Source organism: Eubalaena glacialis, chromosome 11 (genome assembly GCF_028564815.1).
Source record: "Eubalaena glacialis isolate mEubGla1 chromosome 11, mEubGla1.1.hap2.+ XY, whole genome shotgun sequence".
In the NCBI taxonomy this organism is placed as follows: domain Eukaryota; kingdom Metazoa; phylum Chordata; class Mammalia; order Artiodactyla; family Balaenidae; genus Eubalaena; species Eubalaena glacialis.
Genome location: NC_083726.1, coordinates 43,822,391 through 43,966,569, shown reverse-complemented (window position 1 = coordinate 43,966,569; position 144,179 = coordinate 43,822,391). Strand labels below are relative to the sequence as shown.

The following is a 144,179-nucleotide window of genomic DNA, read 5'->3' as shown; positions in this document are numbered from 1 at the left end:
GCTCTTACTGGTCAAATCTGGGACAATTTGAGCACCAAAATAATGATAATAGTAGTCAGTTATAACTCACTGGCTTAAAACAAGAAACTATGATTCATACTGATATAAATTAATAAATGAATAAATTAAAAGTTTGATGAGTAACAGTTTATTTGCATAGTTCGGAAGTAACTCCCCATAGAAATACTTAATTACTAAGGGAAAAGAATAACTTCACAGTGGAACAGCCTGGCGGACATGACCTTAATAAAATGATCAACGTGAACATCACCAGCAACAGGAAGTATCAAAACCAAAACCCTGCACCACCTGAGAGAATACAGTGAAGAGAGCACATCATCACTTCTGTGGTATTCCTACGAAAGATACAAAACCTAATCCAACCACAAGGAAGCGTAAGTCAAAATTGCAGATTTGTTTAAAAAACTGAGGATTTCTCCACAAAATAAGTGCCTTGTTATCTTCACAAGTGTCAAGATCTGAATGTCAAATTGAATGAAGAACTGTCCCAGACTGATGAAAATAGAGAAATAGAAAACTAAAGTTATTGAGGTATGAATAATATGAAGAAAGGAAACTACGGGAAATATGCAATTGGCTCAGTTTCTATCATTAGTAGCTTTAAATACGTATTTAACATCTGAGCAGATAAGACTAGTAAACTTCAGGTGCAGATCAGGGCTGTATTTCAGAATCATTAACATATGGATAAGACTGAAAATGTGAAGAAGGAAGAACATACTCAGGTACAACTCACCCAAATAAAAATAGACAGAAGAATGGTATACCAAGAATAGAATCCTAGGAAAAAAAGAGGGACAAGGAGAAGAGGGTGTCCTAGTGTACCCTTTCTTCTTTTTTTTAATAAATTTATTTATTTGTTTGTTTATTTGTTTATTTTTGGTTGTGTTGGGTCTTCGTTGCTGCCCGCGGGCTTTCTCTAGTTGCGGCGAGCGGGGGCTACTCTTTGTTGCGGTTTGCGGGCTTTTCATTGCGGTGGCTTCTCTTGTTGCGGAGCACGGGATCTAGAGTGTGCGCAAGCTCAGTAGTTGTGGCGTGTGGGCTCAGTAGTTGAGGCACGCGGGCTCTAGGGCACACAGGCTTCAGTAGTTGTGGCTCGCGGGCTCTAGAGTGCAGGCTCAGTAGTTGTGGCACACGGGCTTAGTTGCTCCGTGGCATGTGGGATCTTCCCGGACCAGGGCTCGAACCCGTGTCCCCTGCATTGGCAGGCAGATTCTTAACCACTGCGCCACCAGGGAAGCCCCCTAGTGTACCCTTTCATTAAAGTGTGCTCATTGAATTGGCAATATGAAGATCATTAGGGACCTGAAAGTAGTTTCAGAGGAATAGTAGGGTAGCAACCAGATTTCTATGGATTGAAAGTGAATGGAAAGTGAGAAAATAGAAATATCTAGGACAATATCACTCTGTCAAAAATCTTGGCTGAAGAATTCCCAGTTTAAAATAGCATCTTACTAGTAGGTTCCACCAAAACTTCTCCTAATTCTCCATTAAAATGCTAGTAAAAACTCTTTCATTTAGCTAATCAACAAATATTTAGTCAGTGATAACTATGTGCCAGACACTGCACCATGCAGGGGGTGTAGAACGATAAGGAGAGAGACATACTTTCTGCCCTCTTTGAACTTACAGTCTAGCTAGGAAGATAGGCATTTAAAATAAGACATAATATTGTAAAGTATAAAACTATCATTTAAAATTTTTATTTATTTATTTAAACTTCTATGAATTTTAATATATGTATAGATTCAAATTATCACCACTCCAATCAGATAGAGAACAGTTTCATCATGCCAAAAAAATACTCCTTTGTGTTGTCCCTTTATAGTCACACCTTCCTTCCACTCCTAATTCTGGCAGCCTCCAAGCTGTTCTTCACCATTTTAGTTTTGTCTTTTTGAAAATGTCATATAAATGGAATCATATAGTTTGTAACTTTGAAGACTGTCTTCTTTTGTTCTCATGATCCTTGGAGATTCATCCACGTTATTGTATACATTAATACTTCATTCTTTCTTTGTTGAGTAGTATTCCATTACATGGATGTACCACAGTTTGTTGTTCTTCATTCACTGAAGGACATCTGGGTTGTTTTCAGTTCTTGGCAATTGTGAACAGAGCTCCTATAAACATTTGTGTACAGATTTTTGTGTGGATATATTTTTATTTCTCTAGGGTAAATACCCGGAAGTGAGATTACTGGATCATAATGGTAAATATGTGTTGAACATTATAGGCAAATACCAAATTTGTTTCCTGAGTTGTATACCATTTCTCATCCCCATCCCCACCAGCAACGTATGGGAATTCCAGTTGCTTTGTTTTTTCATGAGCACTTGGTATTGTCAGTATGTTTTATTTTAGTCATTCTAATTGGTGTGTAGTGGTATCTCATCTTGGTTTTAATTTGTATACCGCAAATGGCTACTAATGTGGAACATCTTTTTATGTGGTATTTTCCCTCATTATGTCCTCTTTGGTGAAGTGTCTGTTCAAATCCTTTGCCCATTTTTTAGTTGGATTGTTTATCTTGAGTTTTGAGAGTTCTTTATATATTATAGGTGTAAATCCTTTGATTGATATATAATTTGAAAACATTTTCTCCCATTCCGTATCTTGTCTTTTCATTCTCTTGACTTTCAAGTCTTTTTTTTGAAAGACTTCATGTCTTTCATGAAGCAAATGTTTTAATTATAAAGTCCAACTTATCAATTTTTTTTCTTTTACAGATTGTTCTTTTGTTTTCATGCCTAAGAACACTTCACCTAACCTCAAATATTTTCTCTTATATTTTCTTCTAATAGTTTTACAGTTTTACATTTAGATCTATGATCTATTTTAAGTTAATTTTTGAGCAAGATGTGAGGTTTATGCTGAAGTTCTTTAATTGAATGATTGATTGCACTTGGAAGACCAAGTATTCCATCACCAGTTGTGGAGAACACTATCCTTTCACCATTGAATCGCTTTTGCACTTTTGTCAAAAAGCAGTTGAGCTTATTTGTGTGTTCTCTATTCTGTTCCATTGATTTATGAGTCTATCCCTCCACGAACCCACACTGTTTTGATTAATGTAGCTATATAATAGGCCCTTAATATCAGGTAAAGTGATTCCTCCTACTTTAATTTTAAAATATGGTTTTAAAGTGCCTGGCCTTTCCATATAAGTTTTAGAATAAGCTTGTCTTTGTCTATAAAAAGTCTTTCTGGGATTTTGATAGAAAATGCATTAAATCTATAGATCAATCTGGAGAGAATGGACATTGACTATACCAAGTCTGCCAATGCATAAACACAATTTGTTTCTGCATTTTGGGGGAGAAACATTTTGAGTTCTTTTATCAATGTTTTGTGATTTTCAGAATATATATTCTGTACATATTTTGTTAGAGTTATCTCAAAGTGTTTCATTTTTTCTGAGCTGTTGTAAATGGTATTTTTAAACTTTTTGGTTATCTTTCTGTTACTGATTTCTAGTTTGATTCCATTTTAGTCAGAGAACATACTGGATATGGATATCAGTTCTTTAAAATTTTTGAGGTTTGTTTTTTTGGCCTAAGATACATTCTACCTTGGTATATATTCTATGAGTGCTTTAAAAAGAATGTATTTCTGCTATTTATGTGTTCCAAAAAATGTTAATTTGATTCTGTTGGTTGATGGTGTTGAACGTCTATATCCCTAATGATTTTCTACCTAGTTATCCTATCAATTTTTAAGAGAAGGATGTTGAAGTTTCTGGCTATAATTGTAGATTTTGCTATTTTTCCTTTTATTTCTGTCAGGTTTTTTTTTTGTTTGTTTTTGTTTTTTCATGTGTGTTGAAACTCTGCTGTTAGGTGCACATACAATTAGAATTATTATACTTTCTCTTGGTGAATTGACCATTTTGTCAATAAGTGATGTCCCTCTTGGGGCATTGGATGAAGGTAGTCAAAATGTACAAACTTTCAGTTATAAGATAAATAAGTACTGGGTTGTAATATACAAGATGATAAATATAATTAACACTGCTATATATATATATATATATATATATATATATCTCTGAAAGTTATTAACAGAGTAAATCCTAAGAGTTCTCATCACAAGGAAAAAAATTTTTCTTTTTTTTTTACTTTGTATCTATATGAGATGATAGATATTCACTAAACTTACTGTGGTAATCATTTCATGCTATATATGAGTCAAATCATTATGCTGTATACCTTGAACTTATACAGCATTGTATATCAATTATATCTTAATAAAACTGCACAGAAAAAAATAAGTAATGCCCCTCTTTAATCCCAGCAATTTCCTTTACACTGAAGTCTATTTTATCTATGTAAATATAGGCACTTCAGCTTTCTGTTCATTTATGCTTATTTTTAAACTGCCTATATTTCTTATAGACAGCATGTAGTTGGGTCATGTTTTTTAATCCATTCTGACAATCTCTGTTGTAATTGGTGTATTTAGACCACTTACATTTAATAAAATTATTACAATGTTTGGATTTAGGTCTGCCATTTTATTTGTTCTCTGTTTTTTCCCTCTATTTTTTTACTGCTGTTTCCATTTTTATGCCTTCTTTTGCATTATTTAAACATTTTTCAGTGTTTCATTTAATTTGTCTATTTTGGTTTCAACCTATCTCTTTGTATAATTTTTTCAGTTGTTGTCCTAGGGATAACAACATGCATACTTAACTTTTCACAGTCTATTTAGAATCAATATTTTACCACTTCATTTAGAATGTGGAAACCTTACCACCATATAAAACCCTTTACCTTACCCCATAGTTATTTTACATATTAAATCTACATACATTGAAAATGCCATCAATGCTATACTTTTTGTTTTCAACTCTCAAATATATTTTAAATAATTCAAGAGGAACAGAATAGTCTATTATATTTACCCAGATAGTCTATTATTTTTATCATTTTGTGGCTCTCCCTTCAATTCCTGATAGTGCAGGTTTTCTTCTGGTATCATTTACCCTTGATATGAGGAATGTACTTTAGTAATCCTTTTAGAGAAAGTTTGCTGGCCACAAATTCCCTTAGGATTCCTTCATTTTAAAATGTCTATATTTCTTCATTTCTGAAGGTTATTTTTGCTGGATATAGAATTGTTTTCTTGACAGTTCTTTCCTTCCAGCACTTCAAAAATATTGTAGTATCCACTCCCTTCTGGCCACTCTGGTTTCTGATGAGAAATCCAGTCATTTAACTCTTTCTTGCTTTATAGGTAATGTTATTTTTCTCTGACTTCTTTCAAGATTTTATTTTATTTTTTTGTCTTTAACTTTCAGCAGTTTTAATGTGTCTGAGCATGGATTTCATTGGGCTTATTCTGTTTGATGTATGCTCAACTTCTTGAATCTGTAGGTTTATATCTTTTTTCCAAACTTCAGAAGTTTTCAGCCATTATTTTCTTATTTTTTTTTTTCACCATCACACTCTTTCTCTTCTCCTTCTGGAACTCTGATGACATGAATATTAGACTTTTTGTTGTCCCACAGTTTCCCTGGGACTCTCTTCATTTTTTAATCTTCATTCTCTCTTTCAGATTGGATCATTTCTGTTGATCTATTGTCTTTAAGTTCACAGACTCTTTCCTTTGTCATCTCTATTTTGCTATTGAGTGCTTCCAGTGAGTTGTTTTGGTTTTGCTTTTTTGGTGAGACCCGAAAGCAGAAAACCCAGCCAAGTCATGCTGGGACTCCTGACCACACAAACTGTGAGGTAATAAATGTGTGTCATCCTAAGTTTGTGGTATTTTGTTACACAGCATAGAAAACAAATGATACTGAAAGAAAAAAAAAAACTGATACATGATCTATACAAAAAAGACTCAAAGAAAAATAGAAAAATGAACAAACAAATGGCAAAATAATACTGCCATCAATCACCAGAACATACTGCCATGGAACAGACAGGAAATGAGAACAGATATACCATCTTTGAAATAATCTTAATAAAGAACCTTAAAACAAGAGATCAAAGCAAAGACACAAAGATCAAGGAAGATATGGCAAGATAACAGAAGATAAAACCACTGGCATACCATAGGAAAAACATGGGGAAAAAAAGGTAAAATAATTACAGAAGTAAATATCACATTGAAAACAGCACAAGGAACCAAAAATGCTGGAAAACACAGTAAATGCAAGCAAGGAATTTAAAAGATTAAAGAGAAAAGTATAAATATGCACTGATAATCAGATTTAACACATGAATAATTAGAGGCCCTGAAGAACAGAACCAAAATAATAGAACAGAAAATAAAGCTATAGCTAAATATATAGATATTTAAAGAAATAATTAAAACCTTCAGAAATAGAAATTCTCGAATGTGCATACTATGGAATGTAAACAGGGGTGGCCACTATGGAAAATAGTATGGAGGTTCCTCCAAAATTAAAAATACAACTACCATATGATCCAGCAATTCCACTTCTGGGTATTTATCCAAAGAAAATGAAAACACTAACTAAAAAAGATTAATATACTCCCATGTTTATTGCAGCATTATTTAGAATAGCCAAGATATGGAAACAACCTAAGTGTCCATTAGTGGATAAATGGATAAAGAAAATATGACACACATATATATATATACAATGCAATATTATTTGTCCATGAAAAAGAAGGAAATCTTGTCATTTGTGACAACATGGATGGACTTTGAGGGCATTATTCTAAGTGAAACAAGTCAAACAGAGAAAGACACATACCGTATGGACTCACTTGTATATGGAATTAAAAACAAATAAACAAACAGACAAGCCAAGCTCATAGATACAGAGAATGGATTTGTGGTTGCCACAGGTGGGTGGATGAAATGGGTGAAGGAGGTCAAAAGTACAAACTTCCACTTCCAGATATAAAATAAGTAAGTCATAGGGATGTAATGCACAGGATGGTGACTAGTTAGTATTGTATTACATATTTGAAAGTTGCTAAGAGAGTAGCTCCTAAAAGTTCTCATCACAAGAAAAAAAGATTTTGTAACTATGTATAGTGACAGATATAAAATGGACTTATTGTGGTGGTCATGTCACAAAATATACAAATATTGAATCATTATGTTGTGCACCTGAAACTAATATAATGTTTTATGTCAATTATACTTCAATTTTAAATAAAATAAAATAAAAAACCTTGTAAAGAAAAAAAAGTGTATACTATGTGCCAGGAAAATGTGACACAAAGTAGTCACCATCTAGACATCCCCGAGTAAGTTAGAAGAAAAAAAAAAGAATCCTTTAAGCATCTAAGCAAAAATGTAAAATCATTTATTAGAGAGTTTAACAGTCAGTTGAATCAGAAAAACAGCCACTGTAAGTATTCTGACAATACAGTATTTAGAGTAGGAAATATAACTTATATGAATGCTCTAGGGTAGTGAAGATCAGAGAAGTTGCCATGAAAAAAGCAGAGGAAGCATCGTCAAAAGGTCAGGGAAGCAGACGTTGAAGACCTCTTAGCCTGGAGCACCAAATAGGTGGTTCTCAAAAGCTTACCAGGAAATTGCTGCAATTCTCAGGAATCTTTGAGAAAGCTCCCACAAACTGCCTCAGTGTTCAGCAGCAAAGCAAATAGTCTCCCATTCTACCAAAGAAGTAACTGTGAATCTCACATCCATTGAAGTCTCTGGCCAACAACCACCTCTGAAGAATAATGGTCTTCTTTTAAATAATCCAAATTTCACTAGCAGTCCTGTCTTTGGCAAACTCTAACCTGAAGCTATACAGAGAAAGGAATTCACAGAAAGATAGTTAGGTCCATTTTCAGCTCTACAATACAAAATCGACTTTACACTGGTATGATAGTAATGCCACATTGGCAATTGACAGTTCTGCATAGAAGAGAAAAATTCAGGCTGGCCTCAAACTTCTCTACAATAACAATCAATGCTAAGAGTCAGCAGAGTGATGCCTATATTGTCCTTGATACAAGAAATGTCAACCAAGGATTTATAAACAGCCCAAACTTATTATTCACATATAAGCAAATAGACCAACATTGTGGGAACATTCAGTAACTTGTGGTATATAGTTCTCATGAGCACTTCAATAAACTACTAGAAGATGACTTTCACCAAAAAGATAAATGGAAAAGCAAAAAGCTGCGCTGAAAGAATTGTCCTTAAGCATTGAATCTTAACTGATAGACAAAGACTAAAACAAACCTGAAGGTTATAATTATAAAACAAACTGTACAGGTAATAAATTCTGGTGATATATATATATATATAGAGAGAGAGAGAGAGAGAGAGTATACACATAATATATAATATACATAAAATTCATAAAACTTGGGAGGAGAAGAGAGAGGAAGAAAAAATGTGCTTAATTTCATCATCTTTTATAGCCAGGGGCCAAAAGATATTATTTAAAGCTGATAAATCAAACAATAGAGATGTAAGTAAATTTAAATGTATTTAAATATGTAATCAAGTACAAAAGTAAAGGAAGAATGTAATGAATGAAATTTAGTGATGAGAACTGAAGATGAAAAGAAGAAACGTACTAATTACATCATTGCTCATACTAAGCAATAAATGGGTGTAGATACACAGAATGAAGTAGAGAAAATACAGACTGTATGGTAAAAGATTTTTTTTAAGGAGGTCTAAAATAGAAATTATTTCATAAAATATGAAGTAATAAATAGCCAAGCACAAAAGGCTAAAATAACTTCAAAGATCCACCAGAAGTTCAGTTCATCTCCAAGGTGCCTGAGGAGTGATTTCTAAATTTTCCTCTAAGGGTACCATCATTGCAAGACAAAGCCCTGGTTGACATTGGGCTCTCTATGGGTGAGACTGCATTTATTCTCCCACTCTCCTTTCTAGTGGAATCTGGGAATGATTGTTTGACCTTCTCTGCCCAGGTGAGCAGAGGAAGGGAAATTTATTTCCTGAAAAGTATGATAGCATTGGGCTAGATAGCAAAAACAAGGAATACCAGGCTCTGTATTTAACCTTGCCATCTAGGAAATGAAGAACAACTGAAAGCCTCTGAAAATAAGAATTAAATGAGTAAACTGAGTAGATTCAGAAAATTAATTTTGAATGATCTTGGGGGGAAGTGGCGAGAAGAGAGATAAAAATAAGAGATGTTCTAACAAGACATTGTGAATTAACTATACTTAATTTTTTTTAAAAAGAGAGATGTAGAATTCTAGAATGTCGAACATGGAACAATCTTTGAAAGGCAGGAGTGGAGTGGCTTATATAAGTTGACAGGATTTAGAGACAGAATTAGTACTAGAATCCACACCTCTTCCTCCTATACTTCCGTGCTCTCTCTGGCAGACCAGGAGGACTTTTACTAAAAGAAAATATGTTGTACTTTACAATTGGCTACTGGTTGAAAGGAAGACATCAAAGATGAGAGCATGGTGCCTGAAAACTAGGAGAATGATATTATTATTGTTGGGAAACATATCTAATATTCTAGGAAAGAAGAAATTTTATGTAACTTTATGAACCTTCTTTTTCTTTCTAGGTAACGCAGATCGTGACCAAGCCATATGTATGTATTGTTGTCCTTTATTTCTTGAACGATTTCACTACTTTATGTGAAATCCAGCTTTCAATTACTTCTTTATTTACAGATTACCGATTTTGGTATCCAAGATGGGAAGTACCCCGGCCAATTGTGTGTGATCCACTGTGCATAATTATTTTATTTCTGAGAATGCTGTGTTTTTCACTAAGTGCCACAATTGTTTTGATAATACAGTCTCATTTTCCAAATATATTATTGGAAGAAGAGATGGTTTTTATCCCTGAGGTAACTGGGCCAGCAAAGGAGGAGGAAGAGGTAGAGAAAGAGGAAGAGGAGGAGGAGGAAGAGGAGGAGGAGGAGGAGGGGGAGGGAGAGGAGGAGGAGGAGGGGGAGGGGGAGGGGGAGGGGGAGGAGGAGGGGGAGGAGGAGGGGGAGGGGGAGGAGGAGGGGGAGGGGGAGGGGGAGGAGGAGGAGGAGGAGGAAGGGGAGGAGGAGGAGGAGGAGGAGGGGGAGGAGGAGGAGGAAAAGGAGGTGAAGGGGTAAGATTTACCACTATCATAGGACAAAAATGTAATACAAAAAAGGCAAAAAAAATAAAATAAAAAACACTGAAAAAAAAACCCCACTGAGCTTTAACAAAAAAGAATATGCACAAACCACAATTGCAACACCTTTTATTCCCTTCTCTTTCCCATATTTATTCAACACATTTAAATTTGAAAAATGAAAAAACAAACAAAAAAAACATGTATTTTATAGTAAGTACTGTAAGACAAGTTCTTGGACACTAAGAGCAAATAAAGATGCAATGACAGAAATACTAAAAAAAGATTTGACCAGTCTAATTAATCTTAAGATTTCACTATGTTATTCTGATAAAGAATGAAATTTCCACTTTCTAAATATGTTTCTATCTCTGTGTTTTAAGTATTTTTAAATGGGTTAAAAAAATTCTTGAGTATTAAATAAGATTATACATGTAAGGTGCTTAGGACCATTCCAAGTTCAGGACAACCGTTTGATAACTTTTGATTTTGTTGTTTTTATCATTCCTATCACAGTTGTTATTAGTGGTGATGATGGTGGTGATATTTTCCATGTGTTATCAAGGCTTCTAATACCATTATTTATCTTTGTAGTATATGTGTTTTGGAATGGCTTAAGTGGTATTTGTACATGCTGTTAGGAGACAAATTTATTATTTCTACTTCATGTTCAATATTTCATTAAAGCCTTGCTGTAATTCTTTACTAGGCTATACAATTTGTTGACACCAAGGGCTAATAAATGTCAAAAGTTTAATTATTTGTGATTGAGCAATCTGGCTGCTTCCAAATTTATGTTATAAAATAAAATAAATTTTTTTAAATAGTTATTTACTTATAGTTATTCAATATCTATGTAAAAGTTCATAAATTAGTAATATAAATTAACTACTTACCACTTGTAGTACTAATAAATGAACTGAGTAAAAATGCATAACATAAGCAAAATACATCAAATGGTATAAACTTGATGTTTATTAACTGTATTATATCAAAAGCCTGCTCTTAAATGGGACAGCATGAGAATTATATAAAAAAGCAATGAACTATCCTCTTGTATTTGATAGTTTCTGGTTTTTTGTTTGTTTGTTTTCACTTGCTTTGTTTTGTTTTTCAAGAGCTCTGAGATAGATATAGATATAAATATAGATATAGATATATAAAATTTCCATGAAGTCAGCCTCTTTTCTACCCAGCCTCCTGAGATAAAGCCTGAGGTAGAGAAAAGGGCTGGTTCTCTACAGTGATTTTGTTTATTATTATTATCTTATATTTGTGTGTCATTTCATAGCTTCCAAAGTGCTTTCACATAATTATTTAATACTCAAAGCCACTCTGTGGAGTTGGTATTGCTTCCACTTTTAAACTGAGAAAACTGATTTTGCATTTGCAAAGTGGTTCAATCTAGGACTGAGAACAAATTACTTTCTGAACATTCTGATGCATTTATAAGCATAAATTCCTCACCATACCATGTTTTATTCCCACTGTGACAAACCTTGCTCTGTATCTATAATCTGACTCCTACTCCTCTACATCTACTCTTCTCCATGTTCTCTGGTGATTTCATGGAATATGATTGCTACAGGCCAGTGGTTCTTAACTGGGGGCAATTTTGCCACCTCTCCACCAATGACATTTGGCAGTGTTTGGGAACATTTTTGATTGCCACAACCAGGAAGGTGCTGCTGTTGTCTAGTGGGTAGAGGTCAGAAATGCTGCTAAACATCCTGAAGTGCACAGGACATCCCTCACAACAAAGAATGATCTGGTCCAAAATGCCAATAGTGTCATTTTGTTTTTGTGATTCTGTCTCCCTAGTTTGGGTGATGGTCCACTGACCACAGCTGAGCCCAGTCATGATGTTTGGTTTGGGGATCCAGACAGACATTTGAGGCAGGTCCTCCTTGGTGGCTAAAATTTTAATATGTGAAGCTCTGAGGCTATGTAGCATACCACATGGAAAGAAAGAATGAAGTCCAAACACAGAGAGAAGCAGTGAAAGACTGTTTGTTGTCTCTGATACCTAGTTTCATCCCAACGTTTCACATGAACTGTTTTGTTTTGTTTTTTCAGAATATATCCTAATTCCATCCAGTAAGCTTTTCTCTTTTCTTAGGTTATTTTGAATTTAATTCCTCTGATTCAACTGAAGGACATTCATACTACAAATTTATTTTAATTAAAATTTTCATTATTCCAAAACAGCATGAGCAAAAACTCAATTTATAGATGTTCTTCATATCATCATGTGGTCAAAGGAACAGTTTCTTCTTAAGTTTTATTTCCCAAATCTTTGTTTTTGGTATCATCTCTAGCTCTCCTAGAACCACACACCCTATGTGCTTAGAATACTTGTTTTTATCTTTATTGCACAAGTCACAGGTGGACTCCTTCAGCTAGATCAAGGGATTATTTGTATGAATCCCAGAGGTGTCTGGGAAAATTTTTCCATGGCACTGAGTTCAGGAATGTACTTTAACCAGGATATTCTAGCATAGATAGGCTGGGGTGATAGATGAGCATTTGCTTAATTCCTTAAAGTACTGTGTATTCTATTCTGCATTGTATAACTGAGAATATAGAAATGCTCCTGGCCCTGGTAAGGTAATCTCCAGAAAGTGTCTATACTACATTATGTGCAGGTTTGCCCCAGTATATGACTAGGCCAGAAGAAGACAGATATGCTTCTAGTCCTTCAGTCATTTACATTTTAACCTCTGCAACCATACATCTGCTGATGAGGTGTAGTACTAGGAAGTTTGCACGCTTTGGTGCTGGAGAATGTTGCTACTCTCTGCCATATATCCTGACATCCTTTTGTGTCCTTTACATGAGTAAAAACTGTTTGATGTTCTCAAGTGTTTATGCCTTGTTTATCCATCAATCCATTTACATTGTTATTGTAGCAGTTGTGCAGAATGGAAATGACACAAAGACTCCGTATCCAATATGGATAAATCTCTGTAGGGAAAACTTTCGGATAATAAAGGGGACAGAGATGATACCATGTGATACCATGTTGGTTTTCTATTTGCCTTTGATTTAGCTAAGGGCTGGGAAAAAAGAGTGTGAAAGAATCAGTATACTTTGTCAATAAATATTGACAAAATGTTAGTGATCCAATGCTATCCTGAGTCCTCCATTTAAATGGTCAAAGATCAAGTTTGTTATTCCTTAAAACCAGATAAAAGTGAAGATAGTTGGGTTTGCTATAGGTTCCTCAGTTTCCCTTGCAATGGACTACAGTGCTGTGTGGTAACAGACACTACACAAAGGGAGTCTGGGGAAGAGCAGGACGTTTACAAGGAACAACACAGAGCAATGGGGGGAGGAACTACAGTCACAGGGCTTGATGACTCTAGAGGTGGTAGGACCTGCAATTATTTATTATAACCATGAACCCTCTTCTAGATCATTCAACATAATGTTGCTGGGAAACCAGGTTAGTCAGCTGCAGGGGGCTGGGATGGAGTGAGGGGGCACTGGACAGTACCTTTCTTTGCCTTCCTTAGCAGAAATTCAACATTTTTGTCCTGAAAGAGGAAATTGCCAAAAGCACATGCCCACTTAAATTCAAAGTACCACCTGAGTGAAGGAAATATGATTATGGGCACCTAAAAATATTTAAAACCTAGGACTTCCCTGGCGGTCCAGTGGTTAAGATGCTACACTCCCAATGCAGGGGGCATGGGTTCAATCCCTGGTCAGGGAACTAAGATCCCGCATGCCGCACAACACAGCCAAAATGATAATAATAATAATAAAATAAAAATATTTAAAATCTGAGGAATACTAATGATATTCCCCTCATTAAACAGACTTTATAGACCTTATCATTAGAGAAAACTATAATCACTAACCTTCTGACTCACTCAAGTTGGGACAGTGCAGTGTGGTGACAAACCTGTGCAATAAAAACAAACAAACAAACAAAAAAACTAGCCAGCTATAACTTATAGTTTAAAGGAGCCCAAAGCTTGAAGAGCACAAAGTTACCCAGTGGGTCCTTGGGAGTGAGGGTAATAGGGCCGCTCCAGCTTCCACCCCTTGATTCCTGGTCCCATGTAGTCCTCCTATTGGGGGCATATCCTTGCAGAATATTGCCTCTAACCTGGCATGTTAGCTGCACCTTCAAAAGACCATCCCAATGCTTTCTCAGGCCAGAAGTTTTTGCATGGAGTGATATGTCAAATAATCAGTGGCTTCCATAGTCAGTGTCCCCCTCCTGAAAATCCTCCATTGTGAAGTGAGACCTCTGACGGGATGCTAGCTTGTGTGGTATTCTCTTCCTGTGGATCAGGCACTCCGGAAGTCCACACATGGTGGTACTGGCTAAGACTCTGAGAGCAGGAAAGTCAAACCCATACCCAGAAAAAATGTCAGAATGGGTGTCTGTTCCAATGAGAATGAACCACTGGCTTTTCCAGGATGGAAGGAATCCAATGTAGTCAACTTGCCACCAAGTGCCAATTGGTCTCCTCAAACAATAGTGCCATGATGGGGACACAACATTCATCTCCATTGTTGGTAGATCGTACATAGAGAGATACCTAGGTCAGCATTGATAAGTGAAAGTCTGTGCATTTGAACCAATGTGTGGCATACGTGCCTTTTATTTGTCCATCATGCTAATTCTGGGTGCACAAAAAACAAAGCCTGGCTAATGTCAATTGATTGAGCCAATTTGTCTACTTGGTTATTCAATGCCTCTGGTGGGCATTAACCTGTAAAAAGTCTCACACACCATTCCCACTCCACTCCCATATCTCCATTCACATTCCTTTGCCCCAGACCCTCTTATTTCTGATCTTTCAATCCTTTTTCTTCTAAACCCCTAACCTCTGGTCAGGCATTTTCTACTGTCCATGTATCCATATTAATTCCCATCTCAGGCCACTCATGCTTCCATACAAAGTGGTGACCAGGTAGACCACTCAAAACTCCGCCTTCAAGATTTTCCCTTACCACTGTCTTTCAAGGCCACCCCTGAGTATGGCTGTAATGTAGCCATTGTACATTTTCAGCTTGCACTCACATGCCAAGTCAACCAATTGATAAGTTAAGATTTGCCTTTTTTCCTCACCTTTATCTAGAGATACAGGACCCCCCGCTCAATATAGTCATACGTGTGAGTTGAGAGAGGGGTTTTGGTGTAACTGTGGTGAGTGAAGTGGACATCTAAGTTGCCCGCTCATGTAGCTTATTCATGTCCTCTGGTCCTGCTTGGATCAGTAACAGAGCTTTCCTGGATTTCTGGATACAGTACTTGTCTCAGTGTACAATATAACACAGATCCTAGGGCAAGGACCATACATCAATCGTGAGGAGAGAGAAAGATGCAGTGGTGAAAGAGTAAAAGGTGTTAGACTAACAAATCAGTAACAAATTCTATTATGAGGAATACCAGAGTCTATGGATGGTATGAGTGAGTAGGTAACTCTGCTGCTGCATTAGGAGAGAGTAAGGAAGTGTTCATTGAATGGAAACCTTGGAGTAGTCAAAGCTGAAAGACACAGGAAAGTTTTAACAATACAGACTTCCTTGGGGCACAATAGGAAATTGTACTTCTGGCTGAAAGCAGAGAGAGTGCTACAGGAAAGAACATTGGGCTTTGAGACCAAACCATCCTTGATCCAGCTACTCACCGTTTTCCCTTTGAAGTACAATCATAGACATTCTACAGAGCACACTCAAGACTACAGTTGACCCGTGTATAACACAGGTTTGAACTGCCCTGGTCCACGTATCTGTGGATATTTTTCAGTAATAAATAATACAGTACTACATGGTCCATGTTTGGTTGAATCTGCTGATGCAGAGCCATGGATACACATGGCTGACTATAAATTATACATGGATTAACCCCCACGTTGTCATGTAAGCTACTAATGAGGGACTCCAATAATTTTAAGATCAAAGATTCCAAGAAGAACCTGGGCATTGTCAGAAAAGCATTTAAACAAACAAAAAAAGAAACAAGCAGCTCATCAAAGAGAATTGATTAAATGGAAATGATATATTCAGAAACCTGTCTACAAATAAGAGGAAGTCACTTTCCAGGAGCCAAGACTGTCCTTGTGAGAGGATTTACTTCTGACATTGAAGGCTTGTACTACACCGTGTGAGTTTCTGTATTCAGGAAATAAATAAATAAAACGTGAGGGAACTTAGTTTATGGATGGCAATGCTTGGTTAATGGAGAGAATTTGTGTCTGAAAGAATACCAGCTAACTGAAAATTTCTAGTAAAAGGAAAAAAGATGGGGTACATCAGCAAAATGGACAGAGATATATACGTGTGGCTAGCATAAACCCCCTCTGAGATAACTAGATGAGATAGATAGATAGATAGATAGATAGATAGATAGATAGATAGATAGACAGATATATTTACGTATACATATAATGACTCAGTCAATGACCAGTGGTCTAACCACTTGTTTTGGCAAGTGGGATACAGGGAACCAGACTTTAAAATAACCTCATTTGGATGCTGGACTTAACAAGAAAAAGCCATGAGCTTTATCTAAAAATACAGATTAGTCATGTTGATGCCCATCAGTCACATTTAGAGGAGAAATCTGCTCGTGATTGAGATAAGATATATATGTTCATGTAAGCTTTGGCAGTGTTAGTTTCCTGAGATGGGTGTGCTCAGGGCTGTAAGCTATGTTTCAATGGACATATCTCCAGAAATTGCTCTTCTTCCTTGGGATTGTCCAGCTTCTAAACAGCCAAAGACATGTTTATATTTCAGTCAGTAAACAGGTCCCAAGGTTACATGGTTTATCACCCATGGGAGCAACAAGTTATAAATAGGTTTTCTCTGGTATTGACAATTTTTTTGGTTTTGACTTTGTGACTGGGGCCTTGACAAAGACAAAAAAGGCTAAAAGACAAGACTATCCACAAATACAGACCCAAACTTAGATATCATCAGATCAGGAAGTAGCATTTTATAGCACAAACAGTATAAGAAAGGAAGGACAGGGAGTTTCCTGGTGGCCTAGAGGCTAGGATTTGGCACTTTCACTGCAGAGGCCCAGGTTTGATCCCTGGTCAAGAAACTATCCCACATGCTTCATGGCATGGCCAAAAATATAAAAAGAAAAAAAAAAAAAAAGAGGAAGGAAGGACAAGGAAATACAATAGTGAAATAATCCTCTCAACAATTCATATCAAACACAAAGTGGAGGAATAAGTAAAAATTTAAATGGGCACTTTAAGCAATTACTAGCCAAAATAGGAGGAGTGATAGAGCATTAAGTAATGTTCCAGATTAAAAGAATGTGTTTCAATTCACGTTGGAGGATGATAAAGGTAGATCACCAGTTGAATTGTTTCTAAGAGATGGAGTTGACAATGAGGGGATAGAGATGAAAGATGTAACTCATATCATAATTACCCAGGTAAGTTTTTAGACAATTGTTATTCCAGTCATTATATTAAGAGCAGAGATTCAGTTATATGTCTCCAAGATAGAAACATTAGAATTCCAGTAATCTGTGACTTGTTATACAAATGTGACTACTAGGATTTCATTAATAAGAGTGATAGGCTGGATCAGCCCTGTCTCTCATAACTAAGGCAGATATCATTCTCACAGAGTCTCCCTACCCAGGGTAAGGGAAACTCCATGGAGTTTGGAATGTAGGTTGGAATGAAGAGAGGAGAGAGTTTGGTCATACCATATTTGCTGTTCACCATTTGGAGTATTTCTGAAGTATATCTCCTCCAATAGGGCAAAGGAAAGATGCAGATGGAGAATCAGGCAACACTAAATTGGCATTTTAAAGAAGTAGAGAACAAGAGAATGTGCCCTAAGCATTCTTACTCTGTATGTCCGCACCCCTTAAGGAAGGATCTTGAGAGAAGACTCCAGCACTGATTCAATAACTCTGAGTCTATTGCTATGGACTTGGACAAAAGGCAATCCCTGTATGGGCAATAATGAATGAACATTGTGAATGTGTCAATTCCTAGTGCAATAGTGTAATTTGGAAATAGAAGTGGGAATAATAGCTTATTTAATCAGTGTTGAGATTTTTCCCCTAAGAACCCAGGGGGAAAATTCCCTGACAAAATAGCCAGCCAGACCATGAACAAAAATGCAAAGCAGATACCATGTTTTAGAATACATCAAGGTATTGAAATGTATGCGAAGTTCCTAAATACAATGGAGAGGATTAGAAAGTGGCTTACACTATATAAATGACTACATTTTGTGCATAAAGCAAAATAACATTGCTTTTGTAGATGGTTTCTAAATCCTATATAAAAAGTATAGTCTTGGCATAACTTGGTGCAATGATAATTGGTTTAGAGGCCATGAATCAGAATAAAAAAGAAAACTGATTTTTTATGAATCAGAGATATAATAAAGAAAAAAACAGTAAAATGGGAGCCCATGAAGAGTTTCTGTTTCTGGATCCTGGTCAAGAGTTAGAGCTGCAGAAGCTTTGTGAACATGGACAATCTAAACTTAGAAAGTTTTCAGACAGTAGGGTTATGGACAGCTAATCCTTTTAGATAGTTGGAAGAACTATTGATAATGCCAGGAGATCAAATGTCCATAGTTGGGGACAATGGCTGGGGATTCTGGGATCACAATTTAAGGGAGAACAAATCCTGACTCACTTTGGGTCAACAGTGACATAGCAGGCCATTAGTGGACCTTGTGAAGTGAGATATACCCCAAGAGAATGGCTCTCAGGCCCATCCTATTTTCCCACTGGTGAGACTAGCCTTACTGCCTGATAATGCCCCTATTGGGAGACAAGTCTCAATGTACCATGTGTTCCTTTCTCATATTAATAAGATATATCTAAATACTATTTAATGGCTGCAAAAATGTCTACTATGTGAATGCTCTCTACATCACCTGCCTCCTTTTATTGGGTGTTTGTGTTCTTTCTAACATATTACACGAACAACAGAGGCTATTGATTTTCCTGCTCCAAAGGAGATTCCCTACTACTTGAGTTCACTTCTAACTTGATGGGGACATGGGAGAAATTTCTTCCTTTATGCCCCGTCTCCACATAAGTCCTGTAAAGAGGGGATAATAAAGTCCAGGACTGTTCAATTGTAAGTTTTCTACAAGTGACCAGTTGATAGGAAAAGAGAGCAGGGACAACGGGTCCTAAGTCCCTTCTGCTTTGCTCACTGGTCTCCTCCAGACCTTCCCCCAACTCTGTTTTGTTTTGATTTGGCACCCTGGTTGTTCCCCTCTCTAATCCAGGGCTTATATCTAGGGCTGACTTAGCCAGTAGGCACAGTAGGCAAGGGCCTAGGGCCAATTACACTTTCAGGGACCCATGAAAATGTTTTAATTTTAATTTATTTTAAAATCAGAAGAAAATTGATATGATAATAATAATAAACATATAATGACACATCCAACCTAGATTATATTCACCTTTACACCAACACAGTTATAAAATATAATTTTCAATATTTTTTATGATGGAGGGCCTACGAAGGTAAAAGAGCCTAGGGACCAGCCCTGCTTAGATCTAGCACCGAGGTTGGTAATTTCTTTGAGTCTTTGGTGTGAGTTTGGGACATAAAATTATCCCTTGAGATACATGTGAGAGAAAATAGGGAGAAACAATTAGATAAATATTTTGAGATCAAGCCCTGCCACAAACACACATATCTGAGCACTTGTCCAATTATTTCCTTGGGATAAATTAACTGGGATATCGAGAAATACAAATGCTGAAGATATTTGATTTGTTTTACCACAGTAACTGTTCACAAAATGATAACAATTTATACTCCTATAATTAGTGGCTGAGATTACCTGTTTTTCACCTCTCGTCCAATGTAGAATGCTATCATTGTTTTTACTGTCTGTAAATCTGATTGATTACAAATGCTATCTTCATATTTTAATTTATTTTTTAAATACTACTGAGGTAGTACTTTTTTTTCCCTTAGGCTTATTGACCATTTCAGTTTTTCTATTGTTTGTCTGGATTTCTTACCCATTCCTCAGCTGGAGTTTTTATCGTTTTCTTATTGATAAATAAGACTATATTTAAGAATGATAACCATGCTATATCACGTGGGTAGCAATATCTGTCCACAGTTTGTTACTTGCCTTTATGTTTGTCTGTGGTGCTGTTTTAAATCTCACTGTCAATAACCCCAGGCCTATATTCTTATATCTCACAAAGAAAGAGGGGCAATCTGCCTTACCAGCTCCAGCCCCAAACTCAAGAAGTACTGATTGGCTTAGCTTGGATCATGTTCTCATTCCTGAACTAATCACCATACCCAGAGAATGCAGAGAGAGACCAAGCAAGACTCTGATTGGCCCAATCTAGGCTCTGTGCATATTCCAGTACATGGAGATGGAGGAGCAGGGCATCATGATAGACAGCCAAACCCTGGCTACACAGAGGTAGTAGATGGGAGGGTTCTGTATACAGAAACCAGAAACACCATAGTTACTACAGTTAATTGCAGCAATGTGCCACTGCAGTTTTTCCCAAATTGATTGTTGCCTTGAAATCACTTCTTGAATAATCAGTTAATCCCCAGATATGTTAGGCACATACCAAGACCAAAACAAATTTGCACTGCAATTCTGGCCAAATACAATTTTGAATTCGAAATTTCTGCAGTTGAAAATGCTGAATTTAAAAATTTAAACAGACTTCTTTACTAGATACTACAAGAATTCTCAGAGACTTAGGCAAAATGTGAATTAGGAATCTCTAAAGTGTGTGTAGGAGTAGAAAATAACACAACATTGTAAAGCAACTATAGTCCAATAAAAATTTTTTAAAAATTACACATCATAAAAAAATAAAAATAAAAAATAAATAAAGTGTGTTTAGAATATGAAGAGCTTTTCACCCTTCTTACCATTAAGTACTTTCTCACATATCTGCTCTGTTTTCAAGAGAATACAATTTGATAAAATGCTACCATATATTAAATTCTTATAAACACTTGCATTTATTTTTGAACTTTTAATTTTATTCCACTGATCTGTCTAGTTAGGTTAATGGTAAGAAATGGATTATACTGAGATGATGGTTAATTGTATGTGTCAGCTTTACTGGGCTAAGGGATGCCCAGATAGCAGGTGAAACATTATTTCTGGGTATGTCTTTGAGGGTATGTCCAGAAGATATGAGCATTTGAATCAGTAGACTGAGTAAAAAAGATCCCGTCACCAATGTGGGTGAGCATTATCCAATTTGCTGAGGGCTCCAATAGAACAAAAAGTTAGAGGAAAGGTAAATTAGCTTTCTGCTTGAGCGGGGTCTTCCATCCTCTCCCGCCCTCAGACATCAGCACTCCAGGTGCTTAGGCCTTCAGACTCAGATTCGGACTTAAAACCATTGGCTCCCCTAGTTCTCAGGCCTTCAGGTTTGAACTAAGACTGTACTGCCAGCTTTCCTGAGTCTCCAGCTTGCAGATGGCAAATCATGAGACTTCTCAACCTCTGTAATCATGTGAGCCTATCCCTCATAATGGATCCCTTTCTACATATCTGTATACGTCCTGTTGGTTGTGTTTCTCTGGAGAAGCATAATACAACTGAGATGCTGTTAACCAAGAGACCTAGTAGTATCATGGCTATCTCACTTCCCTCCATTCCTCAACACACACTCCCTAGCTGAGTGAGAATTATGGAAGGCAATGTAACTCTTTACTGTTAGCAAAGACTTTGTCCCCAAGCTCCCACTAAAGAACCATAGTGAGCTTGATTAAGCTATGTCCAACTATGGCCTGTGCACTCTCTCTCCCCAATACCTATCCCTGGATCTCAGGATTTAGCATTGAGTAGAACTGAAAGCCATGCCAGAGGAAACAGAGCAAATGAATTTAGCACATGTATATCCCAGGCATATCTTAAGTGAGTAAAGACGGAAGTACTACAGACTCCAGAAGGAGATGTCCCCAAGCATGGAAGAAAAGTAGTGAAGAGATCACACCCATGTTTATTATGACTTTTTTTCCTTTGAATGCTCCATTCCAAATAACATGGCCCAGCCAGTGCAATGACGTATGACTAATGAAGTTTATTTTTTTCTAATTTTTATTGGAGTATATTTGCTTTACAATGTTGTATTAATTTCTACTGTACAGCAAAGTGAATCAGCTATACATATACATATATCCCCTCTTTTTTGGATTTCCTTCCCATTTAGATACACCACAGAGCATTGAGTAGAGTTCCCTGTGCTATATAATAGGTTCTCATTGGTTATCTATTTTATACATGGTATCAATAGTGTATGTATGTGAATCCCAATCTCCCAATTTATCCCACCCCCCTTTCCCCCTTGGTATTCATATGTTTGTTCTCTATGTCTGTGTCTCTATTTCTGCTTTGTAAATAAGATCATCTATACCAATTTTTTCAGATTCCACATATATGCATTAATATACAATATTTGTTTTTCTCTTTCCTACTTACTTCAGTATGACAATGTTACTCAGTATGACAATCTCTAGGTTCATCCATGTCTCTACAAATGACCCACTTTCGTTCTTTTTTATGGCCGAGTAATATTCCATTGTATATATGTACCACATCTTCTTTATCCATTCTTCTGTTGATGGACATTTAGGTTGTTTCCATGTCCTGGCTATTGTAAATAATGCTGCAATGAACATTGGGGTGCATGTGTCTTTTTGAATTATGGTTTTCTCTGGGTATATGCCCAGTAGTGGGATTGCTGGGTCACATGCTAGTTCTATTTTTAGTTTTTTAAGTAACCTCCATACTGTTCTCCATAGTGGCTGTATCAATTTACATTCCCACCAACAGTGTAAGAGGGTTCCCTTTTCTCCACATCCTCTCCAACATTTATTGTTTGTAGATTTTTTTTTTCTTTTTTTCTTTTTTTAAATTATTTATTTATTTTTGGCTGTGTTGGGTCTTCATTTCTGTGCGAGGGCTTTCTCTAGTTGCGGCGAGCGGGGGCCACTCTTCATCGCTGTGCACGGGCCTCTCACTATTGCGGCCTCTCGTTGCGGAGCACAGGCTCCAGACGCGCAGGCTCAGTAGTTGTGGCTCACGGGCCTAGTTGCTCCGTGGCACGTGGGATCCTCCCAGACCAGGGCTAGAACCCGTGTCCCATGCATTGGCAGGCAGACTCTCAACCACTGCGCCACCAGGGAAGCCCCATTTGTAGATTTTTTGATGATGGCCATTCTGACCGGTGTGAGGTGATACCTCATTGTAGTTCTGATTTGCATTTCTCTAATGATTAGTGATGTTGAGCATTCTTTCATGTGTTCGTCGGCCATCTGTATGTCTTCTTTGGAGAAATGTCTATTTAGGTCTTCTGCCCATTTTTTGATGGGGTTGTTTTTTTTTTGATATTGAGCTGCATGAGCTGTTTGTATATTTTGGAAATTAGTCCTTTGTCAGTTGCTTCATTTGCAAACAGATAGAGAGATATACCATGTTCTTCGATTGGAAGAATCAGTATTGTGAAAATGACTATACTACCCAAAGCAATCTACAGATTCAATGCAATCCCTATCAAATTACCAATGGTATTTCTCACAGAACTAGAAAAAAAATTTTTACAATTTGTATCGAAACACAAAAGACCTCGAATAGCAAAAGCAATCTTGAGAAAGAAAAAAAAAAAACGGAGCTGGAGGAATCAGGCTCCCTGACTTCAGACTATACTACAAAGCTACAGTAGTCAAGACAGTATGGTACCGGCACAAAAACAGAAATATAACCAATGGTACAGGATAGAAAGCCTAGAGATAAACCCACACACCTATGGTCACCTAATCTATGACAAAGGAGGCCAGAATATATGATAGAGCAAAGACAGCCTCTTCAATAAGTGGTGCTGGGAAAACTGGACAGCTACATGTAAAAGAATGAAATTAGAACACTCCCTAAAACCATACACAAAAATAAACTCAAAATGGATTAAAGACCTAAATGTAAGGCCAGACACTATAAAACTCTTAGAGGAAAACTTAGGCAGAACACTCTTTGACATAAATAGCAGCAAGATCTTTTTTGACCCACCTCCTAGAGTAATGAGAATAAGAACAAAAATAAACAAATGAGAGCTAATTAAACTTAAAAGCTTTTGCACAGTAAAGGAAACCATAAACAAGATGAAAAGACAACCCTCAGAATGGGAGAAAATATTTGCAAATGATTAATGAAGTTTAATAGTCCTGCTTGGGGTGGAGTAAAAGGACTAGAATGAATATGAGAAGTTTGAGGCCAATTTGTTCATTCTTACACTGGTAAGATTCTTATTCTTATTCTTATAGTAATCTAGTACATTTTCTCATCTTTCTCAGAGGAATGTCTCCTTATCCTTTCCTTTTTCAAAATTTTTTTGCTATTCCCAATCTTCTGAATTGGGGTTATTTTGTCAAGTTACAAAGAAATCATTAGTATCTTTAATTGGGATTATTATAATTGTGATTGTATTCAATTTATATTATACATTAGTGAAATTGACACTTAGTGTAGTTTTCCAATTCAAGATATTAGTTCCATATTTATCCAATGTATTTTTGTACTGTCACTCATGTCTTAGTTGCTTTTCTCTAGGGGACACTATTTTTGCTCTGTCTCTTGGCTCCTTTTCTTCCACTCTTTTTTCTATTTCTTCCCCGAGGCCTTCTTCCCCACATTCCTTGCTTTTTCCTCAACTCCTGCTGTCATGATACATTACTGTATTATAACCAGGTAGTAGAAGTGTATGTATATATTTGAGTCCAGCTTAATAGTTTTATAATTTATGCAAAATTATTAGGACTTAAATAAAAGTTAATGGTCTCAATTAATAGTTCATTTAATGTCAAAGGGACTTTTGCATAAACATTATTCTGTACCTATTTTAATGCTAAATTTATTATTTATATTCTAATAAAAAATTATGACCATTAATTTTATTAAACTTGTATTAAATATTTACCTCTCCTTATAAAATAGATAATTGCAGCTTTAGAATGAGGTGTTCTATTGAACTATTTATATAACTTAAAAGCAAGACAAAAATAGTATTTTTGTAAATATAATAACTTAAAAACTTTGTCCTATTCTAAAATCTCAGTACTCTGTGTTTATTTATTTATTTACTATTTCTACTTCTGATTCCCTTAGAGAGGTATAATAATGTTTATGTTGCTACCCTTCCAGGATGACACTCAAGAAAACTTTCCTCTAAGCAGCTTCTATCTTATTATTGTCCTCTCAAGTTCTGGAGCTCAAGAATTAACATCCGGTCTTCCCTGGTGGTGCAGTGGTTAAGAATCCGCCTGCCAATGCAGGGGACACAGGTTTGAGCCCTGGTCCGGGAAGATCCCACATGCCACGGATCAACTAAGCCCATGCGCCACAACTACTGAGCCTGCGAGCCACAACTACTGAGGCTGCGTGCCACAACTACTGAAGCCCGCACCCCTAGAGCCCATGCTCTGCAACAAGAGAAGCCACTGCAATGAGAAGCCCGCGCACCACAATGAAGAGTAACCCCCGCTCGCCGCAACTAGAGAAAAGCCTGAGCGCAGCAACGAAGACCCAATGCAGCCAAAAATAAATAAATAAATTTTTTAAAAATAAAAAAAAATAAAAAGAATTAACATCCCTCAAATCTGGGTTGAATGCCATGTTAGCTTCCTAGGGCTACGGTAACAAACTACCACAAACTGGCTGGCTTAAAACAAGAGAAATTTATTCTCTCACATTTTTGGAGGTTAGAAGTTCAAAATTAAGGTGTAGGCTGGGCTGTCCTCCCATTGAAGCCTCAAAGAGATTAAGCTTCCTTCCCTCTTCCAGCTGCTAGTAGCCCAAGGTATTCCTTACCTTGTGGCAGCATGATTCCAGTCTCTGCCTCTGTCTTCACATGGTCTTATCTCTCTTTGCCTGTGTCTTCACATGGAATTCTCTTCTCTGTATCTCTTCTCCACTTCTTATAAGGACATTAGTCATATTGGATTACAGTCCATCCTAACAACCTCATTTTAACTTGATTACATCTGTAAGGACCCCATTTCTAAATGTCATTCTGAGGTTCATGGGGTTAGGGCTTCCACATATCTTTTGAAGGGGCTCAATCCAATCCATAATAGGTGCCTTGATTGGGGATGCTGATATTTCTCTGAATAACTTCTGTTAAAGTAGCTTTTATCTTTCAGCCTCCTACACAAAGCAGAAACTAGCTATCTCCATCGTATCCCCAGTCTGATATAGGCACCATCCCTTCCTTTCTTTTTCTTCTTCATACTTAGAATGTGGATGTGAAACTGTAGATGGAGCACCTGTCTTGTGACCATGAGATAAGAAGCATGAGTGGAAAAGCCACATGCTAAAGATGATTAAGCAGAAAAATAGGAAGAGCTAGAAACATTGACATCGTGTTGCCACTGCACCAGCCCTGGACTCCCCACCTTTGGACTATTATTTTAGAAAAAGTATAGCCCATTGTAGTTAAGCCACAGTAGATGAGTTTTTGTGCAACCCTCCCCCCCTTCAAAAACAACCTCAAAACAAAACCACTGTGTTAATGGCCTGCTTCCCCTGACCTAATTGCTCATGCAAGCTTAATGAAGTGAATAATGTTTATCAGTGATTTAGTATTGGCACATCTTAGCAGCTCAACACAAGCAGCTGGCATCTTACTTTAAATAACAAATAGTATATGCTTTAGTTCTGTTTTTTGTTTTCTTTCTGTTTTAAATCATTTCCACACCTATTTGCAAAGTCGTCAGTTACAGTCTCATCGGTGACAGGTGTCCGCCTCACAAAAGGACTATCAGTACCAGCTCACTTGTTCACGTGTCTGACTTCATCTTTGCCGACTTTGATTCTAGATGTCAGACAACCTCAGACACTGCCCACTGACAAATTTCCTGTTTTGGTTTCTGATTTGACTGGCTAAATTTCTCAATCCTTTCTTTCTGCCTGGTTCAGCTTTCCTAACACTGACTTTGGCAGAAGCTTTTAACTCTCCTTACAACAGTCAGCCTCATGGCATCCTGGCTGAGCCTACCTATAATGAGAAAGGCTGACTGAGAAAAAAAAAGAGACAGAAAACAAAAATCACCAATATCAGGAATAAACAAGGGACACTACTAGAGTTCTAGAGAAATTAAAAGAATGATAAGTGAACATAATGAATACCTTTTTGTCAATAGATTCAACAATTTAGATGGAGTGAGCAAATTCTTGAATGAGTCCACTTCCAAAACCAACATAAGAATAAAGAAAAATATTTGAAATGGCCGCCTGTCAAAAATTGTGAAAGGTCTGAGACTGTATCCTGCCAGCAAGTTAACAAGTTAGTCAAGGATACTTAGAGAAAATGCAAGATTTCTGGGTCAGAGACAAAGGACAGTATTTTACTCACAACAATGATAGTAAAGCTTTTAAAAACATTTTTGTTTCTTAAATTTTATTTATATTAAAGATATACATATGCATACTTTAAGAAATCAAATAATCCTATAAGGCCTGTAATAAAAACAGAGCGTAGTTGCCCAGAACCACACCTGACAAAACATGCTTTAGAAGATGCTTTAGTAATGAAACTGAAAAAAAAAAAAACAGTCAAAGGAAACAGCTAAATTGCTGTTGAAACCACCATTTCCTTAGAGTAGAGCAAGTTCAAAATAATTTCCTTCTCAGAAGTGAGAAGTTAACTAGACTAAAATGTGTAGCTAGTTGAATAGTGTTAACATTGGATAAGTCTCAATGCTACAAGATTATATTGGCTACATTATCTCTTTGACCATTTATATCTTGTATTCCTACCTGTAAACACTCAGTTTATATTTAGAATGCCTAACAAATTTAACTCAGGAATGACTAAATCTAGCAGTGTTATTCAGTATAATGTAAGCACTTCATAAACACAAGCATTAATCTATTAATATTTATTCATTTCTGAATGTTTATTGATTTGGAAAGTGCATTTATATCGTGTTTGAATTTATAATGATTTTGAAAACGTGGCCATCATAATTATCTTATGATAACTGGCACTGTATCAGAAAAGGACTGTTTAAAGAAAACATACATTAAATGAGGATCAAAAATTCAAAATAAAATGTGGGAGAAAATTATTTAAATGGGGTTTTCTTTTAAAAAAATGAAAGTGCAAGGATTAAGTGTTAGTGATAAGGGAATAGGAATGTTTGAATTGGAAGTAATTGTATATAAGTTTATTAACAAATTTGTGTGTGCCTTATGACTGCTTTAGACCTGTGCCACCTTGTAACTGTGGTGACTTGAATATGAATACTTGGCTAATGAGGATGCTATATTTTAATTGTTATGCAAGAATATGTTAGGACAGAATCTATAGAACCTTCTGATAATGAGGTGGACTAGGCTTGTCACTAAGTTCTTTCTAATTTTAATCTCAGATTGAGAAGAAACTAGAATTTACTATATAGAATTTACTATATATTTTTATAATTTGGAGAATTATAAAAAATGAAATATTCTTATAAGTACAGTTTTATACACAAAGTTCCTAGGTGATAATTAATATTCCTTAACTCTATCAGTCCATACTTTTGTGTTAGTCAGTATATTCATACTGATCATCATGGGTTATTTACTTAAAACATCACTGTCTAAAGAAATATAATGCAAGCCACACGTGTTATTTTAAATTTTCTTGTAGCTACTTAAAAAAGTAAAAAAAAGCAGGTGAAATTAATTTTAATACTAGATCTTATTTAGTCCAACAAATTCAAAATATTATTTCAGCACGTAATCAATATTAAAAGTATTAAGGAGATGTTTTATATCCTTTGTTTCATACAAATTCTTTAAAATCCGATGTGTATTTTACATTTCAAATACCTCTCAACTTAGACTAGCCACATTTCAAGTGCTCATTAGCCCAGGTGGCTAGTGGTTACAACACTAGACAGCACAGATTTAAGGACTGAGCTCTTGAAAGTGCTTTAGCTCTAGAGCACATCTTATCCAATATCCAAGTAAGCTTCTGTTTACTTTCTATGATTTGAGGTGGGGATTCCAAATTAGAGGGTGTATGGACTGAATGTTTGCATCCCCTCCAAATTCATATGTTGAAGCCCTAACCCCCAGTGTGATGGTATTAGGAGGTGGGGCTTTTGGGAAGATGAGGTCATGAAAGTGGAGCGCCCATGATGGGATCAGTGTCTTTTCTCTCTCTCTTTCCCTCTCTCTCCCCCTTTTCCTCCCTCTCCCTCTTCACCATGTGAGGACAGAGTGAGAAGGTGACCTTCTGCAAGCCAGGAAGAGGGCCTCACCAAGAGCTGAACCAACTGGCACACAGATGGTGGGACATCTCAGTCTCCAGAAATGTGAGAAATAAAATTCTGTTGATTAAAACATTGGGAAGAGCTGATTAAAAGCAGTGATGGGTTGTTACAGTGTGGACATTCTAATGCACACCAAGGTGTGTGAGTCATTGGTGTAAAGAAGAGAGATAACCTTAAGTTTAATTCACTTCTTTCATTTACTAACTGTGTGAACGTGAGCAACTTACTTAATGCTGGCCCCCAAATGTAGCTGTATAATACATACTTTCCAGGACCATAATGAAGTAGACATTAACTGAGAACAGGCTGGGCCACGCGATGCCATGTCATGGATCTCTGTCTTGTGAATGGACCATAGTCCATTCTGGCAGAAGATACCTGCCTCTTGGAGTAAGTGGAGTAGTCCAGCATGCAATTAGCAGGCTTCCTCAGTCTTGGGCAGGGCAGAAGCTAAAGGCAGAAAGCGAAGGCACAGTGCTAAGGTAACTGCACGCCAGCTCCCTCAGCCTCTCCACGTGGCAGCTGATTTTCTTGCACACACTCTGCAGTTTGTACAGAGATCTTAGCTCAGCTGCTGAGGCCAGTAGTATAAACACTGAAGCATATGAGTCATTCTCTGAGGTCACCCCAGCAGAGAGGCCCTGAAGGAACTTGACGGAGTACACGGTAAAAACTTCTCTCTTGCCTTACGAAATCAGAACAGCATTACTCCATAGTGAAATGGAAAAGGAAGCACCAGGCAGACTTTTACACTGATATTGAGTTAACTCAAATTTGGACTCTTATGAAATTAAGAAATGCAACAAGAGGAGGTGAACCCTCAGTAAATGTTTTCCTCTGAAACATATCTATGCTAAAGAAAGTGTTTAGAAATATTTATAGAAAGACAAGTGCAGCTATGTTTAAGAGTTTAGAAATGTTATGTTAGTCAATTCTCATGTTAACATTATCTTTGAATTCATACTTTTAAAAGTGACCACTCTGTTTAAGTATGAGCAGAATTGATCCCAGTGCTTATAACTTTGTTTGGGTGCTGTTTATTTTGCCATATCGTACAACAAATCAAAGGCAAAATTTAGAAATTCCACTGTGGCCTCCTCTTTGGACAAAATATGCCTCAAAGTCAGCTAAAGTTAGGAGATGATAAACTAAAATCCAGCATAGAAAGGGAGAGAAAATGGGAAGCACTCAAATATGCATATTGACAAGACACTCTCCCTGACCAAACTCTTTAGTCAGACTTCTCTAAACCCTGTTCCTGACTAAGCCTTGACTTTGCATCCTTATCCCCATCCTTGCCAAATGTGCATAGCCCAGTTTTAGCAAGAATCCTGCCAAATCAGTTTAGAGAAAATCTCCCCCACTCTTCAGATCTGATCACTCTAAATAGCTCATCAAATATCTCCTCCCCCACCCTTGCCACCTGATTACTCTGGCCTGCTACTAGTAATTTTCCATCCACCAAATCTCTCCCTCCCCCAACTCTGTTCCTTGGCTATAAATCTTGGCTGCCTTGTATTCTGAATTGAGCTCAGTTCTAAACTGAAGTCTCTTCATGGAAGCAACCTAAATGTCCATCAACAGATGAATGGATAAAGAAGATGTGGTACATATATACAATGGAATATTACTCAGCCATTAAAAAGAATGAAATAATGCCATTTGCAGCAACATGGATGGATCTAGAGATTGTCATACTGAGTGAAGTAAGTCAGGAAGAGAAAGACAAATATTGTATGATATCGCTTATATGCGGAATCTTAAAATGATGCAAATGAACTTATTTACAAAACAGAAACAGACTCACAGACTTAGAGAATGAACTTATGGTTACCAGGGGGGAAGGCTGGGGGGAAGGGATAGTTAGGGAGTTTGGGATTGACAAGTACACACTGCTATATTTAAAATGGATAACCAACAAGGACCTACAGTATAGCACAGGGAACTCTGTTCAGTGTTATGTAACAACCTAAATGGGAAAAGATTTTGAAAAAGAAAAGATACAAGTATATGTAAAAAAAAAAAAAAATTGTTCCACCTCCAATAATAAAGGGTAAATTAAAACAAAAGGAGGGCTTCCCTGGTGGCGCAGTGGTTGAGAATCTGCCTGCCAATGCAGGGGACACGGGTTCGAGCCCTGGTCTGGGAAGACCCCACATGCCGCGGAGCAACTAGGCCCGTGAGCCACAACTACTGAGCCTGCGCGTCTGGAACCTGTGCTCCGCAAAAAGAGAGGCCGCGACGGTGAGAGGCCCGTGCACCGCGATGAAGAGTGGCCCCCGCTTGCCGCAACTAGAGAAAGCCCTCGCACAGAAACGAGGACCCAACACAGCCATAAATAAATTAATTAATTAATTAATTAAAAAAAAAATAACTGAAGTCTCTTTTCCCCTATTGCAATAGTTTCTGAATTAAATCTATCTTTCCTGCTTTAACTAGTGTCTGGCTCTGGTTCTCTTTGACAATATGCACAAACAGGTACATATATACACATAGTTCTGATGTTAAAGGTCATATATGGTCTCAATGTCCATATGATGATGATGGAAGTATAAATTAGTACAAGTTCTGAGAGGGTAATTGGACATTCTGTATCTGAAATCTTTATAACACTCATACCTTGTTACTCAGTAATTCTATTTCTAGGAATCAATCCTACTATATATGCCTTATATATAAAGATATCCACAGCAGCATTATTTATAATAAAGAAAAATTGAAAAGAATCTGAATATCCAACAATAATTTGCTATGTAAGTTATGAGGCACTCATAATGGTTTGAGGAAACATTGTGCAGCCCTCAAAATGTTTGTGAAAAGTCATAATAACAAAAAACATACTTATGAAATGGTGGTAAGTAGAGAAAAAAGCAAGATACTAAATTGCATAAAATTATGCCTTCATTTAACAAATTTCTGCACGTGTATTATATAGACATTGAAAACATACATATGTATGTGAATGTATATATATGAACGTAAAACACTGAAAGAAGTACACCAAAATGTTAAAAGGTGGGGAGGGTCTTCTGAGGTGGACTGATAGATTTTTTTTTCCTCCTCAAAAAGTCAGGATTCTTGGGACTTCCCTGGTGGTCCAGTGGTTAGGACTCTGCACTTTCACTGCCAAGGGCCCAGGTTCAATATCTGGTTGGGGAACTAAGATCCCGCAAGACACTGGGTGTGAGAAAAAAAAAAAAAAAAGAAGTCAGGATTCTTAGTTGCAAACAAAAGAAGCCACTCTGGCAAAATTAAGCAGAAAAATCATTTACTAAAACAAATAAGGTAGCTGACAGAATGATTGAGGGGGCTGGAAAAACAATCCCCAGACTCAGCTTCCTAGAGCAATGCCCAGGTCTGGTTGATAAGAAAACCATCATCACTGCTGATGCTATGTAAGAAATGCCAACAACAGGACTTTTCTACAACTGCTGGCTGTCAGCAATTCTAGAAAGCTGGCTGTCAGCAATTAAACTGCAAACCCCAGAAGCTGTATGTGTCTGATGCCACCCATCCAGCAAAAATGGAAAAAATGCGGAGGCTATTTCCTCATGTTGCTCATCTCCAAGTGATCAGAGGAGTGACATAACTGACTTACACTGTAAAAGGATAATTCTGACTGCTGGGAGGAGAACATAAGGTAGGGGACAGAGGAGGAAGCGAGAAGACTGCTTAGGAGGTCATCGTGATAATCCAGGTGAGAGGTGAAGATAGATTGGTAGAAGGGGAATGGTGAGAAGTGGTTGAATTCTGTATATATTTCAAGGGTGACTCCTAGATGTTGGCCTGAGAATTTGGAAGACTGGGCTGTAATGTACTGAGACGGGAAAGATCATAGGTGGAGATTGTAACCAAGCAACGGGCTGGTGTGCCCGCAGCGCAGAAAGCCAAACTCTGACAGCAGGTGCTTGGAGCAAAGTAAGGGTTTATTGCAGGGTGATTTTGCAAAGCTTTGTGGTCTTATTTTAGGCAGTTGTGAGCAAGAGACAGTGAGGTGTGTGTTACTAATCTAACTTGATATGGCTGGCTCTGCTTGAGAGGAAAACTCTGGTGTCTCAAGAGGAAGCAGTCTACACTGATATCAGCTACTTCTCCTCCTCATCAATGTGATCTGAAGGTCTCCAGCATTTGTACCAGAGCAGATGTCAGGTGTAGTCTTCTTTAGCTGTGAAATGTGTACCCAAGGCTCAAGCCCCTGAAGTTTGACTGCCATCTAGGTAGTGAGGAGGACCTTTCAAGGAGATTCAAGGGTAGTCTTTGTTCTTACTGATTCCAAATCAGAAGGATGGGAAAAAATTGGAAATGTTTGTTTGGAGAGTCCAGATATTTGAGGAAATTAGAATTCAGGATCCAGTCCAATTTACAGATATGTACAAATCCACAAAGATAATTAACAGGATTAGAATCTAATATAGAGAAAGGTAAAAACAAAACTTTTCTCTCTACCATCCCCCCCATTTTTATCAAAGATAACCTTGGTAAAACTAATTTGTTTGCATTAAACTTGGCCTGATAATTTATATTGACTATATAAGCTCTTTTTAAGACTGCCTTGCTGAAACAAGGTACCAGGTTGATTTTTCCAAGGGGCTTTATTGGCTCCATAAAGTCAACCTTAGTTCCTTAAAGCTGTCTGGTCATATCTGAGTCTATGCATATCTCTGTCAAATATGACAATCCAGTCAAATCCTGGTAATATAGCCCATGTTTTCAACTGTGTCCTGTTACAAGCAGAACAGATTCTTATTGAACTTATGCAAATAACTAACTGTATTGCCGTGAGAAGAATACTTAAGGGTTTCCAAATTCTGGAGGGATCAGGTAGGGAGAAAAAGTAAATATTTCATCTTTGTTTACAAAGGTATCCTTTACGAAAATGCTGCAAGACATAGATAGCTTGAGAGAAGTTTCTTTAAATTTGGAAAAGCAAAACATGAAAGAATTGGCAATATTTAAAACAGAAAGTCATAAAAATTATAATCATCCTCATCAGTTTATTCAGTCTGATGTAATTAATACTTGTTCTGCTTGAATCTAGTTGTTCCATTAGTTTTGGAAATTTTACCCAGTTCAGTTTTATGATCTTAAAGTTATCAGAAACCTGTACTTGTCAAAATCCTTTGCATGAATTTCTCTGAAGATGAAATATTTTTGCAGAAACACTTCTGCAAAAGCATCTGAGTAAAACAGTAACTCTGTAAATGACAAAAGACTTTTGAAAAATGTTCATTATTAAAGATCTGATGAGAGTGCATTATAATGGAATTTTCAAGGATATTCGGTTATTTCTGTAACACATAATGTTTTATGATAATATCTGATCAGTTCACCCAAGATGGTCGTTCTCTTGCTCTCTGTACAGCCCTTGCTCCTAGTTCTGCTTTACCTACACCCTCCTCACAGGACTGATCTTTCCTCTTAATCATAGTTTCTAATCAGTAAATGCCTAGATACTTGTCCCAGGCCCCAGCTAGTGATTGTTCTAAAGATTAGGGATAGCTTATCAAAGGGACAGACAGTTAAGGGCAAGCTCCTCTGCTGTTCTCCCTGATAACCAAAGAGCCAACCTGAGGTCAATTCCCTCTATAACTGGTAACTTCTCCCCTTTGCCCCAGTGCCCCCGCCCCTTGCCCACCACCCCATAGCAACGACTACTGCCATGTCCTGCCTGCTGTCTGTCACACACAGTGGAGTGTTGCTCCAGGACCTTGCTTCAGACACGGAAGATCCCCCCCTACCCACTAAACCATTGACATCTCTGTCACTGACTCTGTAAGAGGGAAGAAACTTTGTATTCTGTTTCAAGTTAATCACTAAAAGGATGTTACCTATAAGCTTAAATTATACATAAGGGTCCATCTGTGGGAACTCTGCCTCCCAGGTAATGAGCATTAAGCTAAAATACCTTTGTTTAGCTCACAGAAAACATCCTGACCAGGCCCACCTGTGAATGACAGCAGGAGGGAAGAAATTAACACATCCCCTCCAGAGGCTGATGGGAACCAGGAAATGCGGGACTTTACTTCCTCCCCTTTTAGTATAAAAGAAGCTTGAATTCTAACTCAGGCAAGATGGTTTTTTGAGAGAGGAGTTCATCGTCTTCTTGGTCTGCTGACTTCCCAGGTAAAGTCGGCATTCCTTGCCCTAACAATTCCTCTCTTGGTTTATTGGCCTGTCATGTGGCGAGCAGTACAAGCTTGGACTAGGATACAAGTTGTGGCACAGCCAGCCAGGATCCTTGCTACTCCTGGCTAGCCGGCCGGATTGGGGAATTTTCGGGTAAGGCCCTAGCAGCTGCGGGATCACTTGTGCTGAGGATCTTCCCTTCAAAATTCCCCAAAGCCAGAAACTAGCACAATATTGTAAAGCAATTATACTCCAGTAAAGATATTAAAAAAAAAAAATTCCCCAAAGCAGCACCAGCTGCCCCAGTGCTTGGCATTTGGAACAGGAATCAACGTTTGGGAGCAGCTGACAGGCTCCATGCAGTAGGGTAAGTCCCTCCGGTGTGTACAACTGGAAACTTTATTTCCTCTCCATCTGGGGCTTTTTCTCCAGAACAAGCAAATCTGTTTTGTATTTGAGTAGGGTACCTGTTGGAGAGAGGAAAGAGTTTTTGGACTTTTACCGGATTTGTGAACTTGTTCATTTGTTTATTTGGATACTAGCATTTGTGTGTGCAGTTTGTGTTTTGTTGGTCTTGAATTTCTGTCTTTAAAAATGGGGAATGTTTCAACTATCCCTAAAGAAAGTCCTCTGAGGCGCATTTTGGATAAGTGATCTGATTATAGCTGTGAACTCATGGGTGAGAGGAAGATGCTGTTTTATTGTAACAATGTGTGACCACAGTACCTGTTCGGATCTCCACAAGGGGTGTAGGCAGGGTTAGCTTGGGACCCTGTGCACCATGTACTGCTACTGTAGCTGTGTTAATTATGTTGTTTATGGTCTCCTGTGTCATTGGTATGTGTAAAACCCCAAGACCAAACTTGAGGGTTTATTTAGGATTTTCTGTTTGCCCTTTGGGTTTTTCATTTTGTTTAGTACTGTTTCTCCATTTACACCTGATCTTGGGTGGTCTCGGCCTGCAGCGGCTTGAAGCAGGGTTTCGGTTCCCGGCCAGTGATTGAGGTCGGGACACAGCAATGAGAGTACCTAATCCTAGCCACTAGACCAGTGGTCAGTGACAAGGCCCTGGCCCTATGGCTTTGCAGAAAAAGAATTCCCACAAAGACGGAAAGTAGTGAAACAAGTAAAGTATTTATTAGGAGAAAAAAGAAGTACAGTACATGTGGATAGACACACGGGCGGGCTCAGAAAGAGAATCGCACCCTCGTGGCAATTTGAATCACTTCTATGGGGCATTTCTTCCGGATTTCCTTTGGCCAATCATTTTGATTTGCCTGGTTCAAAGTCTGTATTGAGTATAGCTCAGGATTTTCCCATGTGTGCACGCGCATCTCTTAGCCAAGATGGATTCTACCGAAGAGGCCTAAGGGTAGGTTTGGCAACTTGGCATCACTCCCCTTTTGACCTCCAGGGAGCCCTTCTGCACATGTGTAGTCGGGAAGGTCTCCTGACTTCGAGAATGAAGAATTCGTGGTCTCTTATCTTCTATCTGGGCAGGGCCCAGCTTCCTCTCTCAATTGTCCTGTTATTCTGGTCTCGGAGTATCGAACTCTGACCATTTGCCCTGAGGGCCCATCTGTCTCCTGCCTCACACCCAAATCAGCTTTGTGATATTTAAAACTTTTACTGATGTCAAAGGGAGGAAAAGAACAGGAAAAAAGAAAAAAAAACCTGTCCTTGTTGAAGAGTGAGACATTCCCAGGAAGAAAAAGTTTCCACTTGGTTCCTAAAATCAGCAAAAGCTACAAATAGAAATAGACGTGTCTTTTCCATAAATATTAGTAAAAAGGGCTTAGCCATCTAAACAGGTGAGCTTGATTTGTCTCATCTGCTAGAAACCCAATTTGAATCCAATCTGTTTTGTAACTGAGTTTTACGTTGTTGTATCTGATTCATGGCTGAAATTTTGGAATGGGAGCTATGAGGTCTATGTTTGTAGGTGTGTTATAGATGTGTGGCATTACCGATATTAATTTGTGAAAGAGCTCTGCTTGATTGACTTAAAGGAAATTAAGTGCTTATATAAATGCTCAAAATATAAAACTGGCCAGAATAAATTTTGGGTTCATGTGATCTAGGAAATATTCAGTATTGAATTAGTATCTAGTATTAAAGTTAGCTTGAGCTTGTTGGTTTGATTAATACAGACCTATCTTTAGGGTTATCAACATTAAGTATAATACTTTTATTGCACCCAGGTTTACTAGAAATCAAATAAGACTTTATTATTCCTGTTACAAAGTTTGTCAGCAAGAAAAATAACAATACGACAAAGCTTTTAAGTAAATAAAATAGAGGTAAATGAGGTAAGAGTTTTAGGTGAACTCTATAGGAATAATTATGTTTTGGGAATGTCTATCTATAATAGTCTCTCCAGATTTTTATAACTTTAAACTAAGTTAAAAGAAGAGAATTCATTGACTATCTGGGTCATTTCAAATAGGACAAAATATTAGAACGTAAGTTTATCAATCAGGAAACGCTGGTATGACAGTTTACAATTACTTGCATCTTGGTTTTCACTAGAGATTAAGGTTTTAAGGTTAAGAATTATAAGGGAAACATTTCAGTATGAAAAACTGTAGGATGTTTGTCTTCAGCAAAGAATGAATGAGGAATTGAAACAGGAGGGAAGAGGACAGAGCACAACCTTTGGAAGAATGACATAGCCCGAGAACATGACATAAACTGATTAGAAACAAATGGGTCCAAGATGGCAGACAAGTTGACTTTCACTAGACCTTGAGCCTCAGTTTAGCTCACTGTAACACATCAGCAAGCTAAATGACACACCCACAGGCACCATGACAGTTCTAAGTCTGACCCTAAAGGTCAAAAAGTGAGCGGTGGCCCAACTTCTGGTAATCCCCACCCCTTCCCCAAAATAGCTGGAATATTCCTCCCACTCATTAGCCTATGAAATTACCCACCCCTATAAAAACTGACAACTCCATACCCTGGTGCCTTTTCTCACCTTCTGAGATGGCCCACACTCTGTCTGTGGAGTGTGTTTCTCTCTAAATAAATCCACTTCTTACCAATCACTTTGTCACTCACTGAATTCTTCCTGTGATGCGACATCAAGAACCTGATGTTTCATTAAGTCCCAAAACCAGGTGTGTGATCTCAGTTGAAAGACTGTGGGTTTTGGCTGGGTTCGAGTCCTGGCCACGTGGGTTCAAGTCCCAGTCTGACGTGCATGGTTTCAGCATGAAAATACATTTTGTTAAAGGGAAAAAGGTGGTTCTGTCCTAGAGCTGGTTGTTTCTAAATGGAAAAGAAAGGAACAGATGAATAAGGATACAGGAAGTTGTGGAACGCTTGTGCAGGAGGAACGCTGAAAGAGTTTTGTGCATTGTCAGGATTGGCTAAGGTAAGATTGAACTTAAGAAATAGAATTTTAAAGGTAAAGTGGTACAAAACCTGAATTTGGTTCTCTAAGAGGACAAAGTTTTCTTGAAATATTGAACTTTTGGTAACTGAGTTTCTTTAAGTGATCTGTATTTGCCATTGAGATCTTTTATTATCACTGGTTAAAATTTTTGATATATATATATTTTTATAAATATTTATTTTTGGCTGTGTTGGGTCTTCGTTTCTGTGCGAGGGCTTTCTCCAGTTGCGGCGAGCGGGGGCCACTCTTCATCACGGTGCGCGGGCCTCTCACCGTCACGGCCTCTCGTTGCGGAGCACAAGCTCCAGATGCGCAGGCTCACAGGCCCAGTTGCTCCGCGGCATGTGGGATCCTCCCAGACCAGGGCTCGAACCCGAGTCCCCTGAATTGGCAGGCAGACTCTCAACCACTGCACCACCAGGGAAGCCACAATTTTTGATATTTTTGACAAGCTTCCCAAAGATCAAATTCTAAATGAAGCTCACTTGACCTCTAGTTAACTTTTGAGATTTTCCAAAGGGTCCCTGGAACACCTCAAATTATTTGGATTCTGTCCATCTCAGAGAGAGGAATATTAAACTAACTAGGCTTACTTGGTATGTTAAATTACATGGGAAGCACTGTCAAATAAATGGTGATAAAACTTCTTAGATTGTATCATGGGTAAACACTTAATATACACATTCTGGAAATTATATGGAACTTCTAAAGTCCTGGAATATCCTGGTAAATGATATCACTAATAATTTTAGTAATTATCTTAAACTGTATGTCACAGCAGTAACCAAGTTTCTTTTCAATTGCATTGTAATCCCAGCTGGTTGATGCCAAAGCAAAAAGGCATCCCTTTAATGGTTAGAGATGATCAACTGCTATTTATGGTTTTACAGTGGCTTTTGAATGACTATAGCAATTTTGTACAGAAGCAGGGAAGAATGATGAAATCCTTTATGTTCAAGTATTTGTCTTATTACATCAGGGAAAATAAAAAGAAGGGAATGAGAGTGAGAATATGTTGCTTCAAACCTAACTCCACTGACTGAGCTCACGACTTCCCCTCCTTCTAAGGATCAATTAGAAAATCCTGTGTTGACATAGAGAACTGACTTATAGTTGCCAAGGGAGGGGGGGTGGAGGAGGGATAGATTTGGAGTTTGAGATTAGCAGATGCAAACTATCATATATAGAATGGATAAACAAGGTCCTACTGTATAGCAAAGGGAACGACAGTCAATATCCTGCAATTAACCATAATGGAAAAGAATATGAAAAAAAGTTATACATAACTGAATCACTTAGATGTACAGCAGAAATTAACACAAAATTGTAAATCAACTATACTTCAGTAAACTTAAAAAAAGAAAAAATCCCGTGTTAGTTTCTAGGGCACAGGGACTTGGTCAGGTATCACCATCTAAGACCCCACAGGGCACCCAGTTTGGGCCAGGAGCCACTCCCAGGGCAGGGCACTTTCCATTCCTGTTACCTCACATGAGGGCTAAATGCAAATGACCAGCCAGCTGGGTTTCTCAGACTTATTTAACTGGAAAGATTGCAACACTCATTTATAGGGAGGATCCTCTACACCTGAAGGCCAACTGGCAGCACCCACAGCTGAGCCAAATTGGAGCCCCAATGAGGGAAGAATGCCCTTGTTAGAGCAGTACTTAGTGCATCTTGGCAGGGCTTTGAAAGAGGGAACCAAAGCAAAAGAGTTTGAACAAAATTCAGGAAACTCAGCAAAAAAACAAATGAAGACCTCTCTGAATTTTTGGAAAGGATTTATCAGGCCTACTGACATCATCTTAATGCAGATTGTGAGGCCCCTGAAAATATAAGAATGGTAAACTTGCTCTTTTTTGGGGGGGGGCAGGGAGGGCAAACTGCTTCAGATACCAGGAGAAATTGCAAGAATTAGATGGTGCATTTGGAATAAATCCTTCTCAATTGGTGGATGTTGCTTTTAAAGTGTTCAACGGGGTGAACAAAGAAAGAAGATGCAAACAAAACGCCACTTTTTGGACAGCAATATTGGATTCCCAGAAGGCTAGTTACTTGAAGAGAGGTAAGCCACTATTCGAGAAGGAACATGCGCTTCCTCTAAGGAGAAAGAACATTAGAAAACAGATTGCCCTAGGCCAAACCATAAGAAAAACAATAAAAGAGGCTCTCATATAGTAGAAAGAGAGGAACATGATGAACAAAGAAGCCCAGGGGCTCCCTTGGACTTGAGGTGCCTAATTCTGCACAGGAGCCCCATTTAAAAATTGACAGTGGGGAATGAGCTGATTAACTTTCTGATAGACCTCACCCTGAAGCTTTCCACCAGAACAGCTTGACATCACAGTCTAAAAATAATAAAAAGACTGCCATCAGACCTCCCCAGATGGGGACTCAAAACAGAGGAACCTGCCACACCGAGGACTGGAAAATAGATTTTACTCAAATACCCTGAACTGCAGGAAATTTCTGATAACCTGCTAGTGTTTATGGATACTTTTTCAGGATGGGAGGAAGCATATCCCACCTGGACAGAAGTCTCTGAAGTGGTTAAAGCCCTCCTAAGGGAAATTATCCCCGGATTTGGGTTAAGGCATTGAAACTACTTTCATCCTGCAGACCACAATCAACAGGAAAAACCAAGAAAGTGAATCATACATTAAAAAAGAACATCTCTAAAATATGTCGAGACTAATTTAACCTGGGATAAGGCCTTGCCAGTTGCCCTGATACAGATCGGTGGCACCCAGAAGCAGGTTTAAATTAAGCCCCTTTGAAATATTGTATGGTAGGCCATTTCCAGGTGTCTGCCCAGGCGAGAGAATCTATAAATGCTCTAAGAGACCCAGCAGTTGCCAATTACATTAAAACTTTGGGCACTATACTAACCTCTTCATGAGTTTGCCCCCAACAGGTCTGCCTATCCAGCTGAAGTAGATGGTAATTTCACTGTAGCTGGAGAAGAGTCAACCTACCTATTTATGTCCAAATAAATAGCACAGGAATTTAGTATATGTATTGGGAACTGGAACAAAAACCCCAAGTTCAATTACAAATTAGATAACAAAGTGCTAAGGGGTTTCATCAGGTTCAAATAGTTGTAGATAAAAAAGGCCTGACTAAAGATTCTAAGGAATATTCATCACTTCCATTCAGCAGAAAGCCAGGGAAGTCTTCATCCCTTTCTCCACAAGACTGGAAGGGATATTGACAGTAGGGTACTGTAATAGGGAAGAACCTTTTGTATTTCAAGTTAATCACTAAAGGGATGTTGCCCATCAGCTTAAGTTATACATAAGGGTCCATCTCCCCGGGAACTCTGCCTCCCAGGTAATGAGCATTAAGCTAAAATACCTTTGTTCAGCTCACAGAAAACATCCTGACCAGGCCCACCTGTGAATGACAGCAGGAGGGAAGAAATTAACACAACCCCTCCAGAGGCTGATGGGAACCAGGAAATGCTGGTCTTCACTCCCTCCCCTTTTAGTATAAAAGAAGCCTGAATTCTAACTCGGGCAAGATGGTTCTTTGGGACATGAGCCCAACATCTTGGTCTGGTGGCTTTCCAAATAAAGTCACTATTGCTTGTCCCAACAACTTGTCTCTTGATTTATTAGCCTGCCAAAGGGTGAGCAGTACAAGCTTGGACTGGGTAACATCTCCGGGCTCTTTCTTTGATCTTGAGGCTGGGCAAGTACAGGACTTGCAGGCCTGAGGGATGCAGCCCAATAGATAATAACTGGCCTTAGGACTGATAATATTATATCAGGACATATCAGATTTTCAGGAATTTCACATAATTTCCAAAACACTTATATACCTATGTAAACACAACATAATCCTAGATCACATTAGCTTAGTTTCTGTTATTTTAATTTATATAAGTGCTTTTTAAGCCAATTAGATAGAGCTCTTCTACAAATTAATCTTAGCAATACCATCCAGTGATAGATATATATCTCACATCTACTATCTATATAAACACACATGAACATACAGACAGATGCAAAGACCTTATAGACTTGTTCTAAAATTTCAGCCATGAGACAGGTACAATCATGTAAAGCTCATTTGTTATAAAAGTTGAATCTAAGTTTTTCTGGTAGATGGAATAAGTTAAGGTTACCTGGTTAAAGCCTTTCAATAATATCTGTGGAGAAGCACTTAAAAGATTTTTCTATTTGCCCAAGTTTCAAATTACCTTTCCCCCTTTTGTTTTCCTTCTAACAAGAATTACTTCCTTTAAGTTTATAGAATATTTATATCTCAAAGCACAGGGAAGGAATGCAAGTTCCTCCAAGAAGGACTTTGGTTTCCCAAGGCTAATATTTACAGACCTCTGAGAGGGGGGGTTTTGGGATTGGTAAAGGAATAAGTGAACTTTGAACTGCCTCCGAAACTGCATTTCTAGTTTTACAAGGAATTTAGAGATAAGGAATTAAGAGCAACTGTCTTTAAGCAATTGGGTTGTAACTTAAATGACACCAGAGGCTGATCCACCCAAAATCCTTTTATGAGGGTTTTAGGTAGTTCTTCTTTCTCTCTGGGGACATGGTTTCACTTTAGCTTAGAGGAGGAGGCTTAAGAAAATTCCCTTTAGGCTCTGAATATCAGTTTCCAATTCGGCCAAATTTCTGATCATAAAGTTATTAAATCCTTTCAGAGAAAAACAAATACCGTATGCTAACACATATATATGGAATCTAAAAAAAAATGGTTCTGATGAACTTAGGGGCAGGAGAGGAATAAAGGCAGACTCCTAGAGAATGGACTTGAGGACACAGGGACGGGAAAGGGTAAGCTGGCACGAAGTGAGAGTAACATTGACATATATACTCTATTAAATGTAAGATAGATAGCCAGTGGGAAGAAACCGCATAGCACAGGGAGATCAGCTCCGTGCTTTTCGACCACCTAGAGGGGTGGGATGAGGAGGGTGGGAGGGAGACGCAAGAGGGAGCGGATATGGGGATATACATATGCATACAGCTGATTCACTTTGTTATACAACAGAAACTAACACAACATTGTAAAACAATTATACTCCAATAAAGATGTTAAAAAAATAAAATAAAAAAATAAAGTTATTAAATCCTTTCAAAGGATTTGAAATCTGTCAAACAGACAGTAAATATTTCTGGCACTATTAAATAACTCCATGGACCCAAAAGGCATCTTAGTGTGCAAGTTACCACCTTCCCAAGATCTAGAGTCACTCCCATAGATAGCTAAAGAACCAATAGCCTGCTTGTCCCAGGCAGGCAGAAAGCCAAGCCAAGCTCTTAGGACACAAAACTAGACAAGCAAGAAGGCAATAGTTGTCCCTGGGAGAGGAAGCATCAATAACCAGTAGGTCTGGATTTGGAAAGAAAGGGACAACGTGAAATTTTACTTTTCTCTCTCAGCTGAGCATTACAGAGATTCAGGAGATTGTGGTAAGAATTCTTACCCTTCAACTGGCTTCTGCCAGTTTTACCAGGATTCCCCTCTGCAGACTCTGGTTTCTTATTCATTTTAATTTTAACTTCCCTTGGCTGTTTAAGAAAATAGCATAGCACTTTCCCAGGGAATCCTTTGGAGTCTTGGAGTCCCATCAGTTCTGGAAGGGGCCTATAAGGGAGCATAACTTTAGGGGTGGATTATGAAGGCATTTGAATTGATGTTGACAAATCATCATAGGCCCTTGAAGGGCAACCTCTTTTCTAGTGTCCCAGTTGATTACAACTAAAACAACAGTCCCTAGGTCAGCGTTTTAATGACGGGCCCCTAGGAATGTCCCCTGTGGGGGGCCAGGTATTTTAGGTGCCTGGCCCTGAAGCTGTTGTACCTGTAAAGCTAATGGTTTGGTGAACTTTTACTTATGATCTCCTGTCTTTAAATCATTTGTCTTCTGCAACAATCTTTTTTTATTTTTCCCCCATGAAGCTATTTTGGAATTTTGAAGCCTTTTGAATTCCTTTGTGTACTAATTAAAATAGGTATCCCATTCTGCTTGCTTAATTTGAGAACCCTTACTTTCAAGTGCACTTTTTTTTTTTAATTTTATTTATTTATTTATTTATTTATTTTTGGCTGTGTTGGGTCTTCATTTCTGTGCGAGGGCTTTCTCTAGTTGCGGCAAGCGGGGGCCACTCTTCATTGTGGTGCGCGGGCCTCTCGTTATCGCGGCCTCTCTTGTTGCGGAGCACAGGTTCCAGACGCGCAGGCTCAGTAGTTGTGGCTCACGGGCCCAGTTGCTCCGCGGCATGTGGGATCTTCCCAGACCAGGGCTCGAACCCGCGTCCCCTGCATTAGCAGGCAGATTCTCAACCACTGCGCCACCAGGGAAGCCCCAAGTGCACTTTTTAAATGATCTTGTCTAGTCTGAATGTTCTGTCATGGCCATTGTAATCTAGGTTGTAACTCCCCAAGAGCTGGCAGCAATTTGGTAGGACCTGGGCTGAAAATGGAGAGTAACCCACATCTCTGTCCAGCCCCAAAACTGTTTGACCCCCAACCTCATGGTTACCAAGCCAAATTCTTGGAGCTTCCACAACAAATAGTTCTTACCTATAAAATAGGTGGGTGTGCTGTAAGGTAGTACACTTAGCTCTTTGGATTTTAAGGAATGCATTTTTGATTTATTTAGTTAGTTAAGCTTTTGGGTCTCTCGGTGTCAAACTAACATCTAAAAAGTGATGTGCTGCTGAGTTGGAAATTGTGTGATGTTTCACAGTGCACCTTCTCACACAGAAATTTTCTAGAGGTTGGCGGGTGACCTAGTGTCAATCTAACCCATTCTGTAACCAACTTACCCTAACACAGGAGTTTTCAGGTTAAGTGGTGAGAGCTGTAACAGTTCTTAAATGCTCAATGCATGCGCAACCATTTTTGCAGCTTTTTGTGACTCTCAAGTTTCTCCCATTATCAACTAGACTTTGCTGGACTTAGTCCAGTTCAAGTGGGACCCAGTCCAACCTCAGACTCAGTTTGGTTTTTAAGTTGGACCCAGTCAACTCTGGCCAGTAACCACCATGGAATCTGGGGATTGGGAGATAAAACCAAGGTCAGAGTTTCCAACCAAATAGGGAATTGCAGAAAGCCAGTTAGATGGGGAGCTCCATACAAAGAGAGTGGAGCTTAAAACCAAAAGGAACTTACCAATGGCCCTCGAAAATAACAGGAAAGACAGTGAACTCAAAGGTTGTATGGGGTACCACACTTGTGTTTCTCTTTGTCCCTAAATGCCATCAGAAGATAACTTTGGATCCCACTGTCACTGCCACCAAATCTGTTAAGTAACAAAAATTCAACTGAGTAAATGTGAAGGTCTAACTGGCTTTATCCAAGAATTCATGAATTGGGCAGCAACCCATCTAACAGAGAAAAGCTCAGAGGAGCTGTACAAAATGGAAAGCTCATCATCTTTTGGCTGATGGAAAAGGGGCTATGTGGCAGATGACCTCATTGGCACTGACCAGAAAATTCCAGACTGAGCAATTAAGACTACATTTCTGGGGGAGGTTCTAACTGCAATTAGGTTAGGTATTAAGTCTTCGTGAGCTCAACATAAGTGACTCCATTTTGGGCCTGTGGTTTCTTTGTTTAACAATTATACAGATCCCATGGTTCTCTGAAATAAAAATTTCAGTTTATTTTCTAATTATAAAAGATAGTATATGCTTACTGTAAAAAAAAAAAAAAAAAAGTAAACGACAGAGAAAGGAATAAAAAAGTGCCACTATTCAGAGATAAACCCTGAAAACAAATCTTTCTTAACACACACATACTTTTCAAGGAGATTATGGTGAAGACCCAAGGTAAGAAAAGGAAAGACTTGGCAAAGTTGTGAGCCTGTTGAAATAGGTAAAAGTTCCTGTTGTTCTGAGCAAATGACTTCTTTGGGCTTTTGTTGTGGGAATGTAGTATGAATTAAGAAGTTTGAGGGTTGTAGCTTTGAGGAGCTAAGTTGCTCTGCAGAATCATGTAAAAAATGGTCTCAGTAATAGCAGACTCCATTTTGCTTATTTTTGGAAATTAGAGAAAAGTAATTAGTTTATTTCATTACCAAGATAATATTGCTTATTCTTGGGAGTTGTACATGTACAATGTGGTTTGCTCAAGCAACCACAAAACATCACTGAATTTCCTTGCTTGCAAGTTCTCACCTCTCTTGTTCTTGTGTTCAAAACCCAGGCAGTCTAGTTCAGAGACCCACAACAAGATGGAAAGCAGGCTTCAGGCCTGGTTACCAACTCAAGCTGGAGGAAGGTCTAACTGTTGATTGTCACTCCCTTGATCAAAAGCTTGCCTCTGAGCCCCACACAAGATGCTTCCCCTAGGTCAATATAATGGAAAGGAATGCTGGTATAAATTAGGCAGCCTGGACATAATTGAAATTATAATATATGAGTACCTTGTGAGGTGATTTTTTGTGCATGTGTGTGGCAACAATAATTCCACCTTAGGTTTCTGTAATGTTTCTTTACTTTTTAAGAGTTGCCATTAGATATTAATACCTCCCCCACCCCATTCCATTCTCCATATCTCTTGATTTTCTAAAACACTGGTGTTTTCTAAAACCAGATTACACCCCACCTATAGCCCTATAGTAAAATCTCTCTTATAACTTCCCAGCAGCTTTGTGATAAAATCCAAATCACTGGCAGAATCCAGAAGTCCTCCTTAATCTGAGTCTTATAGCTCTTCCTGATTGGCATAAAAGCACCATTTGGATTCTAAATTCCATGAGACCAGGTACCATGTTTCCTACCAGACGTAAGCAATACTTGAAGTCATCTTTATAGAGAGAGACGATGTGAACTGGCTCTTTCTCTATTCTTGCCATGACATCATGTTTCCAACTTCACAACTAGAAATCCAGTTCCTATCCCCCAAATTTCTTTCATCTCTCCATCCCTTTTTCATTTGATCAACACCAATCCAGCTCAGTGAAGACCTCACTGCTATATGTAGGAAGCCATCTCTACTTTTCCCAGAATGGGTTAAGCATCCTCACCTGTGAGTCCTTAGCCCTTGTTCTCCTCTACCCTGGTCTTCAACTCTCCCTGTCTTTGTCACCACCAGCTCACAGCTCTTACCACTGTCAGCTTCTTGAAGGCAGTGACTATGTTTTTATCTTGTATTACTAACTTGAATACACAGAGCAGGAATTTAGTTGTGTTGAATTAATATGTTAGCTAGTTCATTTGATCCTCCCAAACCCTCTCTGATTAAGAAGGTATAACAGAAAAGGTCCTCTTAGTCTCATTCAGTAAAGGATTAGAGAGGATTCAGCTGAGGATTAGAGAGTTTGATAATTCATCTGAGGTTTTACAGCTAGTTAGGAACAGGGCTTAAACTGAAATCTGAAATTGAGACCAGTATTCTTTGTACTGTTCTCTCTCTTTGCCCCCTCTTTCTCATGGGCACGCTCCGTTACCCCCCTCCACACACATATATTACACACATGCATCTGTGGGGAGGGGAAAGTTACCCCCTTCCCCTCTTGATTCTTTTTGGCTGGTCATATAATTAAAATGGCAAAAAGCAGATTAAGAGGAGAAAATCAAGTTTAATATGTACATATGGGGAATTCACATAAGCATGAGAAATTACAAAGATAGTAAGGCAAGATGAGGTATATATGTCCTTCTGGACCAAGGAGAAGGAGGTAGAGGTCTGGGACTTCTAGGGGAAGTAAGATAATCCACAAGAAGATGAAAAGAGTTAATGCTTGGTAAACAAGTGTTTGCTGGGACATCTAGAGATAGTGGGACTCAAAGAAGACTTTGATCAAACAGGCCTTGCCTGGTTCTTTCCTGTCTACCACACCTAGTTTATATTATACTCTAGTTATCTATGGTGATAGCCCCTTCTTGGAGCGGGCCTTCTATCTTAAATTCTTTTAGGCAGTTAGGGGGACAGTCAGATGTTCTTCCTGAGTCTTTTGTGCCTTGCTTGTTTTCAGTTTGATGATAATCTGCACTTTGGGGCGGCCTGCCCTGAGCCCCATCAGTTCCCTCCTCTGAAACCTCCTTAATTTCATGTATAAAAAGCTGACCTGGTGACAGTGGAGATACAAGTAAGTAATAAATTAGTAAGAGATCTGCAAAGGGAGAAGAGAACATATATTAGAATGAAGATACACAAACAGGAAGGAACAAATTGGAGAACATTTCCCCCATGCCCTGGTAAACCAATTCCCCAATCCTGGGACTAAGTCCAATGATATGTGTGAGCTTCCTTTAGCTGATGAAAAATGTTAATCTTCTCTTTTAGTAGATGTAAGTTAGATATTACTTGCCCTGTGATTCACAGAAAGCAACACTTTTCACCAACGACTGCACAAACTCTCCTCCTTGCTGGGCAGTCAGTGTATTTGGGGCATGATGATTTTGGAGCACCACAGAGGCTAAGCTATTAACTTCTTTTTTTTTTTTTTTAATTTCCTTTCCCGTCTTCAAGCAGTTTGGTTTTTGTGTGTGTGTGTGTTTTAATCTATCTATCTATTTATTTATTTATTTTTGGCTGTGTTGGGTCTTCGTTTCTGTATGAGGGCTTTCTCCAGTTGCGGCGAGCGGGGGCCACTCCTCATCGCGGTGCGCGGGCCTCTCACCGTCGCGGCCTCTCTTGCTGCGGAGCACGGGCTCCAGACGCGCAGGCTCAGTAGCTGTGACTCACGGGCCCAGCCGCTCCGCGGAACGTGGGATCCTCCCAGACCAGGGCCTGAACCCGTGTCGCCTGCACCGGCAGGGAGACTCTCAACCACTGCGCCACCAGGGAAGCCCTAAGCTATTAACTTCTGATTGGAGTATTTTCAGGGTTTGCATAGCAGTATTGAACTCTTCTTCCATTACTGCAGAGAGATTGCTTTTTCCAATTCATAATCTTTAAAGCTTGGGAATAAGACCCTCAGTGCTGAAAAGACATTGGGATTGTGATACGCAGCAGATTCCCTGTGATTTCTCGGCAAGCATGTTTATGTGGCACAACTTTACGAACAAAGGAACTCATGTTTGTAATTTGGCTGGCACTTAGGGTGGAGTATTTGGTGACAGAAGGAGACTGGTATCCAAATCCACATGGTCCTGACCATTTAGTCAGGAACCCTTTATACATTTGCTTGTCACATAAAATAAAAAGACTAGAGTGGTTTACAGACAAGGTTAGAATGGAAGCTGTAATTCCCAGGGTCTGGGGTATTCCATGACTCTTGCCAGTGGTGCTGTAGTGTCCAAACGCCTCCATTCTCCATGCGCTCCTGTCAACATGTGAGAGTGAAACAGATTGCAAAATAGCTGATATAGGAGATCTGTTGTCTGGTTTTGGCAGCTGTAAAGCTTATTTCTGTCACCTAACCAAAGTAAGTCCAGATTTTTGATCCACCCGTATATAGTTTGTGGTTTGGGGCAGCTGCAATATCCTAAATTGTACAAGGGTGACTTCTGAGACATCCAGAACATGTGGTGATTTGGCAGACATTTGTTCCCAAAATGGTGGTGCTAGAGTCATTTGCAATTTCCTTGAGAGGTTTAAAGATGTCACCTGTGGAATCAAACCACAGAATTTTTTTTTTTTTAATTTATTTATTTATTTATTTTTGGCTGCATTGATTGGGTCTTTGTTGTTGCGCGCGGGCTTTCTCTAGTTGCGGCGAGCCGGGTGGCTACTCTTCGTTGCGGTGCGCGGGCTTCTCATTGCGGTGGCTTCTCTTGTTGTGGAGCACGGGCTCTAGGCGCACGGGCTTCAGTAGTTGTGGCTCACGGGCTCAGTAGCTGTGGCTCGCGGGCTCTAGAGCGCAGGCTCAGTAGTTGTGGCGCACGGGCTTAGTTGCCCCGCGGCATGTGGGATCTTCCTGGACCAGGGCTCGAACCCGTGTGGCCTGCATTGGCAGGCGGATTCTTAACCACTGCGCCACCAGGGAAGCCCAAACCACAGAATTTGATTTGCAATATTGTCCTGGTATGTCACCCAAGAAAGGTCCAGTGTCATGTTTGCTTTTAATGCAAAGGGAAAATTTTTCACCTATTTATCTGGGTAAGGGGCAGTCTTTGGGCTTCTACAGATTTTTTTCTGGGGCCCAAATAACTCACTAAAACAAGATGCAGAGTGATGATTTTCTCGTCATGGATATCATACCCTGCCGCTCATCCATCTTACGTACTTAGCCCACCACGTTCACATCAGCAGGAACCAAGACTAGTTCAGGCTCTTTTGCACTATCCAGATGTTGACATAATCAACAGTCAGGCTGAGTTAGCGTGGCCAGGGTTTGGTAAATTAGCATAAGGGGGTAAGGGAGGGTTAGTAAGAATAAAACACAGGTTGAAAACGAGCCCAGAGTGGAGGCTTAGAGGAGAAATAAGATAGAAAGAGACAAGCACTCTCCAGCTAGCCTTCTAATAAATGATTAATAAATGCAGAGAATGGATTTGTTAATAAGAAAAAGTGTTTTTTTTTCTTTTTTTTTAAATTAATTAATTTATTTATGGCTGTGTTGGGTCTTCGTTTTCTGTGCGAGGGCTTTCTCTAGCTGCGGCAAGCGGGGGCCACTCTTCATCGCGGTGCGCGGGCCTCTCACTATCGCGGCCTCTCTTGTTGCAGAGCACAGGCTCCAGACACGCAGGCTCAGTAGTTGTGGCTCACGGGCCCAGTTGCCCCGCGGCATGTGGGATCTTCCCAGACCAGGGCTCGAACCCGTGTCCCCTGCATTGGCAGGCAGATTCTCAACCACTGCGCCACCAGGGAAGCCCTGTTTTTTCTTTTTAATGTGTGTGTATAGGGAGTCTTAAAAGTGGGGAAAGGGAGATAGGTGAAAGTGAGGCTTCTTGATCTGTGATCTTGGGAAAAGCTGTCTACTTCATGATGCTGGCTGCTTCTGGGGCCTGGGAATTGGCCCTGCAAATCTTTAAAAGTCACCTGGGGGATCTGTCTCCCACTTGTCTTGAGAGGGATGTTCTGGGCCTATGTTGGCATGGCTTGCATGGATCCAGGAGGATTTTCCTTTTGACGACAGTGTAGGTGGTTGGCAGTACCTCATAAGGTCCTTCCCAGGGAGGTGACAGCACATGTTTTCTTCTAAAGACCTTGATGTACACTTGGTCTCCTGGTCAAAACGATGGCGAGGCTTATCAGTTGGTGGAAGCCAAGCCCCTTTTACCTGCTTCAAGTACATTTGTTGTTGTATCTAGCTAGTCATATCATCAGGTTGTTCACTTAAGTTCCCATAATCTTCACTTAACCCAGGAACGGAAGGTTTAGAAATACCAATGGACATTGGGTATCCAAAGACCATTTCGAAAGGGGTCAGTCCATCTCTCCTATTTGGAGTATTCTGGATCTTCATAAGGGCCAAGGGCAAAGCTTCTGGCCGTTTAAGTCCAGTTTCTTGACAGATCTTTCCTAAAGTTTTTTTATGTCTAGATTTTTACGTTCCACTTTCCCTGAGGATTGAGAATGATATGGGGTCTGAAATTGTAATGAGTACCCCAGAGTTTTTGCAAGCAAGTGCTTTATGTTGTAAAATGAGTTCCTTGATCTGATTCAATCCATAAAGGAATGGCAAAGTGAGGAATAACCTCAGTTATTAATGTCTTTACCACTGTTGTGGTTGAGGCACGTCTAGTCCAATAGGATTCAGTCCATCCACGAAACATGTAGACAACAGCCGAACAGTGAGAATAGCCTAAAGTTGTGGGGAAATCTATAAAATTCATTTGGAGTGCCACAAAGGGGAATGTGGGCCTTGGAGGATTTCTTGGGGTATCCCAGGTATTTCCCAGAAATTTGGGGAGATTTACAAGTAGTGCACAGGGAAATACTTTGGTCAGAAATTTTATGGATGCCAGGGCAAAACCAATTGTCTTGTAGTCCCTTAATTCTCCCCCATCTGCACATATATCCCACTTGATGGGATATAAGCCAAAAGGTTAAAGGAAAGGGGGCTATAGGAAGTCCATTTGACCTGATGTATCCACCTGGTAATTGTTTAGCACCCTTTTGCACCCATTTGCCTTTTTCAGACTGCGGGGCATTTGCTTAACAGTTGATAAAATCAGTCAAGAATAAAGGCAAGTTTAAAAATTCGGTAGAGAAGGAATAAGGGTGTCCATTTTGAGCTGGATTTTAGCAACTCTGTCAGCCTGATCATTTCCTAAAGATATAGCATTTCCTTGGTATGGGCTGAACAACAGCAGTTTTAGAAGGGAGGTGAATATCTTGTAATAAGGCAGCTGCTATATGGTCATTAGCAATAAGATTACCTGCAGAAGTTAAGAGGCCACGGGATCTGCAAATTGTGCCAACAGCAAGGCAGACTCCAAAAGCACATCTGGAATCTGTGTAAATAGCGGCAGTTTTCCCTTCTGCTAAGGTACAAGCTCTAGTAAGAACTATGAGCTCAGCAGCTTGGGCTGATTTTACTGTGGCATCAGAACGAGCATCAGGAGTCCCACGAGGGGAAACTGCAGCGTAACCAGTTATGTTTCCCAAGAAATTTCGTTGACAGGCGCCATCACAAAATAGAAGTCAGTCTGGGTTACCTAAAGGGGTGTCTGAGAGAGCCTCTCGTGGCTTTGAGACCATTTCTACGGCTGCAAGGCAATCATGTGTGATACAGCGGGGCTCTCCATCAGGGAGGGGTAGTAAAGTAGCTGGATTCAAAGGGTTACAACGATGTAAGATGATGAGAAAGTCAGCTCATAAGTGGCCTGTCACCGTGTAGAGAGTTGCTGTATCCTTTGAACTTGTAGAATAGCTGACACCGCCTGGGGAACATAGAGATGAATAGGGGAGCCTAACATGCACACTGGCTTTGTCAATCAAGGCAGCAGCTGCAGCCACTGCAGAGAAGCATGGGGCACACCTAATGCCACAGGCGCTAACTGTCATAAGAAACACGCTACAGGGACGTATCTTGAGAAGCAGAAGATTGTCCTAGAATGCCTGCAGCAGTCCCGTTATTTTCATGGCAGTATAGATGAACAGGTTTGTCAAAATTAGGTAAGCCAAGAATTTGGAGTGTGGACAAAGCTAATATTAAAGCTTCAAAGGAGATTAATGCCTCTGAAGGGCCAGGAAATAGGCTCTGTGTTGTGATCTAGGAGAAGAGCACACACAGAGGTTTAGCAAAGGCTGCAAAATTAGGAATCCACTGGCAGCAGTAGCCAGCTGCCTCCAGAAGTTTACGTAACTGTTTTTTTCATTTGGGGGAGGGGAATGGACAAAATCGACTCAACCCCATCACATTCAGCATTGTGAATGAATTCTAGGTCGAGCGATGATGTTAACCAGATATTCTAACCACGGTGTGCTGATGGGACTCCAAAAAAAATGTTTTTAAAAAGTATTTGGTAAGACCTTTATTGAAATAAGAGATGTTTTTGTTTAACCACCAGAACCTCAGTAAAAATTGGGACTATTATTTCTGGAGATTCCAGAACTTCCTTTGGAAACATCCCCCAACTCAAAAGAAAGTCTGATGTAGCCTCGTAAAAATCCATGTTGTAATAGGTGCTGTGTCACTGAGAACCACCGAAAAGACAGGGTTAAGGGCACAAAACGAGCTGCAAACCATATATGGAGAAACCCTTTTCTTCACACTTGTGATGAACTCATGTTCTGCTTTCCGTTTTCTCAAAGCTGAAGTCGACTGTGCTTTGTAAAACTGGCTCACCCACCCTCGGGACCTGCAGTGCCTCTGGATTCCAGCCTCCGGGGCTCCACGCCAGACAGTCTGAGCATGCGAGTCACACTTGCTGTGACAGCCTGCATGCTCTCTGTGGTCTCCAGTTCTTCCTCTCCAGCAAATACTTTGCCAGATATCAAAAATGAAGATTTCATCAAAGACTGTGTTCGAATGCACAACAAGTTCCGATCAGAAGTGACTCCAAAAGCCAGTGATATGCTGTACATGGTAAGAAAAACATGAGTGCTTGTGGCAGAAGTCAGTCAAAAACAACTAATGTGGATTGATTTTGGTGGTGAATCCTTGGTAATCCTGACCAGTGCTCTCGCGGTGATGAAGGTGTGCTTTAAATTCACCACCTGCGATCAAAACGAACCCAGCTTCGCTCTGCCTACTCAATTCTTGTTATAAAGCAAGTATGTTTTACTTCTCTTTTTGGACACATCCTTTGCACATGTCCTCAGGTGCAATTTATGTCTCTTTTTTGCCTGTTAATTTTTATGAGGTTTTTTTGGTTTCGTTTTTTGTCTCTAAGTTGACTTTTTTTGTCGCCGGCAGAGTACTGACTTTCTCAGGAAGGCTGCAGGGCGTCTGGGGGAAAGGCTAGGATTCTGATTCAGTCAGGCTTGGGTTTGAATCCTAGGTCTGTGGCTTTGGCCTGGTTTTTAACGTTTCTGAGCTTCTTACGATAGGGGCTACTGTAGGTATGAAATTACAGGAAATATGTGAAACCAGCATATGTTATTTGGCAACATAATAGACCTTCAGTGAAATGTTGTTCTGTGTCACTCACTTTGATTCTAAATTCCTCGAAACTAGATTATCATGTCTCCCACTAACCCTAGTCAAAACTTGAAGACCATAATATGATCCTTCTCATATGGAGGACCTACATGTTTGTGGTCCTTCTCCATTCTGGACATTGCACGTCACCTCCCATGCAAATTCCCACTTTGCTCACTGCGGTTACAGCGTTGGGTAACAAGTTCCATTCTTGACCCTCCTAGTGTTTCATATTTATTTCTGCAGACTTGGGACCCAGCACTAGCCCAAATTGCAAAAGCATGGGCAAGAAACTGTCAGTTTGCACACAACACACAGCTGAAGCCACCCAACAAGCTGCACCCAAATTTCACTTCGCTGGGAGAAAACCTCTGGACTGGGTCTCTGTCCCTCTTTTCTGTGTCTTCAGCCGTCACAGACTGGTACAACGAAATTCAATACTATGACTTCAAGACTCAGAAATGTGACAAGGTCTGTGGCCATTATACTCAGGTAAGTATCTGCCTTATATTCTCTTGAAGCCATCATTTCAAGGGTGAGGAGAAAGCTGGAATCTGGTGTTAAGAAAAATATAGAGTAAGCTAGTGTCCCTGTAAATATGAGAGAGTAGGGGTTACAGGCTTACTTTAAAAATAAATAAATGGGACAGACTCCAATACCAGAGGAGATAGTGCTTGAAGAGTGTAGTTACCTGGACATAGGTAAAATGTGAGGCCCACCAATCTGCACAGCCTTTGAATAATTTTGATCACACCTGTCTTCCCATGGTATTTTGTTCCACTTGTGAGCAATCAAAGGACCTTATGAGTGAATGGATTTATTCCAGGTATGAGTTCTCTAGGAAATTTGAGTCAGTTGTTCTGGGACTATAAAACTGGGAGAAATAAGCCTCTCAGACAGAAGCATCAATAAGAATTGAAGGGGACTTCCCTGGTGGTCCAGTAGTTAAGACTCCGCGCTTCCACTGCAGGGGGGCATGGGTTCGATCCCTGGTCGGGGAAGATCCGCATGCTGTGCAGTGTGGCCAAAAGAAAAAAAAAATTGTGGTAATAATAGTTGATGCTTCCATATCCTCTTAGCCTTTCAAACATGGACTAAGAATCTATGATGTGCCACATAAAGAGGAAAAAAAAAAAAAGTCCCAGACCCAGTGGAGAGGTCAACATATAAATTTGTACAAATAATCCTGTAGCTACCCTGCACCCACATCTACAGTATTAGTCTCAATAGCCACATTCAGAGCTTCTCGATGAGATTTTTTCTTTTTTTTTTTTTTTTTAATTCAAGTTGGTTTTGGCTTCCTAACTCTAACTCACATTTGCAACATGGTGGAAACAAATCCCTAGGAAAAGTCTTCCATAGTCTTCTTAATATACTGCCTCCCTACATTGGCCCCATTTTATTTATTTTATTTCCTGGCAGTCCTTGTCAAACCAGTAACTAAAGGTAGTGAACCTATGTTTGACCGGTTTTAATGTAGAAAAAAATTGTTGAAATGATGTCTGAGGGCAAAAGCATTTCTAACAAGCCAGTTAACTTGGAATATTAGGTGTTTTTAAAGAGCAAAATGTTGGTAGAAAAACTCTCAATATAGCTCAGCCTTATAAAGATTCTGACCTCACTGGTGGTGTTATAGGTGAAACACGTTTGGCACAGTTATAGGAAATTGTTATAATGAGAGGGAAAGGGTTGATTTCAGTGAAATTTTCACCTTAAGGTTATTGTAATCAAGGAGGAGCTATCAGATCATCAGTAGCCTCTCGGTCCCTTTCTTGGAAATATAAGTAAGGTCTCCCCTAGACTTGCCCAATAAACCATCAATTTTGGTTTATATTAACAAATAAACTTAACCAGAAAATAAATTTCATTGGATTCCCACAAATCCTAAAGGGCAAGAAAGCTAAATCCAGAGTGCCTACAAATGGTATCTGGTGCCATCATGCACTGCGTGTGAATCTCCAGAAGTAATTGTCAGTCTGAAGGTGCTGACTCTCACTCAGTCGGTGTTTAAGCTCCTCCCCTATTCTAGGCACTTTGTAAGGTACAGGTCATGCGTTTTAGTCCAGACTCCTGAAAAAACAGAGCCTGAGATCATAGCTTATGTGCTAAGATTTTACTGGGGAGTACAATCGCAGAGAAGTGAGAGGGAGGAGAAATGGCTTGTGGGGCAGGGAATGAGGGACGCAGCTGGGAATGGCCCCTGACCCTTAGGAGGTGACTTTTATTTGGAAGAGACGTGTGTAAGTGGATGTATTATAGCGTATAGCTAGTGCAGCTCGGAGAAACTGACAAGGTGCCATGGGAGCAATGGGGACAGAGCAACTGACCTGGCCAAAGGGAGGTATGGAGACACAGGACTTGTTCATACAGCAGGAGACATATAAGTTGGTTCTTAAACTGAGTGAGAGTTTGTCAAATGAAAAGGAATGTAAAAAGAACTCCAGGCAAAATTAACAGGGTGTAGAAGATGTACAATGTGTACAAATGAACTTGGCATTTCAGAAGAATGGCAAGCAGCTTAACCCACCAAATACACAGTGATCCAAAAACTGTTAAATTGACAACAATCTCCTAAACCCTGCAAGTTAAAAGACACTTCATGTCCATCATTCCAGGAAGTCAAAACAAGAGGAGGAAACTTCATTATATGTCATAGAGGCCTGAGATCTCAGAGATGGCCCTCCGCAAATTAACAGAGCTTACTTGTAAATCTTCCTCTTGCATCTAGGAGAAAAAAAAAGAGGGCTAATATTTGGGACATAAGAAAACATTTCCTAAAATCCAGTTCCTTTCAGACAGGTAGCAGAGCCCAAAGTGAGTGATCCTAACCTGTTCTCTTTAAGAGACCACTACAGTCTACCCCCAACTCAAATGATGGAGAGGATGTCCAGGGCCCCCCTGGGTCTGGGAAGATGCAGCACCAGCAACTACTTTTTAAGTGAATGTGGTACTTAGCTCTCTACATTTAAGATCTCATTCAACTCTCACCACACACCTCTAAGAGATGCTATTATCCATAGATGAATAAACAGTCTCAGAGGGGTCAAGATGTTGTTATTCCAGTGTCATTTAGCTAGTAAGAGGAAGAGTTGGGATTCAGATATAAGATACGTTGCTTATCTAGTAAAGTACTAGTATTTAGTAGTCATTGAACAAAGTTTAGATTTCTTCCATGAGCTGTTTTTCCATCAATTGGAAGAAGGCTCTGACAGCTTGGTTGAAGACTTCCTGTTTTTATCCTTGCAAGAAATCTTGCTGGGAGGTCCAAGATTACTCAGTTGCCATTTTAAATTCATGCTGGAAATTACCTCAAGTGGGTATTTATAACTTCCCACTTACCCTCATCTTAATTGTTAATAAAAAGCAAGCTATTTTCAGATTTTGGCCAGTGAGCAGTGGTTGTACAGAGTAAAGACAATAGATTCAGATGCATTATTTATTTATTTTTTGGCTGCGTTGGGTCTTCGTTGCTGTGCGCGGGCTTTCTTTAGTTGCGGCGAGGGAGGGCTACTCTTCATTGCGGTGCGCGGGCTTCTTATTGCGGTGGCTTCTCTTGTTGCGGAGCAAGGCCTCTAGGTGCGCGAGCTTCAGTAGTTGCAGCACCCGGGCGCTGTAGTTGCGGCACGTGGGCCCTAGAGCGCACAGGCTTCAGTAGTCGGGGTGCGTGGGCTTAGTAGTTGTGGCGCACAGGCTTCAGTAGTTGTGGCGCGCAGGCTCTAGGTGTGGCTCACGGGCTTAGTTGCTCCGCGGCATGTGGGATCTTCCCAGGCCAGAAATGGAACCCATGTCCCCTGCATTGGCAGACGGATTCTTAACCACTGCACCACCAGGGAAGTCCCCAGATGCATTATTACTTCATGAAAGTGTGATATTTCTTGACATGTTAATTCAACACTTTAGTTCTGTCTTCACTAGAGATTTAAATTGTGGAAGAATTCTGGTGTATTAATATGGAAGATTATTTAGGTTAGATATTTTGTTGCCGACAGTTCATCTTTGTAAAGTTTGGGAATAGTTTGACTTAAATAGCTGGGCGGCGGACCCCTCTGGTGGTCCAGTGGCTAAGACTCCACGCTCCCAATGCAGGGGACCATTTTAAATTCATGCTGGAAATTAACCTGCTCAGGGAACTAGATCCCACGTGCCGTGACTAAAAGATCCCGTGTGCCACAACTGAGACCCGGTACAGCCAAATAACTAACGAAATATTTAAAAAATAGCTGGGTGGGCAGCAGCTCAGGTTTGATAGTGCTAAGAATGCCCACTAGATGGCACTATTGTCCTCATTTCTTTTTATCCCCACCCATTGAAATTTTTATTTTTACACCCTCCCAGAACCAACGGAAGTGTGCGATGTTTCACTGTTTGTCTGGCTGATTTTGTACATGTTGCATATTACTGATAATGAGTCAGATGGACTCATACTGAGAATTGAAAGGGGAAGATGGTGTAAAGGGGTTGTTAGCTAGAAGGAAGAGACATGCCAGCCCCCACTGGGCTGGGTTCCCCAGATGCAATGTTTTTGTTAGGTATAGGTTCCTGATTCTGCTAAAAAGGAAAGCACTCTGGAAGCATCTTCCTTAGGGCGTGGACTGTCCTCACAGCACTTTGTGGTCAAGTAGCATTAGGTTCCACCCCTCATCTAGGAAAAATTGGGGCAGTATATATTTATTGATTTGTTATGAGGTTAAACATGTTGCATGTAACATGCTGAACACTACCCAGCCACTAGGAAAATTCTCAATGAGTAGCTCTTAATATTTTTCAATTATTTTTGTTTACCATATTAAAAAATGAAAACATGCAACAGGAATCTGCCTGATTAAAAAAAAGTTTCAGAAGTTTTAAAGCAGAAGAATATTAGTCATAAGAGAATAAAACATGAACATCTGCTGAGAGCTTGCTATGTTCCATAAGCTGTTCTAATCTCTTTCTTATTAGCCCATTTAAAATGTCAAAATAAGCCTGTGGAGTAGGTGGTGTTACCCTCATTTAATAGACGAGGAAGCTGAGGCCAAGGTCACACAGTGGGTGGCTGAGCTGGAATATAAACTTGGTCTTTGTAACCCCAGAGCCCACAGAGTTGAACCCAGAACCTGAATGCCCATGAAGCTATTAAAAAGAGGCCAACTTGAATGGATAAATAAACTGATACATCCATGCAATAAATATTACTCGGCAATGAAAAGGAGAGTGACTAGTAATGAATTCAACAACATGAGTGAATCTCAAATGCTTATGCTTAGTGAAAGAAGCCAGACTGAAAAAGCTACATTTAAACTGATTCCATTTATATAACATTCTGGAAAAAGCAAAACCACAAGGACAGGAAATAGATTAGTGATTGCCAGGGGCTGGGGGTGGGAGCTGACCACAAAGGGGCACAAGGGAGCTTTTGGGGAAATGTTCTAGATATTGAATATGGTGGCGGCTGCACAACTACATGCTTTTGTCAAAATTCATAACCTAAAAAGGATGGCCTCTATGTTAATTACAACCTGATTTAAAGAGAGCCCAACTAAAACACAAGATGAATGGTAACTAACATTTGCACTGTCTTGGAAAAAAGATCAGAAATGTAAAAGAAAGTAGAATAAAAGAAATAGCATAAAGCATTAAGTGTGTGTGGAGGAACCCAAAGATTAAGAATACTTGAGACTTGAGATACAACACTGGAGGAAAGTGCTCAAAGACCAAAGGATCAAAATATAAAATGATTGACTCAGGCGATCGTACTCCCAACATGGCCAGTTAGCACGCATAAGAATCACCTGAGGAACTTGTTAAACTAGAGAAACTTTTTGGCTGAATAATGTTCCAATATGTGTGTGTGTGTACCTGTGTGTATGTGTGTGTATATACCTGTGTGTATGTGTGTGTATATAAATATACTACCTTTTCCTTAAGGAAATCCTGTCATTAGCATGGATAGATCTACAGGTATTATGCTAAGTGAAGTAAGTCAGACAGAGAGAGACAAATACCATATGATCTCATTTATGTGTGGAATCTTAAAAAATAAAACGAACTCTTAGAAAACAGATTGGTGGTTGCCAGAGGTGGGGGATGAGTGAAATGGGTGAACGTGGTTAAAAGGTACAAACTTCCAGTTATAAGACAAATAAGTCCTGGGGATGTAATGTACAGCATGGTGACTATAGTCAACAATACAGTATTATGTATTTGAAAATTGCTAAGAGTATATCTTAAAAGTTCACATAATCATGTGTAGTGATAGGTGTTAACTAGATATTGTGGTGACCATTTTGTAATATATACAAATACTGGATCATTGATTACATTGTACACCTGCAACTAATATAATTTTGTAGTCAGTTATATCTCAATTTTTAAAAAATACAGATTTCAAGGACAATTCCAGTGACCCTTATGCAGTAGGACTGAGATGGGCCCAGAAATCTGCATTTTAAACAAAGCACCCCAGAGGAAGTCACTTTGAGATGCAGTGAATAGAAATGAAGAAATTTAAAAATAAATACAAAAATGATTGGGAAATTAAAGTACAAGCATCAAACCTGAGAATGAATGGCCATAAAACTAGGTGCTCTCGGGGAGATAGAGGCCTGATTTACTTGGTTACCTGGAGTTCCCTGCAGGGGATTCTAGGGTGTGAGATGGGAAGGGAGACACCCCACCTCAACCAGGGAGGGCCGTCCTTCACCAAAGGAGAGCACTGATCCTCTGTGGGAGACCAGTACCTGCCTCCCCAGCTCCTCCCCAGTTGTCACACAAGGAGGAGGACAGAATGCAAAGTGTCCCAGCCCCCCTGACACTGCCCACCCCTCCCTAGCTCTTCCCCCACCTCCTACTCCATCCACAGGCCTTGGAGGAGCTGCCTCCATCCTAATCCTCTTCCCCTACTCTACACTCTCCCCAGAGAGCTCTTCTTAATTGATTATTTTTTTTCTTTCTTTTTTTTTTGGGGTAAATTTGACCTTTTTCAGCAGACACACCGGCCTTGTCTCAGTTCTGTGAGTCTTTCCCACCTCGGGGTTGGTTCACACAGGTGTGCCCCCTGCTGGGAATCTTCTCTGGGCTCCCAGACCAGCTCACTTTCAGCATCGGCCTCACTAACTCAGAGCAGGATCCCTGCTGTAAACTCCCTGAGCACCCTCTGCTTCCCCTTCACAGAGCTCAAAACCCTAGCATAATGGTTTCTTGACTGCTTCTCTCTACATTTTGTGAAGGCACCCACTGGCTCCAGCTCATTCACCTTTCCATCTCCCTGTATTTGGTACAACTAGTCACAAAGTTGCTAAAAATAATTTAAAATTCAATTTCGTATCACTGTAAAAAGGAGTGCATTTAATTGCTGGCTTAAATCCACATACTAGATTTTTTAAATACTTTAAATACTTTTTTCTTCAGCCTTCTATTACAGCCAACAGACTCAGTTAGGATGAGCCGTGTAATCTGTGTGGCCTAATGCAAAATGAAAACGTGGATCCCCTTGTTCAAAAATCATGGGAAAAGTGCCACTGAAAGTGCTAAAATGCGTGACAGCACTGAATTAAACCAAGTATGGGGCCCTTCTGATCATGGGGTCCAGGGGGACAGCACATCCCTCTCCCAGAAGCTGGTCCTGTTCCTGGCTTCCCTCCTATGCCACCAGCCACTCCTTTTCAATGTTTTGCTGGCTGTTTTTCTTTTTTTCTTTATCCCATGCTCTCATTTAGTTGTTTATCTATTATCTTTGCCTACATGATCTAATCCATTCCCACGTCTTCCAGGTTTGTGTCTCGAGCCATGCTCTGTCCTCTGACCTGCAGATGGTCGTCTGATGGGCATCTCAAGAGTAGCAGGAACTGAACAGAACCCCTTGTCTGTGTTCCCACCCACTTCCTCCTTCCCTCATTTTCCCCGTCTCAGCAAATGTTGTTCAGACCCAAACATTAACTTGATTTTTCTCTTTCCCTCTTACCCCACCCTCAAACCAAAAGCAAATTCTTTCAGCTTTACCCCTAAGCTGAACCATGAACCTGGTCAATTCTAGGGAACCCCACTACCATCACCGAAGTGAGAGTCACCATCTGCTCTTTCCAGTACCAGTGAAGCAGTCTCCCGAATTCCCTCCCTCTTTTCACCCTTGTTCTTCTCAGTCCATCTAGTTTAACAACCAAAGTGACCTTCCTAAGACCTGAAAAAGGGACTCTCGATCCCTCCACTACAAGATTCTCCATGAGCTGCTCTGTCTCTGACCTCATTGCCTGTGATTCTCCCCCACTCCTGGATCCCAGCTCCTCTTGCCTTTATTTATTTATTTATTTATTTTTGGCCGTGTTGGGTCTTCGTTGCTGCGCGTGGGCTTTCTCTAGTTGCGGCGAGCGTGGGCTGCTCTTCGTTGTGGCGCGCGGGCTTCTCATTGCGGTGGCTTCTCTTGTTGCGGAGCACGGGCTCTAGGCGCGCGGGCTTCAGTAGTTGTGGCTCAGGAGCTCTAGGTGTGCGGGCTTCAGTAGTTGTGGCACGCGGGCTCCGTAGTTGTGGCTTGCGGGCTCTAGTGCGCAGGGTCAGTAGTTGTGTCACACGGGCTTAGTTGCTCCGCAGCATGTGGGATCTTCCCGGACCAGGGCTCGATCCCGGGTGCTCTGCATTGGCAGGCGGATCCTTAACCACTGTGCCACTAGGGAAGCCCCTCTGCTTGCCTTCTTTCTGCCACTCTTGCACGCAAGCAGACTCCACGCCAGGGCCTTTGCCCCAAGGGCTCCCTCTGCACGGATGCTCTTCCTCCATCAGTTGGTCTCCTGCACGTTTTGAGCGCTGCCTCTTCATCATTCAGGCCTCACCTCAAATGCCGCCTCCACACTCGAGACGCCTTCCCTGCACACCCAAGTGAAAGCAGCCCTCTTCCTCCCCAGCAGTCACTCTCTATCCTGTTAGCCTGTTTTATTTCTTCATTGCACTAGCTGTCAAAATTAGTTATTATTTGTGTTTATTTCACACACACACACCTTGTACACACACACCTTGTACACACACACACAATTTCCAACCAAATTCTGACTACCTAAAACTTCCCTGGTGGTAACTGCTTTACCTAAGTAGAGTTAATATGCCTCACTGTGTTTACGAAAGCCTAATCATACTCAAGTGTTCATTTTAGTATCTCTCTCTTCTTAACAATCCGTATTTTCTTTCAGATTGTTTGGGCAGATAGTTACAAAGTTGGCTGTGCAGTACAGTTTTGTCCTCGAGTTTCTGGCTTTGAAACTCTTCGCAATGGAGCACATTTTATATGCAACTATGGACCAGGGTAAGTGCCCAAATTAACCTCTTCCTGGGAAAAAAAAAAAAGAAAAACTATTTTAGAAGTATTTATCTTCATTATAGAAAATAAATCTGGGTAATAAAGAAAGTGTAAAAGAGAAAATTAACATTACCCTTAATTCCTCTGCCCAGAGATCTACTCCATTTACATTCTGATACGTTTTTCTTTGTATGTGGGTTTGTGTTTGTGTGTCTGTGTGTACACCTTTATTTTTTATTTATTTTTTTTATTTTTTATTTTTTAAACATCTTTATTGAAGTATAATTGCTTTACAATGGTGTGTTACTTTCTGCTTTATAACAAAGTGAATCAGTTATACATATACATATGTTCCCATATCTCTTCCCTCTTGCATCTCCCTCCCTCCTGCCCTCCCTATCCCACCCCTCTAGGTGGTCACAAAGCACTGAGCTGATCTCCCTGTGCTATGCGGCTGCTTCCCACTAGCTATCTATTTTACATTTGGTAGTGTATATATGTCCATGCCACTCTCTCACCCTGTCACATCTCACCCCTCCCCCTCCCCATATCCTCAAGTCCATTCTCTAGTAGGTCTGTGTCTTTATTCCCATCTTGCCACTAGGTTCTTCATGACCTTTTTTTTTTTCCCCTTAGATTCCATATATATGTGTTAGCATACTGTATTTCTTTTTCTCTTTCTGACTTACTTCACTCTGTATGACAGACTCTAACTCCATCCACCTCATTACAAATACCTCCATTTCATTTCTTTTTATGGCTGAGTAATATTCCATTGTATATATGTGCCACATCTTCTTTATCCATTCATCCGATGATGGACACCTAGGTTGCTTCCATGTCCTGGCTATTGTAAACAGAGCTGCAATGAATATTTTGGTACATGACTCTTTCTGAATTATGGTTTTCTCAGGGTATATGCCCAGTAGTGGGATTGCTGGGTCGTATGGTAGTTCTATTTTTAGTTTTTTAAGGAACCTCCATACTGTTCTCCATAGTGGCTGTATCAATTTACATTCCCACCAACAGTGCAAGAGGGTTCCCTTTTCTCCACACCCTCTCCAGCATTTATTGTTTGTAGATTTTTTGATGATGGCCATTCTGACTGGTGTGAGATGATACCTCATTGTAGTTTTGATTTGCATTTCTCTAATGATTAATGATGTTGAGCATTCTTTCATGTGTCTGTTGGCAATCTGTATATCTTCTTTGGAGAAATGTCTATTTAGGTCTTCTGCCCATTTTTGGATTGGGTTTTTTGTTTTTTTGTTATTGAGCTGCATGAGCTGCTTGTAAATCTTGGAGATTAATCCTTTGTCAGTTGCTTCATTTGCAAATATTTTCTCCCATTCTGAGGGTTGTCTTTTGGTCTTGTTTATGGTTTCCTTTGTTGTGCAAAAGCTTTTAAGTTTCATTAGGTCCCATTTGTTTATTTTTGTTTTTATTTCCATTTCTCTAGGAGGTGGGTCAAAAAGGGTCTTGCTGTGATTTATGTCATAGAGTGTTCTGCCTGTGTTTTCCTCTAAGAGTTTGATAGTGTCTGGCCTTACACTTAGGTCTTTAATCCATTTTGAGTTTACTTTTGTGTATGGTGTCAGGGAGTGTTCTAATTTCATACTTTTACATGTACTTGTCCAATTTTCCCAGCACCACTTATTGAAGAGGCTGTCTTTTCTCCACTGTATATGCTTGCCTCCTTTATCAAAGATAAGGTGACCATATGTGCGTGGGCTTATCTCTGGGCTTTCTATCCTGTTCCATTGATCTATATTTCTGTTTTGGTGCCAGTACCAAACTGTCTTGATTACTGTAGCTTTGTAGAATAGTCTGAAGTCAGGGAGCCTGATTCCTCCAGCTCCATTTTCCGTTCTCAAGATTGCTTTGGCTATTCGGGGTCTTTTGTGTTTCCATACAAATTGTGAAATTTTTTGTTCTAGTTCTGTGAAAAATGCCAGTGGTAGTTTGATAGGGATTGCATTGAATCTGTAGATTGCTTTGGGTAGCAGAGTCATTTTCACAATGTTGATTCTTCCAATCCAAGAACATGGTATATCTCTCCATCTATTTGTATCATCTTTAATTCCTTTCATCAGTGTCCTATAATTTTCTGCATACAGGTCTTTTGTCTCCTTAGGTAGGTTTATTCCTAGATATTTTATTCTTTTTGTTGCAATGGTAAACGGGAGTGTTTTCTTAATTTCACTTTCAGATTTTTCATCATTAGTATATAGGAATGCAAGAGATTTCTGTGCATTAATTTTGTATCCTGCTACTTTACCAAATTCATTGATTAGCTCTAGTAGTTTTCTAGTAGCATCTTTAGGATTCTCTATGTATAGTATCATGTCATCTGCAAACAGTGACAGCTTTACTTCTTCTTTTCCGATTTGAATTCCTTTTATTTGTTTTTCTTCTCTGATTGCTGTGGCTAACACTTCCAAAACTATGTTGAATAATAGTGGTGAGAGTGGGCAACCTTGTCTTGTTCCTGATCTTAGTGGAAATGGTTTCAGTTTTTCACCATTGAGGACAATGTTGGCTGTGGGTTTGTCATATATGGCCTTTATTACGTTGAGGAAAGTTCCCTCTATGCCTACTTTCTGCATGGCTTTTATCATAAATGGGTGTTGAATTTTGTCGAAAGCTTTCTCTGCATCTATTGAGATGATCATATGGTTTTTCTCCTTCAATTTGTTAATATGATGTATCACATTGATTGATTTGCATATATTGAAGAATCCTTGCATTCCTGGAATAAACCCCACTTGATCATGGTGTATAATCTTTTTAATGTGCTGTTGGATTCTGTTTCCTAGTATTTTGTTGAGGATTTTTGCATCTATGTTCATCAGTGATTTTGGCCTGTAGTTTTCTTTCTTTGTGACATCTTTGTCTGGTTTTGGTATCAGGGTGATGGTGGCCTCGTAGAATGAGTTGGGAGTGTTGCTCCCTCTGCAATATTTTGGAAGAGTTTGAGAAGGATAGGTGTTAGCTCTTCTCTAAATGTTTGATAGAATTCGCCTGTGAAGCCATCTGGTCCTGGGCTTTTGTGTGTTGGAAGATTTTTAATCACAGTTTCAATTTCAGTGCTTGTGATTGGTCTGTTCATATTTTCTATTTCTTCCTGGTTCAGTCTCAGCAGGTTGTGCATTTCTAAGAATCTGTCCATTTCTTCCAGGTTGTCCATTTTATTGGCATAGAGTTGCTTGTAGTAATCTCTCATGATCGTTTGTATTTCTGCAGTGTCAGTGGTTACTTCTCCGTTTTCATTTCTAATTCTATTGATTTGAGTCTTCTCCCTTTTTCTCTTGATGAGTCTGGCTAATGGTTTATCAATTTTGTTTATCTTCTCAAAGAACCAGCTTTTAGTTTCATTGATTTTTGCTATTGTTTCCTTCATTTCTTTTTCATTTATTTCTGATCTGATCTTTATGATTTCTTTCCTTCTGCTAGCTTTGGGGTTTTTTTGTTCTTCTTTCTCTAATTGCTTTAGGTGCAAGGTTAGGTTGTTTATTCGAGATGTTTCCTGTTTCTTGATGTAGGCTTGTATTGCTATAAACTTCCCTCTTAGAACTGCTTTTGCTGCATCCCATAGGTTTTGGGTCGTCGTGTCTCCATTGTCATTTGTTTCTAGGTATTTTTTGATTTCCCCTTTGATTTCTTCAGTGATCACTTCGTTATTAAGTAGTGTATTGTGTAGCCTCCATGTGTTTGTATTTTTTACAGATCTTTTCCTGTAATTGATATCTAGTCTCATAGCGTTGTGGTCGGAAAAGATACTTGATACGATTTCAATTTTTTTACATTTACCAAGGCTTGATTTGTGACCCAAGATATGATCTATCCTGGAGAATGTTCCATGAGCACTTGAGAAAAATGTGTATTCTGTTGTTTTGGGGTGGAATGTCCTATAAATATCAATTAAGTCCATCTTGTTTAATGTATCATTTAAAGCTTGTGTTTCCTTATTTATTTTCATTTTGGATGATCTGTCCATTGGTGAAAGTGGGGTGTTAAAGTCCCCTACTATGATTGTGTTACTGTCGATTTCCCCTTTTATGGCTGTTAGTATTTGCCTTATGTATTGAGGTGCTCCTATGTTGGGTGCATAAATATTTACAATTGTTATACCTTCCTTTTGGATCGATCCCTTGATCATTATATAGTGTCCTTCTTTGTCTCTTGTAATAGTCTTTATTTTAAAGTCTATTTTGTCTGATATGAGAATTGCTACTCCAGCTTTCTTTTGATTTCCATTTGCATGGAATATCTTTTTCCATCCCCTCACTTTCAGTCTGTATGTGTCTCTAGGTCTGAAGTGGGTCTCTTGTAGACAGCATATATATGGGTCTTGTTTTTGTATCCATTCAGCCAGTCTGTGTCTTTTGGTGGGAGCATTTAATCCATTTACATTTAAGGTAATTATCGATACGTATGTTCCTATTCCCATTTTCTTAAATGTTTTGGGTTTGTTATTGTAGGTGTTTGCCTTCTCTTGTGTTTCCTGCCTAGAGAAGTTCCTTTAGCATTTGTTGTAAAGCTGGTTTGGTGGTGCTGAACTCTCTCAGCTTTTGCTTGTCTGTGAAGGTTTTAATTTCTCCATCAAATCTGAATGAGATCCTTGCTGGGTAGAGTAATCTTGGTTGTAGGTTTTTCTCCTTCATCACTTTAAGTATATCCTGCCACTCCCTTCTGGCTTGCAGAGTTTCTGCTGAAAGATCAGCTGTTAACCTTATGGGGATGCCCTTGTGTGTTATTTGTTGTTTTTCCCTTGCTGCTTTTAACATGCTTTCTTTATATTTTAATTTTTGATAGTTTGATTAATATGTGTCTTGGTGTGTTTCTCCTTGGATTTATCCTGTATGGGACTCTCTGTGCTTCCAGGACTTGATTAACTATTTCCTTTCCCATATTAGTGAAGTTTTCAACTATAATCTCTTCAAATATTTTCTCAGTCCCTTTCTTTTTCTCTTCTTCTTCTGGGACCCCTATAATTCGAATGTTGGTGCGTTTAATGCTGTCCCAGAGGTCTCTGAGACTGTCCTCAGTTCTTTTCATTCTTTTTTCTTTATCCTGCTCTGCAGTAGTTATTTCCACCATTTTATCTTCCAGGTCACTTACCCGTTCTTCTGCCTCAGTTATTCTGCTATTGATACCATCTAGAGTATTTTTAATTTCATTTATTGTGCTTTTCATCATTGCTTGGTTCCTCTTTAGTTCTTCTACGTCCTTGTTAAATGTTTCTTGCATTTTGTCTATTCTATTTCCAAGATTTTGGATCATCCTTACTATCATTATTCTGAATTCTTTTTCAGGTAGACTACCTATTTCCTCTTCATTTGTTAGGTCTGGTGTGTTTTGACCCTGCTCCTTCATCTGCTGTGTGTTTTTCTGTCTTCTCATTTTGCTTATCTTACTGTGTTTGGGGTCTCCTTTTCACAGGCTGCAGGTTCGTAGTTCCCGTTGTTTTTGGTATCTGTCCCCAGTGGCTAAGGTTGGTTCAGTGGGTTGTGTAGGTTTCCTGGTGGAGGGAACTAGTGCCTGTGTTCTGGTGGATGAGGCTGGATCTTGTCTTTCTGGTGGGCTCGTCCACGTCTGGTGGTGTGTTTTGGGGTGTCTGTGGCCTTATTATGATTTTAGGCAGCCCCTCTGTTAATGGATGGGGCTATGTTCCTGTCTTGCTAGTTGTTTGGCATAGGGTGTCCAGCAATATAGCTTGCTGGTCGTTGAGTGAAGCTGGGTCTTGATGTTGAGATGGAGATCTCTGAGAGATTTTTGCCGTTTGGTATTACGTGGAGCTGGGAGGTCTCTTGTGGACCAGTGTCCTGAAGTTGGCTCTCCCACCTCAGAGGCACAGCCCTGATGCCTGGCTGGAGCACCAAGAGCCTTTCATCCACACGGCTCAGAATAAAAGGGAGAAAAAAATAGAAAGAAAGAAAGAAAGAGGATAAAATAAAATAAAGCTTTTGGGAGGTCGAACGTCTTCTGCCAGCGTTCAGTGGCTGTTCTGTAGGAGCAGTTCCACGTGTAGATGTATTTCTACTGTATCTGTGGGAAGGAAGGTGATCTCCGCGTCTTACTCTTCCACCATCTTGCCCCTCCCTCTGTGTACACCTTTATAAACACTACATAAACACACACACACAAACACATTTTTAAGAGTAGGAGGACTAAAATGTTTTCAGGGACATAGATTAATTGGATATTGTAATAACACCACAAGATGGGAAGATTAATATTCCATTATATTTATTAACTTATTAAAAACTTTTCAAACCAGAACAAAAACCCACTCTGAATTGAATTTCTCAATTTATATAACTTATTTCATTTACTTTTGACAGTTTTGTTTTTGAAACAGACATCATTTTTCTCCCTTTGGAAAATGGGAAGACACATGACATTCTCCCCCAACTTCCTTTAAACTTATATATGTGTGCTTATGCATCATACACATACTCAGAAAACTGAGATAATGGAAATACACGTTTTCTATTTTTTACTTAAAATTACATATGAGCATTTTCCATGGCATTGAAGTTTTAAACATGATTACAGTAATTAAAAACAATGCCATAACGTTTGTATAAAGTTTACTATGTACTAAGCACAGTTTTAAGTGCTTCGCATATATTAAACTTATTTAACCTTCATGAAAAGTCTGTAAGTTCTACTATTACCCCTGCTTTGCAGATAAGACAACTGAGGCCCTGACAGGCAACCAGGGGAAACTAAAACTTCCTACTTCTTTATTGGGCAGAATACTTTAGGTCCCTTTGTCTGTGTTTTTAATTTATTTTATTGAAGTGTAGTTGATTTACAGTGTTGTATTAGTTTCTGGTGTACAGCAAAGTGATTCAGCTATACACGTATGTAATAGTTTACATCTGCTAATCCCAGACTCCCACTCCATCCCTCCCTGACGTCCCCACCGGTTCTTGGCAACCACAAGTCTGTTCTCTATGAGTCTGTTTCTGTTTTGTAGGTAAGTTTGTTTGTGTCATATTTTAGATTCCAAATACAAGTGATAGTATATGGTATTTGTCTTTCTCTTTCTTACTTCACTTAGTTTGATAATCTCTAAGTCCCTCCATGTTGCTGCAAATGGCATTATTTTGTTCTTTTATGGCTGAGAAGTATTCCATATATATATATATATATATACACCACATCTTCCATCTTCTTTATCCATTCATCGTAGATGGACATTTAGGTTGTTTCCATGTCCTGGCTATTGTAAATAGTGCTGCAATGAACATTAGGGTGCATGTATCTTTTCGAATTATAGTTCTGTCCACATATATGCCCAGGAGTGGGATTGCTGGATAATATAGCAACTCTATTTTTAGTATTTTGAGGACCCTCCATATTGTTTTCCATAGTGGCTGCACCAATTTACATTCCCAGTGAGGGAATGTAAACCCTCACTGTTAGAGGGTTCCCCTTCCTCCACACCCTCTCCAGCATTTGTTATTTGTAGACTTTTTGAGGATGGCCATTCTGACCGGTGTGAGGTGGTACCTCATTGTAGTTTTGGTTTGCATTTCTATAATCATTAGTGATCCTGACCATCTTTTCATGTGCCTATTGGCCATCTCCATGTGTTCTTTGGAGAAATGTCAATTTAGATCTTCTGCCCATTTTTTGGGTTTTCTTTTTGTTGTTCTTGTTATTGAGTTGTATGAACTTCCCTTCGTCGGTTGCATCATTTGCAAATATTTTCTCCCAGTCCATAGTTTGTTTTTTCATTTGTCTATGATTTCCTTTGCTGCGCAAAAGCTTGTAAGTTTGATTAGGTCTCATTTGTTTATTTTTGCTTTTATTTCTATTACCTTGGGAGACTGTAGATATCTTTGTCCTAATCATTCCCATCTAGACAAGTCAGGCCTTTCCAGTAGCATGTTTCTCCCAAGATGAATTCTATTTCCCTAGAAGTCACAACTGCCTTGTTTTTAGCTTGTTTTTGAAGTAGCAATTTTCCCCTCTTCTTTATAGTATGGAATGCATAAATGACTGCATTAAAAACATTCTAGAATTTAACTACTCAATGAGTACTGTGCTTTTTAACAATGAAAGATACTCCAATGATTAATGTCCATTTTGGATATCTTTTATAATTATCAGAATCTCTACTATATTCCTTTGACTATTTTCCACAGGGTAGCATAAACATGAGGGTAAATTTGAGACAGCCTAAATTAATTTGGAGCCAAACGAGATTTGAACATATCTTTTTAGTTGGAAATGAGGTGTTAATAAAAAGTAATGTCTTAACTCTGAAGATTAATGTATAGTATTAAGGGAGAGGAGTCCATGAACTTGGATTAGAAAAAAGTTGCATCTTTTTCACTAACTTCTATTGAAAGTAACATTTCTTTATGAAGATAACACTCCAATCATTATCAGCAATAGCTATGACTGTACTGCACTACCTGTATCTTTATCACAGATATGTTCATATCACTTTCTAGTTGCTGCATCTCTCTCAAAATAGTTTTTATCACTACCTTGAAATTACTGTAATTATTAGACTCCCTGCTAGCTCTTACCTAATACTTAATAGAGAAGTACATATTAGTATATCACAAATATTTTTAACATGTTAATAACTATTTCAACTTAATTTGTTTCCTTTATAATCCTATGAACTTTATTTTAGGTATTTTTAAACTATTTTGAGAAAGAGCCCATAGGCTCCACCAGGCTGCCAGAGGGTACATGACATGAAAAAGTTAAGAACTCCTTTCCAAAAGTAGAGTTCCAAAAAAGATTAGAGCAGTGGCAGGTTCATTGAAATAAATGTACAGCCTTTCATCATTACTACTCCAGAGATATTCATGGGGATATAAAATGTTTATTATTTCATTTTCTAATCTGTGATCTTGGTCAATTACTTACACTCTGTGCCTCAGCCTCTGGCTATGGGAATTAAAAAAATTATAGTATCTTCCTCATAGGGTTATTGTGAAGATTGATTCATTCGAGGATGCTTAGAACAGTGCCTAGTACACGAAGAGTATTCAGTAATTATTATCTATTATTCATATCACATCTTTTATGTGAAAACAAATTACATTTTAGAAACTCCCCCATATTTCTTGTTATTTTCTTTTGGAAAGCCCTTTCCCCAGACAAATGGCTCCTATCCAATAAAAACTATGGAGGTTTGCTAGGCTGAGGAGAACAAAAATGTGGGTCATGGTAGCTTTTCTAAGGTGGACAGTTTTTTGGATGGCAGTGATCACATAGGCCAGACAGTAAGTAGAGGGAGTATTGCTCTGAAATCAGACAAATCTAGGTTTCGTTCTGACTCTGACATCTGTACCTGGTGATTTTTGGCAAGTTACTTAATTTTTTAGAGGTTTAGTTGCCTTATCTGTAAAACAGAAATAAAAATAACTTCCTCCCCGAGTTGTCTTAAGAATTAACTGAGATGATTAAGACATAGGTTCCCAAACACGGGCACCTAGCATGAACTCTGCAAATATTAGCAGGCTTCCATTTCTGCTTCCCCCTCTCCTCTTCTCTTACCAACCCTCTGAATCTGAGGACTTCCATCCTAGGATTTAGCCAAGGACCATAATAAATAGCAATTGGAAAAAAAAACAGACAGAAACCAACAACTCTCCTAATGGAAAGTTTTCCTCTACTTCACAGAGGCAATTACCCAACCTGGCCATATAAAAAAGGATCCACATGCAGTGCCTGCCCCAGTAATGACAACTGTCTGGACAATCTCTGCGGTGAGTAAAAGGAGCAATCTACCAATCATACAATGTGTTCAAAACTCTTGTGACTTTCTACAGAGCTAAGAATGCAAACATTTGTTTTATCCTAACAGCTATTTTCAGGGAAAGTGGCATCAGGTAGCAATCAAACCGGTGGCTTACTGTCCTGGGAATGAATATATGGTTCAAGAGAAATTTAAAGAAGCAAATAATATTCTTTAGTTAGTGCTAATCAGAAAAACAACAAAGCGACTCGGATGCTGGGAAACTGTAGACCCAAGATTTGCTAATTTCAGCAAGATCAAAAATTTGTATAACAAAGTTAACCAAAAGAATTCTGAATTGCGTGATACTACCTGTCCAAGCACTCAAGACTTGCATTTTCATCTGTAGAATTAGATAAATGAAATAAAGCTGCAACGTGGCACTTTTTACTAGTTAGACAGCATTTACTGAGGAACAGTGCAGGCCAATGAAGATACGTTTCCAAGGATGTTTTACATAACTTTGAAATATTAATACACAACTGGCCAAGAGTCTATTTATGGTTCCTGTCCCAGACACATTCCTTTCCATCTCAGTATGGTTTTTTTTTCACTTTTTGCAATGGTGTGAAGGAAAACCTCAATCAAGCTATTGCAGCTCTGCAAATCCTCTAGGACTTTTGTGTCCAGATCTATAACCAACTGAACCCTCAGGGCTGCAGGGCTGGGGTGGGGCTTAATTGCATAAATTTTTGTTTGGCTAAAGTGTTGCATTGCTTACACATTTCCTAAGGTCCCTTCTGGGTTTAAAATTATAAAATTCTTTTCAACTGCTTTTCCCTTCCTCCTGATTTGTAAACACTGAGTTCTCATTTTTACTCCAGCTACAGAGACGCTTTTTCTACCGGCTTTCCGAGCCAGTCATTTCTCTCCAGTTCAACCATTCTTTCCCTCCTAATTAGTTTTGTTTAGAGAACTCACTAACATGTAGCCATAGTGCAACAAATCCCTTCTCAGAGCACCAATATGTTAACTGAATTTTTCATGTTGCTCCAACACTACGAAAGCGTCTTTTTTTCTTCCAAGTTAGGCAGTATGACATAAGAGTTAAAACCACAGATTTTAGAAACAATATTTCTGAGTTCAATTTCCAGTTCCACCATTGTGACGCTGGGCAAGTGTCTGGACCTGTTTCCTCAATAATGAAATGTAGACGGTGGCACCTCCTCACAGGTTTCGTGAAACGAATGAAAAAAAATTATATCTAGAACAAGTGCCTGGCATACAGTATCACTCAATAAATATTATCTATTATCCCCCAATTCATCCTTCCTGTAATCTCAGATCTTGAGTTTACTCTTGGTATTTTGGTGTCTTCTTTATGCCCAAAGTTTTAGATGGTATGTTTTTATGCTCATGAACAAGACTCATAATGCTTCTTTAGAATCTGTGATGAAAACTGAGACAATAATTTTAAATTATGTAAAAAGTAATTTAACTGTTGCCACTGGTTAGCTGTCTTTCCCACTAGACTCTGAATTCCAAACAGGCAGGAATTATGCCTATCTAATTCAACTTTGTAACCAAAGTGCCTAGTCTGGAAGGCAAATAATTGCTAATTTGCATATTTCCTAAAAAAAATCATTCATTCTCTATAAAAATCTAGACAGTTAGTAACACCACCACCAGCACAATGATAACAAGAAGAAAACCGCTGGAGTTTTAGCTTTTGATCTTAGAGATCTAGCTTGAAATGGTCTCTAACCTTGTGGGATAAAATTCAGAAAATTAAGGCTATAGTCCAATAATGAAAAGCCCCTGGGCTCTTAAGAAAGACAAAGGAAAACACACGCTAATTTGCAGGGGGTAAGGGTTAGAGGATAAAAGCTTTTATTTATCAGATTTCGTCTCTGACAAATTATGGCAAACACTGGAGGAAAAAAATCCCTTTGTGGTCTTCTAGATACTGGTAGGTTCAATAAATACCAATGGAGGCCAAATCAGGATGGTTTTGCAAAATGTGCTGGGCACACCAATGGTACACAAGCTGATTTTAGCTAGTGCATGGATGACGTTTGTTTCAATATTCAAAAGTTGAATGTTTAAAACATTTAAAAAATATATATGTAAGAAAAAATATAACTAGCAAGCATAGCATACCTTGATTTCATGGATGTAACTGCCAAGAAAAGTTAAAGAAGCAGAAGGTTCGTGGCAATTCACCACAAAGCCCAGTCAGTCACAGGTATGATGACCAGGGATGCTCACGAGTACCAGAGGGTCAGCTCCTTGATGGATTCCACCATAGGAATGCAACAGCAGCTGGCATAGAACCAGTGTAAAAGAGGTGTCTGACCATTTAAAAAGTATAAGAAGGCTATGGCAGATGTGGAATTCTCTTCCCAGTGCTCTGAATGTCAAAATCTTAATAAAGCTCAGTGGAAGGAGAGGAGTAAATATGACTTTGATATCCAAATGCCCTACTGATATACTAATGACAGACTGGAATGCATGAGAGGCCACTGTCTCTTCATTACTGACTGATCATAGATAGTATCATTCTTCTCAGGAGAAACTTATTTTCAGGAAAATATTTTAATAAATTGCTCACACTGATAATTACTAATACTTATTTTTAATTGTTTTATTTTAATTGCATTTATTTTATCTGCCAGTTACATTATGTAAAATGATTTTCCATTTATAGTAGTGGTATATAAAAAGTTTATATATAAAGGTTATATAAACAAGTTGATTGCAACAGTCAATGGTTATAATTAAGAGACTTGGCTTTTAAAAAGAAAACAAAACAAAAGCCTCACCAGTATCTATTCTTTTAATTTTTTTCTTCTGATTTTATAGCTAACCCACAACGAGACAAAGTGACACGTATGTATATAAACCTTAAATTGTATACGATCTATCTGAGCTATGTTACTGCATTATGAGGAATAACATTTAAGAGGATATTTTATGTTTGTTTCACAGGTTACTACTCTGTTGTGTTTCCAGACTGGCCAGTACTTCCACGTAACAGATACATATCTCTTTTCCTCATTGTTACTCCACCAATCCTAATACTGAGTGTTATAATTATCAGTTTGGTCAAGCACAAATACCCTCATTTAGTTCTTCTGAACTAATACAATCCAGAGGGGAAAAAGCCTCATTCATACATGGCTTTAAAAAATAAATAAATAAAAATTGGGTGTATTTCTAATTTGCAGCAAACCCTTACTCAAAAGAAGAAATGGTTCAATTTCCTAACATTGTAAGATAAACTCATCTTTACTTTCCACTTTTTATGAAGAAGCATTGTTTTTCAGGCTGCCACAGCTGTGACTTCCAGTGAGTAACCTATTCCCTGTATGCCTTAGCTTCTAAATATGTAAAATCAGTGAGCTAGATTTAGGTGAGTCCTGGCCCTCATCAGTAAAAACATTTCTATATAACCTGTTGCGTGCTGCTTCAACTCTAAATATCTGGTTTTCCCTGTTCTCTTGCAAATTTGATGTCTTTCTGGTTTACTACTTCCTCAGACTCATATTGGTATAGTAATTAAGGGAATTAATTTAAAAGGCCTTGCTTTTTTGGATTATGGATTAATCTTGGAACAAAATGTAAAATGAGATTACAAAAAGGGATAAACCTAAATGTTTACTTGTTGCCATTAGAGCACTGAAAAATCTATTTTCCTCAAAACCAAATGCTGGGACATGACATGATTATATTTAAAGACTAACCAATGGCCTCAGACATTGGATTTGATGGATAATTACAGTAGCCACACTGCAAAATCTTTATATAAACAATCTTAAGAATTACCCTAAAACCATGCCTAGACAAAACCTGCCTGGAATAGATTAGGTGCAATGCATATAAACACATATATACCACCTTCTAGTATAAAATTTTTCAAAAAACATGGAGAATACAATAATTTATAAAGAATTGCTGTTTAAACACTGTTATAAAGAACAAAACAAACTCAGAAAAAAGTGATCAGGGTATTACTTCTCATGGATAAGGCAACTAATGCCCTAGTATCTCAAAATCCTTTACAAAAGGAGATAGATAGCTTAATAAATTCTAGCTCAGGGTTTTTTGTTTTTGTTTTTTTGTATGTTACTTTTTTTTCTTCTTTTTCTTTTCATCTGCTTCCATTTTAAGCTTAACTTCTTCAGCTGTAAGAGCTCCCAGTTTCTTACTCTTTGCTTTCTTAACCTTTTCCTTGATGGCGGCCACATCAATTTTAGTTTCAGTAGAAGCTAAATAAATTAAAAACAATACATGTAATTCTTTAGATTATACCAAATAAAACAAAGAATACATATATAAGACAAAAACTTCAGAGTACTGTTACAATTGAAAGATGTTATAAAATAGAAAACACTTGCTTAAAGGAAAGTTAGAAATTTCTTCTAACTAGGAGAAAACAAAGTACTTTAAAAATACATTAGTGAAAATATACACGAAAATGGCATTACACTTTAACTATTTGAACCAATTACTGGATTCAACTATATTAAAATTACATTTTTTCCCTTAAATTGTTTGAGATAAGATTTTTATTTATATTCTTTTCTGTATTTTGGAACTTTAGAGTATTCCTTAAAAAAATTAGTTTTCCTAATATTCAATTAATGACTAGTAGTAGTTCATTTAACAAGGTTTTGGTAATAAAGACAATAATCTGAGAGTATCTGGAGGTCCTCCTAACAGAACCCAACCCCATGTATTTAACACAAAAAGTGTGAACAAAACAGAGAAAAGCAGTGAAAAAATTGCAACTTTTTCTTATTATTTAAAGAACAGCACTCAGGACATAAAAGAACCACAAGATAAAATGTCATCAAACAACCCAGCAACTTTAAGTCTGCTCTCAAGCCTCCACTAGAGTGGAATAGCTACACTTTAATCAGTAATAAACTGAGGTTAAACTAGCTATTGAATACCTTCAGAGTACATAACTGACAGATTGTACAAACTAGAAATTATAATGCTTAAGATATTTTTAACTTTTATATAACCAAGGATCTAAATAGTAGAATACAATACTTTTAAAGCTGTTAACACTGATATAAATTAACAAAATAGTAATGTTACGTCTGGCTTTGACCAACAGGTCATGTGCAATGCTGCTGGTGACCTCCCTCCCCTCATTGTGCCACTGACCACTCTGGAGAGTTACCTTACAGAAGAGTACACGTGTTACTAGTGGAAAAGAAAATGCGAAAGAGGAGAAGATGGATCAAAATGAGGCTAGGAATGAGAAGAAAAGGCATCAGAGTGTTTTCTCTGAGTGTCTTTTTAAAAGCCCCTGAATAAGAAAGATCGTCCTGCCATTTTGTTGGTGTCTTTTAGGCCAAGTGATGAGAAATCCACGTTAACCATACGGGAATCAAATTTTAAGCCACAGATCACACAAGTAAAGAAAGTACAACTTTTGATAAGCTCTTTTTAAAGGGCATGATAGCAGAGCTCAGGGATCTTACTGTTTTATTTTTACGGAAGATTCACTGCTCTGGTTTATATCTTTCACAACAGAGTCCTTCCTCAGCACAGAGGTCAGGAAGGGACTGTCAATCTGGGATACTCTTAAATAGGCATTAGCTGCTACTAAATTATAAATTATCTCAGTCACTGCTTTTCCCTAGGATTTGTGATTAATGAAATGCTAAGAGAATTGATGAAACACATGGTTATTTCTTAACACTCAAAGAGTTTCAGACAAATCCACTATGGGTTTACTTTTCCTCTAACAGACTTTCACAGAATACCAAGAGTTGGAAAACAAGCATTACCTTCCTTAGGTTTCACAACTGGTTTTTCTTTAGGTGGAATAAAGGCTTTGTTTCTTTCCTCTTGTCTCCTACTAAGAGCTTCTGCTTGTTTAGCCTACATCATTAATTAAAAAAACTACATTAAAAAACGCTTTTGTAGTTAAATAAGAATTCAAGTATCTATAAACTTTGCAATTAGTGTTGTAAGCTAGACAGTCTTACCTTTATTGCTTCCATTTTCTGTCTCTTCTTTTGACTTGCCTTCAGAAAGTATTCACCAGTAGCCAATTCTTTATCAATCTGTTGAAATCAGTATTTACAATACATCATAAATAATGTAGATGAGAAGTCAATTCCTAAGAAACTCACAATGACCTTGAGGTAAAGACAGTGGGGTCAAAACTATGATTACTCCATAAAGGTAGCAACATAAAAAGAAGGAAATGTCCACTAAGCTGAGGGGAATATATATGCACAAAAGCATGGAGGCAGGAAAGTAGGTGATGTGTTCATGGAATACACAACAAACTGCTTGAGGTGGGGTGGAAGGTCAATGATTCAGAAAAGTGTGAGAGGAAACTGGAAAGACAGTTTTGGGGAAGCATGAAGAAACATGAATGACAGGTAAGGGAGGTGGGATATGATTTAGAAATGACTGAAGGTTCCTGAAAAGAGTGAAGAGAGCAAAGTAGCACTTTATAAAAGGTACAGAAGAAAGGAGAAGAGATAAAAGCCTGTTTAAAAAAAAAAAAAAAAAAGGTTGCAGCATACAAAATGAAAAGCAAGAATTGTCAGGATGTGGAGACTAAGTACTAATTAGACCAAGCAATAGCAAATTCATTAAGTAGAGAGTCAACATATAATTAATTGGTCTACCTAAGGCAATGTTCTACTAAACTCTAATACTAAGCTCTCTACAATTACTAACTCACTTAATCCTCATTAACAATTCTTTGAGACAAGTATGATCATTATCCCCATTTTATGTACAAAGAAACTGAGGCATGGATGGGTTAAATAAATTATGCCCATAATTACATAGCAAGTAAGTGGCAGAATAAGTCAAATGAGACATTGCTGATTCAAGAAGCTTACAGTCATGGAAAAAAAAGATAAAACGACAACTACTAACTACAGTACAGGGCTATACAAAATATATCAGGTGTTACAGAAGCATGGTTTAGTAGCTGGATCACTCCACTTTCCCCCAACTAACACTTTCTTTCTGGCTTCACTTTCTTTGTTTTCCAAAGTAGACCTCAAGATCCAACACTTTCACTGTTTTTTTTTTTTACTATGATGATCATCATTCCTTTTTTACCTTTGACCTTTCATCAAACCTTCCTGGAAAACTACAAACACAGGGCTGTGGGGAAGACAAGATATAGTACACAGAAAGAGATGGGTTTACATGCTGATCACAAAGAACTCGTAAAAAGGGAAGACTTTAACATACAGCCAAGGAAGGGAATAATGAAGCAAGACACCTCAGAAGACAGGTGAAGACAGAATTCAAAGAACAGGCAAAGAAAGGATTGATGCAGATGGGAAAAAAAAATTGTGAGATAAGAGGAAGTTGAAAGAGTTCTTGCCTCGTAGTCTCACATACTTCTAGTAGATGACATTGCATTTTATTTTACTGGAGTGGGAGGGTGGCTAAAGAATTAAGAGGACACAGAGCTGCCAGAGAATACTGAAGACCTATCTGAGGTTGGAAACGTGAACTTTTAAGGGATATAATCCAAAGATATGACTTTCTTCAGCTATGTTTAGTAGCCACGTTATGGGAAAGAAGTCAAGTTTTAGGACTGATCCAAGTTTTAGTTTTGTTGGGCAGGTGTGATAGAAGAAAAGGGAGTATGAAAGAAAACAGTGATGGGCAAGACAGAAAAGGAAATTTTAGAAAGGGAATGATGCCAGAAGACAGTTGACAAAATTAGAGGCATTCATGTCTTAAAAAAAGGATAGATACTAGACTTAAGATGTCAAATCCAGAGCAATCATATAGTACATGGTCACATGAATAATGCTAAAGCAGAGTAGAAAGCATTGTGGACTAAATCATTGAATTTTTTTTAACCATGGAACATTTATAGTGGCTACAGATACACAACTGACACCACCCACCTTGACGGAGTTTACACTCACAGTATGAAGCTTCCACTCCCCACCCCCATGCAATTAGTTCAAAATAAGCCTATTTACACTTACCTTCAGTTTCTTATATCTCTACACACCCAAACGTACGTACACAGAAATTCCACCCAAAATACCCTCAAAGTTTCTGACAAAAATAGATTAAAATGCCTTCCCCCTCATGTAAAGAAATTCAACATTTAATACTGACCTGACTTTCTGGCTGTGGTGGTGGGAATGGTGTATACTCCTTCTTAACAGTTTTCTTCTTTGGTTCCTTGCGTTTATTCACATTTTTGTGCTTGAACTGTGGCAAAAATCTTTCCCAACTCTGTGATCTTAACTCAGAATCTTTCGCCAACTCTCGTTTAATCATTAAGGTCTTCAACCATGGCAATATATGAACAAAGTAAACTTTTAATTTAATTTTTTTTAAAGATTTTTTTTTTTTGATGTGGGCCATTTTTAAGTCTTTATTGAATTTGTTACAATATTGCTTCTGCTTTATGCTTTTTGGTTTTTTGGCCGTGAGGCATGTGAGATCTTAGCTCTCCGACCAGGGATCGAACCTGCACCCCTTGCACTGGAAGGCGAAGTCTTAACCACTGGACTGCCAGGGAAGTCCCAAACATTTTTAATTTTAGAAGTCATATGTTTCTCAACCTAAGACATTATCAACATTGTTCCTATAAATAATAAAATTAAAAGGAACAATTCTTAGTCTCTTCAGTAGGATTAAACCAATTCCGGAAAGAAAAAATATATAATCTCAAACATGCATAATTAACCAAGCATCAGAAAACCATTAGAAATTTAGACAGAATTGTTAAAATAAACTGAGATGAAAATAAGACTAACTCAGTTTTTCAACCATTATTTCATTAAAACCTTTAAAATTCAACCTAACAATAGCAGGGAGAGTTCTTAATTAGTGATGTTTCCTACAAGCAGGTAGCTTTCAATAGCATCTGAAATATCACAGGGAAAGAAAAAAAGTTTCTCATGATCAACAAAATGAATGTTTTCACACTTCCCCTACTCAATCTGAATTTTATAGACACTGAAACATCAGAGGATGCAAACTAGGCATCAGATGCAAGACGAGCTCTCTTTATCTTTAATGTCCCAATGTAACTCAAAATGGTTTTTTCACCCCAATCTAAGAGTGACTTTTCAACTTAACTTCATTAAATTCAAGGATTGTTTAACAAATATCCATCATAAAACTCATTATACCATGGTTACATTTCCAAGAACAATCATGAACTTTATGCATACAGGGATATAACAGATCTCTCTTGAAGAGCCTATAATTTGAGTGTTAAATTCCAAGATAGGTTTTAACGCAATCCGAAATATTCCAGACTTTACTTATAGAAAAAGGCAGAATTCAGGACTTCCCCGGTGGTCCAGTGGTAAAGAATCCACCTTCCAATGCAGGGGACACGGGTTCGATCCCTGGTCACGGAAGATCCCATATGCCCCGGGGCAACTAAGCCCGGGTGCCTCAATTAGAGAGCCCATGCGCCCTGGAGCTGGCGCGCCACTAGAGAAAACCTGCACGCCACAACTATAGAGAAGCCCGTGCGCTGCAACAAAGGATCCTGTGTGCCGCAACGAAGACCCAACACAGCCAAAAAAAAAATCTTTTTAAATAAATTAATTAATTAAAAAAAAGAAAAAGGCAGAATTGTAAAAGATCACATCTTTAAATATAATATGTGGGCTCATAACCTAAGAAAACTGGATTGGTACCATCTACTACAAATCCTATGAAGCTTATTTTATTTGTATTGGAAGTGAATCACTACATTACACTGTCCCCTTCAACAGCTTTCAAACTGTACTCCAAAGAGACCTAAACTTCCAAAGAAGTAACTATAGGGGACTGGGATAGAGTTGAGTGGGCTGAACTCTACCCCAATTTACCCAAAATAGCTCTGCTTTATCTGTTTTGTATATTAGGCTTTCATAAAAGATTTACTTTCAAGAAAGGTTTCTGTAGCTAAAAACAACTTGATAACCACTTTGTAGTAATATATAGTGAATACTCACTTTAATGTTATAAATTGGATGAATATTCTTCATAGTGTCTAGGACTACTTTTCGAACCTGAAATTTGCAAAGAAAAATGAATCAGTCATGTATAAAGATTTTGGTGAACTAGGTAGACGAGGATTAATATAACACAAAATAGCCTATGAACCAGGCAATGGCTACCAAATTGGGTACTGCAGTCCCTTCTACTGTTCTGAGTGGCTTCTAGATCTTTCATAATAGTCAACCTCCCTTGGATACAATGAAGTCTCTCAACTTTACTGATAAAAAGCTATACACAGAATTAACACAACACTCTGGAGCTGTAAAATTTAGGGGGAAGAGGGCTGGATTTAGAGTTAGAAAATATGCACTCAAATAGTGGGACTGCCACTTCATATGGCAAAGGCACTTAATTTTCCTATTCCAGCTTTTTCATTTGTAATATGGAAATAAAACTACCTTAAGGGTCTGTCATAAGAATTAAATAATATACTTAGACTCTACAAAACTGTGAAATATTCAAAATATTTAAGTTATTATTGCCCCATGAAAAAAAAGCAGGTAACTTATGAGAAAGAGGTCCAATAGAATTAAGGTTAAAGGCCCTGGAAAGCAAGTAAGACCTCGCTGCCAGATACAGACAACAAAAGCCTCAAAAGGAGTTAACAGAAACAGTATCTGCTCCACAGATTTTATCATAACATCTGACATGCTAAAGAAGATGTTCATAAAAACATTAACATTCAAAGAAAATATATCTTAAAGGAAGTTTTCTGAGCCTGACCTCTACTGGCTGAATACATTACTGCAAAGAACAAGATCTGTTCAATTCTCCAGTCATTTAAATGCATGTAATTACTTCGTGTTTCTTATGTTTGCTACAGACTGAGACCTTAAATGCCCACTTAAAATTTGAGTGGAGGGAGTAATGATGTGCAGACCTCCTAATTCAGAAATGGATCTCTCTTCAGTTACCAAACGTTGGCCATAATATGTTAGGGTCCAGGAAATTACATGAATTCCCTCAAATTACATGAATAATTTACTAATGGAAAATCAAACAAAGCATATTCTAAAAATATATATATAAAACAATATATTATCCAATGAACTATTATTTCATTTATTCTCTGTGGAAAATTAACTGAAGAGAACAAATAGTTCTCACCTCTTTTAAGCCACTAAAAGGTCCAATGGCTGAAACCGTGTTCCCCTGTACCATAATGTAACAGTTTGTTAAGAGTTCCAACGCCTATATCAAAAGAGCAATAAGTTGAAGTTCAGTACACTTAAAAACTAACAAAAAAGGAAGACATACTTTTTCACTAATAAAAAGTACCTTCAACGTAGATCCTTTGGGACCAATAAGCCGTTGTCTTCTTTTTACAAATCTTTCTTTATTTCTTACTAAAGAACCTATTTTAATGATGTCACATGCAACATCATCCTGAAGAATTCGTACTGCCTTTTGGGAAAATAAAAAAGAATACTCCATCAATATTCTTGACAAGCACATATCTTCTCCAAGCCAAGAAATTTAAGCACAAAATGATATTTAAGCACAAAAACGAAAACTTTATGGTGCAGGAGGGGACGCAGTGTTATATGTTGTCTCTAATGTTGATGCAAATAAAGCAAAGTCTCTGTAATTCTAAATTTACCTGTTCAAATGAAACACTCCTTGCTAACAGCTTTATTAGGTCTCTGGCCCTAATGATGACATATGGATCAAATGTCTTCTTTGTTGTACAGACAGTCATGCTGCCCTCGATCAGGTCCAGGGTTGCATTAACATGCTACAATACAAAAAGAGCAAACAAGCAGTTGTCTGAAAATGAATTCAATTTTAGATAATTACAGAGCCGATCCTAACCAAATTAATAATTTCTGTGCCATTAAGCTATCTCAAAATTCATTAACTCTCTCCTTGAAGAAGCTAGAAAGTTAATGTAAATAATGAATACTTGATTACTTTTAGACTTCAAAGAATATAAAAAACTCAGGCAATTGAAAACATTTATAATTGGCTTTAGAATAATTTATACTTATTGGAATAAAGATTATCTCTAGTTTAAAAAATATATATCAATCAAAATGAGGCTACATTTAAAAATTGAGGTAAAAATGTAAAGCTATATAATTTCCCTACCCTGGCTGGATCCAGCTCTAATCTCTAATCTGCTCCCTAGAGTGAGAATGGACTTCCCTTTCAAACTTTTTTCTAGCTGGTTTGTATTAGCTAAGTACAAAGTAAAAACAAATTATCATAGGTTTAAAAATAAAAGCAGTGATTATGATTACTACAGTGATTAAAACTATGCATTAACTTTCAAATGGAAGAATCAGATTGCAACAAAGCAAATAAAAATGCTGTTTTCTAACTTGTGAGCATAATCTGAAGAATATTTCAATATAGTGAATGATGAACAATTAAACCTAAGGTTAGGTGTCTATGAGTTTACAAAAAAAACCCCAATAATTGAGTCTAATCTCCGACGTAGACAGCTGTAAAACATGCCTGCAGTTTGCTAAACCACCCTCATACCTAATGGGCACAAATGACTCTAGAGCAGTGCCACAGCTGAGAAATACATTTTCTATCAATCTATTGTGCACACACACACAGGTGAACCAAAAGCTTCATAAAATGATACTTATCCTTACCACATGCGATACATTGATGTATTTTTTTCTGAAGGTTCATTATATCCACTAAATTGACTTCTTGATTCACTAAGGGGTCTCAATCCAGTTTGAAAAATAAAATCAAATACACTGCTCTAGGGCACGGCAGAGGAAAGTTGGTCACATCCACATCTTTCATTTACAATGAAAAGTTAAACAATGCCAAGAGTATGCCTCAGCTCAAACTGTACAGGTTCATGGCAACCATTATAGCAGAGAGTAGACATTCTGAAATTTGGAGTTCACAAGTGAGTTTCAGACCATCTGTGAATCCCCTAAATATTTAAAGGCATGTGAATTTTTCCAAGTAATCTATTATTCACAAAACTAAAAACAAATGAACTGTAAAGATAAAGCTTACCTAGTCTGTTTAAAATATCAAAGGAATCAAATTAACCAGCTATGGTAGCACCTTTAAAAAAAAATCCATCAGCACACATTCAGTTACTTAAAAGATATAAGCAAAAACAAAATCTCAAAGAAATACATAAGATATGCATACATGTTCACTCAAGGCTTTCTGTACCAATGGCCAGCACTCTTTCAAGTAAGCCTCTCTATATTTTGGAAACAAAGTTGCAAAACTGCTCTCCTCCAAGAGTCCTCTGGGATTGTCCTCTTTGGAAAAAGCTGGCTCCTTCCAACCATCAGGAACAGTGAGGAGTTCTGATTCATCTACAAAGGGGGAAAAATCTATACATCAGATTTAACTTCTTTTGGACACTTTTTGAACACTTGTATGCATACATTCACAAGCTTCCCAATACTCTCCATTTCCTTTTCCCCTGCTTTTTATATTATTCAACAGTCCGAGAACATGCCTCTGTCATTATCACCAAAATACTGTATTAAAATTGTATGTTGGGGCTTCCCCTGGTGGCGCAGTGGTTGGGAGTCTGCCTGCCAATGCAGGGGACACGGGTTCGGGCCCTGGTCTGGGAGGATTCCACATGCCGCGGAGCAACTGGGCCCGTGAGCCACAACTACTGAGCCTGCGCGTCTGGAGCCTGTGCTCCGCAACGAGAGGCCACGAAAGTGAGAGGCCCGCGCACCGCGATGAAGAGTGGCCCCCGCTTGCCACAACTAGAGAAAGCCCTCGCACAGAAACAAAGACCCAACACAGCCATAAATTAATTAATTAATTAATTTTAAAAAAAAGAAAAGAAAATTGGCTACAACCCCGACACAATAGCATTAAAAAAAAAAAAATTGTATGTATTTCAGTCACCTCATAAGACAAAGTTCCTTAAGGGCAGGGACTCTTCTTCGATCAACACTTATTGGCATACACCTGGTACATAGTCAATACTCACAAACTTCTACTGCACCACACTATCTTAGAGTTGAAGATCCAAACACCATTTTGTTTACATTACTATTTTAAATATAAGTAACCTTTCAGACTCAATGAAGTGCAGCCTATGTGTATATATATATGTGCATGTGTGTGAACATAAAACTTTCAAAAGCTTGATCCCAGTGTACCCTTTCAGTTAATATTCACTAGTACAGGGTATTAGGTTTCGCAAAGAGCTTTCACGTGCCTTATTTCTGTGTACTCACAACTACAAAAGGTAGGAAGAACTGGTATTATTATTCCCATTTTATAAAAAAAACTCAGTTCAAAAAGTTTAAGTGACTTGTGTAAGGGAATATGAAGCTCAGTCTAGGTCTCCTCTCACTAGAACAAAATGCCTTCTAAGGGCTATAAATTATTTCCCATATCATTTATCAAAACTCCTGCTCCTGGATTTTAAGAACCTCTTAAATCCAACAGCTGTACTTTCATTCAGTACTACTCAAAAATATGATCCATAGGCCTGCAGCACCAGCATAAACTGAGCGTTTGTTAGAAATGCAGTTCTTGGGCTCCATCCAGACCTAATAAATGTGAATCTCTGGGATGAAGCCCAGGAATCTTTCTTAACAGTCTCATGAGAAGATTCCCATGCATACTAAAGTTTAAGAAGCAGGTCTTATAGTTCATATGTTATCCACTCCAGTCAGGTAAACTTGCTTTCTGTTTCTTATACTCACATCTACTTTGTTACTTCTGGTTCAAATCACAGAGAATTAGCTAGTTTTATTTAACATTCACTTCTCAATATCCCCCCCCCAAAACCCTCAAATTCTACAATAGTGATTACTTAAAATGCATATCTGACCAAGATCCTACACAATTTAAACACTTCAATGGTTATGCATTAAAAAAAAACAAAGAAAAAAAAAAAACCCACTGGCTAAGGAAATAAACAGGAGTTTCACAATAGAGGAAGTACAAATAGCCCCAAAACATGTAAAGATGTGTAACCTCATTAGTAATCAGGAAAGTCTGAATTAAAACTACAACCAGATATGATTTCACACTTAACAAAATGACAGAAATTCAAAATTCAGATAACAGCAAGTGTTAGTGCTCATCTACTGATAATGGGAATGTAAAGTGGCACAACTCCTTTAGGAAGATTTAGCATTATTTGCACATCCCCTACCCTACAATTCAAGGATTCCAATCCCATGTAAAGTATATAACCAGAGAAACTCTCTAACATGTCAACCAGGAGGTATGTAGACAGATATTTATACCACATTGTTTATAATAACAAACAATGGGAACAATTCAAATTTCCAGCAACATTGAAATGAAAATATAGAGATAGCCTCATCCACCAGAGGGCAGACAGCAGAAGCAAGAAGAACTACAATCCTGCAGCCTGTGGAACAAAAACCACATTCACAGAAAGATAGACAAGATGAAAAGGCAGAGAGCTATGTACCAGATGAAGGAACAAGATAAAACCCCAGAAAAACAACTAAATGAAGTAGAGATGGGCAACCTTCCAGAAAAAGAATTCAGAATAATGATAGTGAAGATGATCCAGGACCTCGGAAAAAGAATGGAGGCAAAGATCGAGAAGATGCAAGAAATGTTTAACAAAGACCTAGAAGAATTAAAGAACAAACAAACAGAGATGAACAATACAATAACTGAAATGAAAACTACACTAGAAGAAATCAATAGCACAATAACTGAGGCAGAAGAACGGATAAGTGACTTAGAAGACAGAATGGTGGAATTCACTGCTGTGGAACAGAATACAGAAAAAGGAATGAAAAGAAATGAAGACAGCCTAAGAGACCTCTGGGACAACATTAAATGCAACAACATTCGCATTACAGGGGTCCCAGAAGGAGAAAAGAGAGAGAAAGGACCAGAGAAAATATATGAAGAGATTATGATCGAAAACTTCCCTAACATGGGAAGGAAATAGCCACCCAAGTCCAGGAAGCACAGAGAGTCCCATACAGGATAAACCCAAGGAGAAACACGCCGAGACACATAGTAATCAAATTGGCAAAAATTAAAGACAAAGAAAAATTATTGAAAGCAGCAAGGGAAAAACGACAAATAACATACAAGGGAACTCCCATAAGGTTAACAGCTGATTTCTCAGCAGAAACTCTACAAGCCAGAAGGGAGTGGCATGATATACTTAAAGTGATGAAAGGGAAGAACCTACAACCAAGATTACTCTACCCGGCAAGGATCTCATTCAGATTCGATAGAGAAATCAAAAGCTTTACAGACAAGCAAAAGCTAAGAGAATTCAGTACCATCAAACCAGCTCTACAACAAATGCCAAAGGAACTTCTCCAAGTGGGAAACACAAGAGAAGAAAAGGACCTACAAAAACGAACCCAAAACAATTAGAAAAATGGTCATAGGAACATACATATCAATAATTACCTTAAATGTGAATGGATAAATGCTCCAACCAAAAGACAAAGGCTTGCTAAATGGATACAAATACAAGACCCATATATATGCTGTCTACAAGAGACCCACTTCAGACCTAGGGACACATACAGACCGAAAGTGAGGGGATGGAAAAAGATATTCCATGCAAATGGAAATCAAAACAAAGCTGGAGGGGCTTCCCTGGTGGCGCAGTGGTTGAGAATCTGCCTGCCAATGCAGGGGACACAGGTTCAAGCCCTGGTCTGGGAAGATCCCACATGCCGCGGAGCGACTAGGCCCATGGGGGCCACAATTGCTGAGCCTGAGCGTCTGGAGCCTGTGCTCCACAACAAGAGAGGCCGCGATAGTGAGAGGCCCGCGCACTGCGATGAGGAGTGGCCCCCACCTGCCGCAACTAGAGAAAGCCCTCACACAGAAACGAGGACCCAACACAGCCATAAATAAACAAACAAACAAACAAATAAATAAATAAAATTAAAAAAAAAAGCTGGAGTAGCAATACTCATATCAGATAAAATAGACTTTAAAATAAAGAACGTTACAAGAGACAAGGAAGGACACTACATAACGATCAAGGGATCAATCCAAAAAGGTATAATTATAAATATATATGCACCCAACATAGGAGCACCTCAATACAAAAAGCAACTGCTAACAGCTCTAAAAGAGGAAATCGACAGTAACACAATAATAGTGGGAGACTTTAACACCTCACTTACACCAATGGACAGATCATCCAAAATGAAAATAAATACGGAAACAGAAGCTTTAAATGACACAATAGACCAGATAGATTTCATTGATATTTATAGGACATTCCATCCAAAAACAGATTACACTTTCTTCTCAAGTGCACATGGAACATTCTCCAGGATAGATCACATCTTCGGTCACAAATCAAGCCTCAGTAAATTTAAGAAAATTGAAATCATATCAAGCATCTTTTCTGACCACAATGCTATGAGATTAGAAATGAATTACAGGGAAAAAACGTAAAAAACACAAACACATGGAGGTTAAACAACACGTTACTAAATAACCAAGAGATCGCTGAAGAAATCAAAGAGGAAATCAAAAAATATCTAGAGACAAATGACAATGAAAACACGACAGTCCAAAACCTACGGGATGCAGCAAAAGCAGTTCTAAGAGGGAAGTTTATAGCTATACAAGCCTACCTCAGGAAACAAGAAAAATCTCAAATAAACAATCTAAACTTACACCCAGAAGAACTAGAGAAAGAAGAACAAACAAAACCCAAAGTTAGCAGAAGGAAAGAAATCATAAAGATCAGAGCAGAAATAAATGAAATAGAAACAAAGAAAACAATAGCAAAGATCAATAAAACTAAAAACTGGTTCTTTGAGAAAATAAACCAAATGATAAACCATTAGCCAGACTCATCAAGAAAAAGAGGGAGAGGACTCAAATCAGTAAAATTAGAAAGGAAAAAGGAGAAGTTACAACAGACACCACAGAAATACAAAGCATCCTAAGAGACCACTACAAGCAACTCTATGCCAATAAAATGGACAACCTGGAAGAAATGGACAAATTCTTAGAAAGGTATAATCTTCCAAGACTGAACCAGGAAGAAACAGAAAATATAAACAGACCAATCACAAGTAATGAAATTGAAACTGTGATTAAAAATCTTCCAACAAACAAAAGTCCAGGACCAGATGGCTTCACAGATGAATTCTATCAAACATTTAGAGAAGAGCTAACACCCATCCTTCTCAAACTCTTCCAAAAAATTGAAGAGGAAGGAACACTCCCAAACTCATTCTATGAGGCCACCATCACCCTGATACCAAAACCAGACAAAGATACTACAAAAAAAGAAAATTACAGACCAATATCACTGATGAATATAGATGCAAAAATCCTCAACAAAAAACTAGCAAACAGAATCCAACAACACATTAAAAGGATCATACACCATGATCAAGTGGGATTTATCCCAGGGATGCAAGGATTCTTCAATATATGCAAATCAATCAATGTGATATACCGTATTAACAAATTGAAGAATAAAAACCATATGATCATCTCAATAGATGCAGAAAAAGCTTTTGACAAAATTCAACACCCATTTATGATAAAAACTCTCCAGAAAGTGGGCATAGAGGGAACCTACCTCAACATAATAAAGGCCATATACGACAAACCCACAGCAAACATCATTCTCAATGGTGAAAAACTGAAAACATTTCCTCTAAGATCAGGAACAAGACAAGGATGTCCACTCTCACCACTATTATTCAACATAGTTTTGGAAGTCCTAGCCACGGCAATCAGAGAAGAAAAAGAAATAAAAGGAATACAAATTGGAAAAGAAGAAGTAAAACTGTCACTGTTTGCAGGTGACGTGATACTATACATAGAGAATCCTAAAAATGCCACCAGAAAACTACTAGAGCTAATCAATGAATTTGGTAAAGTTGCAGGATACAAAATTTTTTTTTCTTATTTTTTATTTTGACCCCGTTTACTTTTTAAATTAAATTTTCATTTGAGATCATTGTAGATTCACATAAAGTTAAGAAATAGGAATCCTGTATTGTTCACCCTGTTCTCCCCAATGGTAAAATCTCACATAACTATAGTACAGGATATTGACATTAACACAATCCTTTGATACTATTCAGATATCACTAGTTTCATGCATGTAATCACCACCACAGTCATGACAAAAAGCAGTTTCATTGTCGCAAGCATCTCTTGTGCTGCCCCTTTATAACTACATCTATCTCCTTCAACTACCCTCGTTCCTAACCCCTGGCAACCACTAATCTGTTCTTCATCTGTATAATTTTGGCATTTCAGAAATGTTATATAAATGGAATCATATAATATATAGTCTTTGGGGATTGGCTTTTCTCAGTCTGCATAATTTTCTGAAGATACATCCAAGTTGTTGCAAGTACCAATGGCTTGTTCCTTTTTATTGCTGAGTAATATTCCATGGTATGGATGAACCAGTTTGTTTAACAATTTACCCACTGAAGGACGTTTGGGATGTTTCTAGTTCTATGCTATTACAAGTAAAGCTTCTGTGAACATTCACATACAGGTTGCTGTGTGAATATAAGTTTCATTTGTCTGAGATAAATGTTCAAGAATGCAATTGCTGGGTCATATGGCAATTGCACATTTAGTTTTTTGGTTTTTTTTTTAAATTGAAGGCAAGCTTTTTTTTTTTTTTTTTAATTCAGTTAATTTATTTATTTATGGCTGTGTTGGGTCCTCGTTTCTGTGTGAGGGCTTTCTCTAGTTGTGGCAAGCGGGGGCCACTCTTCATCGTGGTGCGCGGGCCTCTCACTATCATGGCCTCTCTTGTTGCGGAGCACAAGCTCCAGACGCGCAGGCTCTGTAATTGTGGCTCACGGGCCCAGTTGCTCCGCGGCATGTGGGATCTTCCCAGACCAGGGCTCGAACCCGTGTCCCCTGCATTGGCAGGCAGACTCTCAACCACTGCACCACCAGGGAAGCCCGCACATTTAGTTTTATAAGAATTTGCCAAACTCTTTCCCAGAGTGCTTGTATCATTTTTAAGGTCCTATTAGCAATGTATGAATGATCCAGTTTCTCTACATATTCTCCAGCATTTGCTGTTGTCATTTTTTTAATTTTAGTCATTTCAATAGATATGCAGTAATATCTCTTAGAAGCTTACATTTGCATTTCCCTAATAGCTAATGATGTCAAACATCTATTCATGTGCTTATTTGCCACCGGTACATTTTTGTTTTTTCACACACACACACTGTATTTTATTTTTACAAGAGAAAAATAAACTGACACCAAGCACTGTAAATGAATGACCACAACAAAAGCAACAATGATTGCAATTACCAAACACGAAACACACTCGTACTATGTCATAATATTGACATTCAGTCCAGTAATCCTCCACTGTAACAGGTCCTTTACTTTGCAGTTAAAATTGATTTGTATATTTTTTGCCTCTAAGTCCTTGTGGGATATTTTTTTAAATTCAAACAGAAAATTAATGCACAGAAATCTCTTGCATTCCTATACACTAATGATGAAAAATCTGAAAGAGAAATTAAGGAAACACTCCCATTTACCATTGCAACAAAAAGAATAAAATACCTAGGAATAAACCTACCTAGGGAGACAAAAGACCTGTATGCAGAAAACTGTAAGACACAAATGAAAGAAATTAAAGATGATACCAACAGATGGAGAGATATACCATGTTCTTGGATTGGAAGAATCAATATTGTGAAAATGACTATACTATCCAAAGCAATGTACAGAGTCAATGCAATCCCTATCAAATTACCAATGCCATTTTTTATGGAACTAGAACAAAAAATCTTAAAATTTGTATGGAGACACAAAAGACCCCGAATAGCCAAAGCAGTCTTGAGGGGAAAAAAACGGAGCTAGAGGAATCAGACTCCCTGACTTCAGACTATATTACAAAGCTACAGTAATCAAGACAATGTGGTACTGGCACAAAAACAGAAACACAGATCAATGGAACAAGATAGAAAGCTCAGAGTTAAACCCACGCACCTATGGTCAACTAATCTATGACAAAGGAGGCAAGGATATACAATGGAAAAAAGGCAGTCTCTTTAATAAGTGGTGTTGGGAAAACTGGACAGCTGCATGTAAAAGAATGAAATTAGAAGACTCCCTAACACCATACACAAAAATAAACTCAAAATGGATTAGAGACCTAAATGTAAGACTGGACACTATAAAACTCTTAGAGGAAAACATAGAGAGAACATTCTTTGACATAAATCACAGCAAGATCCTTTTTGATCCACCTCCTAGAATAATGGAAATAAAAACAAAAATAAATTGACCTAATGAAACTTCAAAGCTTTTGCACAGCAAAGGAAACCATAAACAAGATGAAAAGACAACCCTCAGAATGGGAGAAAATATTTGCAAACGAATCAACGGACAAAGGATTAATCTCCAAAATATGTAAAGAGCTCATGCAGCTCAATATTAAAGAAACAAACAACCCAATCCAAAAATGGGCAGAGGACCTAAATAGACCTTTCTCCAAAGAAGACATACAGATAGCCAAGAAGCACATGAAAAGTTGCTCAACATCACTAATTATTAGAGAAATGCAAATCAAAATTATAATAAGTTATCACCTCACACCTGTTAGAATGGGCATCATCAGAAAATCTACAAACAACAAATGCTGGAGATGGTGTGGAGAAAAGGGAACCCTCTTGCACTGTTGGTGGGAATGTAAATTGATACAGTCACTATGGAGAACAGTATGGAGGTTCCTTAAAAAACTAAAAATAGAATTACCATATGCTCCAGCAATCCCACTACTGGGCATATACCCAGAGAAAACCATAATTCAAAAAGACGCATGCACCCCAATGTTCACTGCAGCACTATTTACAATAGCCAGGTCATGGAAGCAACCTAAATGCCCATCGAAAGAAGAATCGATAAAGAAGTTGTGGTACATATATACAGTGGAATATTACTCAGCTATAAAAAGGAACGAAATTGGGTCATTTGTTGAGACGTGGATGGATCTAGAGACTGTCATACAGAGTAAGTCAGAAAAAGAAAAACAAATATCGTATATTAACACATGTATGTGGAACCTAGAAAAATGGTACAGATGAACCGGTTTGCAGGGCAGAAGTTGAGACACAGATGTAGAGAATAAACGTATGGACACCAAGCGGGGAAAGCCGCGGGGGGGTGGGGATGGTGGTGTGATGAATTGGGCGATTGGGATTGACATGTATACACTGATGTGTATAAAACTGATGACTAATAAGAACCTGCTGTATAAAAAAATAAATAAAATTAAATTTAAAGAATTTTAAAAAACCGAATACTAAACTTACTTTGGGTTATTTGTATGGAAAGGTATTAATATAAATGTTTCAGATATTACATGAAGTTCCTAAAAATCTTATATGTTCTGGTATAATGTTGTAAGTTATAATTCTAGTTATTATTTTAAAATGTATATCTCAGAAATAACTAAATTTCCTTGTCAATTGCATTATTATGAACTTTCATCAAATCTTTAACCGTGGTCATTTTTAAGTCTTTTGTCTTTTACAGACAGTTCTGGGTGTTCTTTGATGGTTTTGCAAAAAAGTGTTCCTATAAAAGGGTTTCATCTTCAAGGAATTCATGGAAAAGACTCTGACAAGTACAGGTTTCTGGTAACTGACTATATTGCTGAACTGAAGGATTAAGCATTTTCAGAACTCTAATGGAAAACTGATGAATTCATAAAAGTGCTAACAAAAGATCAAGATGAAAAAAAATTACATGGGACTGAGTGTACTGATGAGGATGATTATAATTTTTGTGACTTTCTGTTTGAAGAAAAAAAAAAGAGACTGTCAAACGTTGTTTAAATTGTATTGCTTTTGTGGATTTAAAGTGGGTTTATAATTGTATATTATAATATATTTAGTATAAAAATAGAATGTAAAAAAAATAAAAAGACACATGCACCCCAATGTTCATTGCAGCACTGTTTACAATAGCCAGGTCATGGAAGCAACCAAAATACCCATTGACAGACGAATGGATAAAGAAGATGTGGTACATATATACAGTGGAATATTACTCAGCCATAAAAAGGAATGAAATTGGGTCATCTGTTGAGATGTGGATGTATCTAGAGACTGTCATACAGAGTGAAGTAAGTCAGAAAGAGAAAAACAAATATCATATATTAACGCATATATGTGGAACCTAGAAAAATGGTACAGATTAACTGCTTTGCAGGGCAGAAACTGAGACACAGATGTAGAGAACAAACGTATGGACACCAACGGGGGAAAGTGGCGGGGGGGTGGAGGTGGTGGTGTGATAGAAAAAAAAAAAAGAAAATATAAATTAGCCTGTATTCATACAACGGAACATCATACAGTAGGGAAAAGAATAAACTACAGCTACAAGTATTGCCCTGATTGAATAATAACAACAAAGTTTAGCCTAAGAAGCAAGACACAAAAGAATATCTACAATCCTTTCTCATTCATGTAAAATTCAAAAACTGACGACATTAAAACATTTTGTGCATAGGTGGTAAAGATTATGAAGAAAGGAAACAGAATAATCAACACGATTCAGAATGGTTACTTTAGGGCACGTAGCGGGCTTTGGGGGTATGGTAATACTCCATTCTACTTAACGGTCTGAGTGCTCCTTTTCACCTGTTGGTTTTATTCTTTAAGCTGCATATACACTGTCCTCTCTGCCATACACTTAATTAAAACAACAACGAATCACGTTTAATATGTCCCTTATGCCTACAGAATAAGAGTTCAAGGTTTTTAACACTTCCAATAAGTCTGGTTGAGCAGGCCCCGGGCTATTTCTCTGGCCTCTCTTTCTGTCAATCATACAGAAGTTAATGGATGAAACAAGACTGCAAAGCAAGAGAGCAATTAATGCAGTTGATAGAACAGGAACTGTGTTGGCTAATACTTCAGCAACCTGATAAACAGGAACAATAATAAACGTTCCAAAATTTCTTCACTGGCTGACAAACTAGCGCTAAAGACACGCCTGGTATCTCCTTCTATCACTATGTCTGTCTCAGTCCTTCATTATCACTCTATCACTCGTTCACTCATATGCATAACGACCTCCTACTCCCACCTCACCCCATCCCTCATTCTGCCAGCGATTTCCAGACACCGCCGCGAGTTTAAGGTCCCGAAGCGCCTTCCTCATCCTTTCACAGAAGACGCATCCAGCAAGACCCCTACTTTGGGGGCTTCCAGCAAAAGCGATTAGTTAGGAACACGCGGCCGGCACCATACAGGCCAGTCGTTCCTGCGAGTCCGGCCAACAACCCCAACCTTCAGCAATTACAGGTACTTAACTTCAAGGCGGCGTTACACGTTCCCAGCCAGCGAAAGGAAAAAACCCCAACTCAAAACCCCCAAACCCCAGTCTTTGGTTTTCAAACAACCTCACCTCGGCTCTCCGGCTTCGGCTTCTGGCTACGAAATTCACTTTTCCTAGACGCTGTAGCTGGCCCGCCCTGCTTGGAAGACGCCATCTTCTAACTGCTTCCGGTGCTACCGGAAGTGAACCCTGTCTTAAATCCTACCGGCTAAAATCCCCGCGCTCAAAATGAGTTCCGCAGAACTCAGAGGAGATCTGCGCAGTCTCCGTGCGTGCGTAAGCTAGAGCCCGCGTATTTGCATAAACTACTACGCTTCTCCCGCGGAGCCAATGGCGAGCTGGAGACTTCTCTTCCCGGACGCACTGCAACTACGGAGTTTCACAGCATGCTGGGAATTGTAGTTTAGCACTGGGGGTGAGTCGGAGACGGTTTTATCTATCGTTTTCTCGTGGCCTCAGGGTCTAACGCGGAACGCATTTAGCCAGAGTGCAACCTGAATCTTATTGATATCACTCGTTCACTCATTCGATAAATATTTATATGATCGACCAATATGTGCTAGGCGTTGGGAGGTGGTACAGATATGAGAATATATGGTCCATGACGGCAAGAAACGACAGTAATAGCTACCATTTATTGTGAGACTACTTTGTGCCGGGCACTTTATTTGCATTATTTCTAATCCTTAAAACAAAAACAAAGTTAAAATCTCTCTGAGGTTGATTTTTTTTTGAAAGTAAGCTTTCAAAGTCATTGCTTCTGATGGTTACTTTCTAGGATCGTGGCGTTTCTCTTTGTAAGCCAGAGGTGTAGTAACTAAGCGACCCTTCTGAAGTTTTTCACCTAGCCTAACATTTCCCCAAATGACTAACTCCTGTCTATCCCAACACTGCATATATAGCTGACGTCAAGATGTGAGGTTCATCTCTACTACAAATCTTTATACTTCTCGGAACCTAAAAGTTCTTACACACGATAAAGGTAAGACTTCTTTTGATGAATGGTCTTATTGCTTGCCGTTTTAAAATTTTTCTGCAGCACAAATAGGGAAAGTGTTTGATAGGTTGAATTTCTTGCATTAGTGAAATGGGGAACGTTTATCTGAAAATCACCCTCTTGTATCTTCTATAAAAGATTTTCTTTTATAAGGTACATGAATAAAATAGACAATTACTTAGGGACAGAAAATCACAAGACACATAATTATGTAAAGGTTTTTGCTTTTATCCTGTGTGTCTTCTAAATGACAGGCAGTGATTTTATCCCTATATTCTTAGCAATTTGCTAAAAAAAATTTTTTTAAATTTCTTTTTAAAAAGGACAAATCCCTAAAACCTAAAATAGAACAAATAACAGCAGGTGAATGTTATAAAGTGAGAAGCAACAGCTTCAGTGTTCCCAGAAACCCTATGAGGCAGGTTTTTGGTATCCTTATTTTAAGGAACTCAGTCACTAGTAAGTGGAGAGCTAGACTTCAGGTCCAAGCAGTCTGACCTTTAATAGCTCCAGAAAGGCTACTATGCCAAAAGGATTAGTTGTTGCAAATATGTTGGCAGGAGGGCTCGGTTTTCTGCCTCATAGCTTTTGGACTTGAGCTGCAGTATCGACTCCCCTGGGTCTCCAGCCTGCTGGCCCACCCTGCCAAAAGCCCACATTTTGGACTATCCATGCCTCCATAATCACCTAAGTAATTATATATTCTGTGTCTCTGGAGAACCCTGACAAATATAGCAATTTATAGTAGAGCAAATCCAAACGGCTGATGAACATGACACTCTACCTCACTGTCAAAAAAGCACAGAGACATAACAATAAAATATCACTTCTCACCCACTACATTGGTTAAAAAAACATATATATATATAAAATATTTTTTAAACGATAATCTGCTGAAGGAAAGAACTCTCATATACTGTTGGTAGAAAGGTAAACTGTTACTGCCTTTTTGCAAAGCAACTATCAATATAAAGTATACAGGTAATGTTCCACAGTAATTCCACTCCTGGGAAACTGTCAACTAGAAATAAAGCACCATTCCATTAGGATGTATGTACAATGGTGTTGATTACTGCCTTGTATAGAACTAGTTCTGTGAAAGGTACTTTGGAGCCGTACTGACTAGTTTGCCATCTACTAGCTATACAGCCTTGGGCAAGTTTCTTATCCACTCCTGTTCAGTTTCCTGCAATGGAGAGAATAACCTTAATTCAGTGACTTTATACACATAAAGTGCTTACAAAAAAATGCTTTGCATGTGGTACACACTCAGTAGGTGTTAGCTATTATTTCTTTACTGTGGCAAAAAAGTAAAATCATCTTGACTATCAATTAGGGATATAGTTAAATAAATTGGTGTTGCCTTCATAACTGTGAGATATTATGCAGCCATTCATAAGAATTAATTAAATCTATATGGAGAGATTACCTAGAGGCATTGAGGGATAAAAGCCAGATACAGAAAGATGGGATAATTATATATAGAGAGAGAGAATAATTATAATATAATAATTATATATACATGTATATAATTATCCCACTTTTATGAAGAAAACCATTCGTTCATTTAACAGATATTTATTGAGCATCTATAATGCTGCAGACACTCTTTTAAATACTTGGTTCTGTTCTTTGTTCTGGACATAATAATAATTATGTGTGTGTATGTGATTATACAATGAACAAAGATTTGGAAGGATACACATTAAGCTTTCAAGGCTACCTTAAGGATGAAGGCGATTAGAAAAGAAAAAGGAACTAGGCAAAAAGACTAAAAAAAATAGACGTCCATGATAAAACAGCAGGCATATGAATCTATTTATGTAAACTGTCCATATGTTTGTGTGCTCCTGTGTGCTCATAAGGAAGTCTATGAAAAAACGGTCACCAAAATGTTGACTATGTTACCTCTCCATATAGAGACATTTCAAAGGATGGCAATTTAAATAGCAGTACAATGTAAATCAGTCACAATTTACATCATTTTATTTTAACTTCCTTGGAAATCTGAATATAAATATGTACTCAGATCTGCAAGGTTATTTCCAGAAATTGCACAAACAACACTAAAAGGGGAAAGCAAAATCGCTGCCTCTAGAGTTTCTTGGCACAAATCAGGCTGGGAAGGTCTCTCTGGCAGGCAGACCCATTTTGGTTTTGACTTCTCCCGTCCTTGGCCTGTTAAGCAACCTAGACCCACATGCAGCTATCCTCCTATAGATGATACCTTTCACTAGCTCTTACCCTGCTTATTCATTTTCCCATGAAAAGCAAATTGGCCTCACAACTCTCCTTTGGAATTAGAGACCTTAATTCCCACAAAATTAACCCAGAGGGTAATGGGCAGAGAAGTCAGGATGTGTGGTTTAACAATGTCAGGGGTGTCCATTTATTTCTTACTTTAAAAAGCAAAAAAAAGTAGGCAAATAAGTGTGATTTGTTTTCCATTTAACATTTCTATACTCACTTATCAGAGATAAAAATATTTTTTCACAGTGATCTATTGTGGGTTTTTTTTTTTTGCTAAATTTTAAAAAATAAGCAATCAAGAGTGGGTTTCTCAAATACAAAGCTTTGACACATTTTAATTTTCTAACACGGATAAGCTGCTTTCTATTCCAGTCAACCTCACAGACAGGTTTGAAATCTTCAACTTTTATCCATCAACATGAATAACAGTAATTTAATAACTGTGGCTGTAAAAATAAGGCCTCTTCTAAATCCAGGTGATTGCATATTAAAAAGGGACCTCATGATAACAGTTGAAAAGAAAAAACACAATAAAGCAGCCCAGCTGTAAACTAATCATGTTATTACCCTATCTTTTAAAAAGTAATGTCAATAAAAGTGAAGTATTCTGCATGAAAGCCTAGGAAACCTGGGAATCCAGGAGAGAGACCAAATTAGAGAAACATATTCATCCAGACTTGGAATGTTTTCTGCTGTGCAGCAGAATGTTTCATGTGTCAGGGTGCTGGGAACTATGTGCAGGATTTCCACCTCTTCCTGCAACGCCATGCTTAGCAAACTCTCTGCATAAGGAGTTGTGGTGTACTGCCTGGGCTGCTAACCAGCGGTTGGATCTTGAGTAGGCACTTACTCAACCTCTGTTTCTTCAGTTGTGAAATGAAGGAGTTGAGTTAGATTACTGTTTCTCAAACCTTAGCCAACATCAGAATCACATGGAGGGGTGACCCCACTCCAAGTTTATAGTTCAGCAGGTCCAAGAATTTGCAGCCCTGACAACAATTACACAACCCCCAAATGTCAATAAGGCTAAGGTTGAAACACTCGGGTCTACAGGTGTTCTTAATTTCTATGATTCTACCTCAAAGGGCCAGTTAGGGTTTTATGCTCCTAATCAGGCACACAACAAAAGCCAAGTTATTTTCCACTCTTTTTACCTACCAAGGGCAGAGCTTGCCTGGTATCAAAAGCCAGAGTTTCCAGATGGCTGTTCATTATTATGCTGGGATCCTCGGTAGACAATCCTGCTCCATTTCCCTCAACTCTGCCCCTGTCCTTCTGGAATTCTGTTGTCTTATTACCCAAATGAACAATGGGACTTGTACACACAGTAGATGCTTGGGGTCTAAACCACTCATTACTGCTTGAGTATTAGTCTCTCCAGGCCCCAGCCCCACAAAACATCAATATTTCACTGGGAATCCAATCTAGCCTCTCCAACTGTTTCCGGGGCAATCTTCCTTCTTTCTCTTCCAGATTGTTCTTGTTGATAAGCAACAGCTTTTGATTTAATGTTCAGTTATAATATTCTTCGCCCTAAAGGAAAGCTGGAACACATTTCATGATATGAGGTTCCACCATAGCAACAGAAGGCTTTTTAACGCATGCATGAATATTCAAGATCTAATCAGTGGCATGTGAATGTATTGATACTGCTGAGAATTATTATTTTATGCAGATAGAACAAGCAAACTACAATCTTTTATTTGTTTACATGACACTGGGGGGATATTTGAACTTTTCTAGGGCGCAATTTCTAGTCATTTGTTAAATCTATATGCCTCTTCCATCCTTCAGATAGTGGAAACCACAGATGGCCCACAATGAAATGAACTTTTAGATGAAGTATTTTAAACATTTAGTGGGTTTTTATTTAAACAAGTAATTTCATGGTGTTAATAAGATGGTGACATTGCTTCTTCATTGTTTCAAATCCTCTAATTAAAAAGTCTAGCTACCTGACACACTTAGAGTCATGGAAACTCAGGCTTTAACACTATACTTTGCCTTTGATCATCTATCAGAGATATAACCTCTTTTGGTTTACCAGTCCCTTTACTAATGTGATGAAATCTACAAACCCTTTCCCCAGAAAGCACATATATTTGGATACACATAACATTTCACCCACAATTTGATGGGATGTTCACACATTCTTCATAGAACCCCCAGAGGATCAGGTTATAGGGTTAAGGACCCTTGCCTTAAAGCAGCATGGGAGGAGTGTCTCAGAAGCCTGGATCTGATCTTATGAGCTCTCCAGTTCCCTGCTCTTAGAGCTCCCCAGGAGAGGCAGGGGGTTGGAGAGGCTCCTTTACCTTAAATAGGCACATACCTTCTACAGTTGGAATTTTAGGATGCTTTAGTACTTGCATATAGGTATGTGCAAGTTTCCTTTGACTGCAGGTCATAGAAACTCAAAGTAACAAGTGAAAAAGAGGATTTATTGTCCTACATACCTGGGAACTGGATCTAGGACTTCAACAATGTCATGGAGACATTCATGCTTTTTCTCAATCATGATCTTGAGACCTCTCTCCCCCTCCCTCCCTCCCTCCCTCCTTCCCTCCCTTATCTTTTGGCTCTGCTTCCTCTCTGTTGTCTTTATTCTGAAGCACAAATGTCTACCAGCAGCTCCAGGATTAAATTCTCAACCGAAGAGGAGTTTCTTTCTTTCTAAGAGTTCCATAAAAAGTCCCAGGAAGACTCTCAGTTACCAGTCCCATATCACATGTTGCAGCCAGAGGTGGATCATAAACCATGTGGGCTGGGAACAGGAAGGAATGATCGCTAAGGGGAGATTGAGAGCTGCTGCTAAAGGAAGGGGAACGGATGCTGGCCAGAGGGGCAAACACACAATGTGTACTACCATACGGAGAGCAAGTTACCAAGGGATTAATAAAATGTCAGGCTTTATCCATCATCATCCCTCATTCTCATGTCACCATTTCATTAAAGTAAGCCACACACTTAAAGAATGACTTAGACTCAGTCACAATATAGATGGAGGAATTATTTGCTAAAATTTTACTGGGGGAGGAGGATAATAATTCTCTATATTTGCTGTGAGGTTTTAAAAATGCATTGATTGGTCTAATAAGTTGATTAATATTTCTCCAGGTACATGTGGTGATACTGAAAGGTTGATCTCCTGAAGTTGTGGTGACTTGGTGTAAACTTCTTTAAAAGGATTATTCTCCCATGTAGCATATTTCCCTATGGTAAATGACTATATTTTTTTCTTTTAATTTTGAAAAAAAAGAATAAAAAAGGAAAATGCAAGGAACAATGCAGTTGTCATCCAAGACCCCTCTACCTATAATTAATAAATGTTAGTATTTTGTCATTTTTGCTCCAGATTTACATAAATGTTTATACAATACAATCTTACATAAATGCAAAATGAAGTCACTCTCTCCACAGTCCTATTTTCTAGAAGCAATAACTATATAATTTGATTTTTTAAGAAACTATTTCAGACTTTAAAAAAGCAGATAGACTAATATAACTGATGCTTTGTAGTCATAATTAAACTTAAGACATAAAATATTGCCAGTTAAGGCCCCTGTGTATACACTTCCCTAATCTCATTCCTCCCCTTTTCCACCAGAGGTGACCACTATGCTGAGTTTGGTGTTTATCACTTCCATGACTATTTTTGTTTCTACGGCTACTAGTGCTACTACACATACACACACACACACACACACACACACACAATTTTTAATCAAGATAAAGTAGACTTTAAATATTTTATATATGACACATTAATAAATTTATATTTAATTATATAATCATAAGTTTTTATATTAGTTATAGGTATATAAAGTATTTACTATACATATACAAAGTTCTATACATATAAATGCTGTATGTACTTGTGCAGCTTGCTTTTTTAGTGGACTAGTTTGTTTTGAGATTTACTTATGTTGAAGCTATGTAATTCTAGTACATTCACCCCATGGTATGTTACATTTGAAATTAATCTGTAAAAGACATTGCAGCTTCTGGCTTTCTCTCTCTCTCTCTCTCTATCTCTCTCTATCTCTCTCTCTCATGCTCCCCTTGGGAAAGCCAGCTGCTGTATCTTCAGCAGCCCCGTGGACAGACCCACATGGTAAGGAGCTGATGCCTCCAGCCATCAGCCTCCTGAAAGGCACTGGAAGCACATCTTGTAGTGTAGGCAAGCTCTCCAGTGACTGTAGTCTCCTGAGAGACCCTGAGCCATAAGCACCCAGCTAAGCTGCTCACGAATTCCTGACCCTCAAAGAAACTGTATATATGTTGTTTCCAGCTGCTAATTTGGTGGGGGGGGGGAATTTTTACATGACACAACTAGAACGATATTGAAGCAAGTCTAAGCATTCATCAAAACACCACATTTTGATGGAGTGCAGACGTGAAACTTTTTCTCAGGAGGAATAAATTTCCTTGATTCTTACCACTAGAGGGCAAAATAGTCACAAATGATGGCTTGAGGAAAGAATTGAAAGGCTTTTTCTCTTTCCATGGAACTACAGATGTCAGAGACACACAAAAAAAAACCTTAGAGATCATCTGGTGCAGTCTGTGAGGTCACAGATGAGGATTCTAATGCCCAGTGATATAAATTGACTGGTTCGAGGTCACACAGACTTAGGTCTAAATGTACAAACTCAGCTGCATATAATAACATGTAGACCAGGTAACTGTTCATCAATTCTGTTGTTTTTTTTTTAAATCGCTAGGTACAGAATAGAGAGAGAAGGCTTTTTAAAATCCTCTGTATTTCAATTAACCTATTAATATCCCTAAGACCAAAAAATGTATAATTGGGTGCCTATTATGAGCCACTTACCAGACCTTATGTACTATATGTCTTCTCATTTAATCCGCACAACAAAGCTTTGAAACTTATACTTATCAATGCATGAGGGACAGTACTTTCCAAGGACATATAGCTAGAAAGAAGGAAAACAAATTTGAATCTGGTGCAAGTTAAATCTCACTACAATAATTTTGGCAGGGGTGAGGGGACAACTCAGTCTTTGATTATACCAGAAGTTTGTTGCTTCTGGAAATCTTTTAGTACGTTAAGATACTTAGGTGGTTGCCATATAGCATTAAAGAGGAAAGAAAAGAATAATTTTGATGACTCTCCTTCATTTTTTCCCCGAGGACACACTCTTTCTCTCTCTCTCTCCTCTCTCTCTCTCTCCCCCCTTGCCTCTTCCCTTCTTTCTATCTGACCAGCTGTGTGATCTTGGTTAACCTTCCTGGAGCTTCATTTTGTTGCACCTCCTTCATTTCCAAAATGAGAATACATCTACCTCCTTCAGACTTTCAACAGGGATGCTGTGACGATTAATGAGGAAGTCTTTACGAATCTCATTTGATTTTGCTGAAGACAGGTGTTTAATAAAGCTGAAGAATCATTATAATGGTAATTAGTCATATTTTAGGACAGATGGGCAGGTGTCTGGCAGCAGTGACTTGGCTGGAGCTGTCACCACACCAAAGCAATAAAGCGCTGTCAACGTGTCAACTGCATCAAGCTAGGAACAAAAAGAGTGCAATATCTGCCCAACTCACACACTGCCTTGATCACCATCCCTGCCTGGCACATACTGGTGCACAGTCACAACAGTCCCAAGGCAGGCAGGCATGCAGACAACCCTGGAAGAACCACCTTATTACTGTGATATATAGTCTCCAAGGAGAGCCACCATTGATGCCTTCTCTCCTTGTATATGCACACCACTCCTCGTATATGCATGTATATGCACGTCACACCAAGAGACTGAGCCTATTTCTCCTCCCCTTGAATCTGGACTGACTTAGACCAGTAGGTTGCTCGGGCTATGACTCTGCTTATTCCAGGTCAAGCCTTCAGGAGGATGGCAGCTTCTGCTTCCTCCCTCTTGGAAGAGAGCTGCAGTGCAAGGAGTCACTAGGAGGAGACCCGAGCTAGCCAAGTGGAGAGACAGAGACAGAGACATGCCAACCAGCTCTCAGATGTTCTAGACATGACATCTGATGTTATGGACATGAGGAGTGAAGAAGCAATCTTAAACATTTCAGCTCCAGTACACACCATGTGAAGCCAAAGAACTCTCCAGCCCAGACTGCAGAAACAGGAGAATTAATACATATTTGGGGACTTCCCTGGTGGCGCAGTGGTTAAGAATCCGCCTGCCAATGCAGGGGACACGGGTTCGAGCCCTGGTCCGGGAAGATCCCACATGCCGCGGAGCAGCTAAGCCCGTGCGCCACAACTACTGAGCCTGCGCTCTAGAGTCCGTGAGCCACAACTACTGAGCCCGCATGCCACAACTACTGCAGTCCGTGTGCCTAAAGCCTGTGCTCCACAACCAAGAGAAGCCACCGCAATGAGAAGCCTGCACACCGCAACAAAGAGTAGCCCCCGCTCGCCACAGCTAGAGAAAGCCCGCGCACAGCAACGAAGACCCAACGCAGCCCAAAAATTAAATAAATAAATAAATAAATCTGAGAGGGACCTAAAAAAAAAAAAATACATATTTGGTACTGGGAAGCCATTTTGTTCTCAGGATGTTTGTTACCTGGCGATAGATATTTGAAACACCTATCACCATTGAAAATAGGGTTATATACCTCTTGACACTCTCTTTGCTAAAGGAAATAGAATATTCCTTCAGAGGAATGAAATGAGAAAAAAGTTTCAGTTGGGTAAAATGGAGGGGAGTAATTCCTTTTTAGAGGATAGTTTTTAGCCTCATAAAAGTTCTGTTAAAATAGAGCATTTATTCCTTTCTGCATTCATTCACTCAATAAATATTTGTTGAATAAACTTATTGTCTGTTGTATACCTGGTACAGTTCTGGGCATGGAGTACATAGTGCTAAATGAGACACATATAGTGCTGACACCCTAATTGGAGAAGACAAACAACAACTACAAAATAAGATTATTGCAGCCAATGATAATGCATCTGAGAGGGGGTAATGTGATAGCATTATCATAATCTTTCCAAGGGTCAACTTCCTCATGTATCTGCAATAAACAGAAATAAAGAAAGAGTTCCCCCTAAGCTTGTAATACAGTTTAATTATCTGCAACCTAATTAGCAGTTTCTTGGTGTGGGTACACACTCACAATTTAGGGCCTTCCCATTTTAGACTTCATGTCTGTAGCTTTGCTAACACTGAAATAGATCTGATAAGGAAGGTTTTTTTCTGCTACCTTGTCACTTTGGGGGAGGTGAAGGTGGGATGTGCTAACATTGAAGGAATAGGTGCTGTGAAGCCCAGGGTGGGTCTATTAACACAATCTCTGAGCCATGGCCACTTCTGTGCTCAAAGAAAGTAAGTTTGAATTAGGAAAGAAACAAGGAGCTAGATATTTGATAGTCCTAAATTTCTGGAAGGCTTAACTTACTGATTTTCTTCTAAAGGAAGGGTATTTTTCATAAGAGAATTCAAGTGGGAAAACCACTCTTCTTTCATACATAACATGGCTCTCTGTGCTATCCTGTGAGTCTGCTCTCAGGCACTTCCTTATTCTTTTAAAATTAGCAGTGACTCCTTCGAAAGCAGGGATTCTGACTTACTTTCTTTGCTTCTTCAGCCTTTCACACAATATCCCTCCCATAGCACATGCTTAATAAATATTTGTTGAACGAGCAGATATTGGATAAAGAGACCAGTATCTGCATTTGAATCCTAGCTCTGCAACGTACTAGCAGTGTGACCTTGGTCGAGTTACTTAATTTTTCTATATTTCCATTTTCTCAATTGTAAAGTAGGAAAAATAATATTTTCCATGATTGGTTGTAATAAAAATGAACTACTCACATACCTATAATACATACATAATGCAATTAATGCAGAGGTTACATGTGGTTGAAGCTAATTAAATGTAGTTCCTCCCCAAAGAGGGTATTTGCCTTTAGATAAAATCTGGGGAAAAAAGTGGAGATCACTGCTATGATCTGAATGTTTCTGTTCCCCACCCCCCAAATTTATATGTTGAATCCTAACCCCCAAGTTGACGGTAGTAGAGGTGAGGCCTTTGGGAGGTGATTAGGTCTAACTAGGTGGATGGGATTAGTGCCCTTCGAAAAGAGGCCAGAGAAAGCTCCCCTGTCTCCTTCTGCCATGTGAGGACACAGCAAAAAGACAGCTGTCCTTGAACCAAAAAAGCTGGCTCTCACCAGACACTGAATCTGCAAGCGCCTTGATCTTGGATCTCCCAACCTCTGCCACTGTGAGAAATCAATTCCTGTTGTTATGAACCATTCGGTCTATGGTATATTATTATGCCAGCCCAAATAGACTAGAAAGGTCACTATTGCTAGAATTCAATTTGAGTTTTTTTTTATTTAAATGGTGACTTTTCAAACTCTGCTTTCACCTAAGATAAATTTCTTATTTGGCCGCTATTAGTTGCAATATATGAGTATCTATTATAATTTATCAAGTCACTATTTTGGAAACAATAATATTAAGCTTTAAATCGACCATGTAGTCATCAAAGTTTGCTAAGGCAAAAGAGTCAGAAGGACAGAAAAACAAAGCAGCAAACTTGACTCCTTTTACAAACTATAGTCTAATACCAGAAGAGCTAATCTTGAACTGTCTGTTCATAGGAAACTCATTGTAAAGTCCCATGATATTAATGGGATAAGCAATATATCCTTGCCAAAAAGACACCCAGGTAGATATTTTGGAAAAATGTGTCTTCAATGAAAGGCTATTACCTAAAGAGAAAAAATGACACAAATAAATAGTTTTTGTCACATTTTTGTTTATCTCATATTTGTGGAATAAGTGGAAATGGAATTATTGATACAAAGTTTGAAAAATTCAAATGAGGTGATTATTATAATTTTTAAATAATAAGCTTTATTTGGCAAGGTGAGAACATACAAGAGCTGAGATTCACCAGTATTTTAAAATGAATGGTAATGAGAAAAAATTATGACTAGGATAATCAGCTTAACATTAAAAGCCACTTGTTTTAGACTGTAACTTAACAGGAAACAAAATGATGATATTCAATTTACAGCATAATCTCTTTAAGTGGTAGAAACTATAGCCTTTAAGAAGATTCAAACCTTTTCTTCTCTAACTACTAGGGAAAGACTTATCTGTTCTCAGGAATTACTGAAATAAGCATTCTGATGTTTCAAAATCGGTATGACTGCTAATTCCATGGTGCTTCATCCTGCATGAACATAAAGGTTTGTAAATAGATATAGAGATAAAAAACTAAAAACAGAGCTACCATATGATTCAGCAATCCCACTCCTGGGCGTATATCCAGAGAAAAACATGGTTCAAAAGGATACATGCACCCCAATGTTCATAGCAGCACTATTTACAATAGCCAAGACATGGAAGCAACCTAAATGTCCATCGACAGATGAATGGATAAAGAAGATGTGGTATATATATATATATATATATATATATATATATATATATATATATATATATATATAATGGAATATTTAATGGAATATTAAAAAAGAATGAAATAATGCCATTTGCAGCAACATGGATGGACCTGGAGATTATCATACTAAGTGAAGTAAGTCAGACAGAGAAAGACAAACATCCCATGATATTGCTTATATGTGGAATCTAAAAAAAAATGATATAAATGAACTTATTTACAAAACAGAAATAGACTCACAGCCTTAGAGAATGAACTTACGGTTACCAGGGGGGAAGGGTGGGGGGCAGGGATAGATTGGGATTTGGGGATTGACATATACACACTGCTATATTTAAAATAGATAAACAGGGAATTCCCTGGTGGTCCAGTGGTTAGGACTCCATGCTTTCACTGCCCACTGCTGAGGGTGCGGGTTCGATCCCTGGTCAAGGAACTAAGATCCTGCAAGCCACGTGGCGTGGCCAATAAATAAATAAATAAATAACCAACAAGGACCTACTGTATAGCAAAGGAACTCTGCCCAATATTCTGTAATAACCTAAATGGGAAAAGAATTTGAAGAAGAATAGATATATATGTATAACTGAATCACTATGCTGTACACCTGAAACTAACACATTGTTAATCAACTATACTCCAATATAAAATAAAATTTTTAAATAAATGTAAGCTAAAAAAAAGAGCGATAGCAACAAGTGATTTGTCTTCCTATAACGCATCCTTACTTGGGTAACAAATGACTGAAAGATTTCCAACGACTCACGTGCCTTGCTGACTAGGCAATCTGCAATCTGAGAGTTTTCTCTGGCTCTCAGGATTCTAGATGGCATCTCTGTTTGGGATGAAATTAGAACGATTACCTCTGTAACCTTAAAAACACTTAGCCACCTCCCAAAAGCAAGCCGTTAAAAACATAAGATAAACAACAGACCCCAAGGATATGGCAAAAATAAAATGAGGTGTTTTTGTTACTTGGCTCCAGCTGGATACAGGGTATAAGCTAGAAGAGTTCGTGAACTGGTTATGCATTCTGTACCACACCAGACAGATCAATGACGATCCCTTAGGATTTACCGTGACAGACATTATTATAATCTCTTTAACTCTGCACTTAAAAGTATATGTTTGGCTCAATTTCTACCCAGAATTCCTGGGTCTGTGTCATTGTCAGGTAACTAGTACCTTCTCAGAGAATGGAACATTTCACTGAAGATCTCTCTATTTCCCTTCACTCACGGATTCACAAACAGGGGGTACTTAAATGCTCCTCAGTCCTGGGAAAGTGGGTGATGGTGAAGGTCAGGAATGGAATAGGTAGAAAAATCTTCCCTAGTCTAACACTGTATTGGCTCTTTACCCAATTTCTGCTAATGATCTGAATCACAATGTCCTTGAAAATACTGGTGTTTGGGAAAGAAAGATTTCAACCTCTATCAGGTGTTGCTTAGCCTCTTCAGACCATCTAGTCTTCCATTTACTGATTCCATAAAAATACATCAAGTATTTACTTTATCCCCAAAGTTGTACCAGCCCCTAGAAAAATACTGCACTTAATAAGATGGACATAGTCTGTGCCTGCACGAGAGTTTACAGTGTAGAGGTGAAGGATACTAAACAGATGTTTGCAGTTAAATGTTGCATATACACTGTGGAAGTGTTCCCACTTCTTCCAACTGGTAGAGTAGAAAAGGACACCAAAGTTACCCTCATCTGGATATCCCGGTGCAAATAATTTCATGGGATTCAATCAATTTCCTCAGATGAAAGTAAGAGGGCTTGGACTAAATGAATTCTAAAGGTTCCTTCCGGTGAAAAGGTGCTAGAATTCTATTCAAATCTCTTCAATCCCAATGGCATACTCAAGGTCTTTCTCTTAAAGGATAATTTGAGAACTTCCTGGGGACTAAGGACAGACAATAGTTATGTCTTTTGTCATCCCTAGAGTGGCAGCTGTGAAGCTCCAATTCAGAATCCCGAGATGCTCAACAACCTCTTGTGGAAATGTTCTGGGAATAAGGTCCCTGTGGTACCCCATACAGTTTTACTTTCTGTTTCCCAAAGGCCCCCTTTTCTGTGTATGTACCAAGCTGGGTGGGGACACTACTCTCTTCTGGTTCATAGTGAGCTGTCACATGCCCCAAAGGTGCCACCTCAAAAGGTTGCACCCTATCATTTTCTCCCTGAAGTAACCAAATGGATTAGCAAGAACCCAAATTATCTTCTTAGACCTTTCACTTACCAAAATATGTGATGAGTCATACACACAAACAGAGACAAAGAAACATCCCTATGCTCTCCATAGTTTCTGAGGTGAACATGCAAATGACTTCTGTAGTCAACGCCATCGTATGGCTCTTCCAATACCTTTTCCAACCCCTCTCTCTTGTTTTCTCCATTCTTGAGGCTAGAAAACAAAAATGTTCAACTCTCAACCTTTCTCTCACCTAAGAGTAGCTATGTAGCTCAATTCTGGCTTATGAGATGTAGATGGAAGTCCCTGGGGACTAAGGGCTTCTTGTTGCTTTACTGTCCCCTATTTTTCCTGCTCGAAACATGCCTGTGATGGCTGGAAGTATAGCAGCCATCATGAAACCATGAAGATGAAAGTCATCACTAAGGTTGATGGAGCAGAAAGAGAACAAATTTAGTTCTCTGCTGACATTTAGAGATGCTGCCTCAGCCTTGGACAGTCTACACTAAACCTGATAGTTTAAATGTCTTTTGGGTTCTTGTTTCTCACAGATTAATATCATCCTAACTTACCAACATCTACTAATAATGCTGATTATATACAGAAGGGTCATATATAGAAACTTCAGAGTGGCCTGGTGTACTTAGCAAGAGCCTGAAATTGATCAGAACATGCTTGCATGTGTTTGGGTGGTGTAAAATCATCTTGGTTCTTTCATAGCACTTTATCTTTTAAGTATGAGATTTTAATCAATAAACATTGGAATATTTGAACTGAATGGAAACAAAGTTACCAGCACCAACCTATCTCAACAAGAAGATACAAATACTTTTAATTTTGAGAAGCCCAGAGTTGTGACTACTCTGAATTCAATGGTGAGGTGTTGTGCCCTGTTTTGAGGAAGAGTCTGAGCCTGATATATGTGTTTTTAAAAATGCAAGGCTGCCACAAGTTGCATATTATGGGACATGTTAAATACAAGTTTCCACTCTGGAGAAGACATTTCTCAGGTCTTTAAACATTTGAGGAATATGAGCAGTTCCTTGTGTCTTATTAAACAAAATATGTTTTGAAAATATTAATATCTCCACTCTAGGCTCTAGAGTCAGGCTACCTGGCTCAAATCCTTGCTTAAATTCTTACTGGTGGTGTGATTTTGGACAAGTAATGGAACTTCAGCAATGCTCAGTTTCCTCATTTGTATAAAAGAGTAATAACAGCAATTAGCTCCTAAGATTGTATACATTGTGCAGTGAACTGAATGTTTGTGTCCCTCCAAAATTCATATGTTGAAATCCCACTCCTAAATGTGATGGTATTAGGAGGTGGGTCTTTGGGAGGTAATTAGGTCATTAGGGTGAAGCCCTCAGGAGCAGGATTAGTGCCCTCATAAAAGGGACCCCAGAGAGCTCTCTCAACCCTCTTTCCATCAAATGAGGATACAACAAGAAGATGGCCATCTGCAGCCTAGAAGAGGGTCCTCACCAGAACCTCACCCATGTTGGCATCCTGTTCTTGGTCTTCCAGCTTCCAGAACATCAAGAAATAAATTCCTGTTGTTTCTGAGCCACCCAGTCTATGGTAGTTTGTTATAGCAGCACAAACTGGCAAAGCCATATTGTATGCAGGTAAATTTCCAAGTATTATCTATTATTATAATTGTCAGGATAGAAGCTTTACTTTGAAGGTTTGTTTATGTTTCATTTTAGTTGATATAAAATTTCTTTGTGTGTGTTTAAGGTATATCAGTCTTTATGTGGTCATCAGTTATATTTTTAATAGATGAAATATAAGCCCACTACACTTGTTGAAGTCACTGGAACTCCTTGGAGGCAAAAAGTATTTTTGTCCAGTGTCAAACATAGTGTCTGGCACATAGTAGGCGTGTAACAAACATTTGTTAAATAATCAACTGAATGAATGCTAGGAAGGAAGGTAAGAGGAATTCCCATGGGCAACTTTTTATCACATTACATTTTTGAAGGGCCAAATACAAGAGCTATCATTAAAGCATCAAGCCCGCAATGTCTCTGTGTACTAATTTCTGAGTTCCCAGAACTTGTTTTCAGCTACAGTATTATTAGCATTATGAAAAGACCTCAAATTGCCTGGGTTCTCTTTGTTATTTATTTATTAGCATTGTTTGGTTTGTTCAAGTGGGATAGCAGTGGTGTGGGAATTAACTTTAAGCCACTGAATTATTCATTAAAATCTAATGTTCTCATGCAGGGAAGAACAGAAACACAAAACAAGAAACAAATTTCATCAACTCTCAATAAGCTATTTTTGGGTTTCTGCTGACACCACACATAGAACCTAGGCACCTAATTAACAATAGATTAATACTTTAGATAACAATAACCTAAACAGAAACTCTTGAAAGTAAAATTAAACAAAAATAATGAAAAATTATTTGGTTAGCCACAGGCCTTCTATGAAGTTTTTAGGCTATATTTTTTGGTATTCATTGTTCATGAACACAATCTAAAATTGTAGATGAAAATATAAACTAAGAGGAGTGAGTTCAACTGTTGACCCTGATTACCCTAGGCACGCAGGGGTTAGCCAGAAACTCTTGCAAAGAGACAATAAAATGATGATTTCAGATTCTGTCACTACAGAACAGGAAGAATAAAGAAATTCCTGAAGATACTGAATTACAATTTTCTGAACTTCAGGTTAGATAAAAAATTGATGTCTTCCACTTTGTTGACATAGGACATATTCTTAGGTACTCTATATACATTCTTAATTGCATTAATTTTGTTTGGTTACAAGTTTTAAAATAACCCCAAATAGTCACAGCTTAAAGTAGATAGTTAATTTCTCTTTCATGTAAAGGGGTCCAGAGTGAAGCAGTCCTCGATTGGAGTAGACATTCTTGATAAACATTTATCTCCAAGGCTAGGGAGAAACTCATGTATTTTAAATAGAATTTTGGCAGATCAGGGAGATCCCATGTGATGGTTTTGCTATGTTTTGATCCCAGTGAACTCCATATGGCTCTTAGCTAATTCCAAAACTCACATTCACCCTGAAATAACAAAACTTTGTCACAATTTATAATATTTTTAAAAAGTAATATAGAATACTACATCAATTTAGGGAAGATGTAACAGAGACATTAATATAAAAAGAAAGCAGGTTCAAAAATATGTTCAGACACACACACACACGCGTGTGTGTGTGTGTGTGTGTATGTGTTTCTGGACCACTAAATTGGAATAGACAAAGACATTTTTTTATATATGATCCTACAATTTCTTTTTTATTGTATCCATTCAACAGATATATTTGCCCTCAAACATCCTAGGTCTGCAATGAGCAAGTCACCTGCATATTTTTTAAGATGTAGTACTGGCCCTAAAGGAGCTCCAAATCATAAACATAGAATTCCAAAGACAGAAGCTATGTTCCAAGTGGCAAGGGCTATCCCAGAAGTAAACACAGATCGGGGGGTGGTTGGTAGGGGAATCCAGAGGGGTTTGTGGCTTTCTTTGCCAGGTGATAGGAGAGAGACAAGGGCTGCAGAGAAGGGGATCTGGCAGAGCTTGAGAGTCTTGGGCCAAATGGCAGAGCACCTTGCAGCCATAATTTTTATTCAGCCAGATCACGTCTTTAATCAGCTTTGCCAGCAGCACCTTTGAGGCAGTTCAGCTACCCCCAAAGAAAGAATTCCTAAATCTGGCTTACGGGGAGTGAATAGGAAAAGCCCATCAGTGCTTAGCAGCCAAACATCTCTTTAGCAAGCATGCAAGGCTGGAGCCTCACTGCCAAACGAGAGGCAGCAGGGTGTGACCAAGAGAGACGAAAATACTGAAATAGCCCTGTTCTTCATGCCCTCGTCTGCATCCTCATTCAAAAGAAAAACGTAAACTGAAAACTCTCCAAACATAAATTCAACTCAGCCATTCATAACTCTCTGCTTTACGCTGAATTTGTTAATATCAATAAGTTGTCTGTGTCCTTTGACATTTTCAGTAATTCAATTTATTAGGAGACTAGATATATCGACCTCCAATTTTCAGTTCCATTCTGACCATTTTCCATACCCTCATCATCTTCAGAGACAGCATTACACAGGGACACAGACGTGCAGCCCGGCTGAAAACATGGTTTGCTCATTCTTCTCCTGATCAAAGCTCTTTACCAAATATAGCTTTAACTCTTGGGTAATGTATGTAATATGTCCAGAATAAGGTATAAGACTCTTTTATAAGAATAATTTTTTCCATTCTTTCTTTAAAAAATCCAATATAATGTTGAATAGAAGTATCACACACTGTGTTTAAACATCCTCTGATGAATCAAATACATGCATACATGTGTATAAATATATTTCATTTAAAAGTCAATGTCTGTTTAGATTTTGTTTAATTGCGAAATATTTTAGACACACAGAAAAGTACAGAAAAAATAAAATTATCACCTACTAGCCACTACCTAGAATAACATTTTGTCATATTGGTTTTCTGAATTCCTAATCCTTCACGCCCAATGATTACCACTGTCCTAAGGTTGGCAAGTGTCTTCTCCATGCATATCTTTACCCTTTTATAACATATAAATACACCCATAATATCATATAGTATTGTTTAGTGCAATTTTAATGAACATAAGTATTGTACTGAACATATTTTACAGCATGGTTTTTTTCTCAATATGCATCCTCATCAACGTTTTACCAATCAGATAGTCACAAAATAGTACTACATTGCGTTGCAAACAACTTCTCCCAGTATACAGCTTTTCTTTTCACTTTTTTGTGGCATCCTTTGATGAACAGACATTTAAATTTTAACACAATCTAATTTGTAACACTCTTCCTTTATGATTTGCAATTTTTGTGTCTTGTTTAAAAATTTTCTCTCCATAAAGTATGATTATAAAATATTCTCATTTTTTTCTCCTATAGCTTTCAGGGTGTTTTATTTTTACATTTTGGTCTTAATTCACCTTGAATTGACTTTTCTGTGTTATGTAAAGTGGGAATCAAATTGTATTATTTCCAAATGGAAAACCATTTGTCCTAAGACTATTGATTACACTGTCCTTTCCTGTGGCTTTGCAATGCCTCTTCTGTCATAAATCAAATTTCCACATACGGGCTTTCTAGTCTGTTTCACTGGTTTACTTAGCTATCTCTGTACTAACACTATGCTTTTCAAAAAAATATAAATAACAATATGTAGTAGTGAGATTTTCTGCATCTTAATCCTTAAAAAAAATTTTGCCTGGGCTATTCCTGCTTCTTTATTGGTTAATTAAATGTTTTAGAATCAGTTCTTTAGTTACAGACACACACACACACACACACACACACATATTGGGATTTTATTGTGATTGAAGTGAATTTAAAATTAATGGAAGGGACTGACATCTTTATGTATTGAATTTTTTATCGATAAGCATGGTATAATCTTCCCACTTAAGTCTTCTTTAAGGTCTTTGCATAATATTTCATACACTTCTGCATATTTTAAGAGGTATTCCAAGGTATCTAGCAATTGTGTTATTTTATTTATTTACTTAAATTTATTTATTTGTTTGTTTATTTGTTTGTTTACTTGTTTATTATTTACTTTTGGCTGCACTGGGTCTTTGTTGTGGTGCATGGGCTTCTCATTGTGGTGGTTTCTCTTGTTGCAGACCATGGGCTCTAGGCGTGTGGGCTCGCCTAATAGTTGTGGCTCGTGGGCTCTACAGTGCAGGCTCAGTAGTTGTGGCGCACAGGCTTAGTTGCTCCACGGCATGTGGGACCTTCCTGGACCAGGGCTCGAACCCGTGTCCCCTGCACTGGCAGGCGGATTCTTAACCACTGCGCCACCAGGGAAGCCCTGTGTTATTTTAAATATCTTTTAAAGTTACATTTTCTGTATTGTAGATAGGAATGTAATTAACTTTAACATATTAATATTGTATGTAGCAAGCATTCAAGACACTCAAATTCTATTTGTAGATTCTCATGGGATTTTTACATAATCAATAAGGTAATCTCTTTATAATGGTAGTTTGTTTCTTTCTTTCCAATCCTTAACCTTCTATTTCTTTTTCTCACCATGCTGGAGTGGACATCCAATATAATGTTGAATAGAGGTATCACACACTGTTTTAAAATATCCTCCAATTATCCAAATATACCACACACATACATACATATATATTTGTTTATTTTGAAGTCATTACCCATTTAGATTTAATTACATGTTTACCATTTCTTTGCTCACTACTGCCACACTCACATTACAGATTCAATTCCTTTCTCACTGAAGTGTATCTCTGAGTAATTCTTTCAGTGTGGGTGTGTGAGTGCTAAACCCCGCCTCTTAGCCTTCTTTAGATAGTGTCTTTATTTTATTCTCACCCTTCAGGAAACTCCCTTGGGTATAGAATTCTAGGTTTACATATTTCAGCATTTTATGGATATTTTTCAATTGTCTTTCTGCCTTTATTCTTTTTTAGTTGGGATATAGTTGCTTTACAATGTTGTGTTAGTTTCTGCTGTACACCTAAGTGAATCAGCTATACATATACATATATCCCCTCTTTTTTGGATTTCCTTCCCATTTAGGTCACCACAGAGCATTGAGTAGAGTTCCCTGTGCTATACAGCAGGTTCTCATTGATTATCTATTTTATATATATGTCAATCCCAATCTCCCAATTCATCCCACCCCCCTTTCCTCCCTTGGTGTCCATACGTTTGTTCTCTACATCTGTGTCTCTATTTCTGCTTTGCAAATAAGTTAATCTGTACCATTTTTCTAGATTCCATATATATGCATTAATATACGATATTTGTTTTTCTCTTTCTGACTTACTTCACTCTGTATGACACTCTCTAGGTCCATCCATGTCTCTACAAATGACCCAATTTTATTCCTTTTAATGGCTGAGTAATATTCCACTGTATATATGTACCACATCTTCTTTATCCATTCATCTGTCAATGGACATTTAGGTTGCTTCTATGTCCTGCCTGTTGTAAATAGGATTAAAGACCTAAGTGTAAGATCTGCCTTTATTGTTGCTGATAGCAATACGGCTCTCAGGCTAATAATTGTTCCTCTGTAGCTAATCTGTGCTCTTTCCTCTGGTTCCTTATAAATTTTTCTCTTTATCATTGGAATTTTGTAGTTTCACTACAGTGTATCTATATATGGATTTTTTTTCTTTATTCAACTTAAGACCTGTGTGTTTTCAGTCTGTAAACTCACATTTTCATTAATACTGAACCTCTTCTTCTATTTTCTCCTTAAATATTATTTCTTCCCCACTGCTTCTTTTCTCTTTCTGGAAATCCCATTAGAGTTTTGTGGTTGTCATTATGTACTCCATTTCTCTTAACTACTTTTTCATATTTGGTATCTCTGTGTGTCTCTATTCTTCATTCTAAACCAGTTCCTTAGAAATGTCTTCCAATTCACTATTTCCCTTTTTAGTTGTATTATTTTTATAAGTTTTATTTAGTTATTTTTTTCTCTCTCTTTTAAGTATCTCATTTTTTTGCTTTTGGTCTCTAGTCCTTCTTTTATCTCTTAAATACATTAAACATTTATTTTACTGTCTTTTTAGATTGTTCTAGTGGTTCAAATTCTTACAAGGTGTTAATCCTCCTAATGGTTGAATCTACTAACTTTCCCTCATAACAAATGTTACTTGTATAGTTAGTAATTTTTTCCTATTGTGGACTCATTTTCAATTAAGGAATTTTTTTCTCCTCTGGGAGTCTTGAGCATTCTGTGTTTTTGAACTGTTGGTTCCAAGAAGATTTATATTTGTCTCTACTGGTTACCTCAAGGTGTTCATTGGTCTAGAATCACATCATTGTTATTTTTGAACCTAAAGAATCCTACACAAAGCTAGTAATATATATTTGGATTCTATGTCTGTGTCTGAAACAGGCTCTTAGTTTTTCCAATAGACCCTTTTTCCCACTCAGCTTTAGGCTAGTACAAACTTTCCTGTCACTCCTCTAGCAGCCTTGCCAATGTCCCATATAAATGTCAAGGCATTTTCAGTTACAGTATCTCAGTTCACAACAAAAGATCAAATTTACTATATGTCATAATGTGGACACTAATAATCCTAACTGCCAACTAGGATCCCCTGAGGTATCCGATCCCAAGGCTGTCACACTAGATGTAAGTTTTCTCTTCTGATGACTTAGAATTTCCCTTTCAATTAAAAAAATCAGGTATTTATTAGTGTATGTGCACAGACTTGTCTGTAGGTTGTGTTATATTTTGTCTAGCATTTCTATCTATTTTTAACAACAGGGGTTCCATACTAGGTTGGTCTGCATTGCTGACAACTTTTTAAAGACAGGGAAACTTAGACTACATAGAACATTCCATTTGTGAAACTTTTTGTAGTTCTCCCACAGTGCTAAGATAACTTGTATACACAAGCAGAGTCTCAACCACATGCTTATTAATAACTGTCCAGACCTATAGGTTCATCTCTAAATCCTGGTTCTCAGCTAAAAAAGGCTCAAAGTTTCTTCATAAATAAATGTGTTAGAAAGGCTATTTATATTGTAATACTATAAGTATTGATAATACATTAGGTAACTGGAAGTAAAATAAGTAAACCAATAAAGATTGCTTCCAACATATCATTATCTCCGGGAGAATAAACGGTTTTGGTTGAATATCATTTGTAAATAAGAGACAGACAAGATCTTCTCCTGCTTTCACTGATAAAGTGTCTATCTCATTAAAATACAAATAATAGGTTTTTTAAAAGAATTCTAATTTCCACAATTGTCTATTTAATGTAAAGACTCCTAAAATACTGATCTAATTTTGTTATTTAAAATCCTTTCTTTTTATATCATAAAATATGTAACTGTCCTTGTGCCACTCACTGCAGGAACACAAGAATAAGTGACAGTTTTCTTGATCAAAGAATGGCCCAATCATAGAAACAAACATGTAAACAAATGATTATGTTTTGATAGATGTAACACTAGAGGTACATGATCAAGAGTCATGGGCTCTTAGAGGAAGAGGATGATTCTGTGGAAGACTTCATCAGAATATCATGTTTAAGCTATATTTTTGAAGGCTGATGAGTGAGGGACTAGAACAATTCAGTACCATTCAGCCTGGAGTATGAAGTGGGGAATGGTAGGAAAGACAGGCTGGGTCATGGAGAACAACCTTGAATTCCATGTGAAAAATTTCACATTTTATCCTAGAGATGGTGGAAAGCCATTGAAAAATTTTAGGCAGGGGAGTGATGTGGTCAGATTTCATTTTAGGTAGATGATAAGTCTGAGGAGTCAAACCTAAGAATAAGGAAACCAGTTAAGAGGCTATTGTAACATTTTAGGCAAGAATGTTCCCAGTCTATATAAAGTGCTGTAGCAATGAAGATAAAGGTAGAGAGAATAGAACTGATAAATATTTAAGAAGCAAAACTATCAGAACTTGGAGACTGATATAATCAAGAATGTGAGGGGGGAAAAGACAAGTCTCAAGTAACCTCAGGGCATTTGGCTATAGTGATGTAGTGGGCAGTGGTACCATTAACTGACATTAGAAAACAGAAGGAGAAGCAGATGTGGGGAAACTAATGACCATTAAGTGCTTAGCAGACTCAAGATATATATCCTTCGTGCATAATAGAGAAGGCAGGGCTAGACAATGAGATTTTTGCATCATTAATATATTGACCATGGCTAATACCACAAAGAAGCTGAGTATATCTGAGGGGAACATGCAGAGTAGAAATGACCTGGGAACTGGATCCTAGAAAGCATCAGTGTTTGAGAGCAAATGGATGAGGAGATGAAAGGGAACTGTCAAGAGTGGGAGGAAAGTCCTATAAGCCAAAAAGGCAGAATTTCAGAAAATGAGTGTGTGTGCATGTGTGTGCACGTACTTCTAACGCAGGCCCCATTTAGGTACTTCTAAGATACATCTATTCACTATCCTCACTCTTTCTAAGAACTCCTGATGGACAGCAGGGACTCTTTATCTGGAAATGCAAGTATTAAAAGCAAATAGCTAAAACCTTGAAATTCTTGGGTGCAGAATTAGAAAAGAATGAGAGTTTCATTATGCAGCTCTTTTTCTTATCATCCAGCAAGATACTACCATTATTGTTCATAGATATTGTTAACAGAAGAGCTAAAAAGCTATTCTTGAAGGGAAAGACATTCCCTTTACTCCTATAGTAGCCAACTAAATATCCCAGCTATTACACAAATTGAAAACCGGGAGGCAAATTTTAATTAAAAACATTTATAGCAAGTGGAATACCAGCTGCTAGTTTCTCTCACTCCTTGTGAATGTGTTTTGCAGCTGGCCATAATTCTCTTATTTCAATCAGCTTAACCAATAATAACAACTGTTCATTAGGCAAGGGACATTTTATTATCACCCATGTGATATGTAGTTACTGGTAAAGACATCTTTAATTGAATAAGTTTTTAAAAGAACTACACTTTGATTTGAGGAATCATTGTTTCCTTAAATAGGTAGAAAGGGCCTTTGACCTCAAAAGTATCTCCATCGTCGTAAGGCTCAAACATTTCTACAAATTTTCTAATCTATTCATTTAAAACTATAAGAACAACAGCAATCAGAGAAGAAAAAGAAATAAAAGGAATCCAAATTGGAAAAGAAGAAGTAAAGCTGTCACTGTTCGCAGATGACATGATACTATACATAGAGAATCCTAAAGATACTACCAGAAAACTACCAGAGCTAATCAATGAATTTGGTAAAGTAACAGGATACAAAATTAATGCACAGAAATCTCTAGCATTCCTATACACTAATGATGAAAAATCTGAAAGTGAAATTAAGAAAACACTCCCATTTACCATTGCAACAAAAAGAATAAAATATCTAGGAATAAACCTACCTAAGGAGACAAAAGACCTGTATGCAGAAAATTATAAGACAATGATGAAAGAAACTAAAGATGATACAAATAGATGGAGAGATATACCATGTTCTTGGATTGGAAGAATCAACATTGTGAAAATGACTATACTACCCAAAGCAATCTACAGATTCAATGCAATCCCTATCAAACTACCACTAGCATTTTTCACAGAACTAGAACAAAAAATTTCACAATTTGTATGGAAACACAAAAGACCCCGAATAGCCAAAGCAATCTTGAGAAAGAAAAACGGAGCTGGAGGAATCAGGCTCCCTCACTTCAGACTATACTACAAAGCTACAGTAATCAAGACAGGATGGTACTGGCACAAAAACAGAAATATAGATCAATGGAACAGGATAGAAAGCCCATAGATAAACCCACGCACATATGGTCACCTTATCTTTGATAAAGGAGGCAAGAATATACAGTGGAGAAAAGACAGCCTCTTCAATAAGTGGTGCTGGGAAAACTGGACAGCTACATGTAAAAGAATGAAATAGAACACTTCCTAACACCATATACAAAAATAAACTCAAAATGGATTAAAGACCTAAATGTAAGGCCAGACACTATCAAACTCTTAGAGGAAAACATAGGCAGAACACTCTATGACATAAATCACAGCAAGACCCTTTTTGACCCACCTCCTAGAGAAATGGAAATAAAAACAAAAATAAACAAATGGGACCTAATGAAACTTAAAAGCTTTTACACAGCAAAGGAAACCATAAACAAGATGAAAAGACAACCCTCAGAATGGGAGAAAATATTTGCAAATGAAGCAACTGACAAAGGCTTAATCTCCAAAATTTACAAGCAGCTCATGCAGCTCAATATCAAAAAAACAAACAACCCAATCCAAAAATGGGCAGAAGACCTAAATAGACATTTCTCCAAAGAAGATATACAGATTGCCAACAAACACATGAAAGAATGCTCAACATCATTAATCATTAGAGAAATGCAAATCAAAACTACAATGAGATATCATCTCACACTGGTCAGAATGGCCATCATCAAAAAATCTACAAACAATAAATGCTGGAGAGGGTGTGGAGAAAAGGGAACCCTCTTGCACTGTTGGTGGGAATGTAAATTGATACAGCCACTATGGAGAACAGTATGGAGGGTCCTTAAAAAACTAAAAATAGAACTACCATATGACCCAGCAATCCCACTACTGGGCATATACCCTGAGAAAACCATAATTCAAAAAGAGTCATGTACCAAAATGTTCATTGCAACTCTATTTACAATAGCCAGGACATGGAAGCAACCTAAGTGTCCATCAACAGATGAATGGATAAAGAAGATGTGGCACATATATACAATGGAATATTACTCAGCCATAAAAAGAAACGAAATTGAGTTATTTGTAGTGAGGTGGATGGACCTAGAGTCTGTCACACAGAGTGAAGTAAGTCATAAAGAGAAAAACAAATACCGTATGCTAACACATATATATGGAATCTAAGAAAAAAAAAAAGGTCATGAAGAACCTAGGGGCAAGATGGGAATAAAGACACAGACCTACTAGAGAATGGACTTGAGGATATGGGAAGGGGGAAGGGTAAGCTGTGACAAAGTGAGAGAGTGGCATGGACATATATACACTACCAAACGTAAAATAGATAGCTAGTGGGAAGCAGCCGCATAGCACAGGGAGATCAGCTTGGTGCTTTGTGACCACCTAGAGGGGTGGGATAGGGAGGGCGGGAGGGAGGGAGACATAACAGGGAAGAGATATGGGGACATATGTATATGTATAACTGATTCACTTTGTTATAAAGCAGAAACTAACACACAATTGTAAAGCAATTATACTCCAATAAAGATGTTAAAATAAAAAACTATAAGAACACCTTAGACCGCATTAAACAAAACTAAGAAAAACATAACAAGAAGGGGGATTGGGAGGAGCTGAAGAGTGTATACAAGGATGAATTTGATGCAATATTTGTGGTGTTTCTTAAGACCATGTTACTAGAGATATTAGCAACCTCATTCATGAATGCAAAACACCACTGAGTCAGGGTCTAATCACAGCTTTTTGTTTGTTTGCTTATTTGTTTTGTTTTATTTACAGAGTTGCCAGTGTTTCTGTGCCTTGTAAGGCATTCTATTCTAGTTAGTGAAAGACAGAAAAGTCAGACAAGAATTCAATGAAATGAACGGAAATTGCTTAAACCAATGACACACATTATGAAAAGGAATTCAGCAAATTTAAGACATGCATTAAGAGAGGAAACTGATGACTCACTTGAAGGGGACCCATAGTAGAGCCTGCTGTTCAGAGCTTTTTGGGTGAAGGCTACGTTGCCCTGTTATTTATACAGATCTGATTAGTATGATTTAATAATGGAAGGAAAAAATCTTTTCTTCAAGAAAAATATACAAAACAAGCAAAAAAATATATATATAAAACAGATTCTAACAGAGTTCATGGTCCTGTTGTCAGGGGAGACAAGAAAAAGCTGAATTGAAACTTTATTCCCATAAAGAGATCAAAGGTACCCATAAATGGGACACACTGATGATTTTCAGTGTGTTGAGGATTCCTTTGATATACTACTTTCTAAAAATATTCCCAGCTTCCACTTATTAGAAACTATTATTTATGGAATTCAACTAGATACCAGAGGTCAACTTAATCCCTTGTTGTATTTTCCAAATGTCTTACAAATTAAACTTTTTTTCTTACTTGAAGCACCAAAGGGATTATAAGAAGAACGCCATGCAAAATGAATAAAAAAAATTTTTTCTGACTTTCATGTACCTTTTAGTCAAAACAGAAAACAATGAAGGATATTTTAAGGTAGCTTTCTTTTCCTTTGTATGATGCTTCTTATGAAGGAGCAACCTGTTTTTAAACGAAAGGAAGTAGACTCAAATTGTAGAGGATGAAAGAGAGAAAGCCAGAAAAAGGAGACTGGGAATTGAACCACCTGAGTCTGAAGCACAGACTTTATTTTTTCGGGGGGGCCTCAAAGTATTTCTCTTTTTTTAAATTTTATTGAAAAAAATTTTTTTTTGATTTCCACTCCCATTTTATTTATTTATTTTTGAGTTAGTCATTGTCTAATTACTCTCTTTTTTTTAAATTAATTTTTATTGGAGTATAGTTGCTTTACAATGTTGTGTTAGTTTCTACTGTACAGCAAAATGAATCAGCTATACATATACATATATCCCCTCCTTTTTGGATTTCCTTTCCATTTAGGTCACCACAGTGCATTAAGTAGAGTTCCCTGTAGATAAATAATAGTTATCTATTTTATACATAGTATCAATAGTGTATATATGTCAATCCCAATCTCCCAGTTCCTCCCACTGCCTCCCGCTTTCCCCTTTGGTATCCATATGCTTGTTCTCTACATCTGTGTCTCTACTTTTGCTTTGCAAATAAGATCATCTATACCATTTTTCTGGATTCCACATATATGTGTTAATATATGATATTTGTTTTTCTCTTTCTGACTTAACCTCACTCTGTATGACACTCTCTAGGTCCATCCATGTCTCTACAAATGACTCAATTTCGTTTCTTTTTATGGCTGAGTAATATTCCACTGTATATATGTACCACATCTTCTTTATCCATTCGTCTGTCGATGGACATTTAGGTTGCTTCCATGTCCTGGTTACTGTAAATAGTACTGCTATGAACATGGGGGTGCATGTATCTTTTTGAATTATGGTTTTTCTCTGGGTATATGCCCAGTAGTGGGATTGCTGGGTCATATGGTAGTTCTGTTTTTAGTTTTTTAAGGAACCTCCATACTGTTCTCCATAGTGGCTGTATCAATTTACATTGCCACCAACAGTGCAAAAGGGTTCCCTTTTCTCTACACCCTCTCCAGCATTTATTGCTTGTAGATTTTTTTGATGATGGCCATTCTGACTGGTGTGAGGTGATACCTCATTGTAGTTTTGATTTGCATTTCTCTAATAATTAGTGATGTTGAGCATCTTTTCATGTGTTTGTTGACCATCTGTATGTCTTCTTTGGAGAAATGTCTGTTTAGGTCTTTGGCCCATTTTTGGATTGGGTCGTTTGTTATTTTGATATTGAGCTGCATGAGCTGCTTGTATATTTTGGAGATTAATCCTTTGTCAGTTGCTTCGTTTGCAAATTTTTCTCCCATTCTGAGGGTTGTCTTTTCGTCTTGTTTGAAGCACAGACTTCTTATAGCTGCTCTTTCACCTTCACAAAGACCCCACTCAAGCTCTGAGGTGGTCAGTTGCAAAAATCTGATTAAATTTGTAGCCAAGAGTCTTTCTCTTTACCAGTCTTTATTTTAAGGGAGGGGAAAGGGACTTGCTTCATTTTCTATTTCCAAGTAAAATGAATGACTCTAGATGACTTTAAAGGATTCTTCTTGTCCTGATTTTCTTCTAAAACACTGAGTGCCTCCACTTGACTGGCTGTACTAAATTTACATGGCAGGCACAGAAATAGTAAGTCAGTCAGTAAGCCAAATTTACTTCTAAATGGGCCAGAAACTTCATTTTAAAATAGATGAGATTTGGCAGGAAATAGGAGTGAAGTCAGTGCAATTTATAAAGAAGGGCATCTGATTTTTTTTTAAGATGAAAGTGGAAAAACAAAATTAAGGGGAATGAGACAGAGGAAGAACTTGTGACAATGGGATGTTTTTGTTATTTCATTCATATGCTTAGAATAACTGACTTGTTTGAAGCAATCTGACTTTATTTTTAGTGCAAAGAAAAAAATACAAATTTAGGGCTTTGAGATGGTAACTTAACAAGCAGAAATGATAACAAAAGAATTCTTCAGTTTTTCTATTACATTTGGCTTGACCTCCCCGTTGAGACTATTTACTGGCTGCTGTGTAATCCTCATGTTGATAAAGGGACATGCTCATGATTTTCTGATTCGATCAGGACAGAATAATTAAAGTCTGCAAGTACAAGTGGTTATTTCTGCTCTAATTCCATAAACACCAGGGGGATTATCAATTAAAGATGCCCTCTCAATCTGCTATGAAAAAATGTACGTGTTGGAAGCCAGCTGAATTTTGATTATACCAAATTCACTGTTTCCTACACTCTCTTCCACAAACTGTTTTTCAATCATGGATGAACTTTTATAAATATGCCACCCATCTTGATTCATGAAATTGTAAGCAAACCATAATACATGGAGCAATGAGGGATATGATTGTATCATAAGGCTATACATCTCCTGTTATCAGATTAGTGTTATACAACATTAAAGATCTGTTTTTTTTCCTGTCTCTTTACATGTTTATTTTCTTATAAACCAACTTAGACCTGCGTGACTTGTGTCTACTTTAGCTCTATCACATTTATCCTTTAACTGCATTGTTTCAGAAAATGCAAGCCATACTTTAAAAAGGGTACTCATAGAACTTCTGTAAGAATTTTCTTAATGGCTTAGCAGAGAGAAAGAGGAGGGAAAAAAGAAAACAGAGGTCAGTTAGAAAAAAAAAATCAAATCATTCCTCTGTTTTCCTTTCTTCTGACTTTTCCTTCTGGCTTCAGAGACTGCGGCAGGTAAAGGGGCTCTTAGATTTGTTTTTCATATAACTCATTCTTTCTGAACCTTGTATAAGCAAAAAGTATCTTTTACTCACTGACTAGTAGGAAAAATATCTTTTTAAAAAATTAATTAGGGCTTCCCTGGTGGCGCAGTGGTTGAGAATCCACCTGCCAATGCAGGGGACACGGGTTCGAGCCCTGGTCTGGGAAGATCCCACATGCCGCGGAGCAACTAGGCCCGTGAGCCACAATTACTGAGCCTGCGCGTCTGGAGCCCGTGCTCCGCAACAAGAGAGGCCGCGATAGTGAGAGGCCCGCGCACCGCAATGAAGAGTGGCCCCCACTTGCCGCAACTAGAGAAAGCCCTCGCACAGAAACGAAGACCCAACACAACCATAAATAAATAAATTAATTAATTAATTAAAAAAATTAATTATTTATTTATTTATTTTTGGCTGCGTTGGGTCTTCTTAGCTGCGCGCAGGTTTTTCTCTAGTTGCGGCAAGCGGGGTCTAATCTTCATTGCGGCGAGCAGGCTTCTCATTTCGGGGGCTTCTCTTGTTGCGGAGCACGGGCTCTAGGCATGCAAGTTTCAGTAGTTGTGGATCGCAGGCTCTAGAGCGCAGGCTCAGTAGTTGTGGCGCACGGGGTTTGTTGCTCCGCGGCATGTGGGATCTTCCCGGACCAGGGCTCGAACTCCTGTCCCCTGCATTGGCAAGCGGATTCTTAACCACTGCGCCACGAGGGAAGTCCCAGGAAGAGTATCTTGATTCATGTTCTGTCATGAAGTATTTAGTGATCTTATGTTATTTTAATCTAGTTAATAACCAGAGGTTCATTGTTTTATATTAAATACAAACTAAATAGTTCTGGAATGTTGGACTCACAGACTGCAATTTTCCTCTCAAATCTGTAAAAGGGTAAAGGAAAGAAAAAGATAGTTGGGGAGGAAAAAATAAATTGGACACCAGACACATACAGATGCCAACATTTACTAGTGTACACTGTTTGCCTGGCATAGTGCTAAGCACTGAGTGATGAGGTGAGAGTTACGGAAAATTGAAACTGTCAAGGAGTTGACCCTCTAGGTGATGAGATAGATATATTCATCTTGATTGGCTGAAACACCAATGCACCAATGAGAGGTGTTGTTAGTAAGGACTTTGGGAATTTAAAGTTTGGGGAAATCAAGAGTGAACCCTGGTGGTATAAGAAGATCACCAAGAAGTATTGAAAAAAGGAGGAATGATTGTGACTGAAAAGATTATCATTATTTTCCTATATGCAAAAGTGGAAAAGATGACATTTTGGATGAAGAAAAGTGAAAATCAAGAATATGTCTGAATCAAAGAGTTATAAAAACCAGGCTTGGCTGGAGTGAAGCATTTGGGTTGGGTCAGCAGAGTAGATAAGAAAAAAAGAGAGTGAAGAGGGATTTTGGAGGACTTTGAAGGTCAGATAAAGGGGTCCGGGGAGAATAGAGTCTGAAACTTGTTTTTGTGGGTAATGGGCAGTTGCTAAGGAGAAAAAAGTCACCTGGAGACGTCAGATTATTGAATTAGGAGATACATTGTTTTACTCAGACAAAATTAAGGAAGTGAATTACTCCAAAGAAATTTGGTCTTCTGAATTTCTTCCCTCGCATATACTGAGGCTCTTTAATAATCAGTTGATCTGAATTTATTTAATCAATAAATGTTAGTTGATATCACAGTAAATTAACATGTGTTGAAGAATCTACTGCATGACAGAGTCCTTCATATAATCCTCACAACACCATGTGGTATGTTAGCATACACACCTATGTTATGCTGGCTTTACAGATGGTTAACTGATTGCTAGCCCAAGGTCTCAACACTTAAGGGATGAGCAGGACTTGACCCCAAGTCTTCCAAATGAAAATTTCATTCTCTTTCCTCAGTTTCACTCCATTTATAATCTGTGCCAGGCACTGAGCTGGGTAATTTTTTATTTTAAAAACAAAGCAGCATTGATGCACAGTTACATATTAATATTTTTACTTAGAAACATCTCCATATACTTGGAGACAAACAGTAGTAATTTTAGGATTTTTAGTAATTCCCCAAAATCAAGAATAAGGCAAACTTTCGGATACTTAAAAAAATAACCAGTAAGAAACTGAAAGGTTTGATAAATGAACACCCATTTAAAAATTTATTAAGTGGCATGTTTCATAGAAATTATGTTTTCACTAAAAATGGAAATTCTGTTGTTTGGCACTTTTTTTTTTTTTTTTACTTCATAAAAGAATTATACTAGGGTATGTAATATGTCTGACTCATTCTTCAGAGTTGGATTCTACAAAGCATAAAAAGTTTATCAGAATTACTTTTATATATTCTCACATAAAATTAATCCAATTTTTTCCAAATGTAGAATTAACATAGATAAAATTATGTTTAATAATGTTTAATAATTGGTTCTTTGGGAAAAAGTACTGAATTATAGTATTTGCCTATTTCTGTAGGGCAATGGCCTACAGAAGCCACTAGAGGGATCTCTGTTTTCAAGATACTTGGATTTTTCAAGCCACTAGAGGGATGTCATTGAACACAAGTTGGGAAGGGATGCACAGTGATAGCACACCATTATACGGCGCGTTTACCACACAGATAAAATAGATATAAATAACCTCAAGAGTACAGATAATAGTAAAATTCAGTGAAATAATTAGGAAGTAATGAGTTTTGACTATTGACTTGGTTTAAATGTAATTTATTTAATCATATGTTCCTTTTCATCTATTTTTTGTTATTGGCAGTATTTAACAATCAGATCTCAAAATTCCTAAAAATTTAACAATTGGCTCTTGCAAGCCAGTATAAGCTGGCTTTAGCACACCACTGGGAGACCAGGAAAAAGAAAACAGGCATCAAAACGCACAGGAATATTTAGGTAAAGACAAAAACTCCATGACTCTATGTGAGTCATGTGCATGGTGGGTCAATTAGATATTTATTAATATTTATTGGGAAATTACTAAATACCAGGCAGATCTTTATGTCGAATTTCTTCTTAATTCTTCACAGCCATCTTATAAAGCTGTATCACTATTATTACTTTTTGAGACAGGAAATAGACATGGAGAAGGAAAACAACTTTTCTGGTAGGAAAGCACAGATCAACTCCAGTTTTGACTCAAATGTCCCTGCTCTTAAAAAATTATACACCACCCTGACGCCTCAGTGAAAATCTCACACCCTTCAAAGGCTTACAACCCTCAAAGCCACTCGGACCTCCAACTTAAAAGGGCAGCGGATTTGTTCCTCCATCAGGAAGGTCTTGCTTAGCAAACAACATATGTCGTAAGTAGATTATGAAGACGGAAACAAACTTCACTCTGACTCTCTTCCACCTAAATTCTAAGAGTGCACGCACTGCTCAGATCACTACATTGTTTACTTTCTGGGATTTTCAATTTCCAAAGAAATAAATACAATCCGGTAAGGCTAGATGCTTTTTTTTTTTTTTCCCCCATTTTTCTAGATTTCCAATGATTGTTCTGGGAAGAGTGGGCTCAGTTCTGGTCTGCCTGTCAGAGTGATTAATTAGATTTAATTTCATGCTGTCTTCTCTGCCATCCTGCCCCTGCCCCTGGTGACTAATAACTCCTCTACGAAGTCCAAACAAATGGCCACAGTATCTAGTTTTTATTTTTGGAAGTTTTCCCCAGCCAAAACGCACAGAACCTCTTCACAGGCAGTGGTTTAGGAATTCCTGGCCAGGATTCCTGCTCTTAACAGCCGCCGCCCTTGATATGCCTAGATGGCCCGTTGACTGATACCCTGGGTGGCATCATGCCAGCTCAAAAGTTGTCAGGCTATTTGAATCAAGAATCAGCACGGGGCAGTGATATATATAGACGGGCAGCCTACAAAACAGCGCCATGAGGGGCCATATCTTCTTCAGGAAGTACCTTTGTGCCAGCACTAAAGCATTAACACCACATGTCTTTTTCTACATTTGACATCTGTGGACACTTAGAGTGTGTGACAAAAGGAGGAAGAGGATGAGAGTAGAAAGGAAGACAAGGGAGTTTATAGGTGAAGCTAGCAAATCAGAGAAGGATGAATGGCAGCTGGGGCTCAGGAGTCCATTAGGAGCCCCCCCCCCCACTCACTGGCTTTTTTAGCATGAGCTGTGAGCACTAACTACAGGCAACTTGTTTCAAGGTAGAGCTTAGCACAATTGAAGGAAGAGGTCAGGAATGAGCAAGTCACATCTCTGTTTCTAGCCATGCCACAGACCGCCCCCCCAAAGGGTCCATGAGTCATATATGCCAAGTGGCCACCAGGTGAAACCTTAGGATGGGAAACAGCCCCTTCCCAAAGAGTTAAATCTTATGAACCCAGATCTCTGCATCTCAAGGGGGCAAGGGAACACGGCTGTTCAGACAATTCCAGACATCCAGACAAGCTTGACATAGCTTTAATAAATTCATCAGGGAAATGAAGATGTCTAGTAGTCTAAATATGTGTGTGCGCATGGGAGAACTTCAGATTCGAGATTTGTGGGACTGAAACTCTGCCCTGTAGCTTATTTAAGGCTCAAGAAGGTTAACAACTGGCCCAGTATCGTTTTACAAATAATCCTCAATTTCCTCAACTGTAAACTGAGAAGAAAATTAAAATATACTTCGCAGCGTTGCTATTAGGCTCAAATGAGAGGATTTACGCAAAACACTTTTTGAATGGCAAAGCCCATACGAATGTATCATGGGGTTATTTTAGGGGCAGCTTACCCCTTTGTAAAAATGAGTTACAACACTAATCTCCATTATCAGTCATTTTTAGAAATCATATATAAAACATACTTTATAAATCGTGACTCTATTATTAGCACTACAATTGTTTTTAGATTGGTAGTGTTTTAAAAGTCATCTTGGGATACTGTATCTTCAGACTAACAAGGAAGTCACTGTATTTCTAAAAAGTCACCTCACTGAGTTACCTTCAGAACCTATATACAAAGTGAAGAAAAAGTCAGTCTCAAAAATCACTGCTCATTTATGACCCAAAACCCAAAATTTATGACTGCTCTATTTACCTGATATATACTCTGAATGACTTTAGGCTCAGATATGAAATCAAGTTCATCCTTAAGGAAGATGTTTGTATCATGCTTCATAGCAAGAATTTCACATAACTTCAGCATTTGAACCTCCACGGTTCTTTAGGGTAGGCAGGGTCATGCTTACAGACCTCGTTTATAAAGAAACTGAGGGTCAGAGAGATGGAGTTCTGATGCAAATTCTGATTTCCTACCTCAAAAGGAATTTCTTTTTCTAGGGAGAAATTTCCCCCTATTCTTTAGGTTTGTTCCCACTGAAGCCCTCAAATCATTAAGTCAGTTCTAAAGTTTAGTTGCAAGAAATATTTTGAACAACGGTAGCACCACTGGAATATAAGCATCATCCCTCAGAGTACCCATATTGAATTACTAACATTTCACAACTGTGTCCTGATATATTAATTTAAAAATCAGTCTGTTGGGTTTTTTTTTTTTTGTTTAATCTCAAAGCCATCTTATGCATTATCTATTTCTAAATCTCTCATTTTTAGAAGAAACTGAGGCTCAGAAGGTTTAAGGGTCTCAAAATATTCATTGGTGTTTAGATGAATTGCCAAGGTTACACAGCAACTCAGTATTAAATCATTAGGAAACATACAATAAACCCAGATTGGCTTTTTAGAAAACGAAAACAATATGGTAGTTTTTAAAAGAAATGCTGCCGTATGTATATGGCATTCTGAGTGTGAGATTATTTTCAAACTTTTGAACTTATTTTCCAATCTTGAAAATTCACTCTAGATTGACTCTATTTCTTCTTAACATGTCAAAATTAATTCCTAGCAACTCAGTGTTACTTCTTCAAGGAAACCCTCATTCTCTCCTCCAACCACTATAAATGGTTTTTCTGTGTGTTCCAGTAGCATTTATGGTTTATGACTAGTTGTTTTTTTGTGTCAAACTGTGAGATTCTTAAGGGCAGGGGCTCTTACTGGTTCCTCTCTCTCAGCACCTAGCATGATGCCTGGCACATAATAAAGTGTGTTCAACAAATTTTTGATGAATAAGTTAATGAATGCAGAAATTTTAAACTGTAAGACAGTGTAAATAAACAAAAAAAAGTTTACACCCTGTTAACACAGATCAGGCCTGATCAACCACTTATCTGTTTACTATTGTCTCCTTATCTCAGGAAAATATCAGGCTTTTTGATTCTGAGTATTCTGAAGAGCATGCAGTCATAGCCACCTCTGAAGGACCTGGGTTGAGGACACTGCCGTGAGGATTATTGTTATTACTTGAATTATTTTTAGTACTTCTATTTAGTTGAATGCATTCCTTTGTGGGGAATTTAAAGTGCTTCATTCGCATGTCCTTTAACTGTCACACTCCTGTGAGCTGGGTAGGGACAGAATTATCACCTTATTTCATGAATGAGAAGGCTGGAGAAGCTTGACTCATTCAAGGCCACTCAGGTGGCTTTTAGGAGGATGATTAGAAATACTTTTCTTATTCTTGGTGTTTCTATTGTCTGGGACTGCCACTAGCTTTAGCATTGGAGTAATCAAAGCTCAGCTGCTCCTGAGGGACTCAAACACTCACTTGGATACTGACCTAGGCCTCAGATAATTCAAAGCTGCCTCAATCAGGAATATACTATGTCAGATTTGTTTTCCCTGATGTGCGGGGCCTGGAGGTATTTCTGTTAGTTCCTTCTTCAGGACCAGCTACATAATTTGCAGGGTCCAGCACAAAGTAAAAACATGGGCTCCTTGTTCAGAAATTATTAAGAATTTCAAGGATTCTGCAGAGCTTTCGACCCTTCTGAGGCTGCACTCTCGTGAAAATCGCCATATCTTTGCTCTTCTCCTGTTTTCTTCCAAATTCTCATAAAGTTTTACCTTTATGCTCCTAACACCTTCTATCTTCTCTACCTGCTTTCAGTAAGACCCGATTCAGAGCATCCTCTATGCTTACACGGGGGTGAAATTTGTAAAATAAAACTCTGCTGAGGTCATCACCTTGATTAAAATCTTTCAGCAATTTCTCGTCATCTCCTGGATAAACTTAACTTCCTAGGCTTCCCTTTCAGTTCTCTATCGCTGCATGACGAACCACCCCAAAACTCAGTGGTTTAGAATTACAACCACACACCTTCTCATAATTCTGGGTCTCCCTGTGGTATTTGCAGGGCTCACTCATGTGTTTTGTGTTTGTCAGGTGGCAGATCAGCTAGAGACTGGCAGGCCCCAGATGACAGTTGCCTGGGGATGTTGGCCGGGGTGCCTCACTTCTCCTCCACGTGGACTCTCCTGCAGGCTGTCTGGGATCTTCTTGGAAGGCAGCTGGATTCCAAGAGAGTGAAAGTGAAAGCTGGAAATGCTTCCTGGGGGCTCAGCGCATCATACAGTCACCTCTCCCACATCCCATTGGTCAAAATAAGTCACAAGACCAGCCCAGATTTGAGAGGTTGGAGAAATAGATTTCCCCTCCTGGTAGAAATAGCAGGAGCACCACATAAGCAAAGGGGTATGACTAGAAGGGTGTGAGGAATTTGTGGATATATTTTGCAACTGACCATACTTTGCTGTGTGTCCTTTCTGACCTACACTTGCTGACCTCTCCTTTCTGTCTCCGTTACTCTCACAAGACAATGATCTAGCCTTGGTAACATGATGGTAATGATAACCAGTACCACAGATACACAGATCTTTCTTTGTCTCAAACACTGTAGCTGATGTTGTGCATATATTATGGCACGTCATCCTCCAAATTCCCTAACATGGAGGTATTTTTATTCCCATTTTTGGGATGACAAAACTGAGACATTCAGGAGCTTAACAGGTCTCACAAGGAAGAAACTGAGTTGGGATTCAACTCAGGTGTGTTTGATTCCAATATCCATTAAGTTTTTACTATGCCACACAACCACACCAAAATATTTGCCTTATTTGACGTGTACTCATATGCCTTTGTGACTTTCACATGCCTTTCCCTTTGCCTGAAAAAGCCTCCATCTCTCTCTCTCCTTTCCTCTTCCTTTTCCTTTCACCCCCCCTCTCCACGCACCATGGAAAAGCACACACACAACTCTACATGACCACTCTCATTCCCCCAGGCAGAGTTAGATGACCCAATTTAGGATCCTATAAAACCCCTTTGCTTACTTTTTCCTCTTTCTTGACCATTTGCTCCTTGAGCATAGGAATCTTATCTTATTATTATTACTTATTTTTGCATCTCCCTGGCCTAGTACAGTCATTGGCTTATAACCATTGGTTGATAAGTGATTACTGAATGGAATTTTCAAAAGCATGCTAACTTTACACACTACTATATATAAAATAGATAAACTATAAGGACCTACTGTATAGCACAGGAAACTATATTTCACAAATATATATATCATATATATATTTGATATATTATATATATCACAAAATCTGTGATATCCTATAATGGAAAAGAATCTGAAAAAGTATATCTATATCTATATCTACCTATCTCTCTACCTACCTACCTACCTGAATCACTTTGCTATACACCTGAAACTAACACAACATTGTAATATCAACTATACTTCAATTTAAAAAAATGCACAGCAAGTAGACTAGAAGGAAATGTAATAAAAAAATAGAGTTAATATATGAGGCGGAGGTTGAGGCATTAGGTCATTTTATTTTCTATGTCTACTTTACTTTTCAAATTTTCTATGATGAGCATGTATTGCTTTTATAATGGCTAAAATAAATTTGATAAAGAGAAAAAAGCATGCTAACTTTGTCAATTAAAATTATATTCAGGCATATTAATAATTTTCACTGAAATAAACAATCAAAAGAGTCAAATGGTCAAAACAGTTGTCCATGTAGAGTTTCAGCAAATCTTTTGCACATGCCAGTTTCACCATGCCATTCATTCATTTGATTATTGATTTATTCAGGTTCCTATGTACAGGGCATTGTGTACTTTGACAAGACATTCATGCATTTAGTTACTCATTAAGAAAATTACCTGATGCAAAAAATCAACCAGTTTTATGTTTAAATGTCACTGGATTCTCTGTTTTGTTTTGGTTTTGTAATCAATATTTTGTTCTACATTATAGGTTAGCTGACTTGACACTCATTCCCAATCCCATTCTTTCTTGATTGCCTTCACTATCAAGACTTTAAATACTATATACTTAATTTCTCAGCCTCTCTTGCTGATATGGGTAGTCATGTGACACAATTCTGGTCTATGACACATAATTTGAAGTATGCTAGTACAGTTTTTGTGAAAAGTTTGTTCTCTTTAAAGAAAGCTTAGACATAGCTGGCTTCACACCTGTCTCTCCTTCTCCCTGCTGTGAGCACAGACATAATGGAAGGAGCTGCAGCAACCATCCTGAAGCTATGAGAAAGGAGCATCATGCTAAGCATGGCAGAATGTTAAAACAGAGAGAGTCTAAATCCCCATGATATGTTTGAGCTGCTGTATAAGCCCCCAGACAATCTATATCCAGACTTCTTGCCAAGTACAAAAGAAAACCCTATTTGTTTAAACAGTTATTGGTCAATTTTTCTTATTTGCAGCCAAATGCATCCCTATAAAATACAAATACAGTTTGACAATACGATGTGGAAATGACTTAAAAGAGGAAGGAGTGCTTACTATAGTTAAACAACAATAACAGCAATACTGTAACATAAATTCTTAGAGGGCAGGGATATCTGTTTGTTTTTGTTTTATTCACTGTGGTATCTCCAGAACTTAGAATAGTGACTGGCACATAGTGGGAATTCAATCAGTGTTTGCTGACTGCATGAATAGTGTTCCTGTATGGAGAGCTGCCCCCTTAATTGTGTGTCCTTTCTTCACTTCTGCAAGATGCATTTTCAGCTGCACTTCTTAATGGCTCTCTGAAACCTGACTCAACCACTAAAAGTGTCTTGAAGCAAAAGGTTCATGCAGCCTCAGAAGAAGTCAAAGAAATGAATCACAACAGCATTCTAAATTTGGTGAAATCCTATGCTCATTTTATAATATCACAATGGCCAGAGGATACTGGAAAAGGGACCTGAACTCTCAGCTCTAAATAAAGAGCCATGTCACATACCTTACCTGGGCTCACCTGCTGCCCGACTCTGTGTGCCTGAATCACGCATTCCATCTTTCAGGTAAGATGTGATCTAATAAGAGGGCTGGCCTCAAGCACAAAATGTGGTCACAAAATTTGCAGTTTATTGCCTCCTCTCTACATATTATCATCAGGGAGATGCTGGAGGTTTGTGAGGTAGAAAAGAATTAGGTGTTGAGTTTTCGGCTTTTGTGTATGTACTCACAGGTATTTTTCTATCTTTCACATCCATTATATCCCAAAAGACCAAAAGGATCAAATGACATCTGGGTGAATTTCATTCTTAAATAATTAAACATGACTCATCATTCTTCCATCCATGTTCAAGAGATATTTTAAAGGGAAATTCTTCCTCCTGTTGATCCACTCTAACAAAAAAATCTTCATTTTCAGCACTCAATATATCTGTGAGAAAATACCTGTGACACGTACGACTAATTATAAGCTGTCAGTGTGAGGATAACAATGCTGATGTAGTATACTGATTTAAAAATAACAAGGAATGGGACTTCCCTGGTGGTGCAGTGGTTAAGAATCCACCTGCCAATGCAGGGGACACAGGTTTGATCCCTGGTCTGGGAAGATCCCATATGCCGCGGAGCAACTAAGCCTGTGCGCCATAACTGCTGAGCCTGCACTCTAGAGCCCGTGCGCCAGACTGAGCCCGCGCGCCAGAACTACTGAAGCCCATGCTCCTAGAGCCCGTGCTCTGCAACAAGAGAAGCCACTGCGATGAGAAGCCCATGCACGCAACGAAGACCCAATGCAGCCCAAAGTAAATACATAAAAATAAAGAGGAAAAACCAGGGAGCTTCAAAGTGGCAGAAGAGTAAGACGCAGAGATCACCTTCCTCTCCACAAATATATCAGAACTACATCTACATGTGGAACAGCTCCTACAGAACACCTACTGAACGCTGGCAGAAGACCTCAGACCTCCCAAAAGGCAAGAAACTCCCCACGTACCTGGGTAGGGCAAAAGAAAAAACAAAAAACAGAGACAAAAGAATAGGGACGGGACCTACACCAGTGGGAGGGAGCTGTGAAGGAGGAAAGGTTTCCACACACTAGGAAGCCCCTTCCCGGGCGGAGACTGTGGGTGGCAGAGGGGGGAAGCTTCGGAGCCGCGGAGGAGAGCGCAGCCACAGGGGTGCGGAGGGCAAAGCGGAGAGATTCCCGCACAGAGGATCGGTGCCGAGCAGCACTCACCAGCCCGAGAGGCTTGTCTGCTCCCCTGCCGGGGCGGGCGGGGGCTGGGAGCTGAGGCTCGGAATTCGGAGTTTGGATCCCAGGGAGAGGACTGGGGTTGGCGGCGTGAAAACAGCCTGAAGGGGGCTAGTGCGCCACAGCTAGCTGGGAGGGAGTCCGGGAAAAAGTCTGCAGCTGCCGAAGAGGCAAGAGACTTTTTCTTGCCTCTTTGTTTCCTGGTGCGCGAGGAGAGGGGATTCAGAGCGCCGCCTAAATGAGCTCCAGAGGCAGGCGCGAGCTGTGGTTATCAGCGCGGACCCCAGAGACGGGCAGGAGACGCTAAGGCTGCTGCTGCCGCCACCAAGAAGCCTGTGTGCGAGCACAGGTCACTATCTACACCGCCCCTCCCAGGAGCCGGTGCAGCCTGCCACTGCCACGGTCCCGTGATCCAGGGACAACTTCCCCGGGAGAACGCACGGTGCGCCTCAGGCTGGTGCAACTTCATGCCGGCCTCTGCCACCGCAGGCTCGCCCTGCATCCGTAACCCTCCCTCCCCCCTGCGTGAGTGAGCCAGAGCCCCCGAATCAGCTGCTCCTTTAACCCCGTCCTGTCTGAGCGAAGAACAGATGCCCTCAGGCGACCTACACGCAGAGGCAGGGCCAAATCCAAAGCTGAATCCCAGGAGCTGCGCGAACAAGGAAGAAAAAGGGAAATCTCTCCCAGCAGCCTCAGGAGCAGTGGATTAAATCTCCACAATCAACCTGATGTACCTGCATCTGTGGAATACCTGAATAGACAATGAATCATCCCAAATTGAGGAGGTGGACTTGGGAACAACAATACATATATTTTTTTCCCTTTTTCTCTTTTTCTGAGTGTGTATGTGTATGCATCTGTGTGTGATTTTGCCTGTATAGATTTGCTTTTACCATCTGTCCTAGGGTTCTTTCTGTCCGTTTTTTTGCTTTTTTTTTTTTACTTTTTAAAAATTTTTTCTTAATAATTATTTTTTTTATTTTAATAACTTCATTTTATTTTACTTTATTTTACTTTATTTTATCTTCTTTCTTTCTATTTTTTCTCCCTTTTATTCTGAGCTGTGTGGATGAAAGGCTCTTGGTGCTCCAGCCAGGCGTCAGGGCTGTGCCTCTGAGGTGGGAGAGCCAAGTTCAGGACACTGGTCCACAAGAGACCTCCCAGCTCCACATAATATCAAATGGCAAAAATCTCCCAGAGATCTCCATCTCAACGCCAAGACCCAGCTCCACTCAATGACCAGCAAGCTACAGTGCTGGACACCCTATGCAAAACAACTAGCAAGACAGGAACACAACTCCATCCATCAGCAGAGAGGCTGCCTAAAATCATAATAAGGCCACAGACACCCCAAAACACACCACCAGACATGGACCTGCCCACCAGAAAGACAAGATCCAGCCTCATCCACCAGAACACAGGCACTAGTCCCCTCCACCAGGAAGCCTACACAACCCACTGAACCAACCTTAGCCACTGGTGACGGACACCAAAAACAACAGGAACTATGAACCTGCAGGCTGTGAAAAGGAGACCCCAAACACAGTAAGTTAAGCAAAATGAGAAGACAGAAAAACACAGCAGATGAAGGAGCAAGGCAAAAACGCACCAGACCTAACCAATGAAGAGGAAATAGGCAGTCTACCTGAAAAAGAATTCAGAATAATGAAGTAAAGATGATCCAAAATCTTGGAAATAGAATAGAGAAAATACAAGAAATGTTTAACAAGGACCTAGAAGAACTAAAGAGCAAGTAAACAGTGATGAACAACACAATAAATGAAATTTAAAATTCTCTAGAAGGGATCAATAGCAGAATAACTGAGGCAGAAGAATGGATACGTGACCTGGAAGATAAAATAGTGGAAATAACTACTGCAGAGCAGAATAAAGAAAAAAGAATGAAAAGACTTGAGGACAGTCTCAGAGACCTCTGGGACAACATTAAATGCACCAACATTCGAATTATAGGGGTCCCAGAAGAAGAAGAGAAAAAGAAAGGGACTGAGAAAATATTTGAAGAGATGATAGTTGAAAACTTCCCTAATATGGGAAAGGAAATAGTTAATTAAGTCCAGGAAGCACAGAGAGTCCCATACAGGATAAATCCAAGGAGAAACACGCCAAGACACATATTAATGAAACTATCAAAAATTCAATACAAAGAAAACATATTAAAAGCAGCAAGGGAAAAACAACAAGTAACACACAAGGAAATCCCAATAAGGTTAACAGCTGATCTTTCAGCAGAAACTCTGCAAAGCAGAAGGGAGTGGCAGGACATATTTAAAGTGATGAAGGAGAAAAATTTACAATCAAGATTACTCTACCCAGCAAGGATCTCATTCAGATTTGATGGAGAAATTAAAACTTTTACAGACAAGCAAAAGCTGAGAGAGTTCAGCACCACCAAACCAGCTTTACAACAAATGCTAAAGGAACTTCTCTAGGCAGGAAACACAAGAGAAGGAAAAGACCTACAATAACAAACCCAAAACAATTAAGAAAATGGTAATAGGAACATACATATCGATAATAACCTTAAATGTAAATGGATTAAATGCTCCCACCAAAAGACATAGACGGGCTGAATGGATACAAAAACAAGACCCGTATATATGCTGTCTACAAGAGAACCACTTCAGACCTAGGGACACATACAGAATGAAAGTGAGGGGATGGAAAAAGATATTCCATGCAAATGGAAATCAAAAGAAAGCTGGAGTAGCAATTCTCATATCAGACAGAATAGACTTTAAAACAAAGACTATTACAAGAGACAAAGAAGGACACTACATAATGATCAAGGGATCAATCCAAGAAGAAGATATAACAATTGTAAATATTTAGGCACCCAACATAGGAGGACCTCAATACATAAGGCAAATAATAACAGCCATAAAAGGGGAAATCGACACTAA

At 38.4% G+C, this 144,179-nt stretch overlaps 2 protein-coding genes across 3 annotated transcripts; one reads left to right on the top strand and one right to left on the bottom strand.

The window, feature by feature from the left end:
• The first annotated feature begins 32,974 nt into the window (after nt 1-32,974).
• Nucleotides 32,975-77,718, top strand: GLIPR1 (GLI pathogenesis related 1). Of its 2 annotated transcripts, XM_061204207.1 has the most exons (7): nt 32,975-33,042; nt 54,490-54,763; nt 55,565-55,810; nt 64,477-64,589; nt 74,241-74,326; nt 77,158-77,184; nt 77,284-77,718. In XM_061204207.1, exons 2-7 carry the CDS (start codon nt 54,590-54,592, stop codon nt 77,436-77,438), a joined length of 801 nt encoding a protein of 266 aa, XP_061060190.1. In that variant the 5' UTR covers nt 32,975-33,042; nt 54,490-54,589; the 3' UTR covers nt 77,439-77,718. The 2 variants fall into 2 exon arrangements, with proteins under 2 accessions (XP_061060190.1, XP_061060191.1); XM_061204208.1 differs by lacking the exon at nt 77,158-77,184.
• On the bottom strand, nt 76,975-98,771 carry KRR1 (KRR1 small subunit processome component homolog). Its single transcript, XM_061204206.1, has 10 exons — nt 98,674-98,771; nt 87,442-87,614; nt 85,916-86,050; nt 85,594-85,719; nt 85,423-85,506; nt 84,270-84,326; nt 82,426-82,596; nt 80,301-80,378; nt 80,100-80,193; nt 76,975-78,563 (listed from the first exon to the last, which is right to left on the bottom strand). The coding sequence occupies exons 1-10, from the start codon at nt 98,756-98,758 to the stop codon at nt 78,421-78,423; spliced, it is 1,146 nt and encodes a 381-aa protein (XP_061060189.1). The 5' UTR covers nt 98,759-98,771; the 3' UTR covers nt 76,975-78,420.
• Nucleotides 98,772-144,179: the final 45,408 nt, after the last annotated feature.

Excerpts from the sequence above, each read along its gene's own strand:
- GLIPR1 (XM_061204207.1), top strand. The coding sequence starts at position 54,590 with ATGCGAGTCACACTTGCTGTGACAGCCTGCATGCTCTCTGTGGTCTCC. Across the intron at positions 55,811-64,476 it reads TCTGTGGCCATTATACTCAG|ATTGTTTGGGCAGATAGTTA; the intron begins GTAAGTATCTGC and ends ATTTTCTTTCAG. Across the intron at positions 77,185-77,283 it reads ACAACGAGACAAAGTGACAC|GTTACTACTCTGTTGTGTTT; the intron begins GTATGTATATAA and ends TTTGTTTCACAG.
- KRR1 (XM_061204206.1), bottom strand. The coding sequence starts at position 98,758 with ATGGCGTCTTCCAAGCAGGGCGGGCCAGCTACAGCGTCTAGGAAAAGT. Across the intron at positions 80,379-82,425 it reads CACCACAGCCAGAAAGTCAG|ATTGATAAAGAATTGGCTAC; the intron begins GTCAGTATTAAA and ends TGATTTCAACAG. Across the intron at positions 78,564-80,099 it reads AGTTGTGAAACCTAAGGAAG|CTTCTACTGAAACTAAAATT; the intron begins GTAATGCTTGTT and ends TAATTTATTTAG.